This window comes from Macaca thibetana, chromosome 1 (genome assembly GCF_024542745.1).
Source record: "Macaca thibetana thibetana isolate TM-01 chromosome 1, ASM2454274v1, whole genome shotgun sequence".
NCBI lineage: Eukaryota > Metazoa > Chordata > Mammalia > Primates > Cercopithecidae > Macaca > Macaca thibetana.
In genome coordinates this window covers 19,191,231-19,334,276 of record NC_065578.1, presented here as the reverse complement: position 1 = coordinate 19,334,276, position 143,046 = coordinate 19,191,231, and the positions used below count along the sequence as shown (strand labels likewise).

Genomic DNA, 143,046 nt, shown 5'->3' with positions numbered 1-143,046 from the left:
TTTCTTCTTTATTCTCCATTTTGCTGCTGAGCCCATTCGTTGTATTTTAAAAAAATTATTTATTATATTTTTCAATTCTAAAATTTTCCATTTGGCTCTTCTTTGTATCTTTTGTTTCCCGAGACTTTCTATTTTTTCACTTGTCTCAAATGTTTTGGAATTGCTTGTTCAATGGTTTTATTTTTTTTTTAAATGATGGCTGCTTTAAAATTTGTTAGATAATTCCAACATCTGTGTCTTCTCAGTGTTGGCATCTGTTGATTGTTTTTTCTCATTCAAATTGAGATTTTTCTGGTTTTTGGTATGATGAATGATTTTTAGTTACATCTTGAACATTTTTGGTGTTATGAGATTCTAGATCTTGTTTAAATCTGACACTATGCCCATGGGGGAAGGGAAATGACTTCTCATTACTGCCAGGCAAATGAGAGCTCAGGTTTCCCACTCATCCTCATTTGACACCCCAAGGGAGAGACATGGCTTGCTACTGTGGGGAAGAGATGGGATTTCAGGCTCTTCACTAGATCTCTATTGACACAGCCCTGGCTGGGAGGGGAGGGGTGCCTCATGATTGCTCCCCACATAGTCTCCACTGATACTGGAGCTGGAGAAAGCTTCATGACTATGAGATGGTAGGAAAGGTTATGGTTTCCACTCAGTCTCCTCTAATATCACACCAGTAGGGAGGGTAGGGGGTGCCTCATTACCAATGAGCAGAGGTGGAAGTCCACAATTCTAATGTGGCCTCCACTGACATCAGGATTGGGGTGAGAGATGGGGGTACTACTACCTGGCAGGCATGAAAGCCCTGGCTCTCCATTGAGTCTTCTCTGATACCACTTTGATAGGGGTAGAGGCTTAGGCTCTCTACTTGGCCTTTGCTGAAGGGGTTTTAGATTGGGCCACATTTCTTCCCTTTGATGTTTGGCTAGGGTGGAGTGGTAATCATCTAGAAGTTTTCTATGTACTAGGTTCTTGCTCTTTCTGGTCCTTTGACTAGGGATAACAAAATTTCCTTGGGGCTTTTAAATCTGCTTTCAGTGGCATTTCTAGGTTGCTGGCTTCTCCAGCATTCAGCCTGAGAGCTATGAAATAATCAGAGAACTCAAGGAACTCACCACTGTGTCATCCCTTAGCTTCAGAGGTTCCTAGTCAGTCTTCCTTCTTCTCTCCATCTTTCAGAGTCTACTTATGCTTGTTTTAGACACAATGTCCAAGATTTTTAGCTGTACTTAGCATGAGGAGTCGGGAGACATGAATCTACTCCATCCTGGTTCAGAACCAGATGTTTCTGGAACGTCTCTTGGTTCAGAACCAAGAGAACTTGGTTCTCTATAGTGTTTAATAAAATAGGTAGAGCTAAGCCAAGAGAAACAAGGTTTGGTTAGAAAGTAAAAAGAGATAGATCAGTTGAATATAATTTGGCATCTGTAGGATGAAACAAGAAAGTAAATGTTTGATTGTTTGCAAGGTTTTGATCAGCAAAGCATACTATGGTTGGCATGCCCTTGGTATTAGGGTTATTACCATAAGAGCAAAGCAGCTCAGCACAGCACATCCACCACTGCACATGTGATAATAGTAATAAATAGGAGGCAATGAGTGCACAAGCTTAATTTAGGCCTGGAAGAAGACTTCCCTGTGATACTACCTAGAGATAGTATAGACAACCCCAAGGAAGATACCATCCTTGGGGTTGGGTTGGGGGAAGGTCTAAGAGGGATGGGAGAAGGGGAAGGGGGTTTAGGCGTTTGATTGTATAAATCCAAACCTGTATATATGAGAATGTGGAGGAATGCAGGCCTTTTGTTTTTCCTGCAGATCCTGTTCAGGTTCCTGAAGCCACTAAGTAGTTGGTTTATTACTCCATGCCTAACAGAGTGCCTGGCGCATAGTAAGTGCTCAATACATATTTGTTGAAAGAAAGAATGAATGAATGAGTGAATGAATGTTTTTCTGTGTTACATCACTTATTTCAATAGCTGTTATGGACTAGAGATTCCCCAAGAATGAGGAAATGTTGGAGGCTTACCTTTCTGGGGCTCTGGATAAGTAACCTGTAGGGAACCCTCAAGACAGTGGTGCATAAGTTTTCATGCTCAAAGGGGTAGGCTCACCAAGGAGAAAGAAGAGATCTGGGAGTCAACAGTTCATCTACTGACCCATCAACCCATCTGTCCATCCACTAACCCACCCATCCACCTACCCATCTGCCCATGCATCCAGGGGTAGGGGCAGATTGTGCAGGTTTTCATGCCCAGAGGGTGGACCCATTGAGAGGGGAGAGAGAGAGAGAGAGTCAACAGTTCATTTGTCCATCCATCCACCTACCTATCCAGTCATCCATCTTTCATCTCAGCCACGCCTCTGGCACCTCCCTTCCACCGCCATGCTTGATTTCTCTCTGTGCCCGCAGCATCTGGATCTGGGTAAATGTATCCCTTAGTCAACAAATATTTATTGAGTGCCTACTATGTGCCAGGCATTGTTCTAGAAGCTAAGGTAAAACAGTAGATAGGACAAATGCTCTGTCCTCATGGATCTCAGTTTAGTGCTCAAAGTGTTTTAAAAACACAAAAGTGAGTCATACCTCTCATAGTTGATACACTACTGCTGTTGTTTCCCGAGGTCTATGCCAAGTGAAGCTGGCAGGTGCCAATGGGTGATGGTGTCTTGGGGCCAAGACTTGGTGATAGTTTCTGGGAAGGAGGGGTGAAGAGAGGATAGTACCCACTGAAGAGCCAAGACTGGTGAGGATCCTAGCTACTGTTTCCTGAGCCCTTGTATATGCCTGTGCATACACAGTGTATGTTTATCTCTCTGTTCTCCAATCACCCTATGAGGCAGGCTTTTTTTTTTTTTTTGGAGACACAGTCTCACTCTGATGCCAGGCTGGAGTGCAGTGGCACGATCTTGGCTCACTGCAATCTCTACCTCCCAGGTTCAAGCCATTCTCCTGCCTTGGCCTCCAGAGTAGCTGGGATTACAGGCGCACGCCACCACACCTAGCTATTTTTTGTATTTTTAGTAGAGACAGGGTTTCACCATGTTGGCTACGATGGTCTCAATCTCCTGACCTCATGGTCCGCCCACCTCGGCCTCCCAAAGTACTGGGATTACCGGTGTGAGCCACCGCACCCAACCGAGGCAGGCTCTTTTATCTGCTCTGCTTCCCCAAGGATGCACTGAGGACCCAGGAGCTGATGTGACTTACCCAAGGCCATGCGGGGAGGAAGTAGTAGAGCCAGGATTTGAATCCTGGTTTGTTTGGTTCCAAAGCCTGGGTTCTTAACTACTTGGCTCAAGTGCCGGGGAGGGTGGAAAGGGGTGGCAGGGGGGGTCTGCAGGAACTGGAGCCTGGCTTTAGGAGGGCTTTGGAGGGCTGTCCTGCATGCCACCTTGTTCCTAACACCTGCTTGTCCTTGAATGTGGAGCTGCCGTTGATGACTTCAGGCAGACCTACCAAGCCAGGTTCCCTGTTTCCTGCGCACAGAGAAGGCCATTTGGCAATGCAAATCATGTCTGCCCACACCCGCTATGGATCCTATAAGTTTACACAAATCACTGAGTAAAAATCACATATTGCTGTAATTTACAAACACCACCCCGTCATTCATAGCTGCAGAGGGAGATGGTGAGTGCTTGCAGAAAGCTGTCAACAGCTCTTGGACCCGCTGTGTGTGCTGCAGCTCTGGTACGGTGGCAGCCACTCAGTGCTGCTATGGCCTCCACTGCTTCAGTGGTAGTTGGGGACCTGGTTCTGTGGTGGCTTTGAGGGTTGACCCAGTCCTGGCCAGTTTTCTAAACATGCATTGATTCCTGCCCACATCTGGAGGCCACTCCAAAAACCAGAGATGATTGTCATAATAAAACAATAATCACAGCTAACTCTTGCTGAGCACTTTCTATAGCCCCATGGCACAAAGGAATTTACCCTATGAATTCTCACAACCACAAGGAGTGGGTACTTCATCATCCTCATTTTCTGAAGGTGGAAACAGGCTCAGAGAGGTTAAACGACTCACTGAAAATCAACCAGCTAGTAACTGGTGGAAACAATCCTAAACCTAACTGTCTGATTTAAACATCTGGTCTGGCTCTTAGAAAGGATGCTGCCCTGCTCCAGCCCTGCCTCCTCCTCCTGATATTCATCAAAGAGAGCTTATTCGGGGGAGCAGACAGTGGCAGTGGACTCAGAGGATCTGGGAGAACAAACTCAGGTCAGCTTACTGTGTGTTCAAAGGCTTTTGAGCGTGTAACCATTTGTGTGTTCACAGGTGGGTCCTTATATGTGTTTGAGATTTTGCACATGACCACATGCCCAAAGTTGTGTTGTGTGTGTCTTGCCTATGTTTGCCTCCTCATGTGTGTGTTTGCAAGCGAGTGGCTGGGTGCCTTTGTGTTCTTGTATATGTGTGTGTTCATGCTAATGTACATTAAGTGCATATCCAATTTTTACTGGGTACTTACTGTGTTCCAGGGACTACTGTAAGTGCTTCACAAGTATCAACTAATTTCATCTTCACAACAATCCTATGAGGAAGTACTATTAATAGCCTTATATCATAGATAAGGAAATCAAAGCACAGTGAGGGTGCCAAGTTGCTCAAGCATCCCTTCTGATTACAGAACACGTTTTCTTCCTTTACGTCCACCCTCCCTCATTTTTGGGCCATATGGCTTAGGTATTGATTCCCCACCTCCCCTATACCTGGCTGACCATGGGACCCAGGTGTGGCGAATCAGAGTCACTGTGATTGGCACAAGCAGCTGAACCAAGCAGCTGCTCATGAGAAGTGCCTGAGAGTAGTTCAGAGTCACTCAAAGCATGGTCTGCAGATAGCATCAAATACCTAGGTCCCACCGCTGAGCTCCAGAATCAGAAGCTCCAGAACTGGGACCCAGGAGTCTGTGCTGTCACAAGCCCTCCAGGTGACCCTTGTGTACTTGAGAGCCTGGATCATGAAGCCACACCATCTGGGTTGGGTTGGAATTCTAGCTTCACCACTCATTAGCTATGGACAAGTTATATAAGCTTTCTGTGCTTCAATCTCCTCATCCATGAAATGTAAATAACAGTAGTCCTGACCTTTTTAAGGATTAAGTGGGTTAAGGCATACAAGTGCCTAGAGCAGTCCCTGGCATATGACTTGTTGCAGCAGGGCTCACTGTCACTGTCACTCTGCAGGGATGAGCATGAGATCCAACCCTGCCCCATGAGCAGTCCTGCGGCTTTTGCTGGTACCATTAGGAACAAAGTGGTTCCTTCTGCTCGGGTAGGGTATAAGCCTGGAGCTGCTGGTGACCGCGTGCCTCCTCAGGGGGAGAGCTCGCCTGAGAATAAAATGACCAAGAAGGAAGTCAAGGGGCAAGGGGTCCCTGAGGACATTTTTGGAGCTCCTGGATCCATGCCTGGAATCACTGGACTTGTCAATTTCATGAGCAAATTCTTTTCCCTTTGGCTTCAGCCACTCTGAGTTGGGCTCCTGACAGTTGCATGTGGACAGCTCCTGCCAGGTGCCTCATCTGACTTAAACAAAGGAGTGACTGCAGGTGAGTCCAAGGCCATCAATGAGTTGAAGCAGTGCTGGAATTCCTAATCCCCAGTCTGTCACCTCTTATTGGCTGCCTTTTCCAGACAAGGCAACCCCAAACAGCATCTCCCAGGCCTCAACAGTCGGTTATCTGGGGCGGGCATCTGTAGGCTGACCCTGCACATTGAATGTGCCGTTGCGTTTCTTTGTCAGCGTCACCGTTTGCTTGGGAGGGGTGGTAGAGATTCCTCCTGGAGTCCAAGCTCTGCATTATTCAGTCTCATCATGATCAGAGGCACCTTAGGGGCTTTTTGATGAGGCTCCTTGGCCTTTAGAATGTCAAACAGACAGTTCTCTGCCAGGCTCTATCATGGCGATGCCAAGGCACCAAGCCTAGAGATGGGCTGAGGTTGGAGGCTTCGTAGGCAGTGATTCTGTCCGCCTCCTTTCCTGATTTGTGTGTCGTGTGGGGCAGGGTCAGAGACCGTTTTCTACCTTAGTTTCCCCAGCTTGCAGGCCTCTGGTTTCCTGCTTCTGTCTCAGCCCGACCAGGCCGTCTCTGCCTTCTGCCCTCATCCCCCTTGGTCTTGGTCTGCCCTACCTCTTGCCCAGTTTCCCGTGGCTCTCTAGACCCCTCCCTCCACTCCCATGGTCCCCATATTGCCCCATTTCAAGTTCCCACCTTCTCCCCGTCTCCCAAGCTCCCAGCCTCCTTGAGCCTCCTCCATCTGACCTCTCTCCATCTCTCCCAGGCCCTGCAGCTCCCCCACTCATGTCAGTGTCCCTGTAACTCCTGTTCTTCTCTCCCCAGGGTTCTTTGAGTTTCTCTATCCTCTCTGCCTCTCCCTTCCTCCTCTCCCTCAGCCCTGCCTCAGGCAGCCACCCCACACCTGTCTGCCTCTCCTCCCCTCCTCCCCCCACCTCCTCCAGATGGCCTGCTGCCAGTCTGGTACCAGCCGGGTTGCCATGGGAACCACTGAGCGGCTTAGGAAGCTGCCATAGATCTAATCACAGGCTGTGAGGTTTCAAGGAACAGCTCTTTTCGGTGCTGACAGCCGATTAGGCTGATGCTGGGAGGTGGGGGGTAGGGGGAACAGGAGCCAGGGAAGATGTCAGCCCAGGCAGGGCTGGCCCTCGAGGCACCTGGGAGCAGGAGGCCAGATCTGTCCAGCCCATGCTGTCTGTGCCTCACTGGCACTCTCAGACCCTCTGGAATTTTCCTGAAGAGATCATTGATGCTACATGTATTCTCTCCTTGCTTCCCTTTCACTCACATTCATTCATTGGTTTGTTGATTCATTCATTCACTCACCAAACCCTTCCTATTGGTCGTGTGCCTTCGAGGCCTTTCCAGTGCAGTGGGAGAGACAAACCCCTACACAAACTCCTGCCCCCGGTGGGCCCAGTGTTCTGACTGCGGGTATCCAGGGCTGTGGGATCCCCAAGGAAGGCAGGAGGCCCGTGCTACTTGGGGAGAGTGAGGGGGCCTGAGGATGCGCTTCACAGGGCAGTTAGATCTGCATCTCCATGAGGGAGGAACAGGAGTTTGTCAGCCAAGAAGGGGAAGGCTCTCCCGAACCTGCAAGTCCCACCTCTGAAGGTGACCACGGAATCTGTTTTTGAGTTTCTCTCCCAGGCGATTCAGACACAGACCAAAGAGTGAGGCCATGTGGAGTCACTACTGATGGAGACATTTCTGTGGGGGCTGTGGAGTGCCCCCAGAGCAGACCCTTTCACAGCTGTGCTGAGGACGGCCTGGGGAGTAACCCCACTTCAGGAAACATAGCCCAAAGTTCACAGCAGCCAAGTCCCCTGGGGTTGATGGCCTGTGTTTCTGGAAGGCAGAAGGTGGGGGATTCTCTGGGGGAGTTGTTCCCACCTGCTTACACCTCCTGCACCCCATTTTAGTTGTGTAGCCAGCAGGGCTGTGCCAGAGCTTTGCGGGCCAGAAGGGCCTGCCAGCTTGGTCTAGTCTTAGATGGCTCCCCTGGTACCAGGCTTTTGGTTTTTCTCATCTAAACCAGAGACTGTGTTTGCACATAATTTGCATACATTTGCATATGGTGTCGGTGGGGCCCAGCATAACATGCAGAAAACACATTTTTCTCGCCAGGGTGCTTTGCAGCCTGGATTAGAGCCCAGGTGCGCAGAGACCAGGAGCTATAAAACTCTTCCCTCCTTTGGCCCTTGATGCTCCTCCAACGCACTCCTTCCCGCACCCCTCCCCACGGCGGAGCTTAGACCCCAAGTCAGCGGGTCTGGGAAAGCCATTCCAGTAAGGAAGCCTGGATTGCTGTGGGTCTGCTTCAATTATACTTGCTGTGTGACTTGGGAAGGTCACTTTTAGTGTCTCTGCCTGCCTTTGTGTGAGTCCAGGTTTTACTGAAGATCGGAGGAGGAGGGTACAGAAGCGTCACTTCATTCCTTCCTTCCCTCCTTTATTCATTCATCTGATTCTGTTCATTGTGTGCTTATAATGTACCAGGCCCTTGGTTCTAGAAGGAGCCAAACTAGCCATGTTCTCTGCCCTCTGGGGGTTTCGGGGAGACTGGCTTCAGTCAAATGACCACACCAGTAAATGTACAATCAGTCTTTATAAGTGCTACACAGAGACGTATGTGGTGCTACGTGGAAGCCCAGAATTGGTCTGGAAGGTCATGGATGACTTCCTAGAGAAAGCAGCCTTCCACTGAGATGTTATGTAGGTAAATAGGGCCAAGAAGAGCTTTCCACTTAGAAGGAACAGCACTTGCAAAGGCCCTGGGGTGGGAAGGAGCAGGATGAATGTGCAGAGGGAGAGGAAGGCAGTGTGACTGAGTGGAGAGGGGTGTGACGTGAGAATACGCAGGAAGGTAGGGCAGACTCCTCAGGACTTTTCTGGCCCGTTAAGGAAGGTTGTCTTTGAGACAGTGGTGCCTTTATTCTGAGAGCAGTGGGAACCACAAAGCGAGGAAGTGACATTAACAGGTGTGGAGAAGGGGTGGAGTGGAAATGAGAACACCGGTCGGGAGGCTGTGGTGGTTGTCCAGGTGACACAAAGCAAGGGCTTGAGTTAGGGTCATGAGAGTGGAGATGGAGAGGAGGGGAAAAAGTCTTGAGATCATCAGGCAGTAACAGAAGCAAGGCTTGGTGGGAGATGGAGGACAGGGGTGTGAGGAGGTGTTGACAATGACCTCTAGACTTCTGGACAGACTTCTGGACGAGAAGATGAGCCATTGACTGAAGTGGTGAACGTGGGGTTGGGAGAACCCAGGTTTGGGGGTGAGGAAAGGAACTGAATATGGTTAAGTTTGCATTTCCGTTCAAGCATCCTACTGGTAGCTGGGTAGAAGGGAAGAGGCAGATAGAGGTGCTATGTCCTTTCCCCCCCAAGTCCCCCAGCCACAGGAAGGGGGGCTCCCTGCATCCTGCACCTTCCAGAAGCACCCAGCCTCATCTGTCTATAGATTAGTGTTTTAGACTTATTTCTAATCTAAGAGTAAGCAGAACATTGGGGAATGCAATGAGCACCTTCCTTTACTATGTGTACTGCATCCTCCCTATATGGGAGTTGTATTTTCTGAATTCCAAGACAGCACCCACAAAGGATTCTCAGGCTTGTTCCAGGAGTAATGTGCATTATGATTTGCATGCTGTATAGGAACTGGGAAAACCAGAAGGGAAAGGAGGAGAAAGGAAAAAGGGACTTATTTTTAATGAACATCTACTGGATGCCAGACCTTAGGTGAACTTTTTCTCTTTTACCAGCATTACACTGTTTAATTCTCACAAAAGTAAGGTATGTATTATTGAGCCCGTTTTATAGACGAGAACACTGAGGCTCAGAGAGGTTAGATACATTGTCCCAATTGCATAGGTAGTATGGGTCGTGGGTGGAATTTTAACCCGGGCCTGCCTATGTCTAAAGCTCATGTTCTTTTCACCACACTAGTCCTATCTGAAGGTGGAGTTCTAATCTGGGGCCCAGGAAGGATTTGGCTTTCTTCAGGGCCGGGGAGCTGGAGGGCAGAGTCTACTTGGTTTATACACTGCCTGTCTAGCGGGAGCCCAGAGCTGAGCTCTCTCAGTCCAGTTGTCTGCACCTGGCTCCCGCTCCTAATTTAGCAGCTTCAACTCCTCCTTCACCTTTCCGCTGCAGCCACTTTGGTCTTCTCACTGTCTGTGGGAGTGCCAAAGGCTTTCTCACCTCTGCCCCATTGCTTCTGCTGCTGCCCCTCTTAGAATGTCTTGTTCTGCCCAAGCCCTGCCCACCCTCCACATCCCAGCTTCCAGCACACCCCTTCTTGTCCTCTGTGACCAGCTCAGGGGTCTCCTCTGTGAACCCTCCCCATGATTCTCTGGGCAGAGTTGAGCCCTCCCTCTCCTGGACCAGCAGGGTGCCTAAGAGTCTCCCAAGGCCAGGTTCAAATCCTGACTCTTCCACTTAGGAGCTCAGTGATCTGCGGCAAATTACTTAACCTCTCTGGGTCTCAGTTTGCTGCTCTGTAAAGTGGGGATTGTAATGGCACCGACTTTACAGGCTCATGGTGAGACTAACGTAATGAGATGAGTGAGACGACGCCTGGCAGACTGTGAGGCCTGAATGGGTGATGGACCCAGGTGGCCTGCAGCCCACTGTTAGGTGCATATTTTTTTACTCATTTGTCTTCCCCTCCAGGCTGGGAGCTCCTGGATGGAGCCTTTCTTTTATTTCAGTATTCCCAGTGCCTGCCACAAGGCTGATACAGACTAGGTATTTAGTGTGCATTTATTGAATGAATGGACAGGTGCCAGAGTTTTTATTCTATATATTTTGTCTTCCCTTCCCTGTGTTTAGCTTTTCAGAGGTTACAGCTGGGTTTCATGCTTAGCCGTGCCCTTCACAGAAGCAGACCTACACACAGTAGGTTCCCAATAAAGGTTTGTGGTTTATTTCTGCGGGCGGTCCCTTCCCAAACAAACAGCATCCAGCCTCTGATCCACACGAGCATCCGCCGCCCTCCTGGGTGTAATGGATACATATTTATTATTGCCCACGTGCCTCTCCTCCCCTGCCGAGCACTGTATTAAATGGCTGTTCCTCAGCTCAAGTGCACAAATATTCCTTTCAAAATTATTACATTCACCTTTTGTTGGCAGAACATGCCATATGAAACATCCCAACCTCTTATTGAGTGTGGGTGTCTGCTTTCTGCTTCCGCCTCAACAGCAGTACTGAGGCCAGAAGGCCTTGTCAGTGTTCCAAGTGCCTGCCTGGCCAGCTATTGGCTGGACCCAAGGAGCCAGTGTGGGACCTGATTCTGGGTTAACCTGAGCTGACCTAGTCAAGGCTATCATCGTGACATCATTGTCTTCATCACTGACACCGTTGCCAGCATTACCACCATCACACGGCCATAATCACCATCACCACTACCACTATCATCACCGCCATCACTACCATCATGACTGTAACCACCACCATCATCACCACTATAACCACCACCATCACTACAATCATTACCACCATCACTACCCCCACCACCACCACTACCACCACCATCATACCATCACCACTACCGTCACCACCATCACCACAATCATTACCGCCATCACAACCCCCACCACCACCACCACCACCATCACCACCCACATCACCACCACCATCACCACAATCATTACCACCATCACTACCCCCCCCACCACCACTACCACCACCACCATCACCAACATCACCACTACCAGCACCACCATCACCACGATCATTACCACCATCACTACCCTACCGCCACCACTACTACCACCATCACCACCACCACCACCATCATCTCCACGACCACCATCACCACAATCATTACTACCATCACTACCTCACCACCACCACTACCACCACCACCATCACCAACATCACCACTACCATTACCACCATCACCACAATCATTACCACCATCACTACCCCACCACCACCACTACCACCACCACCATCACCACCACCACCACCACCGGCACCACCATCACCACAATCATTACCACCATCACTACCCCACCACCACCACTACCACCACCACCACCACCATCACCACCACCACCAGCACCACCATCACCACAATCATTACCACCATCACTACCCCCACCACCACCATCACCAACATCATCTCTACAACCACCATCACCACAATCATTACCACCATCACTACCCCCCCCACCACCACCACCATCACCACAATCATTACCACTATCACCACCCCCACCACTACCATCACCAACATCACCACTACCATCACCACCACCATCACCATCACCACCATCACCACAATCATTACCACCGTCACTACCCCCACCACCACTATCACCATCATTGTCACTACCATCACCACCATCACCACCACCATCACCAGCATTACTACCAACTTCACTGCCATGATTACCACTGCCATCTGCACAGCCACCATCATTACCTCCATTATCAACATTGCCACATCATAACTGTCATTTTCACCATCACCACATTCATTCCTATTACAATTAATACTATTAATTACTAACATTTATTGAGAGCTTTATGATAGATGTAGAACTAAGCCCCTTATGTGTGTGACTTTACTAATCCTCCAAATGACCTTAGAGGCAGGTACATTTTAAATTCTTGTTTTACAGATGAGAAAACTGAAACTCAGAGAGGTTAAGAAACTTGCTCAATATCACACAGTCAGCAAGTTTTTTTTTTTTTTTTTTAGCTCAAGTCAGCAGACATTTAATGAGTGTTCATTGGCACGTAGGATACGGTACCTCCCATTACCAGGGACACAAAAATGAGTATTTCCTGGCTACAGGGATCTTTACAGCTTTCTCAAGGAGATCAGACATATAATTAATACAATGAAGCCTACAGGTGTGTCTTCAAGAGATAAGATAAACTACCCTGAGGGTATGGGGGGAAGATCATTTTTGGTTAAGACCTAGACCTAGAGGCATTCCTATAACATGGACATTTTGATAAAATCTGTCCTAAGCTTTTTGGTCATGTAAGAGCCTTCTTGGCCAGGCATGGTGGCTCATGCCTGTAATCCCAACACTTTGGGAGGGCGAGGCGGGTGGATCACCAGAGGTCAGGAGTTCGAGACCAGCCTGGCCAACATAGCGAAACCCCGTCTCTACTAAAAATACAAAAATTAGCCAGATGTGGTGGTGCACACCTGCAATCCTAGCTACTCGGGAGACTGAGGCAGGAGAATCACTTGAACCCAGGAGGCGAAGGTTGCAGTGAGCCAAGATCGTGCCACCACACTCCAGCCTGGGCAACAGAGTGAGATTCCATCTCAAAAAAAAAAAAAAAAAAAAAAAGCCTGCTTGTCTCTCTGAACAACTCAAAGGAAGACTTGGCTGTCTTGGCTGTCTCTCTAACTCCTCCTGCCTACGCCCTAGGCCAAGTGTTCTTGCTGTGCCACGTTTGCCGAGACTGCCATCTTGGTTTCCCGCTGGAAGGACGTTTAGCAGCCCTTTTACAGATGGAGAAGACTGAGGCTCAGAGAAGGGAAGAAACTTATGGAACGGAGAGAGTAAACTCTTCTTTTTCAGTTCCCTGACAGTGCAGTCATTCTGTGAGGCCCGTTTGGATGCTGAGTTTATCAAGAATGAGAGGGGAAGTGCCCATATTGGGACCTTCTTTCCTCACCAGCTGGTTTATGTGGTATATGGTGGTGGGGGGCCTGGGGGTCTCTGGCCCCCTGTTGCTTCTCCTGTTTTGGTCTCTTCCAAGGGGACCTTAGGACAGCTGGGTGGGCCTGTGCGAGTGGGCTCAGAGCTCTTGTTCATCTTCAAGGGTTCATATTCTCCATGGCTGGCCAGGGAATCCTTTCCTCCCTGAGTGACCCCCTGGCGTGGCCTCCAGAGCCTCATCTGAACACCGCACGGACACCACTTCAGTCTGCGTGTTCTCTTGGAGTAGCAGACTGGCCCTTTTCCCGAGAGGCTGGAGCAGGCAAGAGCGAAAGTGGAAGGATTTTGAGATGTTTCCTGAGCGATGAATGCAACCCCACCTTCTGGCATTCTCTCAAGAGACTGCGGAAAAGCCTTCACTGGTCTTTTGATGATCTCTGGGTATGAGACGAATGTTTCTGTGAATGTGACTCACGCTGAGGTTGACTTCAAGGAGGAGGTGAAATGGCCTGGCTCTAAGAGGGTTACATTTGATTCCTTCATTTATTTGCTCTTTCAACAAATAGTTTTTGGCCTCCCACGAAGTGTCAGGCATTGCGCTGGGAACGGGGGTGGCAGGGGTGAGGACAGAGTAGATGTGGTTTCTGCCCTTCTGGGGAAGAAGGGAAGACAGATGTGACTCCAGTAGTTACACGAATGGAAACAATTACACACAGTTTTAAGCTCTACCCCCAAAGAAGCAAGGCCTGCTGAGAGAATGTGGAACAGGACTGGCCAGTGGGCTTTGGGCATCACGATGATAATACTTAAGGAGTGCTAATGGCGCTGGGTGGGCTGGGCTGCAGCTGCAGCACTGGTTGGTAACTTGGTTAGCCGGCTGTAACCTGTGTTGTATCAGTTCTTCAATATTCTATCATCCGCAGGGCCACGTGCTGTTCCCAGCGCTTCACTCGTACATATTTACTAATTTCATCCTTACCCCTATGGGACAAGAACTCTTGTTATTTTACAGATTGGGAAACCGAGGCACTGAAAGATTGAGTACATTTTCCGATAATATACAGCTAATAAGTAGCAGGGTGAGGGTCTGAACGCAGGCTCTCTGGCTTCAGAATCCAGCCTTTCTCTATTCCACTCCTAATGCTTCTGGTGGATGAGTGAGTTTAACGAGGTAAACATGGGGCAGGTGTGGGGTTGGGGTGGGTTTCAAGCCCAGAGCTGTGTAAAATGCCTGGTAGTAGGAAGGGCACAGGACACTCAAGGAAGCAGGTGAGGCGGGTGCAGCTGGCATTAGGGGCCAAGGGGCTAGGGCATGGGGAAAGAGGGCAGGTGGCAAGGAGAGGAAATGGACAGGGCAGGATTACGTGGAACCTGGGAGCATTACGGTTCCGGCCAGGATCCCAGCAGAGTGAGCTCCACAGGAGTGGGCACTGTGCCTCTTTTCTTCATTCATGTATACCCAGCTCTGAGCACACTGCCTGGCACATAGGAGATGCCCAATAGTGATCTAGTGAATGACAAAGGAGGGAGCCAACTCCCTTCTCTCCAGCCCTCACCCAGCTCTGGCTTCCCCAGTTCCGACTGTCTATTAAAATTCTAATTGCTGGGGCTCCAGCCTTGGAAAATGCAGTTTAGTAATGCTTGGAGGGCTTGGGGATCTGTATTTTCAGTAAACTCCCAAGATGATTCTGAGCTCCCAAGATGATTTTCCTGGTTGCCCCTGGACACTCCTGGAAGCTGGTGGTTCTGCTTGTAAGGGGCAGCATGGGGGTGGGATGCTGCCCTGCAGACAGTTACTGGGGGACACACCTTGAGCTCACAGCCCCCCATCTCAATGTTTATCTACAGCACTGTGGAAAGAAACACTCTTGGTGGGCTTTCCAGTGCTGGTTTCCTGGCAGCCCTCTCCTCTTCTGGGGTTGTGGTCGTTAGCTCCGGGCTGACCCTGGCCACCTGAAAACCTGGACTGGATCATCGTTGATATGGTGGCTATGGCTGTGTCCCCACTCAAATCTCATCTTGAATTGTAGCTCCCATAATTCTCACATGTTGTGGGAGGGACCTGGTGGGAGATAATTGAATTATGGGGGCAATTTCCTGTATACCGTTCTCGTGGTAGTGAATAAGTCTTAAGAGAGCTGATGGTCTTCTAAGGGGAAGCCCCTTTTGCTTGTCTCTCATTTCTCTCCTGCCTGCCACCACATAAGACGTGCCTTTTGCCTTCCGCAGTGATTGTGAGGCCTCCCAAGTCACGTGGAACTGTGAGTCCATTAAACCTCTTTTTCTTTATAGATCACCCAGTCTTGGGTAGTCTTTATCAGCAGCGTGAAAACGGACTAATACAATAGTTGACCTTGAGTTTTAGGCATTCTGTAAACAACCTAGAAATCTGTTGGGAACCGAGAGAGAGAGAAATCAGTTATTCAATCAATCATCCAACAAACTAATTAGTCAATCTAGAGAAGAGAAGGGGAAGAGGAGTGGGGTGGAGACAAGGGAAGAAGGTAAAATAGAAGAGATGGAGGAGAGAATGAGAATGGAGACGAGGAGTGAGAAGAGAAAGGGGGCGAGAACAGACAGTGAGAGAGAGGGGAGAGACTGCTGAACATGGGGATGGGGTGGCTCTCGGGGGACAGCCCTGAGCAACAGCATTGTAGGCATTTGACAGAAAGGGCCTAGTTGTCCCAGCTGTTCTTGGAGAGGGCCTGAGTGGTCACACATGAGCACAGCTTACAGGTGGTACAAGTGTTGAGAGAGGTGGCCATTCCCCTGATAGCCATAATCTTACAGTTTGTTGTTGTTGTTTAAGTTGGGGTCTCAGTATGTTGCCCAGGCTGGAGTGCGGTGGTGCCAACATAGCTCATTGTAGCTTTGAACACCCAGGCTCAAGTGATTCTCCCACCTCCACCTCCCAGGTAGCTGGGACTACAGGTGAACACCAACAACACTTGGCTAATTTTTGTATTGTTTTGTAGAGATAGGCTTCTGCTGTGTTGCCCAGGCTGGTCTCAAACTCCTGGCCTCAAGCGATCCTCCTGCCTCAGCCTCCTAAACTGTTGAGATGACAGGTGTGAGCCACCACACCCAGCCATCTTACAGTTTTAAAGCAGGTGAAACTGGCAGAGCTGGAGGTGGCTGGGAAAGGCGGCTGTGCCAGGCCTAGTGGAGCCTGGGGCTCCACTTATCTCATTCAGAACTGAAGACCTGAGCTGTGACGGCACAGGGGCCCTCAGCATCTGGGTCATTAGCAAAGGGACTGGCAGTTGCACAGGCCAGAAAGGAGCCCACCTGTAGGAAAAAGATAAGTCTGATGGGCCAACCTCAGTTTCTCCAGCTAGAAAATGAGGGCATGGGACCAGAAGATCATACCCACAGCTACTAATATTAACCTCCTGCTATGTGTCACACTCCTTTCTTGGGCCTTCTGGGAACCCGTCCTGAGCTGACTGGACTCACCATTCCAACCTCAGTCCCTGCTACTCTCCCCATACCCTCCCGCCATCTTTCAACCTCACCAGGCTCAAGTACACCAAGCCTGTTCCTGCCTCAGGGCCTTTATACGTGCTGTTCCCTCCGCAGAATGTCTTCCTGTGGTCTTTGCCTAACTGGCTCCTTGCCATCCACCTCTTCAGAGAAGCCCTCCATCATCACCCTGCCTCAAATAGCTTCCCAGTCACTTGCCTTTACATTACCCAGTTATGTTCTTTGCCACTCCATTCCCCTTCCAGCATGGGTGCTCTGTTAAATCAGGAAACTTGTTCCTTCTGGTCTCTGTGGTGTCCCATCCCTACCCCCATGTGAGTGCCTGGCACATATAGACACTTGATACCTGCTTGCTGAATAAATGAATAAGTGCAACTTGGTAAGTTGGTGCTTCATTTGTGTTATTTCAAGTAGGTGTCATAAATATTTGCTTTTGTTAGGTATTGAGGGAGATGTTATCATCAGGGTCCTACACAAGAGGAAACTGATGTTCCCAGAGGTGAGGTCACACAGCTGGGACCTGGACTCAAGGCTCTGCCTCCAAAGCCCTCTCCCCCAGGGTGCCCCACATTTTGTCGAGCAAAGAGGAGACACCAGCCACCAGGAGCTGGGGATAATCTTTGTGCTTTAGAGATGAGGAGGTGATGGCTGTGGGTGAAGTTGCTCAGCACTGCCACCCTCAGTCCTGTGGTGGTAATGCCTTTAGGCTCGTTCGTGGGGCACACTGCCTGCAACTGTGATTCTCAAGAGACCCAGGGCAGGGCTGGGAGCAAGTGGCAGCTGTGTGGTTCACACACCACCTGAAGCAGCTGGCTCCTAGAGGTGCCTAGTCAGAACAACACACAGGGATTTCCGGAGAGAGTGCTGTCCTTCAAATTATTCAGGCTCATTTCCCAGACAGGCCCAGCACAATGCCACAGATTTCCCCAGTGGCATAGTGTGCTGCGAAGCCTCCTACCCACAGGACAGGTGCCCCTTGCCTCTGTGGGTAACAGAGAAGTGCCTCATGTGCCCAAAGACTGCAGAAGTCTGCTTCATTGGCCACCTGTCTGTCGGCAGTGGTCTACACCTCTTCAAACCCCTGAGCTGAGGTTTATTGTGGTCAAGGGGCAAGATCATGGCTATTAGAGCCACCTTGATCTGGATTGAAGTCCCAGCTATGCAACTTACTGGCTGAGTGATGCTGGACCTGTCACATAACTCTCCAAGCCTCAGTTTCCCTGTCTGTAAAAGGGAGATACTTATTAAAGTGCTTGGTCCAGAATTAAGTCAACAAGTGGCATATATGCCATCTGGCATATCAGCCCCTTGCCATCTGGCCACAGTTTCACCTCTGGCCACTCCTGCCCAGTTCCTCTGCCATGCTTTGCACACGCTGTTCTCTGCCTAGATGCTCACCCTGCCTTGCCTGCTGGGCCAAGGTCTCTTCCTTCTACATGGCAGGCACCTCCTCCAGGAAGCCTTCACAGACACCCTCAGAGCGTTGGTCTATCCTGGGTTCTCTGAGCCTCCATACTGTTAGAGTGGTGAGGTCTGTAATGGTCAGTGTGTGTGGACCAGGGTTGTGTCGTTTTCGTCCCAATGTCCCCAGCACAGGACTCAGCAGGAGGAATATCAGTTGAATACATAGATGAAAGAAGCACTCGAAAATAGAAATGAATTAATGAGTAGAGAAAGGAATGAAGAAAGCATGGAGGAAGGAAAAAGACAAAATGAAGGAAAAGGAGAAGAAAGCAAGGGAGTGGGAGAAAACAGAAGGTAAAAAGAAAAGAAAGGAGAGAGAAAAGGCCGGGCGCGGTGGCTCAAGCCTGTAATCCCAGCACTTTGGGAGGCCGAGACGGGCGGATCACGAGGTCGGGAGATCGAGACCATCCTGGCTAACATGGTGAAACCCCGTCTCTACTAAAAAATAAAAAAAAACTAGCCGGGCGAGGTGGCGGGCGCCTGTAGTCCCAGCTACTGGGGAGGCTGAGGCAGGAGAATGGCGTAAAAACCCGGGAGGCGGAGCTTGCAGTGAGCTGAGATCCGGCCACTGCACTCCAGCCTGGGCGGCAGAGCGAGACTCCGTCTCAAAAAAAAAAAAAAAAAAAAAAAAAAAAAAAAAAAAAAATGAGAGAGAAAAGGCAGAGAAGGAAGTGGGCCCTCCTAGGGTCCCTCCCGCCATGCTGATGTCTCAAGTCCCAGCTCTGCAACTTACTTACCCCCCTGTCCTGCCTGCTTCTGTCTGCCTGTCACTCCACAGAGGTCCTCAGTTGCCTCCGGCTCCCACAAAATATTCATTGTTCTCTTGCCTGCTCCACTCCGCCTCTCCCTGCTTGTTAGGTGCCAAAATGGTGGAATGATCAGAGGTAAAGCACGTCTGTCACCAGGCATGGTGGGGCTGATTCATCGAAAGACGCTCCTCTCCCCCAGGCTCTGCTGCAGAGGCTGAGTCAGCCCTGGCTGCTTCTCTCCTAAGGTCACAGCTATGTCTTCCCCAGAGGGTCCAGGAAATGTAGCACAGGCTTCGAAAAGGGCACAGCCCCTGGAGCTAGAGAATTTCTTTTTGAGCAATTGGGATCAGAGAACCCTTGGCTTGAATGTGGTGGGGCAGACTCTAAGGATGCTGGAAGGGGCTGGGAGGTGGTTCAGCCTGTGCTGGAGCTAGGGGAGCCCCAGTTCCACTTGGCGTTCTGGAACAACCTCGTGGGCAATTCCTTGAGCATGATCCAGGAAGGCTGGTATCTGGGGATGGACTTGGGCTGGTAGGGGAGTGGGTAGCCTTTCCAGATGGGACTGGAGACAGGGCTGAGGGAGCACGGGGGAGTCAACACTCTGCAGGCCGAGAGGCAGAGGCCAAGATTCAGAAAGGCTGCCAGAGCCTACCCAGCTCCAGTCTGCGATGACAGCCACTGAGAGCCCAGCCAATAGCTACTTTATCTGTGCACCTACTATGTGCCAGATCTCCACCATGTACTCAGGGCTCCTGGGACCTTGTTTCATTCCATCCTCACAGCAGCCTTCTGGCATAGGTGTCATTGTCATCTCCATGTGAGGAAACCACAGCTTGGAGAGGTCGGAAATCCTTAAGCCCATGGCTGTAGAATGTCAGAGTCCCAATCTGAACCAAGAACAGCCAAGCCCTGTTGCCTTCTTGTCCAGCTACCCTTTAGAAACGACTTACTAATTTTTCTAGAATATAATAATACACGCTAGCTGTAGAAATGTAGAGAAGTAGAGTTCAAAAAAGAAAATGGACTTTACCCCAAACCCAGCATTGTTTCCTCTATGCCCTTAAAAAAAAACCACAGCAGGCACCATGTGGCTTCTTGTTATTCCTACTTAACATTAGAGCAGAAGCATTGTCCTAGGAGAATACAACTTTTGGCAAGTATAATTTTTACTGGCTGTCATAGTATTCGGGTTGGGAATATGCGCCCTAATTTCCTTAGCCATTCCCCTATACCTGGACGTTTGGATGGACTCCAAAGTTTCACTGTTATAAACAAGACTGCTATGTGTTTCTTTGTGTTCAGGCTTTTTCTATGTTTCAGGCTTTTTCTATGTTCCAGATTTCTGGAAGGAGAATGATTGGGTTAAAGGCAGGGTTGCTTTGGGGAGTGGGTGGATTGGAAGAGGACCAAGGAATCCTGGCAGTCACCCCCAAGAAAGGTGCTTTTTTTTCTAAGAGAGACCAGCTCATTGAGGGAGGCTGCCTTCCTTTGGACTAACTGGCCTAAGTTAGACTAACATCAGAACTTTTGATGATACCTTTTTGACCTTCTGACTGTTTCTTTACCCTCTTATAAGCACTGTGGGTGTGTGTTGAGGGGCCCTTCATACATTCACCTACTGGGTTCCTGGAGGCAGCCGCGGATTCAGAGAACTTGGGGATAATCTTATTCAACCCTCCTCATATGCACACAGGTGTACCATTTGACAGGTGCAGTGACTGAGTCCCAGTAAGGACAGGTAAGTTGTTTAATCTGCCTGAGAGTAACTTTGCTGAGAGCAGATGGAGGCTCCCTGACTCCATGGCTCCCTCCACTGTGTTAGCTGCCTTGCATTTTTTTTTGATTCCAGATCATATAATTCTATCCCCAAGCATAATGAAGAACAATTGCTGGTATCATGGTTGCCATGGCAACACTGGCTCCAAATTTCCTGCTAGAGGTGCTGGGAGTGAGGGCTTGGACTATGAGGGTCCTGAGGCTGGGATGGGGGTGCTGACTGGAATGGGGCTGGAGTCCACTAAGCTCATGCCAGTGCAGTGACATCACCCTGATGCCCTCAAGGAAGCCTCAGGGCTGAGCCCAGAGCATGGACTGTCACCAACAGTGCTCCAATTTGGTGCTGATGTTCCCTGTGCAAAGAGAAGCAGGATCCATGTTTCACTTTTTTTTTTTTTTTTTTTTTTTTTTTTTTAAGACTGGAAGATGAGAAGCACGGCTGAGTCCCGGAGCAGACTGAGCCACCTAAGAGGGGAGGAACCACTGCAGAGAAACCGTGTCAAGCCTTTTTGAAGTTCCAGGGGGAGAACAAGAGAGCGGAGGCTCCTGGTGGCTGGTGACAGGTGCTGATTTGTTCTGGGGAAACAGCACAGAAAAGTGACTGGAGAGGAGGCTGGGCCAGAATGGGATGCAGGCAATGGGAAGGACTCTCAAGACACAGTCCTGGGCTCGCAGGCAGGACCAACCCCCAAACCTGTCCCCCCAGGAGCCTGCAGAGCCTCTGCCCTGACAGGGGACACCTCACCTCCTCTCCTTGCAGCTGCCCTTGGCTGGGAGAGCAGAGAACAGGGGACAGGAGAGAAGGCCCCAGAGTACTGAAGCTGAGGCTGGGATAGTCTTCATTTGCCACTTTCCTCAGCCCTTTTCCTGTTCTCTTGTCTTTTCTCTCTTTCTCTACTTCCCTTCTCCCTAGCCCAGTCTCTCACCTTTCTTCATCCTCTGGGCCTTTTCTTCTTCCTCTCTTGCCATGATTCTTCCTTCTCTGTCCCTCTTGTCTTCTCTTTTACTTCCTCTCTTCTTCTCTCCTTCCTGCAGCTATGCCCTCTTCCCTCCTTTTTCCTGTCCCCAACCAGGGCATTAGAAATGCATCCCAGTCAGCCTGATCTGATCACTGCATATTGTATGCATGAATCAAAATATCACATGTACCCCAGAAATATGTAAATTACTGCATATCAATGAAAAGAAATCTAGCTTCTTTGCCTCACGTAGAGAAAAGCCAATCTCAAGTATAAATAAACAAGCAAATAAAACAAACCACACTGGCCCCCCCCCCGCCTCCCTGCCATCATCTGGGCCTGCCACCATTTGCTCAGGGTATCTAAACATCAGCCAAAATCAAAGAAAAAGTTTTAAAAATCTATTGTTGAAAATTTCCGAAATTAAGTAGACATGCCTGTACAATAGCATTTCCCAAACTGTGACTTAATATACTCCAGGCCTTTAAGTTGGGAGAGGTGGTTCCGTGATACAGTTAAAAGCACAGACTCAAGCCCATCTGCCTGGGTTTAAATCCTTGCTCTGCAGCACGATAGTTATGTGACATCGGGCAAGGGCTTAAGTCCTTCTGTACCTCAGTTTCCCTCTCTGCAAATGGTAATAATAATAATAATACCACATGCTTTATAAGTTGTTGTGAAGATTAAATGCCTTAAAATGGAAAGATCTTAGGACAGTGCCTGGCACTTAATAAGTGCTCTATAAGTGTTAGTGATTCCTAGAAGTATTGCATGAAAGGAAGTTTGAAAAACGCTGAATACTTCTTGGCTGCCATCTTGGAAATAACATGATTGCACATTAGAGGGTTGGGAAGTCCTACAGCAAAAAGACCTGTATGACTCTGTTTACCTTAGTAATCCTCAAACTCTTTTTTACTATAGTACTCCCAATCTCTTCTTTTATGCACAAAATCTGTCTCTGAGGACACTCTCACTTTTTGAGTGGATCACAGTTTGAGAACTGCTGATTTGGGATTATTCACTGGAGACCACGTTGAGTGAGGTAGAGCGAGAAAGCATTATCTGAGTCATCAGGAAGATGTAGGGTCAAATGCCAGCTTTACCCTCCCCAGCCACAGGGCCCAGGAAGTGTGTGGGCAGGCCCCGAGAGGAGAAAAGGCTTGCCCAAGGCCACACAACCAGTTAGGGTGAGATTCAATATTATTACACTGGATTTCCAAGCCTAGACCTTTCCATCTCCCTCCTCTTCCTCATTATCAAATAAAGGCAGGAGGTCTTTGTGTTGTTGCTGCTGGGGGACGGTCCCTCCTCATCTGCTCCCTCCCTGGTTGACTTTTCATGCCTTTCAGGACCTGGGCTGCAGTGCTCACCCCAAAGCACATGCTTTTCTCCCAATCAGAGAGAGGGAGGAGGCGAGATATCTTCAGTTTCCCACCCACCAAAAAAAAAAAAAAAAAAAAAAAAAAAAAAAAAGAGAGAGCTAAGGTATTTTTTAAAAAACAGCTCCCCACATAAGCAGAGTGACCGAGCCTAATACTTTTGAGAGATGACTTGTGTGCCCTGTCCCTGGTGCTGAAACCTGGATGGGCACCTGGGCAGTGGTCTCCAACCCTGGCACGGGCTAGAAGGGCTGCTGCAGAATCTCCTGTGGGAGTGGAGGGGGGGGTTCCACTTAATTCTGTGATTTCAAGGTCTTGCATCTCACCTGTTGGATCAGAATCCCCTGGAGTGGGCACCTGCCTTCCATATGTTTGAAAATCTCCTGGGGGTCAGTGCTTTGGGACCACACTACCTTGGGGAGCATTTATGTAACCCAACCCTGGTCCACCTCTCTCATGGATCATTGTTTGTCAGTGATATTATTTTCTGATTTTCTGAAAAAAATTGTAATTTTGATACTCTTGCAGGAAAGAAAACTCCATGATATATTTTTCCTATTAATGGAGCAGATTTTATGGCCTGTTGACAGTTCTATTATTTTTATGGCAGTAGCAGTTTTTTCCTACTCTGGGGACTTTAGGATGCATATTCCTAGTGAATCCATATTTGTGGTCCTCTGGAGTCCACAGGAGCTAAATGAGGCTATTCTCACTCCATTCCTTCTTTTGGCCTGCAGGCCTTGTGGTTTACAGGGCTAGAATGGTCTTAATTATGTTCGCGTGTTCTGTCTCCATGTTGCACTGCTCCAGGCAGAGATGAGAAGCTTCTGTTGTGGTATTTGTTCTTTCAGGCACTTCTCTTTCCCCCTGGGATCCTCAGGAAAATACTCCTTGATGGAGAAAGAGTTACATTGAGCGTCCTGCCAAGAAAGATGCTGGCGAGATGGGGCCAGAGACCTTCATTAGCCTGTGATGAGGCCCCTGGGCTCTAATACTGGGGAGGAGGGTGGATTCTACCGTTGCATCCTGTCTCATCCTCTTATCTGATGTCCCAGATGCTAGAGCAGGTAGCTCTCAGGCCACAAGGAAGTATACGGTAGTGGTTACAAGCACAAGATTTGGCACCGGACCTGGGTTCAAATCCTGGCTCTGCTTTTTGCTAGCCATCTGACTTTGGACAAGTTTTTTTTTTTTCTTTCCCAGTTACTGGGCCTCAGTTGCCTAATGTGTAAAATACAGACAGCACTACACATGCCTCAACAGGATTGAGGTAGAGATCAAGTAAGAAAATGGATATAAAGTGTCATCCTATAAACCATCGTAGCTCATTACAGTCATACAAATGGATCTCTACCCAAGTGATGATGGCAAACTTTAGAAAGCATTTACATCTTATTGTGATACTCTTGGAGCCCTGCAAACTTCCACTCCCCTGATGGAGTAGAAATTGAGTTCTAAGAATGAAGATGAAGGCAGATGTCTGAGGTCATGGAAGGGCAGGGATGTATGTTCAGATCAGAGCATTGATCACTGCTCTTTCTCAGGCCTTTTCCCAAGGTAACTCTAAAGGGCAGTCCAGTGAGAAAGAAAGGAAACCATTCCAGGGTTGAAAAGGTCACTGAATTTCCCCCAGCCTCTAGCATGGAAGCCCTTGGCCAGTATGGACCTGGGGCTGCTTGGGTCTTAGGGTTGGCCTGAGGGAGCAAAGCTGGGGTGCCCCTGCCCCCTTTGCACAGACAAGAAGATGGAGGCCCAAAGGGGTCAAGCGACTTTGCCCAAGGACATAAGGTTAGTTGGCAGCAGGATCAGGGCGCCCTTTTCATTGCACCACAAGACTTCCTTGGCAGGGTGCAATGTGTCCAGCCACTGGCTTCTGTCTAAAGAAAGAAAGATTCAAGGAGACATGGATTCATTTCTGGAAAAGTGGATTGGATTGGTTCTGTGGGGCCCCCAAGTAGCAGCAGTACAGCTAAAGAGTTAGGAACTCAGTAGCACTAACAAGAAGCACTAGGCCGGGCGCGGTGGCTCATGCCTGTAATCCCAGCACTTTGGGAGGCCGAGGCGGGCGGATCACAAGGTCAGGAGATCGAGACCACAGTGAAACCCCGTCTCTACTAAAAATACAAAAAAAATTAGCCGGGCGCGGTGGCGGGCGCCTGTAGTCCCAGCTACTCAGGAGGCTGAGGCAGGAGAATGGCGGGAACCCGGGAGGCGGAGCTTGCAGTGAGCCGAGATCGCGCCACTGCACTCCAGCCTGGGCAACAGTGTGAGACTCCGTCTCAAAAAAAAAAAAAAAAACAAGAAGCACTACATCGGTGTTGTGGTGAGTCAATAGGACTATCCGTGGTGATACCTATTAGGATACACTTTGCTTCTTTTATGAACGATACTTTAGGTCTGTGTTTATTCACATGCTAAGATGTTGAGTAAGAAAGTGAAGAGGCTACACTATTGTCAGGAATAGTAATAGCCTAAATTGTATGCAAAATTGTATACGCAGACTTCCAGTGATGCAAGGAGCTATCTGCGCAACAGTGAGCTCCTCATCACTGGAGGTGAGCAAGCCCCTGGTGGGGATGAGGCAGGGAGGACTCGGGCATCTGCCAGAGAAATGGCCCAGCACCCCGATGCCCATAATGCCCACTCTCCCCCTTCTCAATTATCTGGCACCCACTCACTGGGGGCCCCTGTTTTCCAAAGCAGCAAGCAGCCTGCGTGGTAATTACTTTTGGACTTATTAAGCCTAATTATCCCCTAATCGCATACAACCAGTAATTACTGTGGCTGTTACCAGGGGCCTACCCATGCAGTGCCACCCTTAGCACTGGCATCCAACACCCAGCTGGGGCCTGAGGTGGAGCTGGTGCTCCCTTCCGTGGGTTTGGGGGCGGAGGTGTTGGCTGGGGTGGGGCTGCTGCATCTGAGATCCCCAACCTGGAGCCCCTTCAGCCTGGGTACTGGCTGGTGAAGGAATCACTCACAAATGCCAGCCCTGGGGCTACCCCAAGCTCCAAGCAGGCAGCGTCCTTCCAAGTACTCCCTTCCCAGTGATGGTTGCCCAGGCTGCCCTGCCTGTGCCCAAGCCATTCCCTCCTTCCGGGCTCTCTTTCTCTCCTCCTTTCCCCCTTCCTTCCCTCCAGCCTCCTATCCACTTTCTTTTCTTCCTTCAAATATTTACTGAATCTCTTTTATGTTCCTGGCACTATTTCTAGTACTGGGGATACAACAGTGAAGGGAAAAAATGGCAAAAATCCGTGCTTTCATGGAGCTTACTGTCTACTTGGGAGAGACAGAGAATGAACAAAATCAGTAAATGATGCAGGGTATTAGAAACGGTTGAGTTCTATGAAGGAATAGAAAGCGGAATGTCAAGGAGGAGGTTTTCTTGGGCTGGAGGAGAAATTCAGTTTTAATAGGATGGCCAAATGGAGAATGGGGCATTTGAACAAAGACTTGGAAGGAGATAGGCTAAACTAGGATGACAGCTGGGGAATGTTCCAGGAAAAGGGGCCAGCCAGTGCCAAAACCTGAAGGTGCAAGCAGGTCTGGCACATTTGAGGAGCAGGGAGGGTGTCCTGGTGGCTGGAGCAGAGAAGCGAGGGGGAGAGAGGTGGGTGAGGAGGTCGGAGCTGCCAGGAAGGGGTGGAGGGCAGATAGTAGAGCCTGGTGGGGGAGTTTAAAAACTTTGGCTTTTCCTCTGAAGGAAACTTCTGAGCAGAGAGGTGAGCACTTTCTTTCTTTTGTTCTTTGAATCGGAGTCTCACTCTGTCGCCCAGGCTGGAGCACAGTGGTGGGATCTCAGCTCACTGCAACCTCCGCCTCCCAGGTTCAAGCGATTCTCCTGCCTTGGCGGGACGCAGTGGCTCACACCTGTAATCCCAGGACTTTGGGAGGCTGAGGCGGTCAGATCACAAGGTCAGGAGATCGAGACCATCCTGGCTAACATGGTGAAACCTCGTCTCTACTAAAAATACAAAAAATTAGCCGGGCGTCGTGGCACGCGCCTGTAGTCCCAGCTACTCGGGTGACTTGTACTTTTATAGCCTCCACTCTGTCCACAGGGATGGTGGAGGTTAAGGGGGGCAGGAGCCCAGGGAGGAGGAGCTGTAGCCGCAGTCCCAGTGAGAGAGGGTGGGGCTTGGGCTAAGCGGCAACGCGGAGCAGATGGCAGTGGGAGGAATCTGGAAACACCTTCAAGGTGGACATGGCAGGACCCTCTGAGGGGCTACATAGGAGGTGTCAGAGAGAGGTGTCAAGAATGGCACGAAGGTTTTTCCTCCACAAGTGGAAAACTGGAGCCGTTTCCTGAGCTGGGGCACAGCATGGGTGAAACAGGTTCTAGAGGGGAGGGCAGGGGTTCAGTGTCCGGCCAGTTGACGTCCCACGTCCAAGGGACCTGTCAGCCTGTGGGTCAGAGGAGATGGATCTGGCTGGAGGTCTGCAGGTGGGAGCCCTTGACACGTGGATGACTGGGAAGCATCTAGGCGGGCTGTGCTCATCTAGTGAATGAATGAGGCTAGGAGCCACGAGATTCAAGGTCTGAGCCCGGTGCCTCCAGCGGTGAGGCTGGGGAGATGTAGGGGGGACCAGCAAAGGAGACTGGGAAGGGGCATTCAGAAAGGCAGAGGAGAAGGACAGCCCGGGCCAAGGAAAAGAAGCCTGGCCAGGAGAAGGGAGGAATCTCCCAGAGCCCTAGGGGACCAAATTTTGCTTCTTCCACTTCCCTGCTGCGTCCTCACACCCTTCGTCCTCACACCCTCCATCTCTCTCTCTCTTCCCCAACTCCCTCCTTCTCTCTCTCCCCCATCCCCTCTCCCTATTTCCTTCTGTGGCCTTCTCTGTCTCCCTGGGGCTCCTTCCCCGGGCCTCTCCCTCCACCCCTGACTGCCGGGCCCCTGGCAGCGGGTCGCAGGCCGCCCGGGCGCGGGGATCTCCGGTCCCCGCCTGCACGTGTCAATCCCCAGCGGCGGCGGTGTCTCGCCCCCAGCTCGCGGGCCCCGTGCCGCGCCTCCTGCCCTCGTAATGCGCTCTAATATTTATTTACATGACTTTCAGACTATTATTTATTAAGGTATCGCTGCCAAGTGTGCGCAGGCTAATTGCTCTTAATGTGCCCCCTCCCGGTTCCCACGGCGACGCCTTTGTGAAGGCAGAGCCAGCGACGCTCGGAGCGGGGAAACCGAGGACCGAGGGCGCGGAGGCTGCCGGGAGGGCGGGGGACCCAGCGGGGTCGCGGCGCGGCGTCCGCGGGGCGTGCGCGGTCGGGGCGCGGAGGGTGCTGGGAGCGCACGGGGGACGCTGGGACGCGGGGAACTCGGAGTGGGGGTCGCGGAGCTGCAGCGCGAGAGGCAGAGCCTGGGCTACATTTGCTGACTTGGCGTGGGGCGGGCGGCCCCGAGCACGAGGGGCAATGCTGGGAGCCCAGGCGGGGTCTTGGCGCCAAGTTGGGGACCGTGGGACCAAGGGAAGATGCGGGGAGCCCAGGCGGGATCTTCGCTCAAGTCGGGGACCTTGGGACCTAGGGCTGGTGCGGGCAGCGTGGGCAGGGTCTGGGCAGAAGGTGGGGGACCAGGAATGCGAGGCCCGGCGGGAGCGAGGACCGACGGGTGGCGCTTGGGTCTGGTGCGGGCTCGTGTGGCCGCCGGCGGACTGACCGACGGCCGCGGGGCCCGGGGAGGGGGGCGTCGCCTCTCCCAACCCCACCCGCGTAGGCGGCGGCCTCGCCTCGCCCGGATCTCCCGACGTCAGCAGCCGCAGCCAGAGCCGGAGGGAGCGGTTTAATTGGCAGGATAATTGGCAGGATTTTGGGTTAAGGACAGCTGTGGCTTTGCGGGGTTTGTAGGAGGAGGTTGGGGAGGGTGCTCGTTGGAGGAAGGAGGGGTGAGGGCAGGGGGAAAACAGACTGAGAGACCCTCCCTGGAGGAGCGTGGAGAGGCGGGACAAAGCCAGGGGTGGGCGACCTATTGGGACAGAGAAGCAGATGAAGAGGGACATAAGATATAGTCCAGCAAAGCCAGAAGCCAGCTGGAGGCTGGAAAGACCCAGAAGGGAGCGGGAGCCTGCCACGCTGGCTTCTGCCTCCTGCCTGGTGGAGGCCCTCACCCCTCACCCCTGTTGCCGGGACCACCCACGCCCCATGCATTAGTACTGCCCCACTCTTGGCAGTCGTTGTGGTTAGGAAAGGGGCTAACTTGAGAACACTGATTCATTTAATTTTATTATTGGTACTGTGTGTAGTGTCTGCCAACTCCTAGGCCTTGCTGGTGTCACCCTGAAAGTTCTCTGGGCTGGGAATCACAGCTTAATAAAATCCAGGGAACTGTGCCCTGCCCCTCCCACCCCGCTCCATAAAGATGGATTCAAAGCCAGCTGTGCAGGGGCCTCCTGGGACCCTCTGCTGAGCCACACTGGGCCAAGCACATTTCTTGGTGTGAACATGAGTGAGGTAGGCACGGTGATTTTCTGGATGGGCAAACGAAGGCCCTGAGAGGTAAAGTCACTTGCCCAGCTAGTGAGAGGCAGATGCTGGCTGGCCAGAGAGGTCAGCCCAGAAGCTCATGCATGATTTGCTACCCAAGGCCAAACTTCTGATTGATGGTGGTTGTAATTTCTTCCTGTCCCAAAGCCTGGAGGGAAGTTGTCCTGGTGGCTGTGGGACCTTCTGGCACTGAATCTGGATGCTCTGCCTGGTTGGTGGTTACTGGAGGCTCAAGGTGGCTGTTTGGGTTCCTGAGCTCGTTTCTCCATCCCTGGACCAGGTGCACCCATGCTGGACTCTGCCACCTGAAAGCTGGGCTTTTTGGCCTGAGGAAGAGTCCATGTCTCCAGGAAAGCAGACACAACCTCACAGCAAGCAAGGGCGGGGTGGAGGCAGTCTCCTTCACCCTCTCATCCTTGAATGCTCTCAGGTCTGGAAGCAAGATATTTAACATACAGCCTCAGAGCTGGAGGGAACCTTAGGAGTTATCCAGTTTACCTCCCTCTTTTAACAGACAGGGAAACTGAGGCCCAGAGAGGCGAAGGGACTTGCCTAGGGGCACATAATCTGTGCACCTGTAGTGAGCTGTGCCTTCGCTGAATGATTACTGGGAGCCGTGGACAGCCCATCCCCCCATCTTATTGCAGTATCCAGGGATCTGGGTTTTACTACCAATTGGAGAGGGCAGCAGGATTTGTCTTCTGCGGGCCCCACCTGTTCTTCCAGCCTGTTTCCAGATCTTGCTCCCCTTCCATCTAGGGTTCCCTGCTGCCCTAGGGCCCCACCTCCACCATCCTAAGTATCTAGTTTGTGTGCATGGCGCCTCTGCCGTCACTTATCTCTAGCCCTCACCTCTATGTGTAACACATACGTTTTCACGGTGGCTCTTTTGAAGACATTACCTGTATTAGTCCATTTTCTGTTGCATATAACAGAATAACTGAAGCTAGGTAATTTATAAAGAAAAGGAATTTATTTCTTACAGTTATGGAGGCTGGGAAATCCAAAGTTAAGGGGGTATATCTGGGGAGAGCCTTCTTGCTGGTAGGGACTCTGGTGTCCTGAGGTGGTGCAGGGCATCACATGGTGAGGAGGCTGAGTGTGCAGATGGCAAATGTGCTAGCTCAGGTCTTGTCCTTTTTTTTTCTTTTTCTTTTTCTTTTTTTTTTTTTTGAGATAGAGTTTTGCTCTTGTTACCCAGGATGGACTATAGTGGCATGATCTCAGCTCACTGCAACCTCCGCCTCCTGGGTTTAAGTGATTCTCCTGCCTCAGCCTCGTAGCTGGGATTACAGGCGTCTGTCACCATGCCTGGATAATTTCTTGTGTTTTTAGTAGAGGTGGGGTTTCACCGTGTTGACTAGGCTGGTCTCAAACTCCTGACCTCAGGTGATCCACCTGCCTTGACCTCCCAAAGTATTGGGATAACAGGCATGAGCCACCACACCTGGCCCTCTTCCTCTTCTTATAAAGTCACTAGTTCCCATCCCATGATAACCTCTTAATGGATTAATCCATTCGTGAAGGCAGAGCGCTCATGATCCAATCACCTCCTCAACGCCTCACCCCTCAATACTACCACATTGGGGATTAAATTGCAACATGTGTTTCAAAGGGGACAGATATTCAAACCATAGTATTACCCTAGAGTAGCTCTAATGTGAGAGCTTTCGGCCCAGTGAAGGCAGGTGTTTGGGGACCTGAGTGATTCTGTCCCAGGGCTTATCCCTCCCAGGGCCTCGGTATCTCCATCCATAAAATGGGGGTGGGGGTGAGTGTTTGGAGGTTTCTAAGCACCCTTTTTAGGTCTGACATCTTGGGAATGCCGACAGTCGGAGCAGCTGGGACCTGGGTCCCCCAAGCCAGAGGCTGTCTGCTGCTTTTCCTGCTGGCCTGTGAGCAGGTGTGTGATGAGCTGGGGAAAGGCAGGAAGATGTGTCATTGATTTTCCTCCTGTGTCTTGAGTCTCCTGATTCCCAGCTGCCTCCTCAGGGAGGGACAGGAAGAGTTGGGCTTCATTTGCCTTCTGGAGATGGTATGGGGAGAGGGACTTGGTGGGCAAGACGAGAGGGAACTTGCAGTCCCAGCAGTTGAGCAGGGAAAAGCAGTTCTTCCATTACCTTGGGAGAAAATGAAAAGCTCAGTAACAAATTCTCTCCTGTCTTCCCTTTACTTGGCTGTGTTAGCCTAGCCTGGTAATACCCGATACTCAGTAGATATAGAGTGAATTCACAGGTGGAATGAGCGAATGAACGCATGAATGCTTTTAAAAGACTTGACTCCAGAGAGGGTCAGACCTGGGTTTGAATCCTGCCCCATTGGTTTCTAGCTGGATGACCTTGGGTAAATTAGTTGATGTATCTGAACTTCAGCATCCTTAATTCATAACACCAATATGGTAATCTGTAGAGTTGTGAGGAGCAAATGAGAGGAATCAATGGAAAGACCTCGGAATCCTGTCTGACATTTAAGACTCCCCAGTTATAACTTTGGATGATTTTCACTAAAGATGGAATGATTGGGTCAGACTTTAACCTTGCACTTGAGCATACATATACTGAGCAGCTAGGATGTTCCAGACCTTGCAGAGGGCCTAGAGATGACTGAGGCCAGGTCTCTTCTCTCAAGTTGCTCATAGTTTGATGAGGGAGACACATGGCCCCACAGCTCTGAAATGCCATTGGGAAGTGCTTGTAGCAGGCATTACCTAGAGTATGCACAAAGGGTTGTGGGAGCAGAGGTTGGAGAGGTCCAGTCTGCCCTGGGGGTGCCAGTCAGGGAAGGCTTCCTGGAGGAGGTGAGCTCTGCATTGAACTTTGAAGGATGACAGGAGTAGAGTGTGCCCCTGGGAAATGTCCCTCATAGGCAAAGTGAACATGCAAGGACTTGGATGGCTTGTCTGGGGAAGCCTGAGAATCTGGTCTCTATCCTGTTTTGCTTTGTCAGGAGGTCTCTTCTAAGTGCCTTTCACCTAACAGCATCCTGCGCTGGAGGAGACTTCCAAGTATGATTGGAGCTCCCAGTCCGATGGGGGAGACAGGACACACATACGTGCAATAAGGTGTGCCCTGTGAGGCTGCTGCTGAGAGGAACTCTGGGAAGTGTTCGTGAGAGTGGCTTCCCGTGGAGTTTGGAGGAGGAGGGGGTACCAATAGGTGAAGAGGAGTAGGAGTGGGCCGAGCAGGGAACGACCAAGAGGTCACCTTCTCCTTTCCAGCCCCAGGTGAGCTAGTGTCACATTTTTAGCAGAGAAGAAAGACTGTTGACAAGGGACAGGAATAGCTTCTGAAGCCTCCCTTCATCCCTGCCGCTCCTCTTTCCACAGATGTCTTTGGTAGGAGCTGGCCTGGGCCTGGAAGGCAGTGCACGCCCACAGCGCCCTCTGCTGAACGGTATCAGAACAGCAGGCTTGGAGGGCGAAGGCAATTCCTACAAAGGATCCCTGGTTTCCTACCCAGTGGGGAGCCCCGGATTCTGAAGCCAGGAATGAAGGGTAGATGGAGACTGGGTCAGCACCCGGGAGGGCCCGTATGTGCAACCTGGAGGATCTTGGAGCTTGGGAGTAGCGCAGGGGGTGTTTGGGATGGCTGAGGAAGACGTTTTAAACAACTTTCTCTGCGATCTTACTGAGGGCTCAGGAGCTGGGGACGGCCACCATCCTGGGTATCCAGCGCCCCTCCTTCCCCCAGGCTAGGAGAGGAACCCCTCTCAGCAGATGCCATCCCAGACTACCCTTGTCTCACTTATCATAGAGGACATGTGCCCCCTTCCGCCTCCCAGGCCCTGGATCTGGGGTTGCTGGACTTGGTGCATGGGTGGTCTGGAAGCTTCTAGGATGAATTCATAATTGGGAGATTCTAGGTGAGGCTCAAATGGAAATGAGGGCACCTGCTGCTTGATGGCAGAACAAAAGAGCTTGGCAGAGCTAGGCTGGACTCAACGTGGCATTTTCTCTCCGTTTCAGACCAGGATACAGATTAATTGAGCCCAGGGGAGCTCAGGTTTCCTGGGGCAGGGGGCAAGCAGTGCCTTGGAGGGAGTCGGGTACTGTGGGATGGAGGACCCAGGAGGCCCAGAATCCTGAACTGTCAGGCTGACTTCATTGTCTACTACAGAGTTCTTGAGCCCAGAAGCCCCAAGAACCTGCTTTCCTCAATGTGTTCTACACCCGCGAGGGACCAGGAGACCCTAATTGCCATCCCAGCAGGACACACACACACACACACACACACACACACACACACACCCCTGGCCTTTACAGGATGCACAGTGGAGGAAAAGAACAAAGAAGCACGTGTCTTACAAAGGGAGAGGCAGTGCCAGGTTCATAGAAGTCAGTGAGGTACAAAGGGGACGTCAGGTCCCCCCAGCAGCCTGAGCCATGGTGAGGGCCAAGGAGAGGGCTTGACTATCACAGTGACAGCCCATTATCCAGCTGAACGTCACCTAGGAGGGCCATGCATGTGAACAGGGTCTCTGTTTACCATGTCAGCTTCAGCCTGGGGGCTCCTCCAATTTCTCCCGTTGGGAGCCCTTAGCACACCACTCAATGCTTCTGGCCTATTGGGAATTCCCATTATAGTCCATTGTTCTCCCTCAAATCTAAAAAGGGATGATTGATTTTGAGGAAACAAGGCAAGTTGCTAAAGGATTTCTAAATGAGGCTTATGTTTGATTTTGGGGTCAGTCTGTGTGGGTTCCAAGACAAGATGGTGGCTGGTAATGATTTTCAAATAAATATATTTTGTGATCACGAATTGCTTCTGGGAGAAATCTGAAATATGGCAAGCAGCTCAGGACAGACACTGCTGCAGGTGCCGTCAGTGCCTTGCTGCAGCCCCTTGGCATGTTTCAGGTCAGTGCACTTGGGCCTGAGTCACATCTGCCAGCACCTGCATCTCTTTCTTTAAAAAAAAACCAAAAAAATCAGTTTCATGGTTCATCTTCCTAATTTCAAACCAAATGTACTTAAAAAAATATGGGTTACCCTTTGTAATTTAGACTGTCTCTATTCCATAATGATATGTCCTGGTCATTTATTATTACAGATGTCTTGGAATAGTAGAGAGCATATCTGGAACTTTAACATCTGCAAAGATACTGTATGCATGTCTCAATCATTTGTGCAGGGGAGGTGCCAGGGCTGAAGGAAATGCATGGTAGACATTGCATCATGTTCTCCTTTTATTAGCGCCCGCGCCTACCTTTCTTTGCCTGGCGGCTTTCTCGCGGGCTGCAGGAGCCTTCTCAGCTGGTGCACCTGTGCTAGACCAGAAGCACCAAGGAATCAATCCTCCAGAGTGGCCCTCCCCAAGGGCTGAGTGGAGCTGGTGTACATGCACCCCGTTCCTTCACTGTGAGCTTTGGGGTGTGCATCTACTCTGACTCCCAGAGTTACCAGTGGGGCGAGGGTCCACACTTGTAGCAGTAACCTGCTTGATAACCTTCCCTTTGTTGGTGTTCTTTGCATTCCTATTTCACTTCCATATTACCTGAAGTGTGTTTTCTGGAATCACCCAAATAAACTGTTTGCACTGAATCCTTGTCTCGGGCTCTGCTTTTGGAGGAACTGCTGTGACCAACTTGTTCCAGGTTGACCGGAACTATGCCACTTTTAAAACCAAAAGTCTCACATCCTGGCAACCTTCCTCAGTCCCCGGCACACTGCGACAATTGGTCACCTTATGGGGAACCTGAGCAAAGGCAGATGTGACACGTGAAGTGAGGCAAACAGATCACTGAACTGCCAGTTTGAAAACCAAGTATCCTTGGCTTTGAGAACAAAATATCAGACACAAGTATAACTTTGTCATATTATGAGGTTCAACAATTTTTATCAGCTCAAAGCCTAGAAGAGAACAGTAGCCACCATGTACAAAGAAGCCATTTCTTTTGAGAACAGACATATACACAGCCCCAGGGTAGGATTTGCTGAGTATCAGTAGACATTAGACGGCTGACATCCAGGACTTCCATGACATCTATGTAACTGGCTACCAGGCAAGCAGGTGATGCGTATCCCAAGAAGAAAGTGTCACAGGCACTGTGGGGACATTACAGGTGAGGAGGTGAGGGCACGGGTAGCATGTTGTAGGCACTTGAGGCTCTGACGGGGACAAGCACCAGCCATGCCACTTGAGCCAAAGCCACCTGGGCAGATAGTGAAACTATACCACATGTGTCACCACAGTCAGCGGCATTGAGATGAGGCGCTTTGCATTGGGACGCGGCTGTAAGCTCAAGACAGCTGGCCCTGAGCCAAGGAGATTTGCAGCATGAACAGGAGAAAAATCCCACCTCGTTGGGTAACCCGGGGAGGCAGTGCTGTTGAGAGGCTAAAGTCAACGGGCTGGGAGCAGGGCTGGACACACAGGGCAGAGAGGTCCACAGTTGGGAGCTGTAGGCGTGGCCAGGAGCTGCTGCCAAGCCTCTGACCTTGGGCAGATCTCTGCGGATCAGATTACCCAGCTGCAAAATGCCACACACACCCCTGCCCCGGTTATTTTTACACTGGCATTGCAGAGCATGCTATGTTAGTGCTGAAGAATGTGTCCATCTTTTTTCTGTTGACTTCTCTAGTCTCTGCTAGATTGGTGAGAAAAAAGTCTTCCAAGTGCCAAGGCAATGAGCACGTGCCCCATTCCTGGGGTGGCAGTACCCTTCCCTCTCCTTTCCCAGGGCACTAAAAGTATGGAATGCATTTGAATCTAGGGACCACTTGGAGATGTTATAATGTGCAAATAGACATGCATTTGGGCATTTGGACCCCTGAATGACAGGTGCTGGGGTGTCACGCAGGATCCAGCCAAGCAGGTCAATGGGGCGGCCAATCACAGGATGGGGGGCAGGCTGTACACGGACCGGGGAGACCCCTTTCCTCCTTCCCTTTCATGGGGAGTCCCTGCCAAGGAAAAGAGAAGGGGAGCAGTAGCATGGCCCTCAAGTAAGGGTAGGGATTAACAGAGGGCAAGTCAGGATCTAGAGGAAACTTCCAGAAACCTTTTTTGACAGCTGCTCCTGGTGAACCAACTGGAAGGGAGAAGGAGGAATCCTTGCTTTCCATGTCTCTGAAGAGCAGGTGAAAGCCCACCAGGATCTAATCTTGGAAGCAGCTAGTCCGTTCATCAACCACAGCAAGTGGCAGTGAGTAGCAGCTAGGTCAGTGAAGGCCAGGGGAGGCCATTCATTTTGCTGAGAGAGAGAGGACTGGCTGGGGAAACGTGGGTGCCGGCTGGAAACCGGGGCTGCTTATGGACAAGTCCAGTGTAAGTCTGCCAAAGGATGGGGCCCGATTTTCCTGGCATCTGGAGTTGGTGTCGAGCTGGGGGGCCTCAGAGACCGGGTTCTGCATCTGCGTGTGGCAGGAGGTTGGGCCCTCGGGGCACTCTGTTGCAGGGTCATCCCTGCTCCACCTGAACAAGGAGGCCCCCAGCAGGAACTCCCCTCTGGCTGTGCAATACCATGAGCTATTGTGGTCATCTGTACCATACCACACCATAAAAGAGTGTCTGAAAGCTCAGGGGGCTGGCCATTAGCACAAGTGCCTAGGTAGTGCTAATGTGAGGCCACACCCACAGATGGCAGGACCATTCAAGGGCCAGTGAAGACAAACCCACTTACAGAACCAGGGAATGGGAAAATGATTCATGGAACAGAGATTCTTCAAATGCTTCTTGCCAAGCTCCAAAAAGGACAGGGACAGCACCTCGTATGTTCACTGTGGTACCCCAGTATGCCATGCCTGGCATACAGTAGGCACCCAGTAAAGGCTTTCTGAATGCCAGTGCCCCAGGAGCCCTAAGGAAGATCTAGACCAGCATTTTCCAACCGAGTAGGCTGAGAAGAGCTGCTGCTGGGCCACCTGCTCGCAGCCTGACAACGCATAGTGACATATTAACGGGTCGGGTTGTCCTAACCTAAAGAAGTTTGTCTTCCTACTGCTTCCCCAACGTATTTGCCCATAGCACGGCTTCTAATAGGTGGCTTATTCGTGTCTCATCTGAGTGTTGGAAATGCTGATCTTGTGAACCTCCGTCATTCCAAAAAAGATGAAACAGGGGTTCAGAGAAAGCAAGTAATTTTCCAGAAGTCACACAGCACACTGGTGGTGGAGTTGGGACCAATGCTTGGGTTCCTCAGCTCTCAGTTCAGTGTTTTTCCCACTGAGGGCAGCTTGGAGGCTGGGCTTTGTCATACAGTGGCATTAGCCCTTTCTTCAGACAGTACAGGGCATAAATATTCCTTTGTATGACCTAGAAAGCAAGGGCTGGTTGAACAAGTTAAACCAGATTAACCCAAAGTAAATGAGACTGCAGGGGCAATGTGTTCCCTGCTTCAGAACCTTTAGAACTCTGTTAGCTTCAATGCATGCACTAATTACCAAAGATTCTTATCTTTTCCTTAAAACGTGTCCCTTAGGTCCTCTGCCTAGCAATCCTGGTAGCATGTTTTTGAGACTGCGTGTCATCTCAATACCCCTGAAGGTCTTTAAAAATGTCTCTTGTCCAGACCTGCCCCCACAGCTCTTGGGTTATTCGCAACCAATGAAGATTTGTTCTTCTGCACCTTTGGGGCTGGGCAGGGGAGCCAGGGTTGCAGACCTCAGCAGTTTTCTTGGGCCTCAAACATGTTGCAGAGCTCCAGTGGCTAGTGCTGGAGCAGAGTCTGAGGAACTTTCCTTGAGAAGTGGGTGGCGTGCCCGCCACCTTGCTGGATTTCTTGTGCTCCTGCTAGGCATCTTGTAGCACTAGTTCTATCCTGGCAGAGACCGATTCACTTCCAGCCCTGACCACTGTCCATGCTGAAGCCTGGAGACCCAGAATCAGACTCATCTGGTGGGGCGGGGAGGTGCTGGACAGCCCACTTCTGCCTGGTTACATAGAGAAGGAAAGAGGCCCAGAACACACACGCCACTTGCTCAAGGTCACACAGAGAACTCAAGCAAATTCACAGTCATGAAGAAGGAAACATCTCAAAGGCAGAGAGTCCGGGACTGTCAGAGCAGGAGAAAGCCCCAGCTCCAGGGCACCTAGGAGGAGAAACCGCTTGCCCAAACTAGTACTAGGCTGAGACCTGAGTCGGGGCGTTCCGACTCAAAACCTGGCATTTTTTCCATTACTTGTGGTCCAGGAAGTAGATGCCACCCCCAGCCACCCTTACCCTGAAGCTGAGGCTGCTGCCTGCATAGCTAAATACGTGTTTTTGGCAAGGGATGGGGGGTGTGCAGGGAGATGACAAAGCTCTGCTCCCATCTCCTGGAAGCCTGGAGCAAGACAGCCCAAAGCCCTTACCCGCCTTGGTGGCACTGACTTTGAGCCAACACCCTGATTGGCGTCCTGCCCCACCTGGAGTCATGATGGCCACAGTGTCCAGGCTTGCCTGCCTGGGTTCCTCCCCAGAGGGTAAGTCTGAAGCAGGGCCAGTTCACGAGGCAGCAATGGCATTTTATCTTAAGTATTCAAAAAGGCTGTGAGAATCCCTCCTGGGAGACTTGTGGCATAGCAGCAGGGTGAGATGGAGGGGTGGGGAGTGGGGGGCAGGGCACTGTATCCTGTTGGGGCTGCCTTTTCTCCCCTTGTGCCCGGTGGGCGTTCTGCTGGAGCCTCCTCCCTGACTGCAGCCCCTGCTGGAGGCTGCACACCTCTCGAGTCTTCCTGAGGCTGGGGCTTGCGCCAGAGCCCACAGGACCCCATGAGTTGGTTTGATGAGCTAAGCTCTCAAGGCCTTCCCAAGAGGGAAGTCTGTGGAGCTTCACGCCAAGGTTGGGACAGGAATTTAATGAGGAGAGATTAAGGCCTTCAAGGAGGAGGCTTCCAGGGTGGATAGATTCAGCCTGAAGTCCCAAGCTAGTGGGGTTCCTTGGTGAGGTCTAGACCCACCTCCAGGGGAGTCAGTGGGGCAGAGGAGACTGGGCAGCTCAGTGCCAGCCATTAGGGTATCTGAGGCCACAGCACTCCAGTCCCCACACAGTGGGGCATCACACAGTGGGCTTGAGGGCAGGAAGGCCCTAGGGGATCCTGCCTAAAGTGTCAATTCATTCATTTCACCAAACAAATGAGGTCTCCCCTGGCCAGAGCAGCCATCCCCAAAGGCACTGCAGCCAAGCATGGCTCTCTGTTGCAAAAAGGTGCCTGTCTCCCACAGCGTGGCATGGCTCGAGAGGCCACCCTGATCCCATGGCATGACCTACTTGGAGGTGCCTCCCTAGTGCCTCAGTACAAGTGATGCAGTTTGCTTTACCCAATTTCTAAAAGTATGTAAATTAAGGTGTTGTCTGGTGTCTTCGTTGACTTCTGTGACCACGTCTGTGCTTTTGGGACTATTTTCGCACAGACTGCCACTTAAATCTAACACGTCAACTCACACGGTGTCTCCCTGGTCCTGCCACCACCTTTTCTTAGTGAGGGAGCCACTAATGATCTGTAAGTCAATACTAGCATGTACTAAGGAAGCTTCCTAGCCAAAACAAAAGGCCCCCGAGCGACTCATTTGAAAAGCGTTGAGAAGGATGGTTCTCCAATTGGCTTTTAAGTGGGATTTAGGGGGTCCTAGGCTGTTACCTTGGAGACAAGAGCCTGTCCTACAAGCACCAGACTGGCTAGTCTCTATGTGCCTCTGCAAGCCTGTAGGCCTGGTTACTTGCGGTCACTGGGTCCTCTCATCTGCCCTTTTATTTGGGTGGGCATTGCTGTGCCCACGTGGTCTACCTCCAGAGAGGTCTCAGGCTTCCACTGCGACTTCCTTCCCCAGCCCCAGCAGCAGTCGGCCTGGGACTGCCTGCATGGGCAGAAAGGAACCGCTGAACCGTTTGAGATCCACTCCACCTCCCTCATCTCACCCTCTTATTTTATAGATGAGGAAACTGTGGCCCAGATAGGGGGCAGGGACTGGCCTAAAGTTGCATGGCTGGATGGTAGCAAAGTTGGGATTGAACTCAGGCCTCCTGGCTGCCAGTCCAGGGCTCTTTCTAGTAACTGATGTATTGGCTACAGCTCCAAAAGCTCCCCAAACCAGGCCGACATGACCCTACCCATCCCTCTCCTCCCCACCCTTCCCTCCACCCAGCCTCCCCCTCACCCAACTACACATAATTCGGGTTATAGCAGAGCATATTGAACTTGAGATTCTCATCCCAGTGCCGCAGAAGCACAAAAAGCTGGCGGGCAGCAGCCTTGAGTGTGCCCTGCGTGCGGCCCTCGGGTACTTCCTGCTGCTCCAGCCATGAGTTGGCCTTGGCGGCCACCAGCTCCCACTCAGTGAAGTAGGAGGCCGAGCTGTGCTCCAGCCATGCCAGCCCCACCACCGTGGCCCACAGCTTCCCAGTGTGCTCCATCACTGCCTTCGGCTCCAGGTCCAGCTTGCCCTTGGTCAGAGGCTCCAGGGAGAAGCTGTCACAGGACAGGTGCCGAGATGGGGAGCTGGTGCACAGCTGGGGACTCGGGGTCTTGGACTCAGACGGGCGGGCGGTGAGGGACACTCGGTGGCAGGTGAAAGGGGATGTCCACTTGAGCTTCTCCATGGGGATGTGCGTGGCCTCACAGAAGGCTTGGTTGAGCAGGAAGGCTCCGGAGGCCCGCTGCAGAGACACCTGTTGGAGCGGGGGAAGCCCTTCAGTGGGCCTCAAATATTTTAGCCCAGGGAGCCCCAGGCCATGCAAAAGCCTGGATCCATGTTGCCTGTCCCACCCTGCCTGCCTGGGGGATTTTCAGGATACCCAGGTCAATTGAGCATCTCTATCCTTTATCCTGCAGACACTTCAAACAGATCATTCTCCAAGCCCAAGTCAACATCTTCACTACATATTTGCCTCTTGTCCTAGGTGGGTGGGCCCAGCTCGACCACCGGAAATGTCCCCTGCCATGCAGTGAACTCTAGCAGCTCTCTTTCCTCTTTCTCCCTGTGTAACCATCAGTTTCCGAGTCCCAACAGGTCTACTTTCTAAATCGCTCTGCAATCCATCACGTGCTTCCTTATGTTATTCCTGCCTCCTCTTTCCTCCCCTCTCCCTACCCCCAATCCATCTGTCCTACATACACAGGGATCTCTATGAGGCATAGATCACACACTTTTTGGAGGCTCAGTTCAATGACTTCAGTGTCTCATAGACTAAGTCCAAAATACGATCAATAAAGCTCTGCACCGCCTAACCCCGGTTTGACTCTTACCCGCTCCAACTCCATTCCCCAGCTCTCAAGCTGTGTCTCTCCTCTGGAGGCCTTTGGCCAAACTCTTCATCCTGCAAGTCTTGGCTTAGCCTTGACCTTCTCCAAGAAGTCATGCTTGGTTCTGCTCCCCCTACCTCAAGCCTGGGCTAGATGTCCACCTCCTATACTCCGCAACCAAACGAGACCTCTCCCATTGCCACTCCCAACGGTTAGAATTGCCTGGTTCCTTGTCTGAATCCTATTAGACACTTAGCGCCATGAGTGCAGAAACTACATTTGTCTAGTTCAATGTTGTCTCTCCCGGGTCTAGCACTGGGCCTGACTCAATAAATACTTGTTGAGTGAAAACATGCCTAGTGCCCAGTCGCCCTGGATATTTGGAAATTCACAATATTATGCACTTGGGTATGCAGGGACGGAAGAGGTATGCAGTGATGCTCAAACTGTGCCCCTCCTTCGAGCATCCTCTGTTTCCCAAGTCCTGAGGGGCCCCAGATGTGGCACGGCCAGGCTCCCTTGCTCCTTAATTCAGAGAAGCCCACTCCAGACCTGGGCCTCTCACCCTGCCGCAGCATGCTGGGGTGTCTGCAGACCCAGTTGCTAAACACGGTCCATGTTCCTGGGATGTTAATTTTACTCACTTGTGAGTCATTTCAAAGCTTATTTTTATGTATTGAAAAACAGATACACATAGATGCGTGGAGTAGAATGCAAAATTCCCACGAATTTTTAAGGCAAAGATAGCAGATTGCAAAGAATTTTCGTGATGCTGGTGCTGGCTTCTAGCAATATCCCTAGGCCTCTGGGCAGGGGAGATTCATGCAAACTCCTTCTGCCATGCTAACTACTTGGGTGGGAAGCTCTAGGAAGCTTCAAAACTCAGGGGGATCTGAGCTCTAAGACCAAAGCCTTCTTCTCTTTGAGGAAGTGGAGAGGTGGGCAGGGGGATCACAGGAAGGCCCTGCTGCTGAGTGGAGCCGAGGGAGACTGACACCTGGGGTCAGGGCACTCACCAGCGGTACGTAGTCGAAGCTCTGGTTCCCGGAGGTCGACTCCATAGCTTTGATCAGTGGCTTGCTCAGGAAGCCCTTGGCTGCTCGCGTCAGTAGCCTGGACTTGTTGAGATTTAGCCTGTGCAGGTGAAGTCAGGTGGCCCTGGGCATCCCAACCTCCAGTGCCCACCCAGAAGCCCCTGAAAGTCAGGATCAGAAGGGATGCAACAGATGGCTCCCTCCAACCTCCTTATCTGACAGCTAAGGAAGCGGAAGCCTGGAAAGATGGGCTTGAAGCAACTGCTCCAAGTCACTCAATGAGTCAGCAGCACCTGCGACTAGGAAGGGGTTAATGTTCTCCTGAGGACCCTCTTTTTTTGTCCTGTTTTGCTTCTAAGACAGGATCTCACTCTGTCACCTAGGCTGGAGTGACACGATCGTAGCTTACTGCAGCCTCAACCTCCTGGGCTCAAGCAATCCTCTCAACCTCAGTCTCCTGGACTACGGGCGTGCACCCATGTCTGGCTCATTTTTTAATTTTTTGTTGTTGTTGTTGAGATGGAGTCTTGCTCTGTTGCCCAGGCTGGAGTACAGTGGCATGATCTCATTTCACTGCAACTTCTGCCTCCCAGGTTCAAGCAATTCTCCTGCCTCAGCCTCCCGAGTAGTTGGGATTACAGGCATGCGCGACCACACCTGGCTAATTTTTGCATTTTTAGTAGAGACAGGGTTTCACCATGTTGGTCAGGCTGGTCTCAAACTCCTGACCTTATGATCTGCCCATCTTGGCCTCCCAAAGTGTTGGGATTACAGGGGTGAGCACCGCGACTGGCCTATTTTTAAATTTTTTGTAGAGACAGGGTCACACTGTGTTGCCCAGGCTGGTCTCGAACTCCCGGCCTGAAGTGATCCTCCTGCCTCGGCCTCCCAAAATGCTGGGATTACAGAGGTGAGCTGCTACACCTGGATCATGACCCTCTTTTACTATCATATTCTTGTCTAGCCCAGTGGTCAGAAGAGTTTTCTGTCAGCCCTCCCATGTGTACTTGCATTTGGAAAGATATCTTGGAAGTGTGGGAGATAAAGTAAAGTGGGGGATTTGAGGTAGGGTGAGGCCTGGAGACAGTGATTGCTCTGGGCAGGAGTGCCTTTTTTATGACACCTGCCTAAATGTCAGGCTGAACCTGCCTTTGGCCTTCCAAGTCAGGGAAAACCCCAGGGACCACCCCAGGAAAATGGGTGGCAGGAGAGTGTACCTTTATTGGAAATCCCACCTACCTGGATCCAAAGAGATTCTCTGAGGCCTTCATGGAAGAAAGAGTATTTGTGGCCAGGCTGCGCAGGGGACCTGGAGAGCCATGGAATGACCGAGTTGAGACCTGAAGATGACCCTGTCCAACTGCTTACTGACCAACAGGGGGAATAGAGGCCCAGAGAGGGGCAGGGGCTTAGCTACGCTCCTAGGGACTGGAGCTAACCGTTAGGCTGCGGAGCTCTTTCTGCTCCAGTTGGTGTGAGGTGGGATGAGATTACGTCCGCATGTAAAAAGCTGGCCTCCAAGATTCCTTGGCCGGCAGCCCCTGGGATCTTCTGGAAAGTTACTTGTGGGGGCAGTGACAGCTTCACTCAGCTCTGCTCATTCCCAAATGGGGACACTGAGTTGACCTCCTTGGCACGATGCTAGAGGACTCTAGGCAGAGCGGAGTGGCAAAATGGTCCCTCAGCAGGGAACTGGGAGGCCTGATCCAAGCCCAGCTCTGTCACCAGTGTGCTCTGTGACCTTGGGCAAGTCACTTCACCTCTTTGCACCTGTTCCTTATCTTTCAATTGGGGATAATCCTATTCCCAGTGCAGAGGGCTGCTTTGAGGACTCCATGAAGCCCTGAGGACTTTGTTGGTGCTAAGACACTCTCCTGACCCCAGGACCAATCCCTGTCACCATCTTGATGGAGAGGCAGGGCCACCTGCCCACTCACCTTCAGAAGCACCGTGCTTCTCGCGGCCGGGGGACGTGGTCTCGCTGAAGGGAGCAGTGGGACTTGCCTCCATGTCTAGGACAGAGGAACTAGTGAGGCTGGACTTCTCCCCTCCCTTCCTAGTCCCCCATTCCCCCAGGAGAGTGATGGTCTAATTCATGGTGTCTGCAGGTGGGTTGGAGAGTAAGGCTAGGGTTTCAAACCCTGCTCGGATGGGCCTTCATCTTTCACAGATATAACCGTTGCCCCACCATAAGGTTAGACAGGCCTAGGTTCAAATCCTGACCCCCACCACCACCACCACCACTGACCAGCTGTGGGGACTTGGTAAAATTACTTTATAAATTTTGATTGCAAATTCGGGATAGTATTATCTATCTCACAGTGTGGTAAAGATTAAATGAGATAACACGCAGATAGTGCCTAGTCCATTGCTAAGTGCTTAGTAAAGCCCTGGACGACAGACTCTGCCTAAAAAAAAAAAAAAGAAAAAGAAAAAAAAAAAGGAAAAAAAAGTCAGGAATGTGGGCATGAATCAAAGAACAATTTCAAGGAAGGGATTTGTAGCCAGGCATGGTGGCTTATGCCTGTGATCCCAGCATTTTGGGAGGCTGAGGTGGTGAACCATTTGAGGTCAGGAGTTTGCGACTAGCCTGGCCAACATGGTGAAACCCCAACTCTACTAAAAATATAAAATTAGCCAGGCATGCTGGTGGGTGCCTGTAGTCTCAGCTATTCCGGAGGCTGAGGCAGGAGAATCGCTTGAACCCAGGAGGTGGAGGTTGCAGTGAGCCGAGATCGCGCCACTGCACTCCAGCCTGGGGGACAGAGTGAGACTCCATAAATAAATAAATAAATAAATAAATAAATAAATAAATAAATGATTCGTGATTTTGACAGAAGCCATGGGCCACCCAAAAAAGCTAAGCTTCGGAGAAAGGAAGGTATAGACCAGCAATTTCCTGAAGCCTGGACGCTCAGCTTGGCTCAGGGGTAGAGCTGGTTCTCCTGGGTTTTGGAGGCCAACGGGACCAAGAAATTGAAAGAACATTTTGATTCTGAAGAGCTCCTCTGTGTTTCTACCCCGTCACACTGGGTTCTGTTTTTGTTTTTGTTTTAAAACCCATCAGTGTCTGTGAACACTTTCTAGGACCTGGAATAAAAAATCCTTATGGGCTGGCTGGCTGGACTAGTGGCCAGGCGGGACCTCTGATGTCTTCCTCCTGCACAGCAAAAGGCAGGAGATCCTCACTGTGCACGTGAGGGTACCTAGAAAGGGGTTAGGACGAGTGCAGCAGTTAGGCTGTCTTTAGAGAGACAGAAAGACACACATCCACGCAGGACACAGAGGGTTAAAGCCATCCTGGGAACTAGTGCAAGGTCACCAAAAGGTCAAAACCTGGCTCTTCAAGGAGCCAAGCTTCAGGCACAATGAAACCAGGTGAAGGCTCAAAGGAGGCTGTTGGGAATCCTGAAAGAAACAGATGGTGGGACCCAAACAGATGGCACTGCCTCTTCGCTCTTTGCTTTTTCCCTTGTTTATTAGGTTTCCTGGCAGTTGGCGCCTGGGAGGACTCAGAGGCTGGAGGCAGGGAACAGCACCAGGGTCAGCAGAGCTCAGAAGGGGAGAGGTGCCCATAGGAGGTGGTGCCGCTCCCTGGCAAAGAGAGAGCTGTGTCAGTGGTGGTGTGCTCAGGCCATACCGAACCTCTCTGTCCCTCTTAGGCCTCAGAGAGCCTGGGATGCCTGGCTTTGCCTTGGACCTGCCTAAGCCCATAGTGCAGACTCAGAGAGAGGTCCTAGGGCCTCGGACATGAGAACACAGTAACCTCAGGGGCCCAGGCTTCCGAAAGTGCCCAGGGTGGCTCTTACTTAGGGCCTGAAATTTACCATGTCCTGCTGCCGAGTCTTCTCCAAGCATGGTCTGCGGCCGTCCGAAGCCAGAAGAGGTGCCCCTCCACTGTTGGGCCAGAGCTCGAGAACTGAGCATACGCAGGGCAGCTCCTTCACAGAAGACAAGGGGAAGCGGGTGGTTGGGTACAGATGTGCCAGTCCTTTGCCTCTCCCCCAGGGCTGGCAGGAATGATTCTGGCTTCAATCTTTCAATTATCCAAAGGCAGGAAGGCAAAGTACAAGGTAAGACCATAAGCTTTAGAGTCAGAAAGACCTGGGTTTGAGGCTCAGCCCCATCGCTTTCCAGTTGGATGGGTGCAGACCCCACTGAGCCATGGTCTCCTCATCTGGAAAACGGGGATAATATCTAGCTTGCTGGGTAGATACTATTGCTGAGAGAATGTTCAAGAAGCCACAATGTTTTCCAGGAAGTTAAAAGGCCAGTTTTCTCAGGAACACTCTGTTCTCTCTGTTTACTGTCTCAGAGATCCATGTCCCAAGTACTCCTCCCACAGCGCAGGCCCCTGAAATCCCAGGGCATTACTAAGAGGGGGTGGATGGAAAAGAGATGAAGTTACAGCACCCTGGGCTGGGCAGGGTGGTTCATGTCTGTAATGTTAGCACTTCAGGAGGCTGAGATGGGAGGATCACTTGAGCTCAGGGTTTGAGACCAGCCTGGGTAACATAGCGAGACCCTATCTCTATTAAAAAAAAAAAAAAAAGTTAGCTGAATGTGGTAGTGCGTGCCTGTATTCCCAGCTACTTGGAAGGCTGAGGTGGGAGGATCGCTTGAGCCCAAAAGTTGGAGATTGCAGTGAGCTGTGATTGCGCCACTGCACTCTAACCTGAGCAACAGAGCAAGACTCTCTCAAAGAAAAGAAGAAGAAGAAGAAGAAGAAGAAGAAGAAGAAGAAGAAGAAGAAGAAGAAGAAGAAGAAGAAGAAGAAGAGGAGGAGGAGGAGGAGGAGGAGGAGGAGGAGGAGGAGGAGGAGGAGGAGGAGGAAGAAGAAAGATGTTACAGCACCCTAAAGTATGCTTTAGGGAACCCCACTCTCAGAGAACACTAGTCTGTAAGTTTTTCCTTAAAAATTGGAGTTGTGTTGGGAAACAAGTTTTGGAGAAGCTGCATTCTGTAGCCCATCGCTGAGCCTCTTGATGTATATTAACATACTAAAGGCTCTGAGAAGTTCTGCAGTAAAGAAAGCATTTGAGCTTTAGCTAATCCAGTGGTTCTTAAATGTATTTCCTAATCTGGTATTTTCTATTTTTATGCTGGATGGCTATTCATAGGACATGAAATTAGAGTTCTAGTTTCTTGAAACACACTTGGGGAAGTGCTGATTCAGATCTTAGGGGGCTTTGGGACTTTGGTTAAGATATGGGCCAGGTCCCTAACTTCCCAGGCTGTGGCTACAGATGCTAGCAGGCTGGTCAGAGATGGGTGGAAGGGATGGTCATCCTTGCAACAAGAATAAGGCAACAGCCTGATTAAATGGCCACTCCATTGCCTGAAATGACAGCAGTTGAGGAGAGTTGATCATTTTGATACCACAGAGAAGAAAAGGGGGACAGGTGGAATTAGGAAGGGCATATTCTATTTCCAAACACAATTTTTTATGGAGGTCTGCTAATACAAAGCAGGGGAGGGGTGACCATAAAGGACAGGAAAATGTAATTTGAAACAGAAAAAGCACCAATAGTTCATAAACATGAAAAGCATCTCACGATTAAAAAAATGACAAAAGAGAGATTCTCTTCTCACCTATCAGACTGGCAGAGTTTAGAAAGATAAACAATATTCAGTGTTGGAGAGGATGGACATTTGAATAACCTGTGGGACGGTAAGGGGGCAGTTTGGTAACATACATCACAGTTTTGAACGGGCATGCCCTTGACATTGCAGTCCTACTTCTACGAATTAATTAACACTGAGGTGATAACCAGACAGATGCACAAAGATGTTCTTTGCAGTATAATTTACAATAACCAAATGGGGAATAAACGAAAGGTCTAAACAGGTTTTAAAAGGCTGCAATAAATTTTCAGAGGCAGTAGAAAGGAGTGGAGGAAAATGCATAATCCAGAGCTAGGACAATAAATGTAAAGCCTGGCTCCAGCCCATCATGGCTGTGTGACCTCAGGAAAGTAACTTAGCTCCTTCTGCCTCTGTTTTCCATCTATAAAATGGGGATAATAATAGTGTCTACTTTGTGGAGCTGTTTTGAGGATTAAAGGATTGAAAATATATACAAAGTGCTTTGGAACACTAATTGGCTATTCTGAGGATGACATCTACCTGCAGGGGAATATGCTATTAAAATGATATAGATTCATTTCATGGAGTGACACTTTCCACGCCCATATTTTGTAAAATATATAGCACATATTAGGATAATCCAATTCATGTAAAATGATCTGTCTTTTGATTTCTCTACATGTTGCTATCCACAGAGAGAAGTCTGGAAGGATGGTCACACCAAGCAGGTGACTAATATACATTCCTGGATGACTGTTGGTCTCAGTTATTTTTTACATTTTATATCTTTCTATAGTTTAGAATTTTCTATAATGAGCACATATTGTCCCATTTGAAGAAACACAATAAAATCATTTTCATTTGGTGGAGAAAAAGGACTAGGGTGATTTCACAGCCTCTGCAGAGCAGTGGGATGAGGCCCCAGGGGCTCCCACCCACTGGCAGCCAAATCATCCACTGGGGGCCTTTCTGCTTCTAGGCCCTGTCTCACACCCCTCCCTGCTGGTCTGTGGTCCTTTGTATCTCAGCCCCCTTCCCCAGTCCACAGGGCCCCCAGGAGGGCCCCCGCCGCTCGCCTGCCTTACCAGAGTTGGGGTACTCCACCATGGTGGGCAGGTACCGGCTCTTGCTCACGTCCACAGGCACGAAGGCTGTGTATTTGCTAATGACATTGCAGGCCTTGCTGGTGTGCAAGGCGCTCACCTGGTAGCGGCGGTTGGACCCTGTGGAGGGAGAAACTGGGGTCACTGTTCAGACTCAGAAAGTCTTCCCTCACACAGAAGCGCTGGAAGCTAAAGTGGGGGCTCTACCAGTGGTCCCCATCTTTAGGATTAAATAAGCCTTTAAAATCAAGGACTTGCCAACTTGCTAACTAAAGACATTTTTTAAAAAACCACCATCATTTCACGACATCATTTCATAAAATAAAGGATATTTTAATGTAAAAATGTAAGACATTGTCTCAGAATAAAAGACAGCTACTTCCTTTAAATAACTAGTTTTATTTTTAAAAACACCCAACCCACTATGTTGTCTGTATTTTGTACTTTAATTTTGCAGATGTCTAATGGGAACGTTGCCGTAAAACTTAACAGGTCCCCTGGCTGGTGGGTGGGGACCACTGATCTGACCCATTTAACTGCTGAGGACATTGCAAATCAGAGAAGAGTGGTGAGTTTAAGGTCACATAGCAAGTTAGGAATGGATCTGAGATCAGGATGATCTGACCCCAAAGCCCAGTCGCTTTCCTTTGAAGAGGTGAACAGTCTCTGGGACTTGCAGCCTCCGGAAGGCTGTGTGAGGAGCCAAAGAGAGGAAGGGTAGACAAGTGCTTCGTAAACTGTAAGGTGAGGAGCTCATGGGAAGAAAAAAAGTAACATGTACAATACAAAAATACAAGTAAAATATAAACAAAATAATATTATTATAGAAATAAAGCATAAACTCACAACAAAGAAATGATATAACCATTCTCTATTTATATTTCTATTCTCCAAGTGTGTTGCATCAAGATCCCACCAGTCCCTTTCTCAGTAAAGTCTGCCCCAATTCCTGGACTAAATTAGTTCCCCCACCGTCCCTGTTATACAATCTCTTGGATCCCTGTCTTTTTTCTTAATAGCACTTAGGACAAATGCACTCAATTAATTATTTGTGTAATGATGTGATTAATGCTGGCTTCCCTGCTAGTTTGTCAAGCACTCATGGGTAAGGAAGGGATGGAGATTGCTTTTTCACCGGGCTGTTCAACTGCGTTTACACGGCCCAGTGGAAGCCTGGCCCCCAGCCGATCCACAGTAAATAAAGGCATGATGAATGAGTGCGTGGAGCCCCTGGACTGGACTGGGGGACTTGGAGGAAGGTGTGGGCTGTCGCCATTGTTCTGTCTCTGGAGCCTTACTGGGGCTGCTGCAGGGGAGCACTGAGAAATGGGGCGCCCATAGGAGAGAGGAATGAGGCAGGGAGAGAAGAGGACGGATCACTGGATGGGGTGGAAGAGCCCAGGGCTGGGGGAGAAGGCAACTTACTCGGAGGCAGGGGGAAGAGGGTGGATCTTGGAGGCAATGGAATGGAGCCCTGGGCTGTGCGTGTGTGGGTGTGTGGGTGTGTGGGTGTGTGGGTGTGCGGGTGTGTGGGTGTGTGGGTGGGTGGGCGGGAGGGGAAGGGCGATTGGGAGTGAGGGGAGGCACCTGCAGGCTGCGGTGTGAGGTGGAGTGGGGGAACAGTGAGCCGTGGCGGGGCTGTGGGCAGATGAAGGGGGTTGAAGCCAGAGATGAAGGGGTGATCCTGGAGCAGGAGTAGGGAATGAGCCCAGGCACTGAGCAGAATGGGGAGGCGGCGGAGCCTGGAGGCCGCAGAGGCGAGTGGGCGGGCAGTGGGCGGGGCTGTGAGGAGGGGGCGGGTCCTGGAGGCCGACGGGAGAGAGCAGGGCGGGTCCTGGGGGAAGTGGACTGGCACAGGGTGGGGGCCGGGTCAGGGAAGGAGGTGGGCTGACTATGGAGGTGGGGACTGGCTATGGCGGGGAGTGGCGGGGTGGGCGGGCCACGGGGGGTTGTGCGGGGCACTAGGCACTGCTGTAATGAGGGGATGGGGCGAGAGTAGGGCCTGGAGCGGGGAAGGAGGTGGGCGGGTCATAGGGAGAGTGGGCGGGGAACTGGGCGGGGCTGTGAGGAGGGGGTGGGGCAGGACCCGGGAAGGAGGTGGGCGGACCACGCGGGGCTGGGAGGATCACCGGGGCGGGTGGGGAAGGGGGTGTGGGTGTGGGTGTGGGTGTGGGTGTGGGTGTGGGTGTGGGTGTGGAGGGGGGCGGTCCTCCAGAGGCCGTCCGCCGGAGGGGCGCAGGTCCGCGGCGCTCACCCTGCTCGATCTCGCCCTCGCGCTCCGCCAGCTGCTCGAAGTCACGGATGATGGCGCGGGCCGCCAGGTGGTGGAAGGTCTCGCTCCATAGGTCGGCATCCCGCTCGCCGCGCCGCTCCGGTCCGGGGGGCCCCAGCTCGAAGCTCACCTCCCACTGCAGGCGTTGGCTGTCGCGCAGGCCTTTCACCAGGGCCTTGCCCAGCACCGGGCCAGGGGTGGCGGGCCTGCTGGGACTGGCTCGCTCCTGGGACTCGGCTGGGGCCTCCCAGTCCGAGGATGTCTCTGTCTCGAAGGCAGAGGGGTGGTGGGACGGCTCTGCGGGCAGAGGGACAAGTGGGCCAAGCGCTGACGTAGGGGACAGACGGCTAACTCCCAGGGGGGCAACGTCCCTCTCCAGGGAGCAGACACTTCTAAGCAAGTACAACTCCCTCCATCTCCCCAGGGAACAGACAACTCCAACTGCTTTCCTAGGACAGCTGCGGGGGCATGGGCTTGTCCCCAAGGGAGGACACATCCGCCTCCCAGGAAGCTAGTGCCTGAGGGGGCCAGATAGGATGGGGTGGGACAGGGGCACTGAGAATGGAACTGCACCCTCACAGGTCACTCAAGAACCAGGGTGACTGGGAAGCGTGGGATTGGTGAGGTCCTCAGAAAGGGGTGAGCCGCAGCAGACCCCAAGGGGACAGACCCAGGCATCTGCCCTCTGGGCCTGTCGTCTGAAGTTGAACCACAGTCAAGGATTCCTCGCTGTCCCCAGTCAGGTCCTGGATTCTGTGGTCACTTACCTAGATCTCCGGGGCTTCGGCTGTCAGAAGTCCGCTCTCTCACGGGGCTCCAGGCCTGGGTCTCCTGGCACCAGGGCAGGAAGGGCTGGCAGCCTTGGGGCAGCAGAGAGGGTCTTCGGGCCCCTGGGCCACGGAGTTTGGGGCCCTGGTCCAGGTCCTGACCACTGTTCAGCAAGGGCTAGGGAGGGAAGAGGAGAAAGAGAAAGAGGAGGAGGAGAAGGAAGAGGAGGAGGAGGAGGCAGCGGAGGAGGAAGAGCTCCTGGTGGCTGGACTCTCCTTCCTCCGGATCCCCACCCCCACCCCACCAGCTCTTTCCTGGGGCACAGCAGCTCCTCCTGGGCACTGCCCCTCCAGTACTCAGGGATGCATGACCCCGTCTCCATTATCCATGAGAAACATCAACAATGATAATCCGAAACCATGGAGAAACTCCAAACCGTGGAAAGCCACATAGAAAATAATACACCATGGATAATTCTAAACCCACTTTTTTTTTTTTTTTTTTTTTTGCCACGAAGTTTAAACTTTTTTGTGTGTATGGTTAAAATTATCAACCTTTTTTCCTTATGTCTTCCCATATGTCATATTTAAAAGGTCTTTCTCACTCAAAAAATATTCTAGAATTTTTGGGATTTCATTTTTGTTTGTTTGTGTGTTTAAATCTTTGATTTACATGAAATTTATTTTGGAGTAAGGAGAAAGGAATCAGATTTTTCTTGATTTTCTAAATGGTAAGAATCTCACAATTTATTGAATGCAGTTTTTCCATTTGAATCCCTGCAGCTTAATCAGTTTCCTACCTCTATCGCAACAAAGCTTTCATGCACATTTGGTTTTATTTATGGACTTTCTGTTCTGTTTTGTTGATTTAATCTATCTATTCTTGTGCTGGTACAAACAGACATGAAAAGGCAAGGGATAAATGGAGGAATACATTTGTAATAGTCTTGGCAAAGATCATTTTCAAGAAGCTTTTATAAATCACTGGGGGTAAAATACAAACTTAATAGAATAATGTGTTAAAGGCATTTGCAGGCCATTTATAGCAAAAGTTTATAATTTTTTTCCATCTTGCAGATTGGCAAATATTCAAATGTTTGATGGCACCCCTGCGGTCAATGGAAAGACAGGGTCTCTCATGGACTGTCAGTGCTGATGTAAATGGGTACACAGTTGTGGGAGAACAATCTAGCAATGTGCTATCAATTAAAATGCATAAGCCCCTTTGATCTGGCAATTCCTCTTTCAGGAATTCAATCTTCTGGAAATACACAAGAGTGCAAATATCGATGTGCAAGTACTGTATATTTGTTGCAGTATTGTTTGTAAATGTAAAAATCTGGAAACTACCGAAATCAGTCGGGGTTGGCATCAGTCGGCGTTGGCAAATAAGTTCTGGTATATTCCATGCAATGGAATGTCACACAACATTGAAAATAAAGAATTAGTTTTCTTCATGCCAAAGTGAAAAGATGTCCAAGACAAAACTTATTTTAAAAAAGTTGTGATTGTCCTGTATCCTCACTGTGGCGATGATTACGTGACTATATACGTTTGTCAAATCTCATAGAACTGTTCACCAAAAAGGGTAATTAAATTCACTTTTAAATAAATACAGTGCACTGTTATTTATTTAAAAAGTGAATTAAAGAGACATTAGAAAAGTAAGTTGGAGAGCAGTTTGCATATGTGATTATTAAAATACATACGTGTACTGTGTATGTATGTGTTTGTGTGTGTAGTATTAATATTTCTAGAAGGAAACACTCAAAACCAAGTGGGTCTGGGAATAGGGCAGGGGGCCTTTTATTTGTACTTTATACCTGACTGAATTGTTTGAGGGTTTTTATTGCAAACATTGAGTATGTGTTACTTTTGCAATTGAGGGTTTTTATTGCAAACACTGTATTACTTTTGTAATTGAAGAATATGAAATTAATTAGAGATGAATTTCAAGCCTCTGGGACCAATATACATCCCCTGGTAGGAGGAGGGGATGATGACGAAAAGGCACTCATCAGGTGTAACACTTTTTTAGGCTAACAGTTAGCCATGGGGGGTTTTCCATCCCTATCAAGTATTTATTAGGAAGGGGACTGTGTCTCCCCCATTAAATGGGGGCTGCCTTTCTGTCTTTCTAAGTCAGAGGTCCTAGGAATGGTACAAGGATGTGGGAGAAGGAGGGGACTGGTAACTCCCTGGATGACCCCAGCCAGGGCTGCTAAGTCCCAGGGGATCCCTACCCTCCACTCCTTGCCCAATCAAACACTAGGATTTCCCCAGCCATCAACACCACACTGGGTCACAGAGAGCAACTGAAGCTGGTAAGGTTTCCATGGCAACAGATGAGTCTAAGATCCAGCCCTACATCCATCTAGAGGGCGCATGGAGTGTGTGTGTGTGTGTGTGTGTGTGTGCGCGCACATGTAAGTGTGTTGTATGTGCATGCATAAAGGAGAATTGGGTTGGGGAAGAAGCCAGGCAGGAGGGAGTGAGAGATGAGCAGAGATGGGTCTGAAGAGCTAGGGAGCGTGCAGGAAAGAAGTAAAGGGGAACCAGCCTGTTCAGAGCTCTCACCAAATAAAGCTGCCAGCAGAGGATGCCTGCTGTGTGCCAAGTGCTGGACCGGGCACTGCATCTTTTATCAGCCAATGCCTGGAAGAGTCCTCTACTTAGAGTTGGCTCTCAATAAATGTCTTTTGATGGATGGCAGCTCAATCATGTGCCTAAGCTATTCTCCCCATTTTGTAGATGAGGCATCTGGGGCTCAGAGAGTTGAGTGACATGTTTGAGGAGCAGAGTCAAACAGACTGCAGGGCCGGTTGCCTTCTGATTGCATCAAGTGGTCCCTCAATAAGCACAGAGAAGGGCCTCCAGGGATAAGATGGCCGTGTCCCTACCCTTAGAGAGTGGGCTTATGTGTAAGTGGAGGTAGGGAGGGATGGGGATGGTGGTTGGAAGTGGGAGGGGGCATATAGGGAGAGTGAAAAGGCTGCTTTTATGGAACCACAGCCTTACAAGGACAAATCTACATAAAGCCCATTCTTTTGTTTGTTTTTTGTTTTGTTTGAGATAGGATCTCTCTCTGTCTCCCAGGCTGGAGTGCAATGGCATCATCCCAGCTCACTGCAACCTCTGCCCCCTGGGCTCAAGTGATCCTCCTCCCTCAGCCTCCCGAGTAGCTGGAATTACAGGCGTGTGCCACCATGCCTGGCTAATATTTGTATTTTTTGTAGAGACAGGACTTTGCCATGTTGCCCAGGCTAGTCTGAAACTCCTGGGCTCAAGCGATTTGCCTACCTTGGCCTACTAAAATGCTGAGGTTACAGGCATGAGGCACTGCGCCCGGCCAAGCCCATTCTTAATAAATGGATTAAACCACAATTTGGTTTAGGACAGTGGTGCTCAACCAGGTGATTTAGCTCCCCAGGGAACTAAAGTGTCTGCAGACATTTTTGGATGTCATGATTTGGGATGGTGTTGTTCCTGGCCTCTAATGAGCAGAGGCCAAGGGATGCTGCCAAACATTCTACAGTGCACAGAATTGCCCCCAGAATTGCCACAGAATTGCCACACCTGTAATCCCAGAACTTTGGGAGGCCGAGGCAGGTGGATCACCTGAAGCCAGGAGTTCGAGACCAGCCTGGCCAACATGGTGAAACCCCGTCTCTACTAAAAATTAGCTGGGCACAGCAGTATGTGCCTGTAATCTCAGTTACTCAGGAGGCTGAGGCAGGAGAATCGCTTCAACCCTGGAGGCAGGTGTTGCAGTGAGCCGAGATTGCGCAATTGCACTCCAGCCTGGGCAACAAGAGCGAAACTCCATTTCAAAAAAGAAAAAAAATTTGCCAGGTGTGGTGGCACATGCCTGTAATCCCAGCTACTTGGGAGGCTGAGGCATGAGAATTGCTTGAATCCAGGAGGTGGAGGTTGCAATGAGCAGAGATGGCACTACTGCACTCCAGCCTGGGCAACAGAGCGCGACTCTGTCTCAACAAACAATCAAACAAATAAACAAAAAATCCTCTCTGCCCTGGGTAAATGTATATGCCCTGGAATTTGTAGGAGGTGCAGTCTAATAGAGGGGGAATAAAAGGATTTGAAGGCAGAGGGTCCCTCAAAGGTCAGACAGGTTGTAATCCTCTGACTGACTGTGTGACCCTGGATAGGTGCCCTGCCTCTCTGGTTCTCAATATCCACATCTGTACTGAGCCAAGGTGGGCCCTAAACTCTCTCTTTCCCTAGGGGTGCTATAAAATCAAGTGAAAGACAACATGCAAATGTTCCTTGCCAACTGGGCAGTGTGTGTTCAGGGAATGAGTGAGCTTATTCACTGGTGGGTGTCTTGATTTGGAGTGTGTACTCGGAGATAAGGCAGATGAAGGCCTAGGAAAGGAAAGAGGGAGGGACTCACTTGACAGTGTAAGTTGTGGATGGCCCCGTCCCATGGTTGAAGCAGGGGACACAGCTCTCCCCTGCCTGTCGCCTTCCCCAGCTCCTCCCTAACCTGTCCTGCTTGGGTACCTGCAAATCAATCTGCCACCACTGGACATCCAGGCTGGTCTGGTTGGTGAGGTCCTGCAGCCTGGCTTTCCGCAGTGGGTATCTCTTGGCAGCTGGCATGGGGTCACTCGCCGTGGTAGCCCTTGGGTAGGGCTTGTGATTGGTGATCTGGTTGGTGCTATATGCCCTCCGTCGCTGGGAGACGTTCGGATCTGGACAGGGATGGTGATGGGGAACCATCAGAGTGGGACAGCAGGGAAAGAGTGGGGCTTGCGTCCCTCTTTCCTATTTGGAAGCATCTCACGTTCTCCACCTCTTGCCTACTGAAATATGTGCAGGTGCCTCCCCTGGCATCCAGAGCCTCTCCGAATCTGGCCCTAGTCTAGCTTCCCAGCTGCTCTCCCTGCTGCTTCTTTTAAAAGAAAAGAAGTGGCTGGGTGTGGTGGCTCACACCTGTAATCCAAGCTCTGTGGGAAGCCGAGGTGGGCAGATCATCTGAGGTCAGGAGTTCTAGACCAGCCTGGGCAACATGGCAAAAGCCTGTCTCTACAAAAAATACAAAAATTAGCCAGGTGTGATGGTGTGCGCCTGTAGTCCCAGCTATTCGGGAGGCTGAGGCATGAGAACTGCTTGAATCCAGAAGGTGGAGGTTGTAGTGAACCGAGATCATGCCACTGCACTCCAGCCTGGGTGACAGAGTGAGACTCTGCCTCAGGAAAAAAAAAAAAAAAAAGTACAAAGTGGGTCAGCCACACTAGATCAGAAGCCAATTGTGTGTGTGCTTTCTAAGTGTCACAGTCTCCACATTGCTGCTCAGGCAGTTTCTGCCTGGAACGTCCTCTCCCTTCCCACCTCTAAGAAGCAGTCCGCTTGTGAAGTCTTTGTTGATATCATCTAGCAGATGTACTCATTTCTCCTGGGATTCCTATAGCTTGTTAAATTTTCTAGGGGTCCCTGGCACCCTGTCACTCTGCTTTCTTTCAGAGATAGTGCCAGATGTATCTCTCACTACATGGAAAGCTCCGGAAGGGCAGGGGACATGTCTGAGTCGTCTTTGCTTCCCACGTTGCTCTCAGCCCCTAACCTTAGTAGGGAATCAATAAGTACCCTTTGAATGGAAACTAACACCATAACGAGGCTTTGGAGTCAGATAGATCCAGACTCTTTGTCTGTACTCTACCTATTGCTCTATGAGCTTAGCCAAGTTGCTCAAATTCTCCAAGTCTCAATTTCCTCATCTGTAAACTGGGTATAACAGTACTGACCTCTGCAGCTGCTAACTATTCAATGAGGTGGCTTTTACCAAGTACTTAGCACATAGTAAACGCTCAACGTAAGGTAGCAATCATTAGAACCTCAGACCGACCGTGCTTGGTGGTGGAGTTTCTGCTGACTAGCCGGGCATCTTTGGCCTGCCCCAGGAGGAAGGGTGCTCCCGAGTTCTTGGCACAGTCTCCACCTTCCTGTCCGGGTCCGTCGTCCTGAGAGTGGTAGAAGACGGAGCTGCTAGACTCCTGAGAGTGCAGCATGCTGTACCGACGCCTCTTGTCCTGGAGGGAGGAACAGAAAAGAGGGCTAAGAGTGGGGCTAGGTGTCAGGAAGGACTTCCACAGGGAGCAAGGGGTGTGAGCCGCGGTGGTGGGGTTTTCATTTCTGAAGAAACAGCTCAATAGGAAAGCTTTGTGTTTGTTTAGGGAATTGAGACAAACTTCTGTTCAAGAGATGGTGAATGGAATTATCTTTCAAAACACTTAGGTTGTTTATGTTTTTAATCATTGACTTCATTAAATTTTTTAAATGTAATTCTAAATGCCACTCCTGTCTCCAAATAGGTAACCGAAATTAACAAAATAAATGATCTGTTCCTTCCATTCCATTCTCCCTGATATAAACATACAGTTCACCCTTGATCAACACAAGTTTTAACTGCGTGGGTCCATTTATATGTGGATTTTTTTCAATAAAAAAGTTACACTGAGCATCGGCTTCTCTTGCCTCTCCTTCCACCTACTCCACTTCTTCTCTTCTGTCACCTCTGAGACAGCAAGACCAACCCTCCACCTCCGCCACTCAACGTCAAGACGATGATGATGAAGAACTTCATGACGATCTACTTCCGCTTAATGAACAGTAAATGTATTTTCTCTTCCTTTTGATTTTCTCAAAGACATTTTCTCTAGCATACTTTTTTTTGTAAGAACACAGAATATAATACATATAACCCACAAAATATGTGTTAATTGACTGTTTATGTTATCAGTAAAGCCTCCAGTCAACAGTAGGCTATTAGCAGTTAAGTTTTTAGAGAGTCAAATGTCATATGTGAAATTTTGACTGCATGGGGGGTCGGTATCCCTAACCTCCACATTGTTCAAGGGTCACCTCTATGTATAAATAACACATCAGCTTTTGGGGGTCATTTTTTGTATTATAAAAACTTTGCCATACTGCTCACACTTATCAGTATCTTGAATTTTGCACTTAAAACATGTTGGAAATTTTGCATTTCAACTACGATTTTGTTCGTTTGTTTAGAGATAGGGTCTCCACACTGCACGTAGGCTGGAGTACAGTGACACAGTCAGCTGACTGCAGCCTCCAACTCTTGGGCTCGAGCAATCCTCCCACCTCAGCTTCCAGAGTAGTTGGGACTACAAGCATATGTCACTACGTCTGGCTAATTTTTTAATTTTTATATTTTGTAAAGAAGTGGTCTCACGAGGTTGCCCAGGCTGGTCTTGAACTCCTGACCTCAAGCCAGGCTCCTTCCTTGGTAATCCCAGCTCCCAAAGTGCTCGGATTACAGGCGTGAGCCATTGTGCCTGGCCTCAACCATTCTTTTTAGCATTTGACTGCACAATATTTTACCATGCCTTATTGTTAAGCATTCAGTTTGTGGCCATTTATTTTTGTCACCATAAAAAATATTACAATAAATCCTTGGAAATAAATCTATTACATCACTTTTATTTTTATGGGATAGACTCCTAGGAGTAGGATTTCTGTGTTGAAAGGTTTATATATCTCTAATTTTTTTTTTTTTCTTGGAGACAGTGTCTCGCCATATCCCCCAGGCTGGAGTGCAGTGGTGCAATCTTGGCTCACGGCAACCTCCGCCTCCTGGGTTCAAGTGATTCTCATGCCTCAGCCTCCCGAGTAGCTGGGGTTACAGGTGCCTGATGCCGCACCGGCTAATTTTTGTATTTTTAGTAGAGACAGGGTTTCACCATATTGGCCAGGCTGGTGTCGAACTCCCGACCTCAGGTAATCCACCTGCCTTGGCTTCCCAAAGTGCTGGAATTACAGGCATGAGCCACCATGCCTGGCCTATCTCTAATTTTATTAGTTATTTCTAGGTTGCTTTCCAGGAGGGCTGTGGAGTTATATTTACACCAACAATATGTGAAGGTCCTCTTTATCCCTACCAGTAGCAGGGCAAACGTTGCCAATATTGAGTAAGCAAAGGAGAATGGATTTGATGACTGCGTCCAGACCCTTCTTGTGGGAGGGTCTGTTGATGAACTGGTGTCTTCTAGACCTCCCAGGAAGGTCTGGACTGTGCAAGGACTTGGTCAGCATTTTGTTTAGCATTTTCTCCCTGTGGCTGAACACTCCATTGTCCACAACACATTAACCATTACCCTGATCACAATTCTGAACACATTTCATAACATTCAAAAATCTGGAGTTTTTCACATAAAGTTCCAATTTCTCCTGAAAAATTAGACATACATTTAACATAGGACTCACATTTCTGCATGACGACACTTTGTTAGGGCTGCATAGGGGCTGCCCAGTTTAGACAGGGTGTGTGCCATCCACTTTGCCATATTCCTCACCACTCCTTATTGCCTTTCCAACTGTGAGTTCAGTGGTAGCTGCTATCCATCACAGCATTGGCCCCTTTTATTTTTACACCAAGTCCATTTCATTCATTCCATACCTGCCCAATTTCTCTAGGCATTGAGTTTGTGACTTCTTTTTTGAAAAACAAAACAAGATGAGAAATCCTTTGGAGAGAGTGGACAGACTCATGGAAGAGGAAAGATAGGTGAGGAAACAGCTTCTTTGGCAATCTCTCACATTTTAGCATGAATTTCACCTCCCTTTCAGAAGTTCTTGGCTTTCATCCCACTTCTGCCACCACAGACAAGGGAATCATCCATGTAAAGAAATAAAACACAAACTTATCTAAGGAGATATGAGCTTACTAGAGTGTGTGGAGAACGAAATCTGAGTGCATTTGTTCTTGAACTGAAGTGTGCACCATATCACTTAGGGGAGATGATGTAAAATGCAATTTTCTGGGCTTTATCCTAGGGGATTCTTATTCAACAGACTTGGATGGAAGTTAGGGCGCTGCATTTTGTTTTGTTTTGTTTTAGGATGGAGTCTCGCTCTGTCGCCCAGGCTGGAGTGCAATGGCACGATCTTGGCTCACTGCAAACTCTGCCTCCTGAGTTCAAGTGATTCTCATGCCTCAGCCTCCTGAGTAGCTGGGATTATAGGTGCCTGCCACCATGCCTGGCTAATTTTGTTATATTTTTAGCAGAGAACGGGATTTCACCCTGTTGGCCAGGCTGGTCTCAAGTTCCTGACCTCAAGTGACCTTCCTGCCTCAGCCTCCCAAAGCTCTGCATTTTAAACAAGTTCTTTAAGCAATTCTACTGCAGGGGCTTTTAAGAACCACATTTTTGAGATGGTGGCATCTACCTTAACCATGCCACTGTGATTAATGCCTGTGGCCTGGCAACTGTAAACCCACAACTGGGAAAACTGTAAACCCACAACTGTAAACCCAATTCCAATTAGTTTCTGGCTGTCACAAATAGTCTTTCCAGCTAAGGGTGATTTGTAGACATGGGTTCTGGGCCCCCATGGATCCCTGGAGTTTCTAGGATACTTACAGATCTGGGATTGGAGATGTGCAAGGAAGCATCACATACAATGCCATACCCCACCAGCCGTTCTCCAGGGAAGAGGGAGCTGGCGTTGATGGGTGAGACCAGGACCTCAGTGGTCTCAGGGAAGATCCACTCCACAGTCACATCACTCAGGACTGGGGCCATGGCCTTCTTCAAGGATTTGACCATCTGTAGGGCAGGGTCAGAATGCAGATTGGGGGATGTGTGAGAAGAGATGTGTACAGAAGATCATGTAAGTATGAGCTTAGTAGGGAGTGGGAGCAGGGAAGAGGGGACAGCAGGCCTTGGGGTGACCTGCCCAGCAGTGAGCACAACTCTGAGCTCCTTAGAATCCTAGAATGTCAGAGTTGGAGAGCATCTTTGCTGTCATCTTTTCTAAGCTTAGCATTTTTATTTTATTTTATTTTATTTTATTTTGAAACAGAGTCTGACTCTGTCACCCAGGCTGGAATGCAGTGGCATGATTTGGCTCACTGCAACCTCCACCTCTTGGGTTCAAGTGATTCTCCTGCCTCAGCCTCCTGAGTAGCTGGGGTTACAGGCACCCACCACCATGCCCGGCTAATTTTTGTATTTTTAGTAGAGATGGGGTTTCACCAAATTGGCCAGGCTGGTCTCAAACTCCTGGCCTCAAGTGATCCACTTGCCTATGCCTCCCAAAGTACTGGGATTACAGGTGTAAGCCACTGCACACCTGGCCAGTTTAGCATTTTATAAATGAGAAAATCTGAGGCTCAAAGTAGGGCTGTGAGTAGCCCAAGGGCACACAGGTTTGTGTCAAACCATGGACTGGATAATGATCTTGAGCAAGTTCATTTACCTCTCTGGCCCTCAGTTTTCCCTTCTGTTAAAGTAGGAGGGTGTAGTTGAAGGATTATTTGCAATATTGAATTTGAAGTGCCTGCCATGTGGTAGGTGTTCAGTAAATGACGGCTGTGGTCATCACCTAGACTGATTTCCTTGGATGTTCTGTACTGCAAACCTGGAGAAAATGACTTGGGGGTTGTGGCAAGTATAGAGGTGAGCTTTCAAATCTCCCTTCAAGAAAGACCATGCCTTCTTGCTGGAAGAAGTGCAGTTAGGTGACAGCTTCCAGATGCAGCACCCCAGCTTTTGAGCCAAGACCATATCTCTCCCTGGAAGCCCCAAGTCAATGATTTAATATGGCAGGGATAGTACAGCCTGGTCATTTCAGCACATCACAGACTTTGATGGGCAACCTTTGCTCCAGAGCTCCCTGCTGGACGGCTGAGACCTTGCCAGGGCATCACAGTCTGAGGCTTTCTTGCCCAGTTCTGCTCCCACTTTCCTTTCACAGCTGTTGGATCGGACTCTTGGACTGAAGAGTTTTTCTTCCAGTTTCCTTCTCTTCCACCTTTCATAGACACTATCCCCAATAAATGTCTTCACTCTTAATCTCAGCCCTGTCTTTGTTTACTGGACTGATAAGGGGATTTTCTAAGGGTTAGTTTATTTGTGTCAAATGTGCAGGACATGGAAAGAAGACTATAGCCTCCTTTATTTCTGGGTTCTTTAGATTCTTCTGAGCCACCATTTGTCATCATCAGGAATGTGTCCAGATATGGACCTCAAACACAGCTCCAACCCATATAGGTAGCTTTTTCAGGAGCCTCATCCTGTCCAGCAGTGGATGGAGTGTGTGTTCAGTGGCTGGAGACCAGAGGATCTAGCGTCCCGGCATTGCTTCAAGAGTTGCCTGCTCTGTGACTTGCAAGTCTCTGGTTCTCATTGGGGTGCAGTGTGGCCTAGTGAAGAGCTCAGCTTTGGGGTGACATTCCAGCTCCACCACTGAGTTGCCATGTGACTGGTCTGGGCCTCTGAGGTTCCAGCACCAGAAGGGACTGCGTGGGTTCTGCTGCCTACCTTGGGTTGCAGCCGCTCCCCCTCCATCAGGAACTCAGCACTGCCCTTGGACACAGATGCCAGCCCTTTCACCAGTCTGTGGCAGACGTTGGGTCCAATTCCAAAGCTATAGCACCTGGGGGAAGGGGAGAAGAGAGGCTGCTATGTCCTATCCTCTCTACATCTTTGCCTCCTGATGTGGAAAGGGACAGAGCATGGCTCAGCAGGATCTCGGAGCTGGCCCTATCTTCAGGCAGAGGGAGAGGGAGAAAGAAGATGGTACTTCCATCAGGAAGTACCCACATACACATCCATCAATTCACCCACAGACAGTCCATCAATTCCCACCCAGCACAGAGCGGGAGCAGCCTCTCCCTTGGCTGTGGGATCTCTCCCTAGGCTGCTTTTATGAGTTGTGTGCAGAGGCATGGGTAGCTCACCCATTCTGAACTTGAGAGGGAAAAAGATGAACTTTGAAATCAGCCCACACTATCTTGGAAGCAAAGCCCTGTGGGAATTGTGGGTCCTGTCCTCTCCCTGTGGCATTTTCCACATTGCCCTTCGGCTGTGGTGCCCCAGCCCCAGCAGCTTGGAGTCACCGAGCCTAGACCCTCAGCCAAGGCCCACCTGGTGGAGAAGGCGTGATTTCGCAGCAGCTCCAGTACCTTCCCCGTGTTGTTGACAGCGCCATCTGTGATCAGGAAGAGGAGTCGCGGGTGGCCTCGGTGCACTGGCTGCCTGATGATCCACTTGAGAGGGGAAAGGATGTTGGTCCCACCCATGTCGGCCCTCATTCTCTGGATGTCATCACAGGCCATGGCCAAGCTCTCCTGCAGAGAAGCAGGCAGTCCCCAGGGTCACCGTATGGCACAGAGACTCTAGACCACCTAAGGAAGAGGCCTTTGTTTCCCTAGATCTTCTTTTAGGCTCACCAGAGTTGACCAATGCTCCCACTTTCATCCCCGCCCACACTCACAGGAAGAATGGGTGACCACTCATTTGGTGTCATTCTGCTCAACAGCACCCCCTACCAATGCCTGAAACACCAACCAGTTGTCCTTTCTGGGTTCCCCTTTAAAAATAGAAGCACTCCTGGAAGAGGTAGCACATTAAACCCCTGATTCCTTGGCATACATGAGGTTTCTTTTTCTGATGAGGGAGGCGGGTTGTGTGATGGAAAGAACACTGGACTAGGAATCTTAAGATCTGAGTCCAGAGACTGACTCTGGCACCAGCCCCCGTGACATTTTGAGAAAATCATTTCTCTAATCCAGGCTTCAAATTTCCTTGCTCTGGACCAACTGTGTGGGTCCCAACTGGCCAAGGATGGATGTTATTTGCAGCAAGAGTAGATTCCCACTGGATACAGTGACCTCCTCCTCCTGGCTCAGGGGAATGCTGTTTCAACATCTACTCTTGGACGGGCCTTAGAAGTAACAGCATGTTTGGAAGCCAAGGCAGGTGGATCACTTGAGGTGAGGAATTCGAGACCAGCCTGGCCAAAATGGTGAAACCCCATCTCTATTAAAAATACAAAAATTAGCTAGGTGTGGGGGTGCGTGCCTGTAATCCTAGCTACTTGGGAGGCTGAGGCAGCAGAATCGCTTGAACCTGAGAGCCAGAGGTTGCAGTGAGCCAAGATCAAGATCGTACCATTGCACTCCAGCCTGGGTGACAGAGTAAGAGAGATGAGAGACTCCATCTCAAAAAAAAAAAAAAAAAAAAAAAAAAAGAGAGAGAGAGAGAAAAGAAAAAAGAAAAGCAGTAACGGCATGTATCAAAAGTCTTAAGATGTATGTGTAGCTTTTGAGCCCGCAAGGCTAGGAATTAATTCTAAGGGAATAATTAAAGATGCATGCAAAATCTGTGATACAAAGATGACTAAATAAAATGGGAAGAACTTTAATGCTTGACTGCAGGGGTTTTGTTAAATAAGTCCCAATCTATCTGTATAGTGAAATACTAGGAAGCCATTACAGTTACATTACAGATTAATACTTACTGGCATGGAAATATATTCATGATATACTGCTACATTAGAAAAGTAGGTTACAGAACAGTATGGAAGGCCTAATCCTATCTTTATTGAAAATGTGTGTAAACGCATAGAACAAGGGCTGGAAGGATTTATACTAAGCTCTTAGCAGTGTCTTTTCTTCCTTTTTTCCTGACTGACGTAATCACGGGAGATTTTTAAACACATTTTGTTTTTGATGTCTACATTTAAAAATTGTGGAGTGATCAATACATATTATTCTTTTGTTGTTATCATTGTAGAAATGAGGTCTCACTCTGCTGCCCAGGCTGGACTCAAAGCTCCTACGTTCAAGCGACCTTCCCACCTCAACCTCCCGAGTAGCTGAGATTACAAGCGCATGCAACATATATTATTCTTGTATTTTTAAAACTCATAACATTATTTTTAGTTGAAAAGTGTCCCATTTGTCTGTCCTTCCTCCCTCCTTTCCTTCCTTCCTCCCTCCCTCTCTTCCTCTTCTTAGATCTGGGTAGGATGCTGCAATTTTGAACATGCTGTTGGGGCCACAGCCTTCTTGTTTCACACAGTATCTTGAGCCTTGTGAATTCCATTCTTAGCCCACTGCCACGCCCACTCATCCACCTATTCACTCCCCTACTCCTTATCATCTGCTTCCTTAGCTCAACCTTGCATGCATCCATCATCCTTGTGAAACGGAGGCTTCAGTGAGTGGCAGGCCTGGGTTATGTCCTCTCTCTACCCACTTTCTGTACCTCATCTCTGCACACACACACACACTTTGCCCAAAATATCGTTTGATTCTAAAGAGGGGGGGATGTCAGAAGTCTGGGATGTCAGAAAAATGTCCAAACAGAGATAGCTTCTCTTTAGTTCTCTGCCCCCGGGTGTGATCTGAGTTCTCTGTGGGTGGGCAGCTTCTGAGGCCAGCACTAGGGTTTTAACGATTTTTTCCCCTTTTGCTCCTTTCCTCTGCTCCCCACCATGCACCACCCTCCTGGTCCCAGCCTTGCCCCCTCATTACCTCACTGTAGGTCTGGCTGGAAGGAAAAAGGCTCTTAAATGTAGATCCAAATCCAATGATATTGAAGAGGCAGGCTGGCATGAGGCTCTTAAGGGCCACCAACATGGCATCCTGGCAGGAGAGAAAGTGGTTTTCAGGATTCGGGAAGGAGTTCTTGTCATTCAACCACCACACTCCAATATTCTCTTTCCCAGCACAGGAGCGACCTCCAAACAGGCATTTACCCTCCTCTGTCTGCACCCAGCAACTCCTTATCCCTCACATCAAGAAATTTGCTGACACTGACCAGAGGCTGGACCAAAGCCACCACCACCACCACCATCATCGTCATTATCATCATCATCGTCAAACTTATCCATGTAGCAGGTCTGACTTCTTAAAGCCTTTCTATTATGACTTTCCAGTTCCATTTAACCTCTTGCTGATCCTGAGAGGTGGGGAGAGCAGGGAGCACCCTCTCCCTGCTGCCAAAGCAGAATTGATGTCTAAGGGAGGAAAGTGGCCTGGTCCAGGTCACACTGTTGATGGAATGGCTTCTGGCCCTCCTGTGGGACCTTCTGCATCAGACTCAACCTAACCATCACTAACTAAGGACACATCCTCAGGGGCAGTCTCTTCAGCTCATATTTGTCAGGTACACAGGAGGTACTTTGCATGCATCACCTCACTGATCTTCACCATAACCTTTCGAGGCAGGTACGCTATTATCCCTATTTTATAGAAGAGAAGATTGAGGCACAGAGAGGTGAAGTAACATGTTGGTGAGCATCCAGTGGGTAAATAATGGAGTCAGGACTCAAAGCTATGTCACGTTGCCTCCAAAGTCTATGGACACTAAACATAACCCATGTAACTATGCCCCACCAGGAGACCTTGATAAAGGTAGATTGAAAAAAACAGTGACAATGAAGGAGGTGGAGGTGATGGTAGAAGCAAAATAAATGATGATGATGATGATGATGATGATGATGATGGTGATGATGGTGATGATGGTTATGATACAATGCAATCACAAATATCAAGCAATTACTATGTGCTAAACATTCTAAGTTATGTCACCCCCCTCAGCCTCAGCCTGGTGCATAGTAAATATTCAGTAAATGGTTATCATTATCAACCCAATGAGATCTATATTAATATTAATAACCCTATTTTACAGATGAGGAAACTGAGGCTCAGGAGAACTAAAGAATTACACTGGGTTGCAAAACCTAAAACTAATGACTGAGGCTTTAAAAACACAGCTCTGGCTGGGCACAGTGGCTGATGCCTGTAATCCCAGCACTTTGGGAGGTGGAGGCAGGCAGATCATGAGGTCAGGAGTTTGAGACCAGCCTGACCAATATGGTGAAACCCTGTCTCTACTAAAAACACAAAAATTAGCCAGGCGTGGTGGTACACACCTGTAATCCCAGCTACTCAGGAGGTTAAAACAGGAGAATCGCTTGAACCTGGGAGGCGGAGGCTGCAGTGAGCTGAAATCATGCCACTGTGCTCCAGCCTGGGCAATAGAGCGAGACTCGTCTCAAAAAAACTCCAAAAAAAAAAAAAAAAAAAACAAAAAAAACACAGCTTTGAGATTTTTATTCATGTCAGCTCTGCCTTGGCAGAGGAATGAAGGTCTGTCTGCCCCTCACCTCCATGTCCCCCATCTTGTTTATTGATAGTACCCCAGGGATCTCAGCATGGCTTCAGGGAAGCCATCATCCTTCAGGATCTAGAAGAAAACAGCTGCAAGTGGATTCTGGCAAATTTTACACCACGTAGATTTCCAGGCTCCACATACTCACACCCCAGTCCCATCCCCCACCCTGTAAACATTAACATTAAACATTAACATTAACATTCTCTCGATCTCTTTTCATTGCTTGCCTCAATACATTTGGTTTCTCTACAAAAGAAGTCAATGTCTGCTTATTTTTTCATTAGTCACTAATGCATATTCCTGCTAGGAGGAGATTCTGCTGATCCATACAGATTGTCTCTGCTCACACCTATTAGAATTTTTAAAGCCATGTTTTTGGCAGCAAGCGGCAGTTGAAGAATGAGACCAGCTGCAGGAAATTAAATTGGCTGGACTTTCCCCTTTGGCATAGGCTGTTTGGATTTCTATTTTCTCCCTCCCCCCGAGCCTAGATTTTCCTAAAACTTCAACCCGATGGGTCACAATTAAGGACCCAAGCAACCTTCCAGTGGCCTTATTGTCAGTGGGGAAAGGGGTGGGTAGCCTGAGTAATTTCTGTGCCTTTCTCTAAAAGGGTCATGTTTAGCATGGATGGCACCAATGCAAAGCCATTTGTGAAGGCATGACCTTGAGCTCAGTGAGCTGAACTGGAGAAGGGCAGGAGAAATTCCAAGGAGAAAGAGGACTGAAAGGAGAGCCAGAGAAAGTTATTGTCAGAGAATTCCAGAATGCAAAGATCGGACAGGCTTTCAGTCCAGAAAGTGGATTTCCATTTATGAACTAATTCCATTTAACTGGTAGTAACTGCCTGGAACACTGGGATGACAAGGATATAGACTGAGTCCAGGTTCAGCAGGAAAAAAATTGTCATGACCAATTATTGAATTGATGGGGAGAGGGGAGCCAAGGGACATGTGACATACATTCACTCTGCCTGAATTGATCCTTCTCACTCTACAGAAAGGACGAATGAAGCCCAGACTTGAGAATCAACTTGTCCACAGCCAAGGAGCAAATCAGTGGCAGAATTGACCTTGGAACCCAGGTGTTGCTTTTGGCACAATGCCATGCAGCAGAGATGATATCATCAGAGAAGAGAATTTTTTAGTGGAAGAGTATGCATAATTCTCCATAAGCAATGTAAGGAAAATGAGCTCTGAAGCAAGATATAGAAGGCCCAGGCTCTCTCATTAACCCTGTGATGCTGGGAAAAGCACTTAGCCTCTTGACAACTCAGTTTCTTTACCTGGAAAGTGGAGGGGAAATGGATTAAATGCTCCCTAAGGCATGTTTTAGGTTTATGCTTCTGTGATGCTCTAGGGTAGCTGAGACATCTTATGAATTGATATAGATGCAGAAGGGGATACAGATGGCCACAAAGGCCTGGAGCGTGCTTCAGCACTCCAGCACCGAGGACAGCTTCTCATTCCAATGTTTGCCTTTGATGGTGGGCAGGTTGGGGAAGGTGTCAATCAGCCCTACACCCCTGTGTCATGAGACCTCAAACAGGAACTTGGGTCCTGTGTATGACTCCTCTGTCATACTTCAAGACAACTGTAGCAAACCCGCGGGGATATCTGGCATCCCAGATCCTACCCAACCCTCCTCTCCTTGCTGAGCTTGCTGTCCTGGAAACAAGAGCTTGCTCTGGGAACAAACTAGGGGGAAAGATGAAATTTCAGGTGATGGCAGAACCCCACTCTGTTTTTGCCCCCTCCTTCCTTGTTTTCCTGACCTCAGTTATCCTTTACCCCGATCAATAAAGAGATGGAAGGCTTTTCATGCATAAACACAGAGCTAGGCGCCATGGAAAAAGAGAGGTGAGAGGATAGATAACCCTTTTCCTAAATGAGTTCATAACTCCAGAGAGACAGACATCTGCACAATCAAAAATACAAGGGAGTCTTGTAAAATGCCACAGTCTAGACCGGTAATCTCCTGGGGGTAGGGCAGGGGGCAGGTGAAATGCGTCTGGATTGTCGAGGGGAGGGTTCTATCACCATTGCTTCCACTCTCCTGAGGAGCTCTCCTTAGCAGGGAGACAAAGCTCCCATGTATTCTGATTGGCTAGCAGGCCTGTGCCTCTCTCTTGACTGTCAGCTCCTTGAGGACAGCAAATGTGTTTACATTCTGCTGTTTTTCCAGATGGCCAAGGGCAAGGCTTGGCACCTATTAGGCACTTGAAAAAAAGAGAAACCAAGTCTTTTCTACCAAATTCTATACATTCCTTGATGGCAGGGGCCATGTCCACTGAAGCTCTGATGTCAGGTGGTGGGAACAGTCAGGTGGACGTGGGTTTAATTTTAGACCACACTGGCCATGTGACCTTGGGCAGGTGACTGAAACTCTCAAGATCAGCTTTCCTATATGGAAAATGGCAAAAATAGGATCAAACGCATAGGATTATTGTCTGGATTAGATACCAAGCTTTGCATTAAGTGGCTAGCACCGTATCCAACACATAGCAGACCCTCAGCAAATGTTACTTCCCTTCCTCTCTTCTCCTACACTGCTCCACTCAGTACCTGCCGGGGTGTCTTAGCTAAAGTTTGTAGAATGCAAAGGACAGCTATGGATGACTTCATCCCTTGTAAATGGATGCCAGCTCTGCCTCTGCTCACACTACTTCACGTTTTTTTGGAGATGCAAATGGAGTTTGGGTGTCTCTGTTTAAACTGATTTTTATTTTATTTTTTTTTATTTATTTATTTATTTATTTATTTATTTTTTGAGACGGAGTCTCGCTGTGTCTCCCAGGCTGGAGTGCAGTGGCGTGATCTCGGCTCACTGCAAGCTCCGCCTCCCGGGTTCACGCCATTCTCCCGCCTCAGCCTCCCAAGTAGCTGAGACTACAGGCGCCCGCCACCACGCCCGGCTAGTTTTTTTTTTGTATTTTTAGTAGAGACGGGGTTTCACCATGTTAGCCAGGATAGTCTCGATCTCCTGACCTCGTGATCCACCCGCCTCGGCCTCCCAAAGTGCTGGGATTACAGGCTTGAGCCACCGCGCCCGGCCTAAACTGATTTTTAAAAGTTGTTTCTTGGAACAGAAAGTGCTGAGGAAGCTGGGTTGGGGGCGCACAGCTGATTTTCCCTGGATCCCTGGGCCCTGGGGAGGGGTCCTCTCAGCAGGTACCTTGACTCGGTGCATGCTGATCCCGCTCATGCTGCTGCTCCTGTCAATGAGGAAGATGAACTCCCCGTGGGCCTTTCTCAGGCACGGCTGGACTGACTGGAGGTCGGGACAGAAGTTGAGCATGATGACGGAGTGGTGGGGAATGTCTTTGTGGAGGCGTTTGCGAATGATTTCTGTCTGGAGAAGAAAGGAACACTCTGATTGGGCAATCAGGGGGTCAAGAGGTACTCCTGGGGACTCATCCTGGTCCCCATCACTCACCATGCACCCACATCCTGCTCAGGCTCTGCACGGAAGACTTCCGGGCTGACTGTGCTCAGCTTCTCTGTTTGCTAGACCTTCACGGGTTGCAACAGCAAGCATAGACTTTGCAGACAGAAAGACTTGGGTTTGAATCCCTGCTCTGTCACCATCCTACTGTGTGACATGGGGGCGAGCCCCTCCTCTGGGTCTATTTACCCATTTGTCAAATGGGGCGAATAATGTCCGCTTCTTAGGGTGGTTGTGAGGATGAGCTGAGTCAGCACAGACGCGAGAAGCCCCTTGGTTGAGTAATGGTCTCTCGCTTCTACACTCAGTGTGTAAACTGCGCTCTGGCTCCTCTTGGTTGTGAACTGGGTTTCCCTGGTTTACCGATTCTCTCCCATTGTTAAATTCCTACTCACTCTTCAAATTCTACCCGTTTGGAAAGTCTTCCCCAATTTCCAGGTGGACTTAATTACTTAGTTTCCTCATCCATGAAATGAGGACAAGAAGACATACCTCACTGAGTTGTTGCATGGGTTCAGTGCACTTGGGAAGCTGGCTGCCTGGCAGAGAGCAATTGTCTCTAAACAGCAGCCATCATTGCCACTGCTGGTGCTGCTGTTGTTGGTCCTGGAGGCCCAGGCACTTCTCATGTTGAATACAGTTTTTTGCTCCGATCTCTGCCTCCCGCCAACTTGTTTGCTATTATACTTGAAGGCAGGTCATCTCTTAGCTTCTTTTACATCTCCAGAATTTAACATAGGGCCTGGTCCAGAGATGGATCAGTAAAGATTAAGGGAAGGACAGTGCCTTGGTGTTTATTCTTTTATGTGGCCTCCTAGCTGGCCCTGAGGCCAGAACCCTTCCCCTTGCTTCTCCCCCTCCCCTTCCCACAGAATCTCATTTCCTTTGTTCTCACACTGCTTTCACTCTCCACCCCGACTTTCTCTCTCTGTCTCCTTATCTGGCTGTCTCTGTGTGTACACGTGTCTCTGTGTCTGTTTCTCAGTTTCTGTCTATTTGGGTTCCTTCCCCATCTCAATAGATGACATCACCACCCACCCAGTTGTTCAAACCAAACGCCTAACAGTTGTCCTCGGTTCCCCTCTTTTCCTCACTCCACACATTCCATCCTGCAGCAAAGCATTGCCAGTCCTGCTGCTAAGATGCAGCCTGAATGCGTCCATGTCTCTCTGTCTCCACTGCTACTGCCCATGTTCAGGAGAGGACTGTCTCTGTCTCTGGACCTTTGCAAGAGTCTCCTCCTGCTCTCTTTGTCCAACTTTTATCTCCCTGTGGTCCACTCCGCAGAGAGCAGCCAGAGTGACTGTTCTTGTCATTCTCTTGCTCAAACAGTGCCCTCCCTGAATACTCTAAACCATGGTTTAGGAAGCCCCCTGTGGCCTCACCCCTGCCTACCTGTCCACCTCCTCTCTACCCACTCTGCTCCCTACATTTCAGCTGCACTGACCTTCTTCCTGTTTTCCAAACAGGTCACCATTGTTCTGCTTCCTGCTCTTTCATCCCTTGTGCCCTCTCCATCCATTCCTCCCACGGTGGGCTCTTGGTCATCTGCCAGGTCTCATCCTCAGACAGGCTTTTGCTGATACCCAGCTAAAGAACACCCAGCACCTATGACTTGTGGTCATATCACCCCTCTTGATTTGCTTTTTCATTTTTATTTTTTGAGACAGAGTCTCGCTCTGCCACCCGGCTGGAGTGCAGTGGCGCTATCTCGGCTCACTGCAACCTCCGACTCCCTGGTTCAAGCGATTCTCCTGCCTCAGCCTCCAGAGTAGCTGGGATGACAGGCATGCACCACCACGCCTAGTTAATTTTTGTAGAGACGGGGTTTCACCATGTTGGCCAGGATGGTCTTGATCTCCTGACCTTGTGGTCCGCCTGCCTCGGCCTCCCAGAATGCGGCGATTACAGGGGTAAGCCACCGCGCCTGGCCTGATTTGTTTTTTTTCCTCAGTCTTTCCATTCCAGAATATAAGCTCCATGAAGATAAAGACTGTATCATTCTCAGTATTGCCCCCCTAAGATTTATTGGTTGAATGAGTAAGTGAGGGAATTAATCTGTGTGGGCCTTTTTGTCTGCCACTGATCTGTGTGTGCATCTTTTCTTTTTTTTTTTTTTCTTCAGCCTCTGTTTCTCTTGGCATCTCTGTCTCTTGCTCATGGTGTGTCCTTCTATGTGATTTGCCCTCTCCTTGCTAAACCAGGGTTTCTGACAGCTTGTCCCACCCACTCTTCCTGATTGATGTTCACCCTGTGGATACCCGCAACCCACTCTTCTCCCTGCCAAGGGAACTGGCTCGCTCTCTCCCACGTGAAGCCCCTCCACCAGAGGCCACAGCCCAGACTGGCTCTTTTGATGACAGAGCCCAAGGCAGCAGCACCACATCTGTCAGTGAGAGAAGCCACCTCCAGAAACCTTATCTTCCTCTCAGAGGGACGGGGTGGGTACCCTGGCTCAGGATTCTCTAATGTCTCCTCAAGCTGCCATTATCCAATTACAATAAACTCATCATTTCTTAGCAGCTGTGGGTTGATTGCTGTCATCCCTGGAGTTTGTGAGAATACAGGCTATTTGCATAACCAACCCAAGGTGGCAAGTTAATTCTCATTTGCTTCCACCATCCCCGAGCTAATTGATTTAAGGCTTGGCAGGCAAGGCAGGCAGCCCCAGGCCTGGGAGACCCACTGGGACCCTCTGGCATACAGGCAGCAGTTCTCAGAGCTCTGGCATTGCCACCCCCTACTCTGAGAACCTGGCCCTCTGGCAATGCCACCCCCTACTCTGAGAACCTGGCTCCAACTTCTCCCAACTGACTCATCTGGCTGAGGGGCACCTCTGGGAGAGCAGGTGCTTCCAGTGGGGTCTCTGTCCACTTCCTCACCTTGCCACTGCCCTGTGCCAGCTAGGCGGGTAGAGCATGGGTGGTGTTGTGAAATCCAGCTCAACTGCCCCCACAGAATCCATTCTCATCCCTTAGCCTCCTGGTCACCAAATCTAACTTCTGAGATAACAGTCTCTCCCTTCCTCCAGCTCACTGGTGATCTTTGGGTGCTAGATCTCAGTTTTCTCATCTAAAAAAGGGGCTAATGGAAAGAGATGAGCCATCATTCTGAAACCTATCTTGGCATTCAGGACCTGGCTCAGTGTGCAGGACCGTGAGTGGGAGGCAGAGCACAGGGTGTGACCTGTGGCTGACGCTCAGCCTCCAACCTTCCCTTTCCCATCCCCGTCCCCTGGCCAGGCCTCCTTGTCCTGCAGCTTCATGGGGTGGGGGACAGCTTTCCCCACTCTGCTTTTGTCCTTTATGTCATAGCAAGCAAGGGCCCCAGAGGGAGGAAGAGCAAGAGGCTACTCAGCTGGTGGGTAGGGGAGGTCCAGGAGGTAAGGAGCTGAAGGGTCCTGGGCACCCCTGGGGATGCAGAGGCCCGGAGGAGGCCAAGGCAATTTCTGCCACCATATGTGAATTTTCCTGGCTTACGCACCTGCGAGGTCCTGGAGAAAGGTGACCTAGCAGGAGGCAGGAACAGAGCCAGGATAATGGGGCATCTGAAAGTGCCCTGCAGTGCCCTGGGGCCCACAGAAGGAAACACTTCTTGCCTGGTGTCTGCCTCCAGCTTGCTGCATGACCTCGGGCAGGTTACCTCCCCACCTCACTGGTTCAGTGGAGACCAGGCCTCAGTGCCACCCCAACTCTGCCACCATCCGCTCCCCGCCTCAGTTGCCCTCACCTTCCGCTCTGCACTGTTGTTCTTCTTCATCCCTTTAATGAAATCTGTTCTTCCCTTCAAGTACTGGTCAAACTCTCCCAGCGTCATGTCCCCTTTCTCTATCAGGACATGGGGCATATGGGGCTCTGCAGAGATGAGATCGACTCTCAGCACTTGGCCAGGTATCACAGGAGAAGGATGCTGGGGGCTTTGGTTTAGGTGCAAGATTCTCACAGGGGTGGGACTCCCAGTTGGAAGCAGGGTGGAAGCCCTGGCTGCCTGAAGCAGTGTAGGGCTTGGGAAGACTCCTTAGCTGGGAGGCAGGGGAGCCTAGTGGCCATGGGTGACTCACTGCCCCTCTCTGGGCCTCAGCTGAGCCATCTGTAAAATGGTAGTGGGATGGGGTTAAATGCCTCTCTGATGTTTTCAGGTCTTGACATTCTGTGAATTCTTGAACAGACAAGAATTTCTCCTTGAGGCTACAGAATTTCCAGGGTCTCACTGAACTTTGGTTTCCAAAGATCCCCTGCTCAGCTGGCCTGGGGTAAAGTGTCCTGATGGGTGGATGAGACCCTAGGCCTCTGGAGCTTGAATCAGGGCAGGAGACACTTGATTCCACCAGCTAGAGCCAACTTTCCTGGGAGGAAAGTAGTGAGTCTCCTCTCCTTGGCCACACACCCCCGAGCCTTTCCCTGGTTAGCTAGCTGCTGGGCAGAGGGCCACATGTTCTGTCCCCACAGGCTCAGCACCTCCTCCCTCCCACAGGCAACCCAGGGGCCCGTTGTGGGGCACCGTACCACTGGGGTGGATGAGGATCTCCACAGGCCGGTCAAAGGTGTGCTTGTTGGCCAAGGTGATGATGATGCTCTTGGCCGAGCGGGCAGATGGGGCAGCATCGGCACGAATCTCGTGCGTGGGACTCTCCACCCCTGAGTGGCATAGAAAGGCAAGGGGGATATAGGCTCATGAGGTCAGGAGAGAGAGGAGTTCGCTGGGGCACACCAAGACCCAGGCCAGAGATGAGTGATATGCCAGCCCCATTAGGGGCTCCTGACCTGCAGTATGACCATGGCCAGGCTGCCTCAATTTCTCCACCTGTAAAATGCAGGCTTAGATAGATGGTGTCTGATGGCTTTTCCTGCTCTCAACTCAGGATCTAGTGGGGGTTGGAGGAGTCGCATTCTTATAGGGCACACACAGCCCCCAGCATGCTGCCAAGCAGATGGCTCTCAGCGCTCTGTCGAAGGGTGCTTTTTTGATGGGTGCTCCATAAACGCACCTCACACTGGAATGCAATGTTGCTCTAGGAGCGCATGCACTGACAAGACACCATATCCTCGTGTCCTTTTAAGGCTCTGAGTGGTTGTGGGGAGAACCTTCAGAGCAATGGTTCTTAATCCTGGTTGCATGTTAGAATCTTCTGGGGAGCTTTTAAATGTTTCCATGCCCAGAACATACCCCAGAATCTCTGGGAGGTGGGATCTAGGCTGCAGGATGTTCGGGTGTCTCTGGGTGCTTCTGACAAGCAGACAAGGTGAGAACCAGGAAGCAGCTTTACAGCTGTGGCCTCTAGGAGAGGACCAAGGTCCACCATTCCCCGTGGACGTTCTCCCGAGGAAGCCATTGGGGTGGAAGTCGGTGGCCTTGAAATCTGTACTGGGAAGGGACTTATCTTTGGGCTGCTTGTTGGGGCCATGGGAAATGGGGGTCCACAGGCTTTGTGTACTTTTGTTGATCTCCCATCTGGGCCAGTTGGCTTCCCTGCCCACCCCTGTCCCATCCCTGGCAGCCTTTGACTTTTGGCCTGAAGCCCTCCAATCCCGTCTGGATATCTCCCTCTCACCTGCGAGCAGACATGGCCCACGGATCTCCAGCTGGAAGTTGAACTCATACTCCATGGGGTTGGACACATCAGTGTTCAGGAGAGTCGCTAGACACAACTTATTCCAGGAGCCCGAGGCCCAGGCACCGAAGCAGTGCCTGTCTTTGCTGGAAAAGTGCCGGGAGAAGGAAAGGAGACCAGCCAGGGTGGAAGCAGGGGACCAGCGTGAGAAGACAAGGAGAGGACAATGAGTTCCAGGCAACCCAGCCCACCAAGGGGGCCCTCAGACCCGTACTCTCCCACTCAACCTGACCCCAGGGAAAGCCTGGATTCTGACGTAAGGCACAGCCACCTCCAAGGAGCACCCACGCTGGACCAGGCATCAGGCACGGTGCTCCCGAGGGGTAGCTCACATCGTTCTCACCACAGCTCTGGGAAAATGTCAGAGTCTCTGCAGGGAAACTGAAGCTCAGTGTGATGAGGTGACTGGCCCAACTTCCCACTATTAAGAACTGGCAGAGTCCTGGCCCAGATCTCCTAGCCTAGGTCTGTCTGGCTCCATGGTGAAACGGTTTGTACTGCGTCACACCATGTCTTGAATCTCTGTCTTTGTGAGCTGCAAGCCTTGCGAGTCATTTCTCCTCTAAGTGTTTGTTTTCCCATCCTTTAAATTGGTACAATACTTTGCAGTTGCTTTGAGGACTCCAGGAGCAACTACTTAGCCAAGTGTCTGTCACCTGCTGAATGCTCACGTTTCGGGGCCCTCTTTCTTTGCGATCTCCACCCCATCTCCCATCCTATGCTGTCTCCACAGGCACACCCCCTAAGGCTTTTAATCTATGTCCTTCCATATGCACACATCCTTGTAAAATATGGGGCAGCATTTGGGTGTAATTGTGCTTTAAGCTGACAAGATCGCCTTATATTATGAATCTCATTCGATCTCTTACTTTTTTTTTTTTTGGCACAATGTTATGTCTTAAAACTCTGCCCAGGAGGCTGCAAACCCAAGTCCTCGCTGCTAACTTGATATCACTTGGGGGCATCCGTTACATTGTACTTGTTGTTCCCAGCTCGGCCTCCCCACATCCACAAATAACGCCACCATGAATATCCCTGTCTGTGTTCCCTTTGGACTTGTGAAATAATTTCTTCATGATCCCCGGGGGAAAGGGCACACTGAGGATTGCCAGATTGCTTTCCTGGGTGGCTGTCCCCATTCCTAATTCCATTAGCAGTGAACAAGCCTTCCCCTTCTCCTCACTAACACTTGGTGTCATCTGGTTTTTGGATTTTGTCTTGTGTCACTCTATCTGAGCTCCTTTGAGATTCACAGGGGTTTGAGGCAGTCTTTTTCCAAGAGTGTCACTCTTAACTCTGCCTGCTAGAATGGGCAGAAATAAGCGTATCAGCACCCGCTCAGTGGCATCAGGGCCTCCTGGCCTCTTGTTCCCTGACTCACTGAGGTCCTGAATGTCCCAGCTAGGCCCTGCCTCTCAAATGCACAAGGCTCATCGTCACCGGCAACACTTACAAAGACAACACACAGGCTGGTGCTCTTTGGTCTAAGACTGGCTTATGCCACCAGCTTCTCTGTTGTGCCAAGTGTCGTCCTTCAAGACCATGCACGATCCCACTCATCACCACCGATCTGACCTCTCTTCTTTCCTGTCTCACTCTGCGATAGCCACACTAGCATTTCTGCTGCTGCCGTGACACATGGCACCTGCTGCTGCCTCTGGGCCTCTGCACTTGTGACTCTCCCTGCGCAAAATATTCCCTCTAGTATATGTCCATGGCTTGTCCCCTTCATTCAGGTCAGGCCACAAATGATCCTAGTTCTTGTTCGTTGGAGCTAAAATGGCACTTGTCCCACTCTGTCCCCTTCCGTCCCCTACAGCACTTATTTTCATAGAAAATGATCTCAGCTGTAAGTGCCTTAGACTGTGACCCACCTCATTTTCCCTCCATACCATGAGGGGAGGACAGAGAAACTGTCCAGGTACAGGCTTGTCATGTTCCTCTCCCCATCCTGTTGAAAACCCTCTTAATGGCTCCTTGTTGCTTTTGGAGAAACAATCTTAGCCAGGGCCAAAGGGCGTCCGATGCCTCTGCAGCCTCATCATGTGCCACCTGTGCTTCTGTTCCTCTCCAGTGCCCTGTCCTTGCTACCCCAGGGCCTTTGTCCCTGCTGCTGTCACCTACGGGAATGCTCCTCTCTGCACCTACATCCTCCTCATCGTTCAGTTCTTAGCTGAAACATCACTCCTCAGAGAAGCCTGGCCCGGCCCCTGACCCCCCAGGTTGGGTCCCTCTTTTATACTCTTAGCCCAATGAACTTCTCCTTCCTTGTACTTTTCAGTCAATAATGCATTCCAGTATACAATGAGTCACATAATTAGTTGTGTTATTCGTTGGATAATGGTCTTCCACTAAGTTCCAAAATGTCAGGAAACATACTGGTTTTTCTCCTTCTCTATCCCTAACAACCAGCCCAGTGTCTGGTACATCGTAGGTGATCAGAAAGTACCTCTTGAGTAAAGTTATGAAATTTGGACAGCTTGGAAATGCTGATTCCAAGCTGTCCAAATTTCATAACTTCTGGCCAGTACCATTACAGGGCATTTCAGGGATGCTTTTAAGTGCTCTAAAAGTGAGCAGGGGAGAAGGAAATGGCTCAGAGGGTGGCAACCGTACAGCAGAGTCTCCCCATCTCCTCCCTGTCTCCCCCACCCCATCCCCTACTAATGTCACCTGACGCACTCTCTGTTGCCCACCTGGGACTCTGATTGGTCTGGGCAGGGCTTCCTTACCCCTGGGCCTGTTGGTTGGAGGTGCCAGTGCTCTTGGTGCAGAACTGGGGCACGGTTGGGGCACAGACAGCAGGCAGAAGGACCCTCACAGCCCCGCTGGGCAGCGTCGGGAGCTCCGAGGAGGTGCTGATGAAGATGGCGACGTTCTCCATGGGGGCAATGGTCCCCAGGTTGGCCACAAACAGGATCCGCTCCAAATCCTCATCCAAGGTCACCTTTCCCGGTGTGCAGGAATGAGGGGCGATGGAAACCCCCTCTTGCAGAATGTTCCCTAAGTGCCAGGCTGGCGTCAGGGGCTGTACATAGATTATCTCTGATCCCCTCTAAGATTGCTCTTGTGGTAAGTGAGTGGCCCCATTTTGCTGATGGGAAAATCAAGGCTCAGCTTGAGGGTGTGTGTTGTGAATAAGTAACCCGTTAAACCAGGATCTGAACCCCCACGTGTCTGACTCTAGGCCTGTGAACTTTCCACTCGACCTTGCTGGGGGTGGAAAACTTGGACTCACAAAACCCCAACAGAGGGTCACATCTTCATCCCCCAAATTCTACTTCCCAACCCAAGAACCAAATAAAAGCATCCCCTGCCCTTGGGAATCCATACTTTTGCTCATGCTCTTTCCTTTTATCAAAACACCCATTTCTTCGTCCCTGCTTACCCAGTCTACCCACCCACCCAACCCCTCCATGAACACCTCCCTGGTCCCTGATCTAGGCTGGTCTTTTCCTCTAACATCATCACAACCTCTTTTGACACAGTCACTTTCCACCCCCTGCTCCCATCATGGTTACTCCTAGACAGATCCTAACTAACCTTTTGGACTGTGATAAATCATAACAACTCAGGGACAACTTTGCACATTACACAGGATGAGTGTTCATTGAACGTTTTAATAACCACTTGAACAAACTTCACCTTGATCATAGATCCAACAGTAAGAATCTCTTACATTATATTTTACCTGGTCTACGTTCTAGCCCTGGTTCTTCCACCAGCATGCTGTGTGATGTGCTGCCTAACAGGCACTAACAGCTGCCTTTCACTGACCTTGAGCCAGTTGCTCTCCCTCTCTGAGCCTCAGTTTCCTCAGTAGCAGGCATTAGTAGCCATGCTTTGAGTATTTACTGTGATGTGAGTTCTCTCCCTGCATTATACTGGTTGAGCATCGGGTGAGGACAGCTATTTATTTCATTTTACAGAGGGGGTTAACTTTTTCTCTAAGCTCACACCATTTGTAAGCAACAGGAAAGGGAGTCAAATCCCGGCGTGACTTGTCCTACAGCCTCTGAAATTAAAAGATGTTATTCTGTTTCTCTAGAGAGACCTTTAAAATCCTTTTGTTACCTCCCTTCCTTTGATCCTCACACACTTTCGAGTGACAACAGAAAGTCAATTACCTCTGTCTTACAGACAGTGAAGCTGAGGTTCAGAGAAGTTAATTATTGGCCCAAAGTGGCACAGGATTCCGTCCAGGATTCCTGACTAGTTCAGTGCTCTTTCTCTCTCATGTTCCGCTGCTATCCTTGCAGTCAGCCTGAGGCTCCAGCCCAGGCAGCCTCTGGCTGGCCCAACCCAGGTCCCGCTGCAGCCCTTCTGGGCTCCTTACCTGTGACTGTTGGGGATCGAACATGGGAGGCATCAAAGTGGCCGCTCCCCAGCTTGGCTTTGTCCTTGATCTGTACCGTCACTACACGGTCGGCAATGACTGCCTCAAAGCCGATCACCGTGGTGCACTCATCCAGGGGGTACACGAAGAGGCCTGTCAGAGCAGGGCCCAGCATCGCGAGGTGCCCCAGGCCCACCCTGCACACCCCTTGCCTGGAAGGAACCTGAATCCTTGGCCTGCCGGTTGGGTGGTGCCCACTGCCACTCAGCAGATGCCCAGAGGCCTCGGCAGCGAGCCAGCTCTGGGACCAGGTGGGTAAGTGCAGCGCCAGGGCCAGCTCTTATTTTGCATGTGTGTGAGCCTGGTGTGGCCAGAACTTCTGATTTTCCAAGAGAGCGAAAACATGGGTTTTTATGGGACTTGTGTGCGCCTCATAAAGCACATCTGCGTGGTCAGTTTTGTCCATGGACCACAAGTTTGCCACCTGTGGCATAGAAGATTGGGGCTTTGGAGGAAGACTAGGGTTCTAATCCAGGCTCCGTCATGTTTCCTAGCCAGGTGACCTTGGATAAGACACTTAGCTTCTCTAGGCCTCCTAGCACCACCTGTAAGATGGGGATAATGAAGCCTATTCCCAGGGTCGTAGTGAGAACTGAAAAAAATAGGCATAATTTATGAAGCCACGTGCCACACATTATTATATCTTAGTGCTTCTCAAACTTTAGAAGCTCACGAGTGACCTGGGGTCTTGTTAAAATCCAGATTTGGATTCAGTAGCTCTGGGGTGGGGACAGAAATTCTGCCATTCTGAAGCAGCTTGTGAGTAATGCTGGCGGCTGGGGATCACATTGACAGTGTTAAGGTCTTGTTTTATCTACCCTCTTAATATCGGGACAGCACAATGCTGGGTCCAGGGTGAGCCCCCCACAAACCCCGACCTCCGCTCCCTCTGGGGCTCAGTTTCCTCATCTGTAAAGTGGGGGGACTTATGCCTTCTGCATGTGGAAAGCCAAAGGGCTGTTGGAAGTAGTTTGGGTATTTAGCTCCCTGAGTCTGCAGGTGGATCCTAATTTAAGTCGCCCTCTCTAGGTTTCCTTGAACACAGGAACAGGGCCATTTGCCCTGCCTGGGAAATTTCTAAGGCGAAGAAAGTTTCCCTGCGGCTCCCTTTGGTAGTGTTGGTCCCCAAGGCAGCCCTGCAGGGGTTTCAGAATCTCAGGTGGGGCTGAGGTTTTGTCACCAAAGGTTGGTGACCACAGACACGAAGTTTGGTGGCTAGGAGGCCCCATCACTGCGGATAGGAAGGGAATCCTGGCCGGTGCCCTCCTGGCCTTCCCACAACTCCCCTCCTGAAGTGGAAGGAGAGGAGTTTGATTTACAAATGACTCTGGCAGGCCAGTGTGCCTCCACACCCCTGACCGTGGTTCATATTCACAGATGGCTTCTCAGTCCACAAAGTCCTGCCTACTGTGTTACCTCATCGGCTCCGCCACAACCCAGGGCATCTGGACAGTGGGGAGCAACATCCTGATTTTGAGGTGGTGGCAGCTTCCCCAGGGTCATAGGAGCAAGAACCATGGCTAGGAGTGGAGGCTCCTGGCTTTGACTGAGTCTTGATGCCTCTCCTCTTGTGAGGCCCCCTGGAGAAAGTGTGGGACTGACCAGTGGACAGTGTGCCTTGTGGGCTGTAAAGTGCAGGGACAGTCTGGCACTGTGGCTCAAGCCTGTAATCCCAGCACTTTGGGAGGCTGAGGCGGGTGGATTGCTTGAACTCAGAAGTTCGAGAGCAGAGTGGGCAACATGGCAAAACCCAGTCTCTACAAAAAATACAAAAATTAGTTGAGTGAGGTGGCACATGCCTGCAGTCTCAGCTACTTGGGAGGCTGAGGTGGGAGGATTTCCTGAGCCCGGGAGGTGGAGGCTGCAGTGAGCCGTGATCGCACCACTACGTTCAAACCTGGGCAACAGAATGAGACCCTGTCTCGAAGAAAAAGAACAGTGTGGGGATAGTTGGCTGGGGCTGAACCCAAACTTCTTCAGCTCAAATCCTGACCCTCCTTGCTATTAGCTTTGGGGCCTGCAAAGCAGAAATAGTCTCACCATTTTACAGATGAGGAAACAGACTCGGAGGGGTGGCGTGACTCGCCTAAGGTCAGTCAGCGAGTAAATGTCAAGACAGGGATTCAATATGGAGGAGGCGGTGGTCCCGGGGAGCCGGGGAGGCCCCAGCAGGTGTCCTTACCCTGGAAGGGCTGGGCTTCCAAGTTGCCATAGGTGAGGGAGGCAGTTAGGCCCAGGGCATAACCACTGACACAGGAGGTAACGTCAGACGCCGTGAGGGGCAGGGCTGCCCCCGTGATCCGATTCAGCAAGCCGGGCATCCCGCTGGCTACTCAGCCTTCAGAACCTGCAAGACAAGGAAGGGCAGGAAGTGGGGAGAGGCTCCCCCAAGTCCCCCCAACCTAGATTTCCCATTTCAGACAACCCCAACCAATCAAAGCAGCATTGTTTTCATTTTCCCCAAGAACTTCCTAGCTCCTGGGAAGGAAGTGACCGCAGGATAACTACCATTCTTCCCTGAGAAGAGGAGAAGTGGCCATTCTCTTCCTTTCATTTCACAGGTAGAGAAACTGAGGCTTGAAAGCATGTGACCTGTTGGGATTCACTCAAATGGTTGGAGCACAGTCAGGGCTAGAGTCCAGGTAGCCTCACGTTCAGCCTGGAATTCTCCCAACAGACCATGTGGGGAAGGCAGTCAAGGGGCTCAGGCTCTGACCCCATCCTCTGTGTGTCCTGTAATCCCTAAGCCTCAGATGTTGCCTCTGCAGAATGAGGACATTGGAATAGCTCACCACGTCCTTCCTGCTCTGACTTCAGTGAGCCTGCTCACTGCAGTGAACACTTGGTATGTGAGGGCCACCCCCAATAGTCACCAAAGTAAGGGGAGCCACATTCTTCCAGGTGTAGAGGCCAAAACCTGGGAGTCATTCCTGCACCTCCTTCCCACCTCCCCGCCCCAACACACACACACAGACAATCCATCGCCAAGATCCATGTGTCATCTCTGGAAAAACCCTTGTATCCATCCACATCCTCCCTTCGCGGCCACCAGCACCTTGTCCCAGGCCACCACCACCTCCACGTGGACTGCAGCTCCTGATCTGCCTCTTGAATCTACTCTTGCCCAAGAATCCATTTTGCACCCACTCACCAGAACAAACATTCTGGGCACATAAACAGGACAGGTCTCTGCTACCCCACTTCCCTCTTATACTCACCAATGAGTTCCCTTGCTCCTTGGACAGAGAACCAAAGTTTAAGGTGGCCTGGGACTCTATGGGGTTGGGCCCCTGCTGGCCTCCCCAGCCCAGCATCCCCACGGTCCCCAAACACACCCTGTGGGTCTCAGCAGTTTCTACTCTGGACACGTGTCCTGCTCCTTCCATCCCTGTGCTTGCTGCTCCTCCCAGAAGGCCCACCCCACCCCCATTTTTAAACTAGTAACCCCCTACTCATCTTTCATGGTCAACTCGGGTCCCCTCCGCAGGGAGGCCAGACCAGTGTGCCCAACATCCTCTGTCATCCCCGCACAGAGCTGAGTTTCTCTCCCCAAGAGTATCTCTAACCATTTGTTGTGCTGCGTTCTGTTTCTGAGTGACGTCTGTTACTCTCTGTTTCCCGTTTGAGCGTAGGCGCTATATACATGGGCATGGGCCACATCGACTTTGGCTTCACTACCCGCTTTATGTTGATTGAATGAAGAAGAGAATGCATGGCTTTCATCTTTGCAGCATGAAGGCCTCCACAGCATTTCTCAGGACCGTGTCTCAATGATCTAGGGCCTCCCAAGACCCCCGCCCAAGTAATCACATGCCTTGAAGAAGTAGGGTGGGAATGGAAAGCAAAGTCAAATGAAGGGTGTGGAGTAGAAGTTTGAGGTCAGATTCCCTCTGGGTTTTCCTGTCTGTGGGGTCGGTGCCAGGCAAAGCTTCCCTGGGCTGGTAGCCTGCTGCCCTTTATTTGCAAGGCTATTCAATGAGTGCTGAGTACCCTGTTCTTTCTCAAAGAAGGGACTGTTTCTCCTGGGTCCTCTCCATGTCCCCAGTTGAGATCCTCAGGTGCTCTCCCACACCCCAGCACCCCGCCAGGCCAGCAGTGGCTTTTTAATTATGTTCTCCCTCTGGGCTCAGGCCCAGACAGCTCTGGGCTTATCTCCTGTCGGGCTGACTGACAGCAGCAGGCAGATAAAGAGCCGGGAGGGAGCTGCTGTCTCCCCAAGTGGCCTTCTCTTAGGAGATCTCTCTCCTGGTGGCCAGAGCAAAGCCTGGCAAAGCCTGGCAACTTCAAGGGGGTGGGGAGGCAGGGGGCAAGGGGGTGGAGAGTCAGGCTTCATTTCCTGACAGAGCCACGTCTCCCCCTCCCAACGTTCTCTCTCCCCCACCACCCCCGCCTGCATCCTGGTTCGCTCCTGTCTGGAATACTAACTGGGGAACGCAGCCTTAGGGAGCCAGCACCCAGACATGCATTGAACCCAGACCTCACCTCCAGTCCACCTTGGGGTGAGGTTCTGCCAAAGGCATCTTATCCAACCCAGTCTACCCACACTGTCCCTGGCCCAGGGAGCGGGGCTTAGATGAGGGACATCTGATAACAGATGGCAGACTCCCTCAGCGTTGACCCTTTAGGAATGTCATGCAGCCATAAAAAAGAACAAAACCATGTCCTTTGCAGCAACACCGATGCAGCTGGAGGCCATTAGCCTAAGCGAATAATGCAGGAACTGAAAACCAAAAACCCCATGTTCTCACTTGAAAGTGGGAGCTTAACATTGTATACTCGTGGACATAAAGATGACAGTAATAGACACTCGCGATTACTGGTGGGGGAGGGAAGGAGTGGGGAAAAGGGTTGAAAAACTAACTGTTGGGTACTGTGCTAACTACCTGGGTGACGGGATCAGTCATACCCCAAAACTCACCATCATGCAATATATCCATGTAACAAACCTGTATATGTAGCCCCTAAATCTAAAATAAAAGTTGAAATTATTTTTAAAAACCACACACACACACACACACACACATGCAAATAAAAAACCAAAATCTATATTATGAAAAAAAGAAAGTCAGAACCCCTTGGAAAGAATAAACTTTAAATCCTGTGGGGGCCTGGTTAATGCATATTTTTTATCAATTAATACAACATTGATAAGCACCTACTGTATTCCAGGCTCTGAATTAGCCACTGTTTATATAAGGATGAGACCCAACCCAAATGGCAAGGAGTTTATAATGTGGCAGCAGAGGAAACGTGGGAGTGGGGAAAGGTCATAGCAATGACAGCTGGAATTTATTAAACATTGAAAATGTGCCAGGCACATATATTATCTCATTTAATCCTCATAAAACCTTCTAAGGTATTATTCTTCTGCAGATAAGGACGGTGAGGCCTCAAGGGAGTGTGGTGGCTTTGGATGTGGGTTTGGGGTACCTCAAGGGCACACAAGTAAATGGGTACACGTGTAGGACTTTCTCCTGGGAGGGGCCCAGGGCCATCCCCATGAGAGATGGGGACCATAAGGACCAGAATAGATTATGCTGAGTGTCTTCCCTTCCAGCTCTGTCCCAACCTGGGCCTCAGATGGGCGTGGGCTACAGGAATCACCCAGGGACAGGGACAAGGCCATGGCATCTGCGGTTCAGAGTGTGGGAAGCCAGGGTTCAGTCTTAGGAATGTTGTCTGGTGTGAGTGGGGCTTGTCAAGTGTGTGAGGGTCAACACTGTGTTTACCTTCCCCACCTCCTTCCTCAGTGTGCCACACAACATGTCTTTGCCCAGTTCCTTCACTTTTGGGATGCTGCATCTGGAAAAGAGCTGGTGAGGTGAGAGAAACCAGAAAGGGATTGAGTGGAGCTGGCAGAAAGGGCCAGGGGAGAAGAGGGAGGGAGGACTTAAAGAACAAGGGAGGGAGGACAGGGGAGGGCAGGAAAAAAGGATTTTTAAGAATGAGTGCCCAGAGTTATAAATTGGATCCCCTCTCATATTCTCTAAGAGGCACATAGAAAGATTGGAATGATTTGAGGCTCTGGGCAGTGTTTTCCTGATGAAATGCTGGGCCAAACCTGGACACTAAGAGTTCTATATGGCTTAGAGGAGGTTCTTGGTGTGCCTGTTAAATGCCAACACTTTTGTGATGGCCTAGAGATGACAAATCCCAAATAGTTGCTGTCCTTCTGGGCAGGACATTATTCATATTTATGCCTGGCACATAATAGGTGCTCAATAAATATTTCTAAAGTGAAATGAATGAATGAGTGCCAGCAGCCTCCCAAGGACTCTGAAGGACACTAGGTGCTGGGGATACAGTGGGAACAGGCAGGCGTGAGTGGAGATACTAATGGAAGAGACAGACAGTAAATAAAGCTGGAAGTTCACAATCCAGCCTCTTCTTGTCATCCCCACTGCAGCAGCCACATTATCCCCTTACTGTGTATTCCCAGTAGAGCAGTCAGGGTCGTCCTTTGAAGACAAAGTTGTGTGACTCCATGACTCAAACTTTCTGATGGCTCCCATGTCCCTCAAGCCCCCATCGATCTAAGTCCCTGCTGTTTTCCCTTCTGACCACCCGCTTAATGGATTCACTCCAGCCTCTAGACATGCACGTGCTCGTGGCTCGCTTCCTCACCCCTTCACGTCTGCTCAGATGGCACCTTCTCAGGAAGGGCCCTGAAAACCTGCTTTAAACTTGCACCCCTCCCCTCCTTTCCTTCAGATCCCTCATCCTGCTCTGTTTGGATATTTTCCATAGCATGTCTCTCCAACATGTTACGTAGAAAACATTTATTGCATTTATTGCTTTTCATCTGCTTCCTTCCACAAGGGTGGTGATTGGAGCCTGTTTTTCTCACTGATGCATCCTAAGTACCTTGAGCTCTGCTTGCCCTCATAGAAAGGGATGAAAAATATTTGTTCAATGAATGCATGGATCCATATGTTATCACAATGTCAGGCTGGTCGTTTCTGGGTTTTGCATGGGTTCAGCTCAGGGAGAGATATCCTCTGGCCACCAGGTCAGGGGCAGCTCCACAGAGAAGCTACGGACGTTTAATCTGTTAGGCTCTCATTCTAGTCTTTATGTACCATGGTCCAAACCCACCCTCCCTGCCCACCATAGGTTCCACCCGTCTTGTAACAGGCCATTAACCCACTGAGGAAGCTCTGTAATTCTGTGCCCCTGAGCCAGCTCCTCGCCACTACCCACTGCCCACCGCCCACCTCTCCAAACCTTCCCCTGTGTCCTCTGCAGCTGCCCCTGCATGGCCTGCAAAATACCCCAGATCCTGTGCCTCTCCTGAGACTCTCTGTGTCCTGGGTCCCTATTGCTGCCTGCGCCAAGACTGTCACTCTTCTTTCCTCCAGTCAAAACCCTTCTCCTTGGGGGACTGATGCCTTTTGGCTATCCCATCCTTGTGGCTTGCCTTCTCTAAGGTCTCGATCATACTCCTTTAGTCAACACTTGGTGCTTGGCTCATGACTTCCTCTGTTTCCCAAGCCCTGCCATCATCTCAGGTGACTCGAGCATCCTTGGGAACAGTGCATCAACACCTTGGGCATTTACCCCTTGACCCCGCATGTCAGCAACCTTTGTTTCCTTCCCAGCTCAGCCTGCATTTCCATTCCTGTGCCTTGAACTTCACACACCATCTGTGATGGCTCCATCTTCAAGACCACTCACTCATTCCTAAAATTGCAACCTCCCAATACTTTCCAGGTTCCTTTCTTTGTTTTTTTCCTTAGCACTTATCACCATCTGACATAATGTATATCTTGCTTATTTATCTTGTTTAATGTATATCCTAACCCTCCAAGGTGTAATCCCTGTGAGGGCCAGAATTTTGTTTTAGTTTTCTCACTGCTGTATCTGCTGCCCATAGAGTAGTGCCAGGCACCTAGTAGATGCTCAATAAGTATTTGCTGAATGGATGAAATACCACTCTGAGTGCTTTACATATATGATTTTCAGCATCTCTCGGAGGTAGGTACTCTTAGTATCCCTATCGGATAAATGAAAATACCAAGGCTCAAAGAGATGAGGCAACTTGCCCATGGCCACACAGCCAGTAAACAATGAGGTTAAGAGTAAACCCAAGCAGAAGGACCATGTGCTTAAACATGAGACTACTTTATCTCCTGCATTGAGTTTCTCCCAAGTCTTGTCACCTCTTCCTGAGTGAGTCTTACAATCCTCTCTTCTCTCTTCCTGTTGCTGCTGCTTCATTGATCCCCCCTAGACTGTCTCTATCATCTCCTACCTGGTTCTTCAACCTCCAGGCTGTTTCCCTTCTGGTCCCCTTTGTCCCCACACACACACATACACGCGCGCACACACACACACACACACACACACCTCTATTTTTCCTGAGCATAATGGCTTCCCATTGATTTTGTCCAAAAGAGTAAGTCAAATGTCCAGTGTGGCATTCAAGGCTCTCCCCAGTGGGTCACCGTCTCTCTCCAGTGCCACCGCCCGCCACGTTCTACATGCTCACCTTCTTCCAAACACACTGACTCTCTCACCATGCCCTGAACATGTCAGGTTCTTTGCCACCCTTTGCCTCCTCTGCCTTCAAAGTCTTGTTCGTCATTCAAGGCTTAGATCCACCTCCTCCAGGAAGCCTTCCCTTTCTCTGACACTCCAGTCCATCAGACATGCTCTTCCTGGGGCTTCCATAGCCTTTGAGCCCTTGTCTATAACACCCCACATCCTGTGGCACTATAGCCACTCATCTGCAACGGCTTTATCTTTCCGTGGGGCTGTGAGTTCTGAAACAGCAGTGGCTGCACCTCCTCCTTTGCCTTGTTCCAGCTCCCTGGACTGTGCTTGGTTTGGATGAGGGACTCTGAATGGGGGCACCTACCAGGTTCTAGTACTTCACAGGCATCACTAATACTCACACCTACTCCCAATTTCCAGGTTCAGAGGGAGGTCCAAAAGCCATCACACAGCCAGAGAGTGGCCAAGCTGAATGGAAACCAGCTTGGACTCCAAAGCCTGCTCTTTCCCCTGCTCAGGCTGCTTCCCAGTTCATGCTGAGCCCAGAGGGGAAGAGAGTGCTGGGGCTCTGCTGGCTTCAGCCATCACAAGGGAGGTGGAGGTGGGAGGGGGCTGTCTCAGGGCTCCTGGGGTCAAGGAGAAGGCCCTCATGCCCCCCTTGCTGGGGATATTTGCTTTCAGAAAGAGATTGGGAAGGCAGAAAGTTGCATGTGGGGTATTGGTTAGGGGTGCCTAGGTCCCAGTCTCTGGGGAACTGCCTGAGGTTAGAGTCCCTGTGATGGCCACTTCCAGAGTAATTGGCCCAGTCACACTGCTGGGCTCTGCCACTCACATTTTGCGTGGTCTTGAGCAAGTGACTTAACCTCCTTGTGTCTTAGCTTCCTCCGGGTCTAAGCTGGGAAGGTCCCATGGGCCTCTGCCTAGCATCTGCCCTAGTAACCCCTTACCCTGACTCTGATCTTATTGCTGAAATCTACCCTTTCCTCTTGCATCCACAGCACATTATTGTCCCAGAAACAACATGTTTCTCCCACCTGCAAAGCCATTCTGGAAGCATCTCACCCTCACCCTGGTCTGATCCTTCCCAGATCCTGCTCCACAAAGTTGGGGTCCCCCACCGGTGTGGGCTCAGCCAGGCCTGGGCTGGACGAAGACTGTGAGCCCACAAGCAATTCTGGACTTGCCACCTGCCCTTTTACCTGGGGTTAGAGGCCTTTGCTCCTTTTCTCATCTCCAGCCCCTCTAGGAAGTCCTGCTTTCATGGCCCCTTTAGAAGCCTGTGCTCCAAAGCCACCCAATCACAGACAGCACCAACACTCTTATCAAAGTAGGGCCAAGTCTGTAGGTTCTCTGGATCTGGTCTGATTGTTCTAACCTTCTAGAATTCTGGGCTTCTCGTATTCTGGTCTCCTTCCTCTAAACCTCCCCATGTAGGCCTATATCCAGCCAACGTGGGTAACAAATCCATGATTGTGAGGCCCACCCTCACCCCGTTTACCCCGTGCTCCAGCCAGTCAAGAACTCTTGCTATGCCTCCAAACAAGGCTGACTTCTGCTACCGCTATCTCTTCTGGCACTGAGGGCTTTGCCGGGAATGCTGTCTCCACCTCTCCACCCTTAGCCATCCTTCAAGGCCAGCTTCAATGTTATCACTGCTATGGAGCCTTCTCGGGGTCCTGCATTGCCTAAGATTGCCCCCTGCCACCAGCACAGTCAGCACCACTCACGTTATCTGTCTCATCATCCATGTGCCATGTGTCCATTTAACAGACCTATATGGAGGACCTACTCTATGCGAGACACTGTGCTAGGCTGGGCTACTGCAATGACCAAGAAGTACAGGGCCCCTGCCCTCAGGCCTTGTGTCCTGTCCCCCACCCACCCCAACCAGGAGCAGTTAGCCCCCAGAACTTGAGGCAGGATATTCTGTCTCTCCCCAGTGTCTGGCCAGTAGTTGGTGCTCAACAATGAATGGATGGCATGTACTCTATTGGTTGAATGAATGAGTGAGTGGCCAAATAAATAGAATGAAATGTGTCATGGGGTGGATATAGGCCTTGGCTATACAACGGAAGAAATTTATTTCAGCCCAGAGCCCATGAGATTCTATCCTGGAGATAGCTGTAGTCTCCTTTTGTGGGGGCTGGAGATTGGGGGAATAGTAACGACACAGAATGCTCAGGCTTCTCAGTGCTTTGTGTCCTCACACTGCCTGAGAGACCTGGAGTCCAGCCAGTTGAGACGTCCTGGACAGTCAGTCTGGACAGGAGGCTGGGGCCAAGCCACCCACGATGTCTGGGGCTTCCAGCTAGGAGACTGTGTTTGGGCCGGCTGAAGAAGGGAGAAATAAGTGCATCCACATTTGAAAAGATAAATGAGGGCCATCTATCTGGGCTAGGCATCTGAAAAGATGCTTGTCGGATTGGATCAAGGAGGAAGTCGTTTACATATACGGAAATTGTGCCATGCCTGCCCCCTGGGGGCCCAGTAAGACTCCTGCATTGGAGCCTCTGCTCTCTGAGGGTCACTCAGAAATGCACCCACACATCTCTGGGAAAATTGGGCTTTATTACACAAATTCAGTTTACACCCACCTTTCCAGGGGCATGTTTGCAAGGTGAGGTCACCCAGCCCAGCTGCCAGCATCCCTGTGGCTCCACTGAAAAGCACTAAGTAAATTCTCTGTGTGGCTTCGAGCCTTGTTCCGGTCTCCAGCACACCGCTCTCCGTGTGCGGAGGGGCTTGCAGGCTGGTGGCACAGAGGGAGAGCTGGTTTTGAATCCAGCCACTGCCCCTCTAGAGCTACTCTGTTGCAGTGGGGTTCCTAGGGAGTTGAAGACTAAATCCTTGTACTGTGCCTTCCCGCACAACCTCGAAGTGGTAAAATGACAGGCTAGGAAGTGAATTCCTGCCCTGGAATCTGTCTTTCCTCTTCCTTCTCCAGTGCTCTCTCATTGGATGCTTCTTTCAAATTCAGTTTCACCCTCTGTATAGCGGGCAGGTAAAAATGTCGTCTCTTTCTTAGGGTTATTGAGAGGCTTGCAAGGGACACACTGCCCTATAAAATGCTTGTCCCAGTTTCTGGTCCGCAGTAAATGTTGGCTATTGCTTTAATTCCCTTTTCGTTTTTGGGTTATCCTCCTGGTTTCACTCTCCCACCCACTATGACTGTGTCTGGGCACCTGAGCTTTTGGCATTTCCCCTAGTGGCTTTGGCCCCCTACAGCTCTCAGACCTGCCACCCAGCCATCCCAGGGCCCCCTGCCTAGGTGTTGGCTAAAGAATATATTCATTACCTTCCCTTCTCTCTGAGGTCCCAGAGCAGTTTGAGCCAATCTATGAGACTGCTTCCCCGCACACACTGCCCCCCCCACACAGAGATGCTTTGTGGGGTGGCAGAGGGTGCTGGACCAGGAGTCAAAGTGCCTCCCCCTGGCCTGACGATCAGTTCTGCCACCAACTGCATATGAACCCTAGACTAGGACCCTGCCGTCACACGTATGGCCTGGCCACACCTCGTGGGCCTGCACGGAGCACAGCTGGTGGGGCATAGAGATTGGTGGGATCTTAAGTCCCTGGGGTAGGGGTCAAAGCTATACTTCTTCCTGGTTATGGTTCTTAGCACATGGAAGAGTGCCCAAAACAGTTTTCGAAAAATCCCAGCTAACACATGTTGAGCAATGAGTAGATGCCAGGTGGTGTTCTAAGTGCTTTTCATGAATTCTTTCTGGTAACCCTTGGGACAATCCTATCAAGAAGGCGCGGCTATTATTCCCATTTTGCGGAAGAGGAAGCTGAGGCCCAGCGTGGTTACATTTCTTGGTCAAGGTAATACACTCGTAAGTGGTGGAGCTGGGATTTGGACTCCACCTTCAGAGATCAAACTCCTAACCACAAAGCTTCATCACCCCTCAATACTTATTTGCTGAATGAATACATGAATGACCTGGAGAAGGTCCTTCCCACGGGGTCCCTCTGGGCTCTGGGTCCTGGCATCTTTATTTAACAACAAGAGGATGCGCACCTGGAGAATTCATCCCACCCATCTCTTCAGATTGACAGTCCAGGGTCTCAGTCGCTTTGAGAGACAACCCACATCGGAACTGAGGATGTATACCTGTTCCTCCTGTGCCCCGCCCAGTTGAAGGGATCTAGGTGACTGACTACTTAGTCTCTTCTCAGAGGTGGCGCTGTTTCCTGAGTGCCAGGGGGATTTTCACACTGAAACCCCAGAAAGACCCTATGAGGCAGCTCATCCTCACTTTGCAGCAGAGGAAATAAAGACCTAGAGAGGTGAAGAAAACCTCAGGGTTACACAGTGAGTGGGTGGTAGAGCCAGGATTTGAATCCAAGCATCTGGCCCCAGATCCTGGGTTGTTAATGGTGCCTTCCTTGCTGCCTGCTCCTTTCCAGCCAGGTCCAGGTGCCCAGGCTGAGTTAGTGCACCTGCCAGCCAGCTGCTCTTACACAGGGCCTTTGACCCCTCCACACCGACTGCCGTAAACCCCCAGGGCTCCACCTCTCACCGGCTCCTGCCCTTCTGCTGTGCTTTCTAGGAGTGGGGAGGTGGCGGTAGGAGTGGGGAAAGGAGACAGCATCCTCCCCACGTTTTGAGTGGGGATAGTAGATCAGTACCCTGGCTCTCTCTCCTACCAAGTCAGCACACTAGAGATGACTCCCACTTCGAAGTCATTTCAACAAGATGCCACTGGAGGCCGAGCGCGGTGGCTCACGCCTGTAATCCCAGCACTTTGGGAGGCTGAGGTTCGTGGATCGCTTAAGGTCAGGAGTTTGAGACCAGCCTGGCCAGCATGGTGAAACCCCATCTTTACTAAAAATACAAAAATTAGCCAGGTGGGGCGTTGGGCGCCTGTAGTCCCAGCCACTCGGGAAGATGAGGCATGAGAATCACTTGAACCTGAGAGGTGGAGCTTGCAGTGAGCTGAGATTGCACTACTGCACTCCAGGCTGGGCAACAGAGTGAAACCCTGACTCAAAAACAAAAACAAAACAAAAAAAACAAAACTGGAACACAAGGGACACACAAACAGCCTCAAAATGGATGTCATGGCACATCTTACTGCAGGAAAACCTTGGGCAAGGTTGGTATTGACCTTCTTCTTGGGCTTCAGCTGGTGCAGAACCAGCCGAAGGTTAAGAGAGAAGGGGGAGACAGTTGGAGAGGTTGCATTTAGAATACCAAGTTCCCCACTGCAACCAGGTTTAAGAAGGCAGGGTTTTAGGGTTTAGAGATTCCCCACACTTTGCACAAACTCCTCCATTGGGTTGTAGGCACTGTGCTAAGAAAGTTATGTGGATGATCACACGGATCCCTCATAACCCTGTAAGTGCAATTTTTCTTTCTTTTTACAGGTGATCTGAGTGAGTATAAGAGAGGTTAGTAAACCTGCCCATGGTCATAAAGCTAAGAAGGGTTGACTCTGGGAACTGAACCCTGGCTGCTTCCATTCCAATGCCTCTGCATTTACCACTATGCCATAGCAAAATCCATGGTAACAGTATCCCACATCCACAGAAGCAAGAGAAAAGCCCTCTCTGAGAGTCCGAGGGACAACATGGGGTTGTCAGCAACATAGACTAAACCAACCGGGGACAAGGAAGCAGAGAGAGGAGGCCAGCTGCAGAATCGCCCTCATCAGCCAGCCTGGGCATGAGGAGCAACTCAGGCTCCAGGAATTAGACTCAAAGTCAGGCTTGGACTCGTAGCCCTAGGTGACACAGGCAAGCTACTTCACCTCCCTGACCTCAGTTTTCTGATCTATAAAAGGGCACAGAAGTAAAGCTCGCCCCACTGCCTCGTGACGATGAGAAAGAAGACTGTGCGTAAAGCGCCAGACACAGTGCCTGGCTGACTGCGAAGGTGAGCTGGCGGCTTTGCCCTGTGTAGGGGAAGGTGGGATGTGGGGGTAAAGCTAATCAAGGCCAGACTTCCTGACAGGCTTGTAAGGAATCTTTTAGAAATGGGGTATCTTAGAAAAGTCTTCAAGAATTCAAAGGAAAGGATTAAAAATGATGGTATTGTAAGCAGTGAAGAGGATGTAGCCCCTGACCAGCTTACCCTTTCAAATTCACCACTGAGACCGGGCAGGGTGGCTTATGCCTGTAATCCTACAACTTTGGGAAGCTGAAGTGGAAGGATTGTTTGAGGCCAGGAGTTCGAGACCAGCCTGGGCAACATAGGGGGACCATCTCTACACACATACACAAAAGTTAGCTAGGTGTGGTGGCACACCTGTAATCCCAGCTTCTTGGGAGGCTGAGGTGGAAGAATTGCCTGAGCCCAGGACTTCCAAGCTGCAGTGAGATATGATCATACCACTGTGCTCCAGCCTGGGTGACAGAGCAGGACCCTGTTCTGTCCCCTGGGCCCCCAAAAAAATCCACCATGGAGTCATGAAAGTAATCATAATGAGCCTCCATGCCTCATAGAAAGCGATTTATGATTAAAGCACTTTCACATCATGAATTAATTAGGGCTTTATGAATAGGGGCAAAATAAGAGTTATTATCCCATTTTAAGGATCAGGAGACTGAGGCTCAGAGGGAAAATAACACAGGAGGATTGGAGCTCCCAGGGCAGAGCTTCCTCCGTGAATAGGGGACCTGCTGCTTTGCTGTGCTGAGGCTTGAGAGTGGCAGAGGTCAATCCTGCTGGCCACCAGGCATTCAGATCTGCTGGTCAACCCGGAGTGCCAGTGGTCAGAGAAGGGGGCTAAGATCCTTGAAGGGACTCAACCCAAGATGACCTGTCCTTTCTCCCCTATTTCCTGTAAGTATTCTGATCAAGGCTATAATGCCCTGCTCTTGAATAAGGCTGCGTGAGATCTTCATGCCGTTGTACAGATCTTCTGCCTTCTCTTCTACTGGGTGCATGGTAAGCTGCAGCTCCCAGCTTCCTTGAAGGCCTAGATGTGCCTCTGGCTTCAGCCAATGAAATATGTGGAAGTGACGTGTGTCACTACCGGGTGGAAGCTTTCAAAGCCAGTGTGTGCTTGCCCATGCCATGTTCTCTGCCACAGCGATCATGGAGGAATGTGTCCCCAAGGAGCCTCTGTTAAAGGCATGGCCTACTTTGGACATGCAGCAGGAGCAGGAATTAAAACGTTTGCTGTTTTTTCACTGCAGCGTAGCCTAATCTAACTTGGCTAGTATAGCCATGAATGTTTGGGTCTTTGAGCAAAGGTGATGGTCCCAGGAATAGAATCTATGGTATCTGAAGGGAGCAAGAGGTGGAAGAAGGTGAGATTGGCCAGTGGGTCCACTAGAATATAAGCTCTAGGAAGGGAGAGGTCTTTGTATATTTTGTCAACAATTGTATTCCCAGTGCCTTAGAAGAGAACCTGACAATCAGCAGGTGCTCATTAAATGCTGAATAAACGAATGAATGACCTGAGGTGAGGCAGGCAATGCAGAGGCAAGAGGCCTGAAAGGCAAAAGTGAATGGTTCTGGAAAGGACTCCATAGTCATTCATTCATAAACTCTACAAGCATTAAACACTCATCATGAGAGATCCCCATGTTAACCCAATAATTTGACCAGAAAAAGCCCACTGTAAGTGAATCTACTTAAAACAGGGACCAACATGTCATACAAAAGGGTGAATGAAAAAAAGATTTTAGTTGGGATTTCATTTTGAAAAATGAGACTAAAAATATGAAAATAGAATCTTATATTGGACCAAAATAAGATTATAGTTACAACCATGTGCCAAAACTTTCAGTCCTCAAAGGACAAATCAAATATTGATTGGTTTAGCAGGGCATGATTTTCCTGAACAAAATTATATGCTAGTATGATACGACATTTTTAAAAAGGTCATATTTCACTGTCACAGCATAATGATCAAAGTTTCTTATCATGAACTCATTGTTGTCCATATTCTCTTCTGTCATTCTCTGGCCTAACTGCCAGATTCTCATTTATCTATGGCCTTGTGTAGGACTAGGAGTCCTCCAGTGTCTTCTTTGATTGGCCTTACTAACTCCCACAACTTTCATGTGATGTCAGTTTCACCATGCAATCCTTCGGCTTTGTATGATCAGCGGCTTACCCCACATGACGGAGAAACTGATGGACACGGATATTGTGTGAGGGGCAGGGATCAATGCTGGTTCTGAGCAAGAACAGACATTTATTCAGGGACTACTTTTGTAAGTGGACAGTCTATTCATGTTCTCTATTAGGATGACATTTTGAAAAACCCAAAACCTTGGCCGGGCAAGGTGGTTCACGCCTGTAATCCTAGCACTTTGGGAGGCTGAGGTGGGCGGATCACCTGAGGTCAGGAGTTCGAGACCACCCTGGCTAACATGGGGAAACTCTGTTTCTACTAAAAATACAAAAAATTAGCCAGGCTTGGTGGCGTGCACCTATAATCCCAGCTACTCAGGAAGCTGAGGTAGGAGAATCACTTGAACCCAGGAGGCAGAGGTTGCTGTGAGCCTAGATCGCACCATTGCACTCCAACTTGGGCAACCAGAGAGAAACTCCGTCAAACAAACAAACAAACAAACCTACAACCTCACATCTATGGGGTTGCAGATAATGATTAAGCAGACCCCTTCATGGGGCCTGAATAAAGAAGTGGGGATACTACGGCGAACCAGGTAGACCCATCTCCTGCCCTCCAGCTACTCCCCCAGTGGCCACATTCTAGGCTGGGTTGGGACCATCACTCCAGCTTCCTGCCCTAGCCCTGGGTCCTGTCTCTGTCTCCACAGTGGCACCCATGGAAGGAACCTCTTAGCAGAGAGTCCTGTGCCCAGCAGTTTGATCCTCAGTGTGGTCATGGGAATAGGGAGAAGAGTTTTGTGCTGAGACACCCTGGGACCCTTGCCTTAGGAAGATACACAATGTATGATCTAGCAAATGGTTTTCAGATTGGGGACTAGGATCCCTCCAGACCCCAGTGAGGATTCAAGAGGTGAGATTTCAATCTCTCAGGTTTGTTAATTTGTCTGCCTTTGTTAATGTCTCTTCCTGAGATCTTGATCTGACCACGGTGCTTCCCTGCTCTGTGACTGTTCATTGTGTTAACTAAGCCTGACTTGTTCGTGTCAAATTCAGCTTCTCCTCACAATTCCCCTTTGCAGCCTGATTCCATATTTCTCTTGCACTCTGACTCTGTGTTCCAAACTAGAATATGTGCTATTCCCCAGACATCTGTAAGCCTCAACTTTGCACCCTTGTTTATGTTCCTCCCTCAACCCAGAGCCCTGTGATCCCATCTCTGTGTTTTGAAATCTACTCATCCTGCTGGGTCCTTTCAAACCCACATCCTCCATGTAGCCTTTCCCCACCCCTTTGTCTAGGAGTGATTGCTCCTTCCTCTGGGACCCTAGGATCCAGCTTTGCTCAGCTAAATCCTGCTGTAACAATCTCCATGCATGGAATGATCTTAAGTTCTCTTCTAGAGGGTGGCGCTGCCGTTTGCTATTGCTAGCTCTTTGAGCTCTCCAAGACTTAGTTTTATCATCTGTAAAGTAGAGATTAGTAAAACCTCATGGGAGGTTGGGCATGGTGGCTCACGCCTGTAATCCTAGCACTTTGGGAGGCTGAGGCGGGTGGATCATCTGAGGCCAGGAGTTGGAGACCGACCTGACCAACATGAAGAAACCCCATCTTTACTAAAAATACAAAATTAGCCAGGCGTGGTGGCACATGCCTGTAATCCCAGCTGCTTGGGAGGCTGAGGCAGGTTAATCGCTTGAACCTGGGAGGCAGAGGTTGCAGTGAGCCGAGATTGCACCATTGCACTCCAAGCCTGGGTAACAAGAGTGAAACTCCATCTCAAAAATAAATAAATACATATAAAAAATAAATAAAACTGCATGAGGAAGGCACCAGGTAAGGGAATGACACAAGACAAGGAAGAAACTAGGTACTACTCTTTGTCCCTCTTTCCCCCACCCCCATGTCTAACTGTTCCTTCTCTGCTATTTTTGCAGGCTCATCCTTGGGGCCAGGACTACAGGGAGGCAAGTGACCAGATGCTGAAGACAAAAATTCCTCCAGGTTCAAGCTTGCCCTGCCCTGCTGCAATGCATAAGCAGTTGACTCAACAAAGATATGCCTCTGACTCAGCCCTTGCCTCTGTGTCTCAAATCCAGGAGCTCTTCTCCTGAGTGCTATTTTGCATAAGCTTGGGTAATTGATGACCATTGGTTTCCCCACTTGAGACTGCAAACCTCTTGAGAACAGAGACCCAACATGCCGCCCAGAGCCCGGCATGAAGTGGGCACCCAGTGATCCAATGGTTTTCATTCCTTTCCCTATTTCCACCCTTTCTTGTCTGTTGATTCAAACTGACACTGATCGACCAAGACCTCCTGCCCCTCCCAGCCCTGCCTGTACTCACGCTCTGGTCATGTGAGAAACACTTCCCTGCTCCTCTATGTCCATCCACATAGCCACATCCATCCATGGCTTCCTCCAAATCCGCACTCTAGCATCACCTCCTTGAGGAAGCCTGCCTAGCCCCACACAGAACACTCCTGATCCCAATCCCCTCTCCCTAAGGAATCCAGGAACCCAGAGGGTTGCATGGGTTGGAGGACTTGTGTACCCCTGGTGACCTGGAGTCATACTCAGTCCAGTGACCCCACTGGGCTGTTCGCCAGTTCCCCCAGGGATGTCTGTCAGTTTCCTGTTTAGGTGACCCTCTTCTTGGCCTTGCTCAAGACCCTTCCCAGGACGCCTGTGAGACTACGAGAACCCTATGTCTGCATTGCCTGGTCATTGGTCACTCGAGGTTGTGTTGTACAGGGAACCACCAGGGGTATCGAGAGAAACCCAGGTAGGTATTCAGCAGAGAGGACCCGAAAAGGAACCCAGGCCAGCGGCCTGGAGAAGTGCTGCCTCTGAGCCTCTGGGTGCCTCTTCCACTGCCTTCCCTTCCTCAGGGCTGTCCCTTGCCCTCATGGAGCTGGCCTCTCACAGAGCCATAACCAGCATTTGCATCATCGTCTGGTAACGAGAGGCCAGCCAGTCAGTGAAGGTGCTGGCTCAGAGCAGAGTCTGGAGCAAAGTCGCAATGAGTGAGACAGAGCAAGCACAAAGGTGCTTCTTCCCTCCGGGCCCAGGGGCTGTCAGGTGAGTGGGGGCCGCGGAGATGGGTGAGTGGGGGCCGCTGGGATGTCTGAGTGGGTGTCCTAGCCCCTTGCAACAGAACACCGGTGTCATCACCCTGGGTGGGGCTCCCTGTCTTCTACCTCCTCCCCCCAGCCAGGACAACTTTACTAAGAGCCTAATGGCCAATGTCTAGAGCACCTTCTGAGAGCTGTGTCTGGCCCAGATCTGGGGGTGTCTTTAGCTCCTTTTCTGTGAGGTCACATATAAGAGTTTCCTAATCCTGAAGCTAGGGCCAAGGAGGCTGCTCAGAGCCTGAGCCATTTCCAGGTCAGGAGCCTTGGCTCATCTCAGACCAGCAAGGCAGTGGGGTCTACAGGCCACCCAGCCAGGCACGGTGACCACCAGCCCTGCACCATCACCTGGATGGGGCTGGATTGGAGACAACCGAAGCACTATCCCTGGAGACAGATGGCAGCCAAGGCTGGGTGACGTGATGAGGGCCCCGTAGCCACACATCAGACCTTGGGGACCCTGCCCAGCAACCTTTGGGTCAAGTTCAAGTCAAAATCCTCTGCATGTGCACACATGTGCGTGCACACACACACACACACACATGCCCCTGCACTCTTAAATCCCTGCACAGCAGCAAACACACATGCACCCACAAACATGTAAACACATTTATATACACACATCACAGACTCGCTTACCAGCTCATGTAGTTCACCTGATACACGTCACTACCCTCCAGAGAATCCCCTTACACACACATGCCCTAATATACCTTTCTTTTTTTTTTTTTTTTTTTTTTTTTGAGACAGGATCTCGCTCTGTTGCCCAGGCTGGAGTGCAGTGGCCCGATCTCAGCTCACTGCAAGCTCCGCCTCCTGGGTTTACGCCATTCTCCTGCCTCAGCCTCCCGAGTAGCTGGGACTACATTAGCTGGGACTACAGGCGCCCGCCACCTCGCCCGGCTAGTTTTTTGTATTTTTTTTTTTTTTTTTTTTTTTTTTTTTAGTAGAGACGGGGTTTCACTGTGTTAGCCAGGATGGTCTTGATCTCCTGACCTCGTGATCCGCCCGTCTCGGCCTCCCAAAGTGCTGGGATTACAGGCTTGAGCCACCGCGCCCGGCCCCTAATATACCTTTCAAGAGCATATGCCTGCATGCATTACACGCACACACATGCACATGTACTCAGCCCCACCGGCCAACCCAGCTGACCACAGAGTCTCGTGGCTTTATGGCCTCTTCGCAGGAGCAGAAGGACCAGAGCTCATCTAGACCCCTTTGAGCCTTGTCCAGTCCCCATGAGCTGGCTGGGTTTAGACAGGTGAGCCCAGGGAAGGGGCTGCGCCCCAGCAGAGAAGACTTACTTCCTAAGTCTTAAAAAAAAAAAAAAAGGAGGGAGGAGGTAAGGAAGGACAGGAGGGAGGGAGGAAAGAAAGAGAGAGAGAGAGAAAGAGAGGGAAATAAAAGAGAAAGAGAGAGAGGGAAAGAAAAAGAAAAAGATAAAAAAGAAAAAAAAAAGAGAGAGAAAAAGAAAGAAAAGGCAAAAGCAGGAATGGGGTTAGTGGGAGAGGCAGGATGGTGTGTGATGCCTGTTGCTCTTCAGAAGGGAGGAGGGAATGGTTCTGGCCCCCGCCCCGCAGGCCTCCTGCTGCTGCCGCGGTGCTGGCGGGCAGGAGCACTGGGTGGAACTGTTGGGGCTGCCGCAGATGTTATGGTGGAACTTCCAGCGGAGGCTTGATGTGTTAGCAGACGCCACACTGCACCTGCTGCTGAGTTCCTCTCCCCTAGCCGCTTCCCTCTGCCCGGGGACCTTTTCTCTTTCCCCTCTTACCTTGCAGAAGCCCAGGGACGCGGGGCTCCGAAAAGGGTGTGCGTTTGGCCGGTGGCTCTGGGGACGGTCACAAGCTGCCGGGCATCCGAAGGGCAGCAGGCATGAGCCCGGCTGCCGGGGTGGGCACCCTGCAGGGCTCCTGACTGCCCCAGAGCTCTGGAGTACAGACGAGGGATGATGGGGGACTGACCAGGAGGTGGTGGAAACAGGTGGCAGGGATGGAAGGTTGAGAGAGGGAGGAAGGAGGCAGAGACAGGAGAGAGACAGAGAGGAGATGCAGAGACTCACACACAGAAAAAAGAGAAATAGACACAGAAAGCAAACAAGAAAGAGAAGAGGGAGCAGGAGAAGGGGTGGTGATGGAGAGAAAGAGAGGAGACAGACAGAAAGAGAGAGAGAGAGAGCAAGAGAGAGAGAGAGAGAGCCGGACCTGAGTAGCAACATGTGGCCACGCTCTCTCACTTCTTATGTTGAAGCATCCTGGCATCCTGGGCTCCTCCCCATGGTGCCTGCATGGTGTACCCACCCTGACACACATGCACATAGACACACAAACTTACCACAGACACACACGCACACACTCATGCATGCCCTTGCCCACCCAGAGCAGCCCCCTTGTCTAGCCTCTCCTCCTCACACAAGTGGGGCCAGCTCTTACCTTACCCCAGAAGCACACGTGTCTAGGTACACACTCCCTCTCTCCACGGCCACAGTGGTTGCCTTCTGCACCCAGCGCTGCTGGAGGTGCGGCCCGGGGCTGGGCTCCAGTGCCCAAGCCCTGCGCCCGCTGCCCTGGCAGCTGGCTTGATCAATGCCCACATTGCGATAGCTGTTTAGGTGGCCTGCAGGAAGCCGAGCCATTTGTTTTGTCAGAGCGTAACCATGACAATCACCCCATACGCACACACCGCTGGTGCTGTTTCCCCACCCCTCGCCCTTCCCTCCCCCTTCTCCAGAGCACAGGAGAAAGCTGGAGGCCACTTAGCAGCCTCAGCTAATTCCTGCTGGGGCTGAAGGAAAGGGCCTGGCCAGTGATAACAGTCCTGCGGGCAGCTCCTTCCTGGGGAGTGGGGCTGCCTCCAGGGTATTTCAGCACTGTGCAGAGCCTGCATGGGCCAGGGATACCTTCTGCCTGTGCAGGAGCTGGCCCCTCTATGTCTCCCTGCTCCCTCAGCAAGTTTAGTTTTTAGCCAAGTGTTACAGGCTGCCAATCCATTTTCCCCCATAAGGCCACAAGACAGCAAACAGACAGCATTGGTGGCCGTGGTCATGGGCAGGTCCTCTGCCAGGGCCTTTGGCCATGCCTGTTCACCCTTAGAGTCCCAAGCCATCCCTTGCTGCCCCTGGCCATGCCAAAGCCACACGGGAAATTGCTAGGATTCTAGGTGCAGCTCCTGGAGGCATCAGACTGGAGGTCTGAACTCTGGAGATACAAAGTTGGGTAGCCCAGAGAGCCAGGGGCTTGTCATAATCAAGGAAGCCAAGTGGCCAGTTGGGTTAGGACTGCAAAATCTAAATTCAGAGCCTAGAGTTACAGAGTTCAAAGTTGAGAGATGCTTCAGAAGTACAGGATGGAGCAAATGATCATACGTCTCATTTAAAGCCTTATAAAAATCCTCAAGAAGAGGGCCTTTCTTTCAGGTTTATAGGGAAATTGTGATTCGGAGGGGCAGAGTGACTTGCTGAAGGGTTTATAGGGAAATTGTGATTCGGAGGGGCAGAGTGACTTGCTGAAGGGTTTATAGGGAAATTGTGATTCGGAGGGGCAGAGTGACTTGCTGAAGGTACACAGCCAGGAAATGACAGAGCGGGGATTCAAATTCACAGTGATCCCAACACTGGAAACTCCACTGCATCTTATTGGCCTTTTACAGCTGTCACTGTGTGCTGGGCACTGCACACACAGCCTGGAAGAAGTGCATCTCACTCGTTCTGTTCCAAACCCTGGGAGGTGGATGATATGCTATGTTCATTTCAAATATGAGCTCAGAGAGGTGACATGACTTTCCTAAGACCACACAGGACGTGGAAGAGCCAAAGTTGGAACCCAGGTCTGTCTGATGCCACCTCTCCACCCTACCTCCTTCTCCACACAGGAGGCTTCATCTGGGACCGATGGTCAGCCCCTCTTCTGGACTCTCTGCCTAAGGAGAGTGGAGCCTGAGGATAGGATAGGGGTAGTGCGTGGACGCAATGGGAAAAGGGAGCACAGATGTCATGGGGGGTGCAAGAACTCCCTGCTGGGGTAACAGATGAAGTGTGATCTTAGCCAGAAGTCCACAAACCACTGATTCCCCATTATGGAGTGACAACTTAGGGTTCCAAAAGAGTTTCGAGTCCCCCCCAGAACTTCACGAAACATGCTACCTGAAGTCCAAGGACTTCCCCATCTATGAAGGTGCTAGACAGCTGAAAGGGAAGCCCCAGCAAAAGAACCTTAGAGAACATTCTGGAGGAGGAATTTGAGGGGACTGCTGGGCAGAGGGAGTGAAGGGGGTGAGAGAAAGGTGAACTAGACAAGGGCAAATGAACTTCTCAGGCTTGGCTGTTTTGCCTGGATTACCTCCGAACCCCTGCTGAGGTGTTGGATCAGCCTCTAGAGAGAAGCAAAATCGCTGTCACGGGCTGAGGAGAAAATGACTGGTTGGGTAATGGAAAGGTGCCTCTGTCATATAAGGACTAACCAAGGATGAGACAAAGTTTACCTTCAGTTCGATACTTACACTTGTTCACCTTGAGGCGGGTCTTGGAGCCAGTGCTTGGGGAAAGTGATGATGAGTAAGACACAGATTTCCAGGAACCTGGCACACAGTTTCCCAACCAGATTTTGTCCCACTCAACAGATTCCTGAAGCCTTTCTGCGTGCACTATTTTATTTAACCCTCGTAATCACCCAGTGCAGCAAGTATCATCAGCCCTGCTCAGTATGGGGTGGGGACTGAACATGAGAGGTGAAGTGACTGGCCTGTAGTTATAGCCAAGAAATGGCAGAGCTGGGATTCAAACTCAGTTCTCCATGACTCCCAAGTCTAGCGCCCTTGCAACAATGCTACACGACCTCATGCCTCTTAGAGTGGCTATGAGTCACTTTTCGGCTCAGAGAGTCCTGGTTCCTTGGAGACAGGGGACGGGGGCTTGGGGACATAGCCACTTAGAATTCTAACCCCCACCACCCCCAAATACCCCCAGGCTCCCAAAGTCCAATTCTCAGTCCCCCACGAGTTCAAGATCCCTGTCTCCCAATGAATATGGGACCAGAAGTCTATATCCACTGGTTATCCTTTTGACTCATCTGTCCCAAGCCTGGAGTTTACATTTTAGGACCAAAACTCTCTGGGAGAACAACGTCAGCCTGGTTGAGTGGATACAAGGCGTGAAGAGGACATGAGAGGTGGCAGGAGACAGAGGACCTGAGATGTGAATGGTGTGAGTGGAGAAGGCTGCGAGCTGCCTCTTCTTGAAGGGTTCAAGATTTTCTTACCCCATTGTATTAGTTTCCTGGGGCTCCCAGAACAAATGACCACAAACTGGGTGGATCAAAACAACAGGCATTTATTTTCTCATATTTCTGGGGGCTAGAAGTTTGGAATCAAGGTGCCAGTGGGGCCGCACCTCCTCTGAAGTCTTCGCAGAAGAACTGTTCCTTGCTTCCTCATAGTTTCTGGCAGTTGCTGGAGATCCTTGTCATCCTGTGGCTTGTAGCTGCATCCCTCCAACTTCTGCCTACATTTTCACGTGCCTGTCTTCCCTGTGTGTGTCTCCATGTCTGTCTCTAAATCTCCCTTTCCTTTCTCACATAAAGACATTCGATTAGGGCCCACCCTAACCCAGTATGACTGCATCTCAGCTTGATCACATCTGCAAAGACTCTACTTTCAAGTAAGGTCACATTCACAGGTACCGGGGGTTAAGACTTGAACATATCTTACACCGTGGAATACTATGCAGCCATAAAAAGGAATGAGATCATGTCCTTTGCAGGGACATGGATGAAGCTGGAAGCCATCATCCTCAGCAAACTAACACAGGAACAGAAAACCAAACACCACATGTTCTCACTCATAATTGGGAGTTGAACAATGAGAACGCATGGACACAGGGAGGGAAACAACACACACCAGGGCCTGCGGGTGGGGACGAGGGGAGGGAGAGCATCAGGACAAACAGTTAATGCATGCAGGGCTTAAAACCTAGGTGAGGGGTTGATAGGTACGGCAAACAACCATGGCATGTGTATAACTATGAAACAAACCTGCATGTTCTGCACAGGTATCACAGAACTTAGAGAAAAAAAAATACTTGAACATATCTTCTAGGGAGACACAATTTAATCCACAATACCCATTCAGAGGAAATAAAGGACACAGGACAGGCATAATTCCAAGAGGCCAGGCTGCTGAACTTCTAGAAATTCGGAGACGCCAGGAAAGGAAGTAGCAGCATAATACGGTAATTAAACGTGGACTCTGGTACCAAATAGCTTGGGTTCAAACCCTGGCTTGATCATTTCCCAGTTGTGTGCACTTGGGAAAATTACTTAACCTCTCTATGCTTCAGTCTCCTGTCTGTAAAATGATAGTACCTTGAAGTGTTGTTATGATTATTAAGTGAGTTAATATTTGCAAAGGGCTTAGTAAGCACCATACAAGCGTCTGTTAAAATAACATGCAACGTTAATAAACATGCAATGTTCCCTAGATGAATATTACTATGTTATAGGGGTGAAACTGAGATCCATAAAGGGGAGATGACCTCCCCCAGGTCACCTGGTCAGGCTAGCCAGGGTACAGGCCATTTCTGCCTCCTTCCTTCAGGATTGCCCTCTGGAGAGGCTAAATCTCCTTCCTATTTGTTCTGCAGTTGGAGAATGCAAGGTGGATGGTCTGGAACGGAGCAAGAGAAGAGAGGTGGGTGCAGAGGTGAAGAGGGAATTCAGAGGACAGAAACAGTAGATTCCTCCTGCCTGCAGACACGCACCTCTTTTCCCACCCAGCCCTCTGTTTACAGGATTGAAAGTAATTGTGCGGCTGTTTCTGCCCACATGGAGGGAAACAAATCTCTGGAATGTGTAATCAACACAGTCTGGATAAGAAAGGAAAGCTGGTCCTTCAGTGATGCAGGCTGGGGGTGCAGAGCAGGGCTGTCAGAGAGACTAGGGAGAGTCTAGATGGGGGACAGGGGCCTAGGGGTGGCCTTTTCCCTAGAACAGCCTAAGTAGGGTAGCCAGGCTTCATAGGCATTGCATCTGAGAGGACCCCTGCCTCAGTCTTAATTCCTGAAGGGGCTAGACCCAGCCAAGTATGGCTCTGGGGTATGAAAGGGACCAAACGCAAGTTTTGGAGACAGTTGGGCTGATATCACATTCTTGGCAAACAAACAAACCCTCATGAACTCCCTTTCTCTCAACTTGCCTGTTCTAATCTCTTACCTGGTCCAGGAAATTGCATGAATTGCCCTTGTTCTTTATCCCTCCCTGTGTCCATGTCCTTTGCTATGTGATTTGGCAGTTCTTCCTCTAAAAAGGTGGAATGTTGTTCTCATCCCTTCACCTTGGGTTCAGCCTCATGACGTAGCCAATTTAATACTGGTGGGAATTACATAATTAAAGGCTGATAAAGGGCTTGCCTGATTGGGTTTGTTCTCTTGGGACTCTGCCCCTGTTGCCATAAGAAAAATGTGCCAATATTGGCCCACTGGTTCCAGGAGGAGAATAAGACATACACAGAGCAGGACTAAACCACCCCAATCAAGCCCAACTGAAATCAGCCAACTGTAGATTCATAAGCAAGTCCTGCACAGCTCAGCAGAGCTATCCAGCAGAGCCCAGCCAAGATCAACCAATTCTTAGCTAATCTAGAGATATGTAACCATCAATTATTTCTTCTTTAAGTCACTGAGTTTGGAGTGGCTTGGTATGCAGCATTTTCTGGCTATAACTAGGAGGTATTAGTCTGCTTTCATGCTGTTGATAAAGACATACCCAAGACTGGGAAATTTACAAAAGAAAGAGGTTTAATTGGACTTACACTTCCATGTGGCTGGGGAAGCCTCATGATCATGAAGGAAGGCAAGGAGGAGCAAGTCATGTCTTACATGGATGGCAGCAAGCATAAAAGAGCATGTGCAGGAAAACTCCCCCTTATAGGAACCATCAGATCTCATGAGACTTACTATCCATGAGAACAACATGGGAAAGACGTGGCCCCATGATTCAATTACCTCCCACTGGGTCTCTTCCACAACATGTGGGAATTAGAAATGAAATTTTGGTGGGTACACAGCCAAACCATATCAACTACCTCTTGTAGATTTCACCTTCCTCATGTCTTTTGGGTAGGTCCTCCTCTCCATTCCCCTGGCATCAGTTCAAGCCTCCTAACAGCTTCTTACCTGATCTCCCTGTCTCTAGTCTCATAGATTTCAGTCCATTCCCCACACTGTAGCCAGATCTTTGTAATATCTGTTAATCTCTTTTCTCAACCCCCCCGAAGCCCTTCATCAACTCTCCCATGGCCTTCCATAAAAAGTTCTACTTTTTAGCATAACATTCAAGGCCCTTTTTGATCTGTTGTGATGTCTGGCCCTGCTCCTATGGACTCTTCACTCCAGCCAGATAGAACTACTTGTGGTTCCCTGGACTTGGAGTCTCATACCTCTGCGATTTTACCCATGTCAATCCCTCCATCTAGAAGACACCCTGCCCCTTCCCCATCTGGCTCTCTTCTACCCGTCCTGCAAAGGAGAGCTGAAGCATCTCCTCTAGGAAGCAGGGCCATCCTGTTAGATTACCTGACTTAGGGGGCCACAGAGTCCCATGCCCAGCACAGGTCCCCGCACACAAAAAGTGCTCAATTAATATACTATTGGATGAAGAAGTGAATGAGACCTCAGAGGCAGCATCATGTCTCATGTACACTTGTATTCACGATATCTATTGCTGGTCTTGACACATAGAGGGGCTTCATAATTATTTGTTGAATCAGCAAATGAAAGAACATATGACCCTATTACCTCAGTACCCCCAAAGAGTCACGGCAAGCTACTCCTCTCCTCCCCAGAGAAGGTGGCAGTGGCAGGGGGTGGGGAAGCCTTGGCACCTGACATAGGTGGGAAGAAGGTGGGAGTGAGAGCGTGGCATGCCAGGGGGCTGGTTGGTGGGAGTCATCTGTTCTGGGTCCAGGCAATAAGACTTGCATTTTCTGTAGGGAATTTAAAATAATTCAACTAAAAGTCAGTTTTCATTTTATTATCGCCTCGTGGTGTTATGTTAAAACAAAGCACTGGGAAAATAATCCTCCTCACTGACCATGCCAGTGCCTATGCCTTAATGCCCCAGTACAGGGAGGATACACCCCCTTCTAGCCCTGATGTTGAGTCTGTCCCATCAGAGGACAGCCTTGGAGAGACAGGACAGCTGAGAATCCGTCAAAGGGGTCCTAACAACCTCAGTGTATCCAGCCTAGGTTACAAAGGCTTATGCCCTTGGTGTAATGCTATATACCTTGGGTTGGATGCCAGGCAGCCACAGGCAAGCTCACAGGGCTCAGAGCCAGAAGGTGGCAGAGGCAGGGTTTGTGCCCAGGTTTCTGTGCTACCAAAGCTCACACAATGCACATTCCAGGTCCTGTCTGTAGCTGGTCCTCGAGCTTGGTCTCCTTCTGGCCACTGCCGGCCCCTTTGGGCTTTGGCTGAAGGCTCAGCATTTGTTGAGAAGGGAGGAGTCAGGCTGGAGCCTGCCCTCATCACCTTTGGTGGCAAGAGCCTTAGGAAAGAGGTCCTCCCTGGCCTCAGGGACCAGTTTTTACTCAGAGCCACCTGGCACTCACCTAAATAATGACACTCACCCCTGGATCCCTGGGGGTCAGACATGAGTCCTTGTTCCATCACTGGCTATTTGTGGGGACCATTTGTCCTTTCTGAGGCTTGATTCTCTTATCTTTAGGATGGGGATGGGAGTTCCTGTCTCCCCTGGTGAAGGACAGCCCTGGCCACTGGGATGCTTTCTCCAGCTCTGCCCTCATTTCCCTCTGGGACAACTGCAACAGCCTCTCGTGTCCTGCTTCCCCTCAGACACCCCACAAATGCTCTCGATGCAGCAGCCAGAATGGACCTTGCAAAGCGTCAAATTCAATCTTAAGACACCCTGATTAAAGTGGTCAATGTCTTCCCATTGCTCTTGGATGAAGACACAATTCCTCTTCACCTCTGCCGACAAGAACTGCAGGTCTGGTCCCTGCAGATGGCTCCCACTTCATTTCCATCCACTCCGCACCCTCCAGAAACACTGGATCCCTTTCAGGCCTTCATCGGCTCTGGGCTATCTGGGTTTTGTCTAAGCTGTTCCTTTCACCCAGAACATTCTTCCCTCCTCCTTTCAATTAAAGCCATAGTTCTTCAGGGGTCAGCTCAAGCATCACTTCCCCAGGAGATCTTCAAGGTCAAATCTCCCAACCTCCAGTTCTCATGCCCTGAGTACCAGTCCCTCTGTAGATTGTGTAGCACTTATCACAACTGCAATTTAGCATTTTTGTTATAGAACAACTTGGGGAATGTCTTTCTCCTCTACTACAATGCAAGCTCAGTGAAGGCCAATACTTTAGCTCTTTTGGTTACTTCCTCTGCTATGCCTCACTTGGTGCCTGCACCAGGTAGGCACTCAGAAAATATTTGTAAGTAAGCGAGAATATTTGAAAATATTTAAAGTAAGTGAAATGAAATGAAATCACTGATGGAAAAGACCTTTATCAAGAATAAAAGGTACCCATTTGGAATTATTATTATACCCACTTAATAGGTGAGAATACTGAAGATCCGAAAAGTTAGGGAAATTACCTGTGTCCTGGCTTAGTGGCAAAGCCAGGGCTGGAACCCAGACATAGTTCCTGGCACACAGAGGGGCTTGATCCCTGCTTACTGAGCTGAGGTGGGTTCTGCCTCCAACTTCAGCACCCTGTACCTTGCACCCTGCACCCTGCACCCTGCTGTCTCTCCTGGAGGCAGGCTGCCTGGAGTGTACAGATGGCTGCTGGCAGGGGTCGGGGCTGGCTGGAGATGACTGCTCTGTCATCAGGTGCCTGTTTCTTATTCATGATCTGTTGCCATTCATAGTGCCTTGGTACAAACAAACAAGCAGCGACAGCTCCTGGCTTCAAAGCTGTCCTGGGGGCAAGAACACAGCCTGGCCTGGCCAGGGGCCCCAGGCAGCTCACTGATGGCAGGGAGAGCCAGGGGCCGGACAGATGCAGGCGTCTCAGAACAGGTGGCTGATCAAGGCAAGGGAGGGCTGCTAGGGGGACAAAAAAGGGCTGAATCTCTGAAGCTATCAATCTTGTACCATGCTCTTCCAGCTCTTTAAAAATAGACACATGGCAAAAACAAATTTTAAAAAAGGAGGAAAACAAAGGTGAATAGATTCTTTCAAGTGTGGTGAGGAGCACTTCCATATGTTTCCTGCCTTCTGGTCTCTCATGTTCCCCCCACCTCCCCAAGGAGAAAAGGATAGTGCATTTCTAGTGCCTGAAATCTTCAGGCCCCCTGGGACATTGTGTCAGTACATTGAGGACCTACCAGGTACCTGGGGCTGTGTTTTTACACATGCTGATTCATGCCATCCTCAAAACAGCCCTGAGAAACAGGTTTGAGTGTTGTTTGTTTTGTTTTAATTCAACCAATATTTGAGCATCTCCTCTGTGTAGACATTGGCCATGATTGGTCAACCTGATAGACATTGTCTTCACCATCTGGATCCTACACTCCACAGCAATGAGGCCATTAAAGTCTTGATAAGTGCTGCAAAGGGAATAACTTGAGTCATTTGCTACAGAGTCACTAGGGTGGGGGACTGGGATTACTATGTTGTATTGGGAAGTCAGGGGGTGCCTCTCTGAAAAGTGGCCAGCCAAGCTGAAAAATGCAAGATGAGGAGGAACCCAGCTCCTAGCTGTTCAAAGGGTGGGGCAGGGGAGGAGCATTCAGAGACAGTGGGAGCAGTAATTGCAAAGGGTAGGAAGGGGCTCCGTAAACCCAAGGAAGAGAAAGGGGATGAAACGGGTCAGAGCAAAGTGAGAGTGACCCCCACCAAGGAGAGGGGCAAGTAAGAGGTCGGAGGGACAGATGGGTCACTGTAAGAGTTGAAATATTACTCCGAGAGCCATTGACAGTCACTCAGGGTATATATAAAGAGGGCAAATGTGCTTTTGTTGCGTTTTATGAGCTCATCCTGGCCACTGGGTGGAGAAGGTGTTAGAGTAGGGGAAGCTGGGAGAAGGTTCATGGAGATGCTACTGTGGCAATAGATAAAAGATGGTGGTGGTGGCGAGGGTGGGGTAGAGGACAGAGAGCAGTGGATGGATTGGGTGTGGGTGAAAGGGAAGGGAAAGAATCAAGGGTGCCTCCCCAGTTATGGGTTTGTGTAATTACATGGGTGGTGGTGCCATTTGTAGAAATAGGCAAGGCAGGAGGAGGACCAGTTGGATGGTGGCATTGGTGGGAATCTAGAAATTTGTTTAGGATGCGATAAGTTTATAGCAAATCATGTATCCAGGTACAGACTGTAGTTGAATGTATTAGTTTGGAGTTCAGATGACACTGAGCTGGAGAAGAAATTCAGAAGTCATAAAGCTGTAGATGGAAATTAATACCCAGCAACAGGATCCTCTGTGAGCATCAAATGCAGGTTCCATGATAGCAGGCACCATGCCTGTCTTGTTCATTGCTCTCTGCCTGGCACCTACAATCTAGCACATGGTAGGCACTTGAGTCATTATTGAAGTCAGAAGGCAGAACATAAAAGGAAGCCACAGACATGATCTCTTCCTCCAAGGAAGTTATACTAGGTGAGGCCACCCAGAAACAAACACAGCCTCAAATACATAAAACAGTCACATGACAAATTTGCTATCAGGGACCATTTGTATGCAACATGATTGACATTTTCCTTAGCCTCACAGAACCTGCTGTGGTGGGTGGTCCAAATTAATAGGTTAAGTGCACTGGTGAGGAAAATGTTTATAAAGAGCTTGAGAACAACTCTTTTCAAGCCATTAGAAGTACCTATTACAGGCTCTATATCAGAAACGTTTGATGGGCTTATGCACAATTAATTTGCTTTGCTGTAGCATATTAAGCATGACTTTGTCACAGCACTTGTCTGGTTGTATTGTAGCCCTTTGGTTTGGAGGCATCCTTACTCCTCCTCTCCCCACCCACCCTGTACCCACTCATCCACCAAACTTGGAGCTTTGCAAGGGTAGGAGGCCTTATCTGATTTATCTTTATAACTCCAGGTGTTGGCTGGATGCCAGATATCTAGCAGCTAACAGATAACTCATGCCCATAATAGATAATAGAAACTTGATGGGTTTATTGCATAAGTGAATTCCTAGCTATTGAAACAGATTCTCCGAGAATATCTCTTAGGTAATGCTTCTTGGAATTACTATATATGATCCGGTGACAAAAAAACTACACTTGTGGTTTTAAAACTCACTACATGGTAGCTGTGGAATGTGGAGTAAGTCTCTTGACCTCTCTGGGCCTTGATTTCTTCTAGGCATAGCCTAGAAATGTCTGCAACGCTTGGTTTCCTGCTATCTATAGCATGTACCCATTTGTACGTGCTCATTTGTCAGGGGTGTGGTGCTCCTGACTGAACTGAAGCCAGTACAGGCCACAGAGGTAGTCACAACCTCTGCCTGGGGAAGGAAGACTGTGTAGAGGAAGCTTTGGGTGCCAATGCCCAGGGCCAGAGAGAGAGAAATCTGTGGAGTGCCTTGTCCTGACATAGACACATGGGCCAGGTCTGGGCTCTACTGAGAAAGGCATTGATATGATGAGCACGTATTATTCTTATAATTTTAAAAAAAGAAGTTATCCATGGATAGTCCATAAGCAAGCATGGTTGATTCTCCCTACAGAATATCTCTCAGGTCCGAACACCCCTCATCATCCACCCTGCCTCCCTGCAGGACCGAGCCCCAGCCCCTTTCCTGGTCCCCATGGTGGTTCCTCCCTGCTCTCAGCAGCCCTTCATGCCTCACCCCACTGTGCACTCGTTGCTTGGTAGCTATAAATTAAATGACATCCCTGCTCTGCTTAAAATACTTTGGGGATGACATCACACTCGAAATAAAACTGACTCCTCACCACGGTCTTGAATGACCGGGCCCAGACTCCCCCACAAACTTTACTTCCTACTTCCCTGTCCCTAACCTGTGTTCCAGCCACTCAACCTCTTCTCAGTGCCTCAAGCCCAACCCTCAGGTCCTCCCCCTACTCTGTGCTCTCTGACAGGGGTGTTATGCCCATTACTTTGTGCATGAATGACTAAATGTCACCTCCTCAGAGAGGTCCTCCCTGACCACTTTATCCCAGTGCCTGGTACATAGTGGATGCTCAATAAATAGTCGTTGCATGAACAAATTCTTCCCAACCTGCATGGACCCCAGTATGGCTCCCACATGGGGAGGATAGAATGGGAAGAGAGGCCACTTTGACATCTTGAGGCTTCATCTTGGAGAACGCTAAACTATAGCGTCCTATCCTAGACAGCAGTTTGAGCATCCACAAGAACTAGACCCAGCCCTGCACAGACAACCACAACGGCATGGTGCTGTCCAGCTAGCATGGACTTGTTTGAGGGTATGTGCAGGACCACCCCTTCTCCACTCTCTGACCTCCAGAAATACTCAAAGGAAGGGATTTTATAGGCATCTGAGGTCCTACCCAGCTGGCGGCAGCCCCAGGCCTGTGGGTTTTGTGCATTCATGTTACTGACACTTGCTAATGGTTGCTCAGCTTTTGCTGTGGTTTGGGTATTTGTCCCCTTCAAATCTCATGCTGAAATTTGATCCCCAGTGTTGGAGGGGGGGCCTAATGGGAGGTGTTTGGGTCATGGGGGTGGATCCCTCAGGAATAGATTAACGCCTTCCCTCAGGGGTGAGCAAGTTCTTGTTCTATAAGTTCCCAAGAGAGCTGGTTGTTGAAAAGAGCCTGACGCCTCCCCCATCTCTCTCATGCTTCCTCTTTTGAGACGTGATCTCTACACACGCCAGCTCTCCTTCACCTTCTGTCCTGAGTGGAAGCAGCCCGAGGCCCCCCAACAGAGGCAGATGCCCAATCGTGAAGTTTCCAACCATCAGAATCATGAGTCAAATAAACCTTTTTTTCTTTATAAGTTACCCAGTCTCAGGTATTCCTTTATAGCAACACAATATGGACTAAGACACCTTCATTATGGCCCTTTGCTCTCAGTAGTAAATCAAAGTCGAGTTTCGATTTAGTAAGTGCGTCTGTGTTCCTGCCAGTCTTGCATCCTCACACGGGAAGTCAGGATCAGCACATGCTTCTAAAGTTGGCTCTGATAGAGACAGAAGGCCTTACTGCAACAATATGACTTAGTTCTGGAGAAAACGCATGAGGCAGAGAATTGCTTGAACCTGGGAGGCGGAGGTTGCAGCGAGCTGAGATCACGCCACTGCACTCCAGCCTGGGTGACAGAGTGAAACTCCGTCTCAAAAAAAAAAAAAAAAAAAAGAAAAGAAAAAAGAAAAAAAGAAAAAGAAAATAAGCAAATAAAACACATGAACAGAATCATCTCTCACAAGGGTTTCTGGAGAGAACGTGTGAAAAAAATCATCTCTCACAACTGCTTCTTTGCTCCTTCCCTTTGCAGACATTCCATGGCCTGTGTAACTGGGCAAAAAGCATAAATGAAAGTGGCTTCTGGCCTGTGCCAAGTCTTTTTCAAAGAGAAAAAGGAGGGGATAGTGCTTAGGAGCTGAGGGACGTCCGTTCACCTATTTAACTCACCGACATACGCCAGGGGAGCCCCTGTCTGCTCTGGGTCCTTAGTCCCGGCTATGGAATTGGAGGAAACCAGTACATGCTGGCAGAAGAGCCCAGGGTCCAGCCAGGACCATCGTCCAAGCAAATGCAATCATGCAATCCTCCTCCTTATCAAAAAGCATTTGTATTTGGGGTGGGGAAGAGTCCAGGGAGAGACTGGGACTGGTGGCTTCCGGCCCAAAGATGGCCCATGGTGATTTTCATGGCATGTGGGCTAGCAGCTACCCCTGTGTCTTCTCAGTTGTATTTATGAGAATATATGAACTCATTACCTAAGGGACAATGGGCAAGTTACTGGAACTTGATATCCTCCTCTATAAAGTAGGGATAGTGATAGCTGCCTCGTGGGGCTGTCATGAAGACGGAAGAGATCAGGTAGGTCAACGGCTCAGCACAGGGCCTGGCACAGGCCAAACTGCCTCTTCCCTCACCCCACGCAGAGTTGACATAGAAATCTTCCTCCATCTGCATTGCACAAGACTCAAGAAATTTAGTTCATTTCAGATAAACCATCCTCTCTCAGGCCAGGACAGCCATACTTTTCAACATCCAAATAGGTAACCCTTGGTCTCAGCCCTATCAAAAGAAGCAGGACATTGGCACGTCACTTTCCAAAGATGGCTAATCCAATTTAAGCATCTACACAGAAGAACTAGCAACACCTCTCTACAGGGCCCTGTTTGTGGATTCTCAATAGTGATGCCAATGAAGGCAGCTGTGATTTGTTGTACACTCTCGGGGCCCCAGGAAATTTACACTTATTAGCAGATCTGGTCCTTACAAGAGCCTCAGAAGATAAGTCTTTATGATGATCCTCATTTTGTAAATGAGGACACTGGATGCAGAGAGGTGAAAGGAAGTAGGAGGCAGAGCTAAGAGTCGAGCCCGGGATGCCTGCCTCTCTCCTCAGTACCATAATACTGCCTCTTGCTGCATGGAGCTTTCCACTACCCGCTCTAAGATGTGACTTCTCTCTCTCCACCGAGGAGCCTCAGGTCCCCATGGTGACAGTCACTATGGACATGTGGACAGACTTATGGGCTGGGCTAATTGATCTGTGGTTCCCCTGGGCTCTCAGAGGAAATTGATTGCAATGACGTATTCCCAGTAAGCTTGAAGGTGATTTTTCTCCATCAGATGTTTGTCGCTGTGAACTTGGATGCTGGGTGCAGTCCCCAGAGAATGGAGAAGTCTGATTTGATATCCCTAGGAGCAAGCCAGGGCCTCTGAGGAGCTAGGTCGTTGCCATGGCATCCGCCTTAGCTCTTCCAAGGCTGGGCCCAGCCAGCACGGTCCAGATAAGCATCAAATCATGCCTGACTGGTGGCAACGTTGCCAAGGGGATGCTGGCCCTATGAGATGCTCTGGCCCTGTGAACACTGGAGAGGAGCCAGTGGGAAATGGGAACAGGGGGTCAGAAGGACAGCTCTCTCCTAGGGGCTGGTCCTCTGCTCCTGAACGAGTCCCTGCCTATAAATGCCTCCCACCATGCCTAGCACAGTGCCTGGCATGCAGTGCGTGCTCATGCTTTCACTCAAGCATTCAACCCATGTTTATTGAGCACATCTATATGCCAAGCCCTGGGGATACAATGAGATAAGAAACACACAGTGCTGACCCTCATGGAGCTTACATTTTAGTGAAGGAGGGAGCCATCAGTTAGTACTACAACAACAACAACAACTGGGATGACAAACGCCATCAAGAGAGCTGCAGGGTGCTTGCCTGCCCTACGGGAATTAGAGCTAATCAGGGAGGTCAGGACATCTACTTGAATTGAGATCTCAATGAGTGAGTGTTAACCAGAGGAGGAGGAGGAGAAGGAAGAGCCTCTCAGGAGAGGGAACAGCATGTGCAAAGGCCCTGTGTTGGGGGAACACATGGGCTGGAGTAGCAAGAGCAAGGAGCAGCCTGGGACAGGCCGATGACCAGACCCTGTGGGGCCTTCAGACCACGCTAAGGAATGTGGACTTTTATCTCAAAGGAATTCAGAAGCCTTCAGAGAGCTGGTAAGCAGGGGAGATGTGATGAGATCTGCTTTGAAATGATCACTTGGCTGCAGAGTGAAGCTTTGGAGGGAGGGACCGGAGTGGATATGGAGTGGTCAGAGGTGGGGGGAAAGTGCTCAGTGGATATTTTCAAATCCATTTTTAAAAGTCCATTCCCCAGTCTGCCTTCCTCGCTGCCACTGCCTTGGCTCAGGCCCCCTCATCTCCTCCACACTGGACGCATGGCCTCTGTTATTTTTCATCTGTTAGCCACCTCGCACGTGGCCAGCAGTTTCCCATTCAAAACTCCAGCTCTGATCATGTCTTCCACGATTACAAGCTGTTCTGTGTCTTCCTTCCCTCCGCCTGAAAGGCAGAGCTCTGTCACTGAGGTTGCAACTTCCCCGCCTGCCTCTCCTTCCCTCTACCCCTCTTCCCCTCCTCCCCGCAGCTTCTGGAACATTGAGTTTATTTCCAGGTGCTGCTCTCTGCCCGGAATGCTCTGCCTCATCCTTTCAGAGCTGACTGGGAGCAGAGTTTTTCCTGATGGCTCTGCCCCTGGTTGACCATCTCTCTTCTGTACTTGGACCAAATCCCGATTTATATCCACCCTGCCTCTTTAGAGGAGGGAGAGAATTGATGGGAATATCTACCCAGACCAAGTTGTTTTTTTTTTTTTTTTCTGAGACTGAGTCTCACTCTGTTGTCCAGGTTGGAGTGCAGTGGCGCAATCTCCACTCACTGCAACCTCTGCCTCCCAGGTTCATGCCATTCTCCTGCCTCAGCCTCCCGAGTAGCTGGAGGCACCCGCCACCACATCCGGGTAATTTTTTTGTATTTTTAGTAGAGATGGTGTTTCACCATGTTAGCCAGGATGGTCTTGATCTCCTGACCTCATGATCTGCCCGCCTTGGCCTCCCAAAGTCCTGGGATTACAGGCGTGAGCCACTGCGCCTGGCCCAGGTTCTTAAAAATACATAAATTCATCTCATCCTAGTAACAATTATCAAGTAAAGAAGATATTGTTATTTACAATTTTGTAATGAGGAAACTGAGGCTCAGAGAAGGGAAATAACTCATGCAGCAAAGTATGTGGCAGATGTGAGGTCTATCTACCCTAAAAACCCATGTTCTTTAAACCATGGCAGCTGCCTCTTCCTGAGCTAAGGCAGGGGGTATCACTGGGCCTCCTACAGGGTTTGTTGTACCTGAGGAGGGAAAATATCAGAAAACAATGTAACTAAATAAAGGCAAACTTCTCCCTCTCTCTGTAGCTCCCCCTCTAGAGATTCCTCTGCCTTGGACAATGATATTAATAGTGTATATGTTATAAATGTTTGTATGTTATAAATAACATGAATATATTCTGACTATATCATGAGTATGCATAAATGTCAGACTCTGTGAACTGCTTAGCTAGCATTATCTCAATAAAAACTTTACAAGAACCTCACAAGGGAGTTGTCATAATTATGCCTCTGCCATGGAGAGGAAACGGAGGCTCAAGCCCTCATCTACAATGCAACAGGCTGCACTGGGACCCAAGCCCACCATCCCCACCTTTATGAAATATGTCTTGTATGGGTACAAGAAATGACTTGTCCTGGGTCTCCAGGCCAGTGGGGGCCCAACCACTTTTGTGGTCCTCACAGCTTTTCTCAGAGTTCCAGCACCTGCTCCCTCAGCCCACTGTCTTCCCATGCTTTTGGATTTCCCTATGGAAAGGAGGCAATTTTTACTTCAGTCATTGTACTTCACTCATCTACCCATCCATCCATCTGCCTATCCATCCATCCATCCACCCACCCACCCATGCACCCATCCACCTATCCATCCAATGCACCCAACCATCCATCCATCCATTCATCGGCCCACCCATCCATTCATCCACCTATCCATCCAATCCATCCATCCATCCATCCATCCATCCATCCATCCATCCACACACCCATCCACCAAGGCTTTCACCCCCCCACCCACCCATTCATCTACCATCCATCCATCCATCCATCCATTCATACATACATACACACACCCATACACCCACCCACCCATTGATTTATCCATCCATCCATCCATCCATCCACCCACCCACCCATTGATTTAGCCATCCATCCATCCATCCATCCATCCATCCATCCATCCATCCACCCACCCACCCATGCACCCATCCACCTATCCATCCAATCCACCCATCCATCCATCCATTCATCGGCCCACCCATCCATCCATCCATTCATCAGTCCACCCATCCATTCATCCACCTATCCATCCAATTCACCCATCCATCCATCCATTCACCCATCCATGCATCCACCCATCCATCCATCCACCCACCCATTCATCTATCCATTTATTGATCCATCCACCCACACATCCATACACCCACCCACCCATTGATCTATCCATCCATCCATCCATCCTTCCACCCACCCACCCACCCATGCATCCACCCATTTATCCATCCATTATTTATTAATACCTACTGTTTGCCTTCCCCTACTATGTGCTGGGGCTACACAGAACAAAAAGGCAGAGCCCTCAAGGAGCCCACAGTCTCCCCAAAGAGACAGCACTCACACTCCAAAGCAACTGGGGCCAATGCAGGGACCAGTTAGAAAATCTGATTTCTGGAAGGGCCCAGTAAGTCACTGAAGATTGGTGGCCTAAAGGTGTGCTCGGAAAGTTCTTATTGTTCTCTACTGTCAGTAAGGGCTGGGGCAGATGTTGCAAATTGATAGGAAGGGAATGAGCTCAGCTGTTGCTTGTCCCTCGTGAACACCAACAATTAGAAAGCATCTTGCAGAGTCTGGGCAAAGTCGTCATGGTTGGATTTCCCCTGTGCCAGGCAGCTTGCTGAGATTGTTCTAGAGGCAGATTGTCACAGCTCCTCTGTAGGCATCAGCTCAGGAGGCATTGCTCACTTCTCACTCTTCCTGTTGACACGTTTGCCAGTGGGGTGGCTGCTAGGCAGGCTCTGCCTTCCTTCAGAAGCTGCTGTAACAGCTGGCATTTACTCCATACCTTCTGTGGGCCAGTTTTTTATATGTGATGTCCTCACTCTTTGCAGTGATCCTGAGATGTGGATGCATTATCCCCACTTTACAGGTGAAAAACTGAGGCTCGTTGAGGGAGATCAGGTGGCCAGGCAGTGCAGCGCAGGGTGGGAGTCTGCGTCCGTCCGACACAAGCCTGTCTCGACTCTGTTATGTACCATATTTTTTCACTACCAGGCAGCCCTGTCTGCAGGGTCAGTAGTAGATAAAAACTGTGACATCTTCTAAGTTTCTGGTCCCTTTGGTTCTGAGGATGAAGGAAGTCTGAGTGGCCCTGAGAGGTACAGAGAGAGGAAATGGGAGACCACTAGATACAGCTCTCAGTGCACGTAAGATAGTGTCAAAAGTTTAGAATCAGAATCCTTTCACCTAAGTAAGATGCTGGTTGGATTTCCAGACTGATCCATAAAATCTTATTTGACCCCTAAATACTTGCAGGGTTACTAGTTGTATTTTAACTATGACCAACTCTTGTTTATAATTCTGTTGCTATAAGAAATGTGTTCTGAGGTTTTACTCATCATACCAGCAACATCTCTTTCCTCTTCAATGCCCCTCACCCATAAGCTGCAACCTAAGACCTCCTCCCAAAAGGCAAGGGTGGGGCTTTACTCTTTTTTCCATAAGAGAAGGACCCATCCTAGACACTGGTTAATACTCCACGTCTGTCCAAGACGAGGTCTGACACACATCAGGTTTGTGATTACTGTTGACAAAAACAGAGAGAAGATGGTGGTGAGGCAGGGTAAGAGAAATAGAGGACAGAAAGACAGCAGGAGGGAAAGTAAGAAATCAGGAAGGGAAAGAGAGAGATAGTCAGACAGGAAAACAATAGCTTTGTCTACTGCTCAAGTGTTTTGAGGGCCAAAGGGAGGATTACACAGATAAGCCAGCCAGAGTTGCCTGTGTTATACTTGGCCCCCACTGGCGTAATTTTGCTTTTGGCTGCAGCCAGCCTGTCTTAGAGATAAAGAGTTCTTCCATGGCAAGGAAGGATGTTGAGGCTGCCACCCCACAGGGGCACCCACCCCTGGTATACCAACGTCAGCTCCATCAGCCCCTGGCTGCAGGGCAGAGAAGGCTGATGCTTGTGCCTCTCAAATGGCTCCTTTCCATCCTGGGTGTCCACCTGCCCTTTGCTGACGGGAGAGACTTTGTCTGGCAGACAGGCATCGTGGGGTGTTGCCATGGTGATGGCTGTGATGTCACTGGGGAGTAAATCAAATTGCAAATCTCACAGTTGAACGGCTTTGCTTTGCAAGGGTTGTGAGGAATGAGGAAAGGGTAGATGCCTCAAGGGAAGTTGCAGGGTGGATCCGTACCAAGTCCATCTCCAGCCTCTCCTGTTGCTTTGTCAACTAAGATGAACCTCATTTGTTCATTCATTCATTCAAGTAATTTTTTGAGCACCTACTATGTGCCAAGCACCAACTATGTGCCAAGCACCATGCTAGGTAAATCAGATGAGGTCTCTGTATGGTTGCACCACCTAGTGGGAGAGACAGGCACGTAAAAGAAATTACATGATAAACATGTGATTACCTTTGTGATTCATGCAGTGAAGAAGTGTATCAGCAGTATAAAAGTTTACTTGGGCTGCCATAATGGAATACCATAGATGGGGTGGCTGAAACAAAATAAATTTATTTTCTCACAATCCTGGGGGCTGGAAGTCCAAGATCAAGGTGTCAGCAGGATTGGTTTATTCTGAGACCTTTCTCCTTGGCTTGTAAATGGCTCCCTCCTCCTTTTGTCTTCACATGGTCTTCCGTCTGTGTGTGTCTGTGTCCCAATCTCCTCTTCTTTTAGAGACACCAGTCATATTGGATTAGGGCCTACCCTAATTACCTTGTTTTAATTTAATCATCTCTTTAAGAACCCTCTCTCCAAATACAGTCACACTCTGAGGTACTGAGGGTTAGGATTTCAACATACGATTTGGGGGGGACACAATTCAGCCCCAACAGGAAGTAAGTAGAATGTGTAAGAGGAAGATACAAGGTATCAGGTTGGGAAAGGGGCAAGTAAGTCCTCCCTGAAGAAATGACAACTCAGTAGAAACTTGAAGCACTAGAAGTTTTCCAGGAAGGCAGAGTGTATTAGTTCATTCTCACACTGCTATAAGGACATACCTGAGACTGGGTAATTTATAAAGAAAAACAGGCTTAATGCAAGAGACAGAGTGTGCAGGGGAGCTGCCCTTTATGAAACCATGAGATCTTGTGAGACTTACTCACTATCATGGGAACAGCCCAGGAAAAACCTGCCCCCATGATTCAATTACTTCCCACTGGGTCCTCCTCCTACAACACATGGGGATTACGGGAGCTACAATTCAAGATAACATTAGGATGGGGACACAGCCAAAACATATCAGAGAGGAAAGATGGAGATGGACTTCTAGGGAGAGGAACTTTCCTAAGATAGATGAGTTCAAGGAATTAAAAGACGACCAGTGTGACTGGGGTAGAGTGAGTAGGGGGTGAATGATGTCAGCAGAAGGCAGGGGCCAGGCCTTGCAGAACCTTGCAGGCAGTAGTAAGAATCTAGAATTTTTTCCATGAGCGATGGATAGCCACCAAGAGGTTTTAAACAAATTTTTCTCTTAAAAGAGGGCTCTTCTGGTGGTTTGGGGAGGGATGCCCGTAATGGAGGTTATTATAGCAGCCCAAGTGTGGTATTATTTGTCTTTGTTTCTTCCTCCTTTCCTGCCCCTTGTCATGGCTTCCTTTCCATGGGAGGAATATACTTTTCTGCCCCTTAGTCTTTAGGCTTAGCCATGTGACTTGCTTTAACATTAGTTAAATGTTAGAATGTTAGTAGACGGAATGCAAAAGAGGCTTTAAAAGCATTTGCATAGTTTGGCTCACTCTTTTACGAATCTGCCACCTGCCATGAGAAAGACATGCCTTGGGTATCTGCTGGTTCACAGAGAATGAGGACACCTACGGAGAAGATCAGAATCTGACCTGTAGCCCAGAGAACTTTCCCAAATGACCCACAAATCTATCAGCAAGAATAATACATGTTTGTTGTGGCAGGTCAATGGGGTTTGTGTGTTGTGGGGGGGAGGTATTTGTTATGCAGCATTATCATAGCATTAGCTGACTGATACACTAGGCAAGAGATAAAGTTGGCTTGAATTAAAGTGATGGCAACAGGGCTGGAGAGAAGTGGCCACATTTAAGCTATATTTTACAGTTGCCAACATATAGGTGGCATTTAAGTTCTGGGGTGGATATACCAGTACTAAAGTGTGGGATGAGGAAAGGGGCCAGGATTAATCCTTGAGGGATTCCATCCATTAAAAATTGGAGGTGTGTTAGCTTGCTTGGGCTACCATAACAGGATATCACAATCTGGGTGGCTTAAAACACAAATTTATTTTCTCACCACTCGCAGGACTGGAAGTCCAAGATCCAGGTGCTGGCAGAGTTTGTTTTTGACGAAGCCTCTCTTTCTAGCTTTCAGATGGCCACCTTCTCACTGTCCTCACATGGCCCTTCTACTGCGAACACATACTCCTGGTGTCTCTTCCTGTCTTTGTAAAGACACCAGTCCTATTGGATTAGGGCCCTACCCTTATGACCTCATTTAACCTTGACTCTTGTCCCCCACCCCCTGGGACAAGCTGTGCTGTGGTTACAGGGGGCAGAAGAGGGCAGCCTCCATCTGCATTCTATCTCCAAATAATGTCACATTGGGAATTAGGTCTTCAACATATGAATTTTGGGGGGTGGCAGGGGGTGGGAAGGCAGTAATAATTCAGTCCATAACAGGTAGATTTCCTAAGTGCAAGGTACCAAATGCAAAACCAAAAGCTAAAAGACCACTTAAGACTTAAATGGGTAAGTCACACAGCATCACATCCACTATATTTTATTTGTCAAAGTAACTCTTAGAGCTGGTCCAGGTTCAAGAAGGTGGGGAGAATAGATTTCATCTCTTGGTAGGAGGAGTAGCAAAGCCACATTTGCAAAAGGGCATGTGGGATGGGAAAGATTGTGTGCCCATCTTTGGAAGCAGGCATCACAGAGCCTTCAAGAATGAGTGAGTAGGAACCTGCCAAATTCTCCCTAGACCTCTGGTCACCACCAAGGGACTTGACAGTTATCTGGAGGCAGAACCACTTGTAGGCCAAGACATCCTCAGGAGAACTTCTTCTCACCCTCCTTTAGTCTAGCTGGTTATCTGAGAATATCCGCACTGAAACCCACGTCATTTCACAGCTCTGATAAGGACCTAGAATTGCCTTGACTGTGAAAATAATGGACCCCTTGGCATCTTCTAAAGGTGATGTGGCAGTTACCTTGGATGTCAGTACCCATCCCTCCTCATTATAAGACAGCTCTGATGCTCCTGGTATGAGCACTCCCTTCTCTGCCAGGAACGGGATTGGTGGGGCTGTCAATCAAGGTATCCTTTCCAATGCCCACCAAAGAGGTGGACTGAGAACCCGAGATTGCTCTGGAGTTTAAATAAAGGGAGTCACACAGAGATAGTGACTGTGTGAACAAAATTCACCCACAGGGCCCTGGCAGACAGCCTTTCGCTCCTGCTACCTGGATTTTTGGTTTCTTCTTCTTTCTGAGATCTGGCTTGTGTGTTTGTTTCAGTTTTCCTTTAATCTGAAAGCTTTCCCTCATCTTCCCAATGAATTTCTTCTTTGTGGATTTCTGTCTATGCAATCAACAATCTGTAACATTGATCTTGGCTGCAGAAATCTCGCATGTCTTTGCTGGCCTTCGTAGCATGAAGAAGCTTAGACTCAGGGAAGACCTCTCTTCAAGCTGTCCTTTGGGGAGGGGGAGTTAGAATGTCCCCCTTTTAGACAACTTGGAGGCATTGCATAGCTTCCTCCCTTGCAGAATCTTGATTGTCCCTTCCCGGTTGCCTCAAAGGCTGCAGGGGGAGGGTTCACAGACTGAATATGACAGTGCCAAAGGTTGCAAGAAAACAGGAGCTTCAAGCAAAGGGAAGGCTACTGGATAGCTCTTTGGATGGCAGCCTTGGCAGAGTGGCCCAGAAGCCACTGCCAGAGACTCAGGGAAGAGCTGGTGAGGGAGAAGCAGAGGTAACTGTATTTTTCAGATCAGTAGGGAGAGTGGGGCACCAGTAATCAGGGAACCTGGGTTCCCCGACTCACTGGCTATGTGACCTTGGGTGGCAAGTCATCATGATGTTCAATTTCCTTTTTGTCAAATTGAGGGTAAGGATAACACTGCCATGCAAAAGTCGTTTTGGAGATTAGTTCAGTTTCTATAGGCCAGAGTTTTCTGGAATTTGGTACTCTTATTTCTGGTGCAACTTCAGATACTTTTACTTGGTACAAGAATAAACAAATGTTATTCTAACAGTTGCATGTTTATTTCTATGGATTTCAGCATGAATGATGAGCATACTACGGCTGCAATTTTGTGGCTATTTTTCAGGAAGAGGTCAGATTATAAGAGTTAGTTACTTTAACAAAAAATATTAAGTAAATAAAAGTATAGGAGGAAAAAGTATGTGGCAATCAAAGGAATGCATTTATAAATAGGGCGCTTACAGAGGTGAGAATCGGGGAGACAAACGTGGCTGGAGAGAGCGGACAGGAACAGTGGAAAGCAAGGCCTGGCTGAATCAGAGGTCCCTGGGGTCAGAGTTGAACACGTCTGGAATATTCCACCTCTGGCAATGGTGAGTAGGTGTCAGAGGCTCCCGCCGAGCAGAGACCTCTAGACTGGACTTCTGTCCACCTCCTAATATCGTAGAGTTGTGCCTGCTGTGCTTTGGGAAAAGGAACTGTGGTTCCCCACCCCCTAGGACAAGTGGTTACAGGGGGCAGAAGAGGGCAGCCTCCATCTGGGTTCTTTCTCTGAGATTCCTTCTCTTAAGCGGGGCAGTGGCAGGAACCTCAGGCTTCAGGATCAGGCAGGGCTGGGTTATGATCCTGGCCCTGCTGCTCACGGGCTCTGAGGCCCTGGGAAAGTCACCTCACCGCTCTGAGTCTCGTTTCTTCGTCTGTAAAATGGGAGTGATAAGAGTTTTTGAAACATGTGTTCCCCACCCAATTCCCAAAAAGATTTGGAATGGCAGCTGATAGGGATTGTCATGGGCTGGTGAGCTCATGCAGCCTCCAAAGGAGGGGATGAGACAGCACCTAGTGCAGGACTCAGTAAATGTGCATTTTCTTACATTGCTAATACAAGGCCCACTGAAACCCCCAGGCCTCCGTTTGTCTGTCTGTGGGAGCAGTGGCCACGGGAAGGCTGAATGGGATGCTCACCAAGATTCCTCCCAGCTTGAAGACACATGCGGTGGCTCATGACTGTAACCCTAGCACTTTGGGAGGCTGAGGTGGGCGGATCACCTGAGGTCAGGAGTTCGAGACACAGTCTGGCCAACATGGTGAAACCCCATCTCTACTAAAAAATACAAAAATTAGTGGGGCACAGTGGTGCATACCTGTAGTCCCAGCTATTTGGGAGGCTGAGGCAGGAGAATTGCTTGAACTTGGGAGGTGGAAGTTGCAACGAGCCGAGATTACACCACTGCACTCCAGCCTATGTGACAAAGCAAGACTCCATCTCAAAAAAAATAAAAAAAATTAAAAAAAAGAGATTCCTCCCAGCTCAAACACACCCTCCTTCTAGATTGCTCCAGAAGGCTCCTCTGTGGTCCTCACCTGTGTGGCAGCCCTCTTCTCCATGCTAGTCTTTATTCTGCTCTGAACAGAACTGGGCAGTAGGGGTTTTGAAGTTCTTCCCATTTCCCCTTTCTTCCTATCTGTCTCAGGGTAGCGGGCTTAGGATCAGAGAGACATAGATTGGAATCCCAACTCTGTCACTGACCAGCCTGGTGAGCTCACATAAGCTCTTCAATCTCTATGTGCCTCAGTTTCCTCATCTACAAAATGAGAAGACAAATAATGGCTTCTTAGGGACTTTGTAGTGAGGAGAAAATGAGACAAGGAACTTGCAAAGGTCCAAGAGGATCCCAGCACAGAGTGGGTGGCCCTGACATGCCGGTCCCTTCCCTTCCCGGCAGAAATTCAGTGTCTCATGTTCCAAAATCACATCCCACAACCTCTCTACACCCTCAGTGACAGTTCCAGCATGTTCTCTCTCTCTCTTTCTGCTGTGGGCACTGTGGGAGGTGAATGAAGACAGGAAACTCCTGTGTATGCGTGTCCAGGGCTCTTGGCTGGGAGTGGAACTGGGGCAAGGGGCAGCTGCCTGGGAGGAGGGCCTTGGCGTTGGCCAGAGAATGCAGTTAGCACTGATGAGGCCCAGGGCTCCCTCTCCATCTGAGCCTGTTAACTCAGCCACTGCCTTCCTCTCAATAAACATTTTAGCAAGGCACCAGCCTGAGGTGGTGTGGGTAGGAAAAGCAGGAGTCAGTCATTAAGATGAACAACAGCTCTCCCCTGTTGAGGGCTTAGCAAGGTTATTCTGAAAGCTTTATTTGCATTCCTTTATTTAATCTTGATCTTTGCTCTTTAAGAATGTATATTAATACTAATAATAACTGCCATTATTTAGTAGTTACTTACACTGCTGCAGGCACTGTGTTAAGTACTGTATACACATTTTCTCAATTATTCCTCTAACAATTCTTTGAGGCAGGTACTATCACTATCCCCACTTTACAGGTCAGAAGACTGAGGCTCAAATAAGTAACTTGTGCTAGACCAGTGCCTCTCACATTGGAGTGTGCCTATGAAATACCTGAAGACCTTGATAAACTCTAGATTGTTCAGCTTCAGTGGGGCTGTGGTGGGGCCTGTGATTCTGCATTTCTAATCAGGCGGTGTGGACGCTACTGGCCATGAGCCACACTTGAGTAAGGAGGTCCCAGACCACACAGCTGCAAGGCGGCTGATCTGGGCTCTGCCCCTGGACACACCATCGCACAACTGAACGAAGTGTGGGGCTGACTTCAGAACAGCACTATAATGAGGGCACAAAGAGAATGTCAGAGAAGACGAAGAAGGGAGAGACTGTTTCTGAGCAGATGGATGAAGGAAGACTGCATGGAGGAGGCGGTGTTTGAGTAGGCCTTGAAGGATGGGTGGAATGTTGACAGAGATGGAAGGGAAAGGACATCTCGGGTCAAGGGAACCCATGAGCAAGAACAGAGAGAGGGAAGAGGGGGTGTGTTTGAGAGATACTATGACTAAGCATGGGGTATGTAATGGGTTGGAATGTGTCCCCAAATTCCTATGTCCAAGTCCTAACCCTCGGCACTGCAGAATATGACCTTGTTTGGAAATAGGATCACTGCAGATGTATTTAGTTAAAATGAGGTCATGCTGGAGTAGGGTGGGCCCCTAATCCAATATGGCGGGTGTCCTTATGAAAAGGAGAAATTGAGACACAGGATGCACGCTCAGGAAGAATGCCATGTGCACATTGGCGTGATGCTGCCATGTGCTAAGGAGCTACCACGTGTTCCAGGGGGAGCAGCGTGGAACGGATCCTTCCCCGGTGCCTACGGAGGGAGCATGGCCCTGCCAACACCCTGATCTTGGACTTCCGCCTCCAGAACTGTGAGACAACAAATGCCTGTTGTTTAAACCACTCAGTTTGTGGTATTTTGTTACAGCAGCCCTAGCGGACTCATACGGGGTGTCTGTTGGGTGCCTTTTGTGTTTGTATTGGCAGATGACCTCAAGGGAGAAAAGCTGTTTTGTGTCTTAGGAGCTGCACTTTTAGCCCCAAGAATACCTCTTGTCTCAAAGGGAAGTAGGTCAGGGAGTGGCTAATGGGAGAAGCTCATTCCCTCCTGCCTGGGACCTGGTTGAAAGCACAGGTACATGAGGGTGGCTTCCCACTTACAAAGAGCAACACACACACACAGCTAAGGCATAAATCAAAACATTTCTAAGCACTAAAGTGGACAATTTAAGTTTTTCTTCTTCACTGAGAAGGTCATAGGAGGGGAAATGGGGCATGAACTACCAGATACTGAGTCCTGCTATGTGTCAAGGACTGTGCTAGGCACTCTTGATGATTTAATTTCATCTCTACCGCACTCTTAGCAGGAAGATCTTGTTATTTTCATGTCACAGAGGTTGGAATTGAGGGTCAGAGCATTTGATCACTTGGCCAAGGACCCACAGATAGAAGTAGCACAGCAGACGTTGGGCCCCGGTGGTGCGCCTTCTCCTGTCCCCTTTCTCCCGTTACAGTGGGCACAGTGATGGGAAAGTTGACCCAGAGCTGGGCCAGGAGTTGAGGAAGGAAATGAGTCCAAGATCAGGAGGTGGGTGGAGAGATCTGCCCACAGAATTTTTACCATGTGAGAGAACGGGCCCCTTATTGTCCAAGCTACTTTTAGTTGAACCGTCTGTTATGTGCCACCAAAAGCATCCCAACAGAATCAGTGGCTTAAAATGAGCCAGGTCTTTAGGTATGTGATAGATCGTAAGTGCTGATAAACAATAACCCTCTTTCCCCACCCACATTCTGAACCAACTGAGAAATAAGCACCAGAGAAAGGCAGATGGAGCCCCAAACATCACCTTCACTAAAGATAAAGCTGCTCTGGGAGAGATGGTGCTCTGTGGGGAAGTGGGTTGCCTTATGTTGTACTCAGAATAGGCAGACTCGCCCACCCGGGTGTAGGCAGCATTGGGCCGTGGCAGGGACTGGAAGAGCCAAGCAGAACCTAGCTCCCCGTGGGCAGCTCATACCCAAGAGACAGTGGGGAGGAAGGGACTGGGCTACTGCCACTCAGTTCCTTAGCCCAGACTCACCAATGAGATAGGTCACTCAGAGGGGAGGGCATGTGGGGGGGGGGTGAAACAGTCAGCAGAGTCGTGATAGCTCGGCTCCTGGAGGACTCGTCAAGAGTGGGGAAGAGGCTGGGCATGGTGGTTCACGCCTGTAATCCTAGCACTTTGGAAGCCTGAGGCGGGCGGATCACTTGACACCAGGAGTTCGAGACCAGCCTGGCCAACATGGTGAAACCTCGTCTATACAAAAAATACAAAAATTAGCCAGGCATGGTGGTGCGGGCCTGTAGTCTCAGCTACTCAGGAGGCTGAGGCAGGAGAATTGCTTGAACCGAGGAGGCAGAGGCTGCAGTGAGCCAAGATCGCACCACTACACTCCAGCCTGGACAACAGAGTGAGACTCCAGCTCAAAACAAAAAAAAAGAATGGGGAAGAACTTTTCTTCTAGAAGGGTAAAACAGAAAGGAAGGAAGGAAGGAAGGAAGGAAGGAAAGGAAGAAATAAGGAGGGAAGGAAATAAGGAAGAAAGGGATAGAGAAATTATATAGCATAAAGTTATTTTTGTTTTAAGAAAAGGGAAAAGCTGCATGTGTGTATGTGTTTGTGTGAATACAGATAGGCATGGAAGTGGCTACAGCAAGATTGCCCCAGGGGGAGGGTGGAGAAGGGAAGGAAAGATGACAGGTGGTCTCTAATGGGGTGGAGGGCAATGCTCTGCAGGGCTCTTGACCACTAGGAGCTGCCAGTCCTGTGGGAAAGCTCAGACAAGCTTTAGGACCCTGTGTGGAAGGTGAGATAGGATTATGGGCTCGAGCTGGAAGTGGATGGTGCAGATGTTTGGCAGGAGACTGAAGAAGTCTGAGGAGGGTTCACAGAGGAGATGGACGCTGACTGGGAGGCTGAGAGTATAGACCAGGAGTTCTCAAAGTGTGGTCCCCAGACCAGCTCCATCCATGTCACCTGGAGACCTGTTAGAAATACAGACACTTGGGACTCCAGATCTGCTGAACAAGAAACATGGATGATGTTTTACCAAGCCCCCCAGGTGACTCTGATGCCTGCTAGAATTTGAGAAACAGCCATATAGACGATGCAGCTTTGGAATCAGACCCACATGGGTTTAAATCGTAGCTCTGGTTCTAATAACTCTGTGACCTTGAGCAACGCAAACAACTTCCATGAGCCTCAGATTCCTCACTGGGAAAATAGGAATGATTGTCCTATGTTGTACAACAATTATTACTAGATATGTGTCAAGCACTGTCCTTCATACTGAGGTCCAGAGTTGAAAAGTCATGAACTCTGACCTCAAGGAACCGTCAGTGAGGTGTAATGAGAGCCAACATTTATGGAGCACCTGCTTATGTGCCAGACATTATGCTGAGTGCTTTACGCACATGGTCTCATGGAGTTTTCACAATGCCCCTGTGAGGTTAGGACAATTATTATCCCCATTTTCAGATGAGGCTGGGTGACTCACCAAAATGCACAGAGCCTCTGAGTGCGGACAGCTGAGAACACATAGGTTGTCCAACTCCAGAGCCCAAGGGAAAGAAACCTCTATGTTGCTGAGCAAGTGGGAAGTATGCCCAACACAGAGGCTCCCTTCCTGGAGAGGAGAGATGAGAGTTGTGAGAGGAGTTCCATCCAGGTAGTGAGGGTGTGAACCTGCCTTGCTATCAGGGCGCTCTCCTTGGCTGCTTAGATGTGGGTGAACCTTTTCCCACAGTTTCATGCCTATTTCCTAGGGTCGACTTTTACAAAGCTTTAAAATGTTTGGCCCAAGGCCACAGCCAGAATTCTAGAACAAGGAACAGGTATACTACATTCTCCAGAAAAATTTTAAATGTTTAAGAAAGAACTGGCCGGGCGCGGTGGCTCACGCCTGTAATCACAGCACTTTGGGAGGCCGAGACGGGCGGATCACGAGGTCAGGAGATCGAGACCATCCTGACTAACACAGTGAAACCCCATCTCTACTAAAAATACAAAAATTAGCTGGGCGCGGTGGCGGGTGCCTGTAGTCCCAGCTACTCGGGAGGCTGAGGCAGGAGAATGGCGTGAACCTGGGAGGCAGAGCTTGCAGTGAGTGGAGATTGCGCCACTGCACTCCAGCCTGGGCGACAGAGCCAGACTCCATCTCAAAAAAAAAAAAAAAAAAAAAAAGAAGAAAGAACTGAGTGTGGAGGACATGTAAGAATGCAACTACAACATTCCAGGGCCAATGGCATGAAAGCATCGTCACACCAAAGCATCGCCACCATGTTGAATTATTGGTTGTGCTTAACTTTGGTTAAGCACTGTTTGCCCCTCCCTACCTTTGCTGCCCCGTGCTAGATTCATCATCTGCTGTTCTCTGATTTACTCTGGGTCCCCAGAGGCCGGCCACTGCAAACCCTATCTATCATCTGTGCTTGGCTTTGGCTTCCAGTAGGAGGTACCAAGAGGAGATCGGAAGGAAGGAAGAAAGAGAGATTGGGGCCTTTATCCTTCCCACTCCTACCTGCCTGGCTACGGTGGGTCTTGCAGTGGCCACAGCCCCTGTGGAGTTCCTTCTTCTGTGGCTCCAGCTCTCACCAGAAACTAGTCCTTCCCCTTGTGCCTTAAGGTCTTGTCCTTTAATGGCGACAGTTTTCTGCTATTATCAGAAAGCTATTCACTATCCCTTATGTCTTCCATTAACCCTGCCCACACCTCAAAAATAGTCTCTTTATTATGCTATCTTACCAGTAAACCTTTTGGGCACTCCATCTGTTTCTGAGTGGGATCCTTGCTGATGCAGACACCAAGGCATGCGGTTAACAACAACAAAGGCTAGCATTTATGGGGTGCTCACCACATGCATGGCCTTGTTCTAAGTGCTGTACATGTTTTAACTCATTTAACCCTCCTTCTGGAGTAGATGCCTTCGGGCATTATTCCCGAATGGATGTTAGTTACCCTTGGCCAATGAACTTCAGGCATGGTTCCAGAGGAAGGAAATGGGATGATAAATCAAACGGAAGCTCCTATAATATCTGGCTTTTATTACTGTGCCGAGGAAAGTGATGTTGCAGAGGCCAGGTGCCTTTCTCAGTGATATCCTCTAGTCTGGTTTACTTTTGCACGGCCCCCCAAACAAGCTCTTTGAGTGCTGGAAGCATTTCCCATGTGGCTGGGTTCCTCCCAGGACCCCAGGCAGGGCTGTGGAGCCAGCAGCAGAAGCTCCAGGAGCTCCTGTGGACTGGTCGTTTGGCTGATATGTGTGGCTGAATGAAGAGATGCTTTTAGAGCAGCTGCTGCCAGGGGAAAATTCCAAGTGCAAAATATTATTATTAATTATCACAATTGCTCTTTCGGCTGCAGGCACTGTGTCTGCTTAGAAGGAAGAGATAAGGCATCCCTGCCAAAGTAAAAAAGACTGATTAATGCTGACGGATTTTGTCCTTTGAGAGGAGGCTGCAGAGTGTTATTATTTTTTTTTAATGACTTTGAGACTGAAGGGTTTTTTTTTGTTTATTTTTTGTTTTGTTTTGTTTTGTTTAAAAACCTAGACTTCAGACCTGGCTTGGTGCAAGTCTGTGTGTCCTTGAGTGAATTACTTAACCTCTCTGTGACTCAGTCTTCATTGCTTAAATGAGAAGAAGTTAGAACTAGGTAATGTCTAAGACTCCTTCCAGTAGCTCCCCAAAGATGCTGGGCAGTGTAACACTAAGGCCCCACTAAGTAGAGTGGGTTTACTCACTCTCCTACTAATGGGGCACTCCCAAAAGCTAGTGCACACCTGCCCCTGGGTTCTTCAGTATGTGAGAGTAGAATTTGTCCTACTTCTACTGCTGTAACTGAGGCGAAGGTCATGGCCACGGTGGGGAGAGGAACAGAGTTCAGGGCCTAACACAGAGTTTCTTCTTCTTTCTCCCCCAACCTCCATTTCTTCTCTTTCCTCCTTCTTCTCCATGATCACAATAAGGGCTATAACAAGGGCAGCAACAGCAACCTCCGACTGCCCTGCTGGAGCCCTTCCATGGTGCCCAGTCTCTCTTATCAGCACTCTATAGAAATCCATCCTTTTAATCCTCATGATACCTCGATGAGGGATGTATCATTTTTACTCTTCCTTTGCTGATGAGGGAGTGGCGGGATGGAGTTTCAAAGTCATTTCTCTGAGTTCACACAGCTAGGAAGCAGATCTATTCTCACAGCTGGAAAGACGTTCAGAGCCACCAGTTCTCAACACTGGCTGCACATGGAACCATCTAGGGAGTCACAGTACTGATGCTCAGGTTGCACCCCAGAGGTTGCCATTTAGTTGGTTTGGGGGTAGCAGCTGGGTATTTGGGGGGGGGTTAACTTCCCCCAGATGATTCTAATGTGCAGCAAGGTTTAAGAACCACTAATTTAGTCCAATTACCTATTTTACAGATGAGGGAATTGGGGGTCAAAGAAGGGAAGTGGATTTCCCTCAAGTGTGGGTCTGCCCTGCAGCCCCCCTGGTGAGAGAACTGGGGAAGAGACAGCCTGAGTTCAAGGAGCTCATTTTGCTCTATGCAGTCCCCTCAGAGCCCAGTATCTTTGGATCTCCCTGGGATATCCCAGGGGTGATCCCCACTGTCTCCCTACCCTAGCCATCCCTTTGACTAGGTTGACTCCAGTGAAGTCTTGGGGTAATTGAGGGACCCCAAGGAAGGGGCAAGGCAGAGGAGATGGAGACTTTCCTGGGGTCGGCTCTGGGGACTTGATGAGCTTTTACTGTTGCCCGAAGCCTTTGTTCTCATCCTCCCCAGCATATGATCTTCTGAGCCCATCTACACAGGTTTGAACTGGCAGAGATCAACAATGTCTGAGCCACCCTGAGCGCTGGTGTTGAGGACACCAACCCCAGGCCGGAGAAGCTAGGAACTTGGTCTGAAACAAAAAACGTAAGAGTGACCGACAGTCTAAGAAGTGCTTCCTGTGGGCCAGGCACCATGAACATTGTCTCATTTAAGCTTCACAAATACAAGAGGGAAATATGGGAAATTCGACGTTTCAATTGTGGAAATAGAAGCCTAGAGAGGTTAAATGATTGCCTGGAGTATATCAACTAGTAAGTGACAGATGGAGATTTGAATCCAGGTCACTTGCTGATGTCAGTCTAAGTGCCACCTCCTCCAGGAAGCCTTCCCTGAACACCAGAAGAGTCCTTTTGTACACTCTGGCATTCTGTATGTGTTACTTATCTCCCTTTATAATCAGCCACTCATCAGTGCAGCTCTGCTCTTCCACTAGACTGTAAGTTCCTTAAGGAGGACTGTTTTTGCCCACACACCTCCAGCCCATCAATATGTATTTGTTGAAAGAAAGAAAAGGCAAATGGTCCAACCAATTCCAAAGTCAATGCTTCTACCCACGCCACAGTTTCACAGATTTCCCCAAAATGTATATCAACTAGTTAGAAATGGTCTCCAAAATTAGCCTCTTCTAAGAAAGAAGGGTTTCCAGAAGGAGAAAGCCTTGGAGTCCTTGCTATATTGAGGATAGAGAGATACTGGACGCAGTGGCTCATGCTTGTAATCCCAGCACTTTGGGAGGCTGAGGTGGGCAGATCACCTGAGGTCAGCAGTTCAAGACCACCCTGGCCAACATGATGAAACCCCATCTCCACCAAAAATACAAATATTAGCCAGGTGTGGCGGCACGTGCCTGTAGTCCCAGCTACTTGAGAGGCTGAGGCAGGAGAATCACTTGAACCCAGGAGGTGGAGGTTGCAGTGAGCCAAGACCGCATCATTGCACTCCAGCCTGGGCAACAAGAGTGGAACTCTGTCTTAGGGGGGAAAAAAAGAGAGAATACCTGAAAATTTTTAACCCAAGAAGGAGTCCATCAAAGTTGCAGATCCCCTATGGCTCTTTATTGGGCCACTGGAGGCTGAGTGGCCTAAGCTGCACAGAGGGAGAGCTCGCCATTCAACTGGGTCATCAAAATTCCCTAAGCATTTGTTATGTGCCAAGTTGTAGCATTTAGCTACACAAAGCAGAAACCCATCCAGTGCATTAACCAAACTGGGAATTGTTTTTTGCATCTAACAACCATCCAGATGAAGGAAGACCTAGAGTGCTGCAGCTGCTCAAGGAGATCCTGAGGACTCAGGATTCCTCCAGACACCTGCCCAGCTATCCCCAGTGTGTCTTGCATCCTTGTGGTCTCAAGATGACCGTTCCACCTCTATATGTGGAGTCTAAGGTTCTAGGTGGGAAGATGGGTTGGAAATGAGGGCCAAAGGTAAAGAGCCCTCTGGGGTTGACCTTTTATCAGGAAAACAACAGCTTTGCTAGAAGCGCACCCTATAGAGTCCAACTTGCATCTCACTGGCCCAAACTGGGTCCTATGGCATCTGAACTTCAAGGGAGTCTGGGACACAAATATCTTTAAATAAGCGTGTTGCCCACCTGGGATTCTATTGGAAAGAAAGACGGGAAGGATGGATATTGGGTAGGTCACTGGCAATACCTATCATCTAGGCTCTGTTCTAGGTGAGTAGAATACACAGATGACTAATATATATGCCCCCCGCTTCCACCATGGGGCATACTGCCTTGCAGAGGAGTCAGTCATGGGAACAACCTTTTATAGTACAACAGAGCACAGATTAAGTAGATTAACTGGGGGAGCTGGACTAGCTATCACAAAGAAGATGACGTTTGCTAGGGATGACAATGGGATAGGAATGTCCAGGGAAACCCAGCAAAGGCTTGACCTTTCAAAAGCTGGTCCCCCAAACACCCTGTTGGCCCCAGCTCCTGGGATCACCCTACTCTGAATGCTTTGCATCCACCTATAACTACCTCTATTTTTCCTTCTTTGTGATGGATCTTGGAAAATGAGTAGGAGTTCTCCAGACAACAGTGAGAACTTTCAAACTCTGATTACCATGTATCTTTCAGCCTCAGTTTTTGGGATTAAGACATTCTGCATGCTTTAGAGCTCCAGACAACTTACCATTCCCACATATTCCATACTTTGTTATATCTCCGTGCCCTTCTAAAAGATGGTTTTTTCTGCCTGCAATGCCCCTACCCTTTCATTCTCTAGGATATGGCTCTCCTGTGGTGGTGACTCATCCTCGGCCAGCTGTTTAGAGGGCGAGAAAGGACTTCATCTGAGTGAAATGTATGCAGGAAGATGGAGAGCAGTCACACAGCCCCACTGCAGAACTTGGCTTTGCTGGTCTTAGAAACGAGGGAGGAGGAGAAATGACAACCAATCATCTGCGAGAACACTGATACATCAGCTGATGCCCACAACAACCCTGTGTGGTAGATATTTTTATGTCCTTTTGTAAGCCTGGGAAACCGGAACTCTGCGAGGTGAAGCAATTTGCCACCCCCCACCCCACTGCAGAGCAATAAGTGACATATTTAGATTTGAGTCTTGCCCGTCCAGTGCTGAAGTCCATGGTCCTTTCATCAAACGACGAAATCTTCTTGGTGGCTTTCCTGGTCCTGGGTTCTGCCTTCTTTCTGGAGGTCAGCCCTTCCATCTGGAGGTTTTACTTCTGGCTCTGCAAGATGAAGAGCTTCTACCTTGAGCTTCCCTCCTACCCTTTGCCCTCATCGTGAGCTACAGTGGTGGTTCTCAACCAAAAAAGAGCCTAGAGACGTCTTTGATTGTCACAAACGGGCAGGTGAGATGCTACTGATATCTAAGAAAGGAGAGGCCAGGGATGCTCCTCAACACCCTGCAGTGTGCAGGACCACCCCACCCCTGCCCAATAAAAATTATCCCCCCATAAAAATTATCCAATAAAAATTATCCCCCCAATAATTATTTTATTATCCCGACCTGTAATTAACCTGACCTGTAATTTCAGCACTTTGGGAAGCTGAGGCAGCCAGATCACCTAAGGTCAGGAGTTCGAGACCAGCCTGGCCAACATGGTGAAACCCCATCTCTACTCCAAATACAAAAATGAGCTGGGTGTGGTGTCACATGCCTGTAATCCCAGCTACTCAGGAGACTGAGGCAGGAGAATTACTTGAACCTGGGAGGCGGAGGTTGCAGTGAGCTGAGATCGTGCCATTGCACACCAGACTGGGCAACAGAGCAAGACTCCATCAAAGAAAAAAAAAAAAGAAGAAAAAAAAATAAAAGAAAATAAATTAGCCCAAAATATCAGTAGTGCTGGGGTTGAGAAACCCGTTAGTCTCCTGTATTCTTCCCAAACCAAGAGAGCAGGTTCTTTCTGGAAGGTTTCCTGAGCACTTTTTGCCATATTCTCACCTCCCTTTGCTGACTCAGTGCAAAGCAGCAAGCATACCCTGTGCTTGTTGGGTTTTCTGCTCACATTGGTTCTCCCTTCTTCACCCATGTCCTATATTCTTGTATATTGTAATTCTATTCTTTGTAGTTCCAATTATTATGAAGAAGTTGGGCTCTAAAGCCAGGTTATCTGGGGTTTGAATTGAGAGCCTAGGCCTTACCTGGGACAAGTCTTTGAATTCCTCTAAGACTCAAGGTCCTCATCTTTAAAATGGAGATAAAATAGCATAAACCTCTTTAGGGTGGTTTTGAGGCTTTAACGGGATAACTTATGTAAATCGGAGTACCTAGGCAGATGGTAAATACTCAATATGTATCTGGCATTATTATTATTATTATTATTAACCTTATTTGTTAGCGTTTTTTTTTTTTTTTCAGCCATTTCATTTCCTTGAAAGGCATCTGGGATGGGGAAGGAGGAAGACACCAGAGTGGGGTGCCCCGGAGCACCAGTCCCAGCTCTGCTAACTTGCTGGCTGTGCCTGAGTCCTCATCTGTGAAGCTGGCATAATAATATCACTTCATAATTATTTTTTTGAGGCAGGGGTCTGGCAATGTTGCCCAGGCTGGTCTCAAACTTCTGGGCTCAAGGAATCCTTCCACCTCAGCTTCACAAGTAGCTGGGGCTACAACCCCACACCATTAAGCCTGGGCTGACTTCATATTTCTTGCCAGGATTAAGCTAGTTAACTGTCTGACACTTAATAGGTGTTCAGCAAATGTTAGCCACCCACTCTTTCTATTTCTGAGTCTTCCTGGGCATTGATAAATGGAGCTTCTGACGCATCTTATTTACATCAAACTTGTAGATTATTCTTGCCTGAGAATAATTAGGGAAGGCAATCTCTCTAGCCCGGGTGAGGCAGGACTGAGATTGTGCTATCCTTCTCCAACATGGTATCAATAAAACTTTGGTAAAACTCAATAAATAGACTCATTTGGCCATCTGCAGTGGAATTCAATACTGACAGCATTGTTTAGAAATGGCATTCCTAGCCTGCGGGAGGTGAAGATGAAAGCACATTTGCTTCATTTCTCTTTAGGAGTTAGCAAGTGGAAGAGACGCGCTTTGACAATAGTTGGGGGAAAGAAGGTGTTATGCTGAAATCTTCCACATAGCCCTCCAGACCCACTCTCCACCCCTTTTCACCCTGCTCCTGCCGAAGAAGACTGGACCATGTGGACCACGTCAGTGAGTTCTGCCATTTGTGAGCCTTGCCTGGCGTGGGAGGGAAGAGAGTCAGATGTGGGTATTTATTTCCCTGCCCCCCTCCCTGCAGCATCACTGCAAGCTGGCTAATCTCCAAAGATCACAGCTTTTATCCAGGCAACTCTCTCTCCACAAAATGTTCTCTCTCTTTGGCTTCCTGCTAACTGTCCTCTTCCCTCTCCCTGGCAGCCCAGGGTGGTACTGGTTCCCCACTGTTGCTCGCCCCACAGTGCTGCACCCTCCCTATGTTGCCCCATACCCTGCCCACATCTTTCCAGGTAGTCCTTTTATTAAACTCACCTCAAATTATGCAGATTGAGAGTGGCATCTTATTTCTTGCTAGCGTGTTCATGGATAAGGTAATGGACATTCCATTGAGTATTTTCTTGCAAGTTCCTGGTCCACTTTGTGGTGATTGTATATGAGTTTGCTAGAGCTGCTGTAACAAAGTCCCACAGATTGGGTGGTTCAAACCACAGAAATGGATTTTCTCATGGTTCGTAGAGGCTAGAAGTCCAAGGTCAAGCTGTTAGCAGAGTGAGTTCCTCCCAAGGACTGTGAGAGAAGGATCTATTTCAGATCTCTCTCTTGGTTTATAGATGGCCATGTTTTTTTCTATGTCATCAAACTGTCTTCCCTCTGTACTTGTCTATGTCCAAATTCCCTCTTCTTTTAAGGATACTTGTCATATCGGATTAGGACCCATCCTAATGACCTCATTTTAATTGAATTACCTCCTTAAAGACCTTATCTCCAGATACAGCTATATGATGAGGTACTGGAGGTTGGGACTTCAAGATATGAATTTGGGAGGGGATGGGCACGCTTCAGCCCTTAACACGGTGGTTGAGAAATGGGAATGTGATTATTGGGCAGGAACAAAACATGTTGAGGTCCTGAAGATACAGCAACATTCAAGAGCGAAGAGGTCCCTGCTTTCAAGAGGCTTACATTCTAGTGGGAACGGGTGAAGCAGGAGCAGGAGCTCCACAAACAAACAAACCTGTGTACACCACAGCATTCTAACAATGACAAGTCCTGGAAGGACGAACCTGGTGTACGATAGAGGGACTGCACTGAGTTGACTTTAGCTAGAGAGATGGAGGTAGCCTCTCTAAGGAGATCTGAAAGCTGATACTCAGAGGAGAGACAGGAATCACCATCTGAATGCCCGATTTGGGTGGAGCATTCCTGGAAGAGGCAGTGTGGTCAAAAATAAGGAACGAGTTTTTCATAATCGCCATTTTGACTGACATGAAATGGTATCTTATAGTAGTTTTGATTTGCATTTCTCTAATGATCAGTGATGTTGAGCTTTTTTCATATGTTTCTTGGCTGCATGAATGGCTTCTTTTGGGAAGTGTCCATTCATGTCTGTTGCCCGCTTTTTAATGGTTTTTTTTTTTTTCTTGTAAATTTGTTTGAGTTCCTTGTAGATTCTGGATATTAGAACTCTGACAGATAGGAACGTTTTTACACTGTTGGTAGGAATGTAAATTAGTTCAACCATGTGGAAGACAGTGTGGCAATTCCTCAAAGATCTAGAATCAGAAATACCATTTGACCCAGCAATCCCATTACTGGGTATATACCCCTCAAAATGCAAATCGTTCTATTACAAATAAACATGCGCCTGTATGTTTATTGCAGCACCATTCACAACAGCAAAGACAAAGAACCCAAATGCCCATCGATGATAGTCTGGATAAAGAAAATGTGGTACATATGCTCCATGGAATACTATGCAGCCATAAGAA

General features: G+C 49.5%; 1 protein-coding gene and 1 long non-coding RNA gene across 2 annotated transcripts; both read right to left on the bottom strand.

Moving 5' to 3' along the window:
• Positions 1–37,856: 37,856 nt before the first annotated feature.
• Positions 37,857–91,586, bottom strand: VWA5B1 (von Willebrand factor A domain containing 5B1). Its single transcript, XM_050793972.1, has 22 exons — positions 91,462–91,586; positions 83,952–84,116; positions 81,710–81,862; positions 80,106–80,376; positions 77,314–77,459; positions 76,268–76,399; positions 75,492–75,616; positions 71,493–71,669; positions 66,674–66,784; positions 64,281–64,483; positions 63,675–63,789; positions 61,773–61,958; positions 58,232–58,415; positions 56,887–57,077; positions 52,363–52,540; positions 51,578–51,892; positions 49,306–49,443; positions 46,462–46,575; positions 44,572–44,646; positions 43,874–43,943; positions 42,617–42,734; positions 37,857–41,026 (listed from the first exon to the last, which is right to left on the bottom strand). Exons 2-22 carry the CDS (start codon positions 84,088–84,090, stop codon positions 40,520–40,522), a joined length of 3,648 nt encoding a protein of 1,215 aa, XP_050649929.1. The 5' UTR covers positions 84,091–84,116; positions 91,462–91,586; the 3' UTR covers positions 37,857–40,519.
• A 21,262-nt stretch (positions 91,587–112,848) lies between these two features.
• LOC126956864 (uncharacterized) lies at positions 112,849–123,230 on the bottom strand. Its single transcript, XR_007726509.1, has 3 exons — positions 123,113–123,230; positions 121,609–122,358; positions 112,849–112,984 (listed from the first exon to the last, which is right to left on the bottom strand). It is a non-coding gene; the product is annotated as an uncharacterized LOC126956864 (long non-coding RNA).
• Positions 123,231–143,046: the final 19,816 nt, after the last annotated feature.

Excerpts from the sequence above, each read along its gene's own strand:
- VWA5B1 (XM_050793972.1), bottom strand. The coding sequence starts at position 84,090 with ATGCCCGGCTTGCTGAATCGGATCACGGGGGCAGCCCTGCCCCTCACG. Across the intron at positions 64,484-66,673 it reads CCAGCCAGACCTACAGTGAG|GAGAGCTTGGCCATGGCCTG; the intron begins GTAATGAGGGGG and ends GCTTCTCTGCAG. Across the intron at positions 44,647-46,461 it reads AGACTCGGCAGCAGGACATG|ACATGGAGGCAAGTCCCACT; the intron begins GTAAATTTCAGG and ends CCTCTGTCCTAG.